Source organism: Myodes glareolus, chromosome 2 (assembly GCF_982192425.1).
Source record: "Myodes glareolus chromosome 2, mMyoGla1.1, whole genome shotgun sequence".
Classification (NCBI taxonomy): Eukaryota; Metazoa; Chordata; class Mammalia; order Rodentia; family Cricetidae; genus Myodes; species Myodes glareolus.
This window is the reverse complement of record NC_142027.1, coordinates 131,218,642-131,348,636: the sequence shown is the minus strand read 5'-3', so window position 1 is coordinate 131,348,636 and position 129,995 is coordinate 131,218,642. Positions and strand designations below refer to the sequence as shown.

General features: G+C 51.2%; 1 protein-coding gene across 2 annotated transcripts; it reads right to left on the bottom strand.

The window, feature by feature from the left end:
• Positions 1-25,775: 25,775 nt before the first annotated feature.
• Positions 25,776-119,414, bottom strand: Wscd2 (WSC domain sialate O sulfotransferase 2). Of its 2 annotated transcripts, none has more exons than XM_087903707.1 (9): positions 119,215-119,414; positions 69,545-70,455; positions 60,533-60,647; positions 58,081-58,265; positions 47,563-47,684; positions 45,573-45,747; positions 41,767-41,931; positions 37,190-37,390; positions 25,776-27,650 (listed from the first exon to the last, which is right to left on the bottom strand). In XM_087903707.1, the coding sequence occupies exons 2-9, from the start codon at positions 69,945-69,947 to the stop codon at positions 27,298-27,300; spliced, it is 1,719 nt and encodes a 572-aa protein (XP_087759833.1). In that variant the 5' UTR covers positions 69,948-70,455; positions 119,215-119,414; the 3' UTR covers positions 25,776-27,297. The 2 variants fall into 2 exon arrangements, with proteins under 2 accessions (XP_087759833.1, XP_087759834.1); XM_087903708.1 differs by lacking the exon at positions 119,215-119,414 and adding an exon at positions 117,598-117,722.
• Between the last annotated feature and the right edge of the window lie 10,581 nt (positions 119,415-129,995).

The following is a 129,995-nucleotide window of genomic DNA, read 5'->3' as shown; positions in this document are numbered from 1 at the left end:
GACAGGTGAGGTAAACTGTGCTAGTGAGAACCGAGAGCCAAGCCCTGTCTATCTGTCTGTCTGTGTGTCTGTCTGAAAGCTCTTACTTTCTCCAGAAGTTACTTGGTCAGTCTCTGCCCACCCCCATTGACTTCCGAGGAGGGGTGGTGATGAGCCTGAGGGACTGCCTTGCCCTTGGAGGGAAGGACGTGACGTTTGCAGAGCTTGTCAGTTCCTCTCAGTCTCTGAGCTTCAGAGTTCGGAAGAGACACTACTCCGAGCTCATCCCTTCTCAGGCCCCTAATTCCCAGACTGTGAAACTGAACAAGATACACATAGTCGGAGGACACGCCCCCCCCCTTCAATGACAGTGGTGTGAGCATGCTCCTGAGAGTCACTTTTAAAATTTCAGCTTGGATACCTGAGTCTCACCCATCTGCCCTCTTCGTGGCTAGACTTTGAATACCAGCTTTGGCAGCCATCTGCCCAGGGTCCTTCAGAATCCTGGCTGAAACTGAGTCTTAGCAAAACCCACATTGGAGCAGAAACAAGATATTTCTAAAACATCTTCACTATTGCCCCGGTTGTGGGTGAGGGTGTCTCTGAACTTGGGAGGTAATGACAGGGACACCTCCATATAGTAAAATCTCAGTCTGTGTATCTGAGATGAATGTCTTGTGAAGAGAATGAAAGATCTTGTAGATGTAAAATAATCCATGGTGTCCGAAGGAGTGACCTTCCCTCCACACCCCTGCAGATGGCAGGGGAGAAGCAGACAGAGCTTTGTGGGCAGCTGGGAGTGGTCCCGGCAGAATCCACCCAGAGAGTGAGCTCCCGCAGAGAGCCAGGTTTAAAGGCCACCATGACGGCAATGGCTTGGCAAGAGAAGCTCCTTTCTCTGCCTGCGTGGGCTGGAATCCTACCTGCACTGTGCACAGCAATCAGGGGCCTTGTGGGGGGCGGGGCTTGAAACATCTCTGAAACTCTTCCTTTCCTGTATGGATGGTTTGTGGCTCTGAGGTGCCGCAGGGCCATCATTCACTTGGCCATCATTCACACGGGCCAACATCAAGCCCCTCACTTGATGTTGTTAGGACATCAAGTCAGGACTTGATGAGTGTCAGGACCACTCGCTCAGAATTTTCCCTCGTAGAACACACCCAGCCTTTGCTGCCATGGCTCACAGAACCTTGGAGAGCCAGCCACCAACTCCTTCCCCATGACTGATTGCTAGTCAGCCCGCTGTCTTCACCGGCCCTCGGAACCTAACCAGGGCAAACAGTAGCCACCGTAACCTGCCCAGGCTGTTCTTTTGGGACCATCCTGCCTCCGGTGCTGGCTTTACCTATGTACCCCCCGCCCCAATGTCACCTCCTCTTGGGCATGATGGCTCACTTGTAATCCAGAAATCAAAAAAGCCCAAGCCACACATGAAGTCACTCCCTCAGCAACCTCCTCTGAGGGAGTCTGACCCTGCTCAGGGCCACAGACGAGATCTCACTTCTCAGTAGCATGGGCATCAAAATCACCTTACTTATTATGCATGTAGTTGTCTCCTGCCTGTCCCCTACTGGAAGAGGATCTTCACTGGGGCAGGAGCCCATGTGTCCCACTCACCCTGCGTTCCCAGCACCCACAACAGAGCTCAGCTTGGAAAAGCTGCTTGCATTTTGCTATCACTGAATGGCTGAAAGTTCTTTCCCTTCACATGGTTCCCTCCCCCTCGGTCCCCTATTGGAACCTCACAACACTCCCCAAAGACTTCTCCTTTGTGTGGAGAGGGTGGACCAGATCATTGTATGAATTGGAGGAGCTGTGGCTCTTCCCGAAGCCACTGGGAACCAAGGGGGACAGAAGAGGTTTTCGTTAATGGCCTTCTTTCCAGGTTGTCTGGTTTATTGCGGCTTGGGAATAAAAGACCCAGACACCTCCAGCCCCGCACCCTCCCCATTGTTTTCCAGACCAGGATTCTATTAAAGGTTTGGCAGGCATGGCTGTGACCACAGACTTCCTGTGTTTACCCTTCCGCTTGGAAATTGGGCATGGAGTCTGTGTTGGCCGTGGATGGGGTCCCCTGGCGCCTTGAGGCTCTGCAGCCCAGATGTGCTAGGAGAGACAGGCATAGGTTTCTCTGTGACCTGGTTTCTGCTACACAGATGTTTGGCATCCTATAGCATCTGGATAGCTGAATGAATTTCTGATTTGATTCCAGATGTTGAAGGAGACAGGAAAGGGAACTCGAGTGTTTAGGACCTAAGTGTTTGGCTGATAGCACGGATGGCTCTTGGTCAGAGCAGGTGTTTACAATAAATGGCTCTGGCCAGTCACGGATGCCTCACTGGGAAGGGCTTACTGGGGGTGAACTTTCAGGCATGGTGAGAAGAGGCCGGAGACAATGGCACATCAGTCGTCCTAGGTCACTGTCCTTAGAAGGCTCTGCTTTGCGGATGAGGGAGACAGCAGATCCATTGGACGCCCATCCACTGGTTTGCACTGAGAGCTTGTTAGGCTCTGGGGACTCAGACCGTTCCTGGTTTCATAAATCAGTCGCACCGCGTGCTGGCTGTGCTGGAGCTGGAATCCAAGCTGGTGTCTGTCCAGAGCCATGGCTTTCCTGGTGGATAAGCCAGATTCCAAGGAATCAAGGCAGAGTGGGGAGACAGGCTTGGTGATGAGCTGGAGAGAGAAGACTCAGTTCTTAGAGGGGAGTGGAGCAGAGACTCATTCTGGAATCCAGCACACACCTGCCAGCAACTGCCCTCTGGCCCTGAATCTCGGAATAGGAAGGGGTCTGACCCCTCAAGCCCAGTGAATGACGGCTGGAGGCAGGAACTGAGGCAGCCTGAAAGAAAACAAGTGTGAGCTCCCCGGTCCAGGTCCACTCTCACCTTAGGGACCACCAGCTTCCCCACCTGCTGGAATCAGATGTCACTGGTTTCTATTCTCTAGAGAGAGGGCTCAGTGGTTAAGAGCATTTGTCCTTGCAGAGGACTCAGGTTCAATTCCAGGCATCCACATGGTGGCTCACAAATGTTCATCACTCCAGTTCCAGGGAGTCCTGCGGAGAGTTAGGAAAATTCGAGGTTTTCCTCAAGGCCCTCGTGTAGAGTCAGAGTTGATAAGATCTGGGGCTAGAGCCTTGCAGGGGCTTCAGCTTGACCCTGGGAATTTAATTCTTGCTGGCATGTGGGCTACGGTACCAGTCCCGAGGCTGCTGCTGTGTGCTCAGTCTATAATATTCTAGAGATAGCATGTTCTCTGTGTGCAATATTGCTGGGTTAGCTTCCTGCTGACTTCGTCCCATTGTATGGCAGTTGCTGAGGACTCTGTCCCACCTCTCCCCTGAAAATAGCATATGAGGTGCTGTTCTCCTTAATAAAAATGCTTGCTTGAGCCATCAGTGTGTGTGAAAGGTCTTGATCCCAAACTTTATCTTCTCATCTCCTGCTACCTCCCACTTAGGACCCACCCTGTTCGTAAAGAGTGGCCCCCTGCTCTCTTTTGACCTCCACAAGCGCCAGGCACACAGGGTGCACAGACATACATGTGAGCAAAAACATTCATGCACATAGAATTAAAAAAGAATCTCTGGTTTCTTTTCCACCAGTGGCCTTGTTATAAATCTCATTTTATTTCCCTAGTCTCTTCCTGGGTGTAAACAGATTTCTTCAAACAGTTTGTTCTACAACAAATGTCAGCTATGTGGAGGCTTTTATGGCCAGTCTGGTCCAGCCCTGCCTACGTCCTCTATACTCAGTTGGTCCCACAATCCATCAGTACTGAGATGAGCCATGCCAGCTCTTCCTTTCAGTAGCTCAGCCTCTTCCTCGTTATTTTGGCTATGACAGATATGTCTGCGTCAGCTGTGCGCAAACGCCTGACAAGGAAGGAAGGGCTTCTTTGGCTCACCGTTGCCAAGTGTGGTCCACCGAGCATCGAGTGACGCTGCCTTCTAGTCAGGAAGTGCTGGTGCTCAATCCAGGTTCATTTCTCCCTTTTATGACATCTGTGACTTTGTCTCCAAGCTGATTCTAGACCCTGTCACGCTGACAACCAAAGATTTACCATCACACACTCACGTAAACTTGAGAAGCAGACAAGCAATATCAGTTTGGGTTTTTTTTTTTGTTTTTGTTTTTGCTATAAAGACTTTCTGATTTTTGGAGACAGTGTTTATCTGTGTAGACTTGGCTGTTATGGAACTTGCTCTGTAGGCCAGGCTGGCCTTGAACTCAGCGATGGCCTGCCTCTGCCTCTGGAGTGCTGAGATTAAAGGCATTCACTCCTACTTCCTGGCTGATCTCAAAGGAGGCTAGCTGGAGTGAGGACATGACCTGATAGCCTCCCTCTTCCTAGCATCTATCTTTGGAGTCAGTTTGCAGTGAACTGAGGACTAAGACTGTATCCGCTAGAACACACTAGGACACACGGACAGGCATTCACTCTCACACTTAGAACTGAAGTGTGGAAATTCAGCAGGTGAGCCCAGGAGTGCTTCCTTTCTGCCACACTGTCGCTCGCCTTCAGGGGACAAGGCTTTGTGGCCAAAGTGTGACTGTACTGGTCACAAGCTGACTCCCACCACAGAGAAGAGAAAAGGAAGCTCTGGGTAGACCCCTCCTAGCATATCACTATTAGAGCCCGTTCACATGGCTGCTGCTAAACCAATCACTGTCAGGGAAAGCTTTGACCAATCAGGACCCATATGAGGGGTCACATGTGAAAGGTTGACCATTCAGACAAGACCAGGCTTCCATTCACAGGGAAGGGAAGTAGGTCAGGCTCCATCCGCAGTGACATCCTTTAGAGAAGGGAGCAGGGCTCTGAAAACCATGGCCAGCCTTTGGCAGACACAGCTCTCAGGTGATGCCAGCGAGGGAGACCCCGCTCCTAAAAATTGTTTGCTTCTCAGTTAGAATGCTTTGATCCCTGACAGTAATGGTTCTCCTTCTTTATATTAAATAATGTATGATCTTTGTCAAAATATTAAGAATTTATGCAGGACTGGAGAGATGGCTCAGCAGTTAAGAGCACTTGCTGCTTTCCCAGAGTCAGGTTAGGTTCCCAGCACCCACGACCATTTGTGACTCCAGTTCCAAGGGTTCTGGGGCTCTCTTCTGGCCTCCACTGCATACACATGGTATACAAACACACCCAGACAAAACACTCACACATACGTAATAAAGATAAATAAATCTTTAAAAATTAAAATACATGCAAAAACTCAAAGCAAGATCTCCCATCATCCCATGGGTGATCCCTATTAACATTTCCCCTGATGCTTTACAGTCCTGTCTACCTGCCTGTAGCATTTCAGCATCTCTCTGGTTTAAAAAAATGCATATTGATTGTGCAGGACAACATTTGTAGTTATCTTTTAATCTGTCCTCCAAACGTTCCTCTGCCCACCACTGATTATGTCCTAGCAGACGTAACGGAATTACTAGTTTAATTAAGCAGCATCCTGTTGGTGGATATTTAGGCCTTTGCTTTCTAGACAATTTGGTAGTGATGATTATACCCAGCCAGTGTATTCCTACTGCGGTGCTGTGTCCACGGCAGTTAGGTGCCTCTTAGCTGCCTTGTCAGGTGCCAGTTTGAATACCTGACAAGGCAACTTCGGGAAGGAGGGGTTCATTTCGGCTCAAGGTTGGAGGGTATGGTCCATTGTGGTGGGAAGGCTCAGCGGCGGGGGCCTGACTGAGGCAGCTGATCTGGCTGCATCCTGTGACCAGGAAGCAGAGGGGAAACGCTGATGTTCAGTTCACTTCCCCTGCTGCTCACTGAGCCCCCATCCCATGAGATCCCTGCGGCCCACATTCAGCACGGGTTTCCCCAAGGTAAAGACTCTCTTGAAACTTCCTCACAGACACACCCAGAATCTCCCAGGAGATTCCAAATTCAGGCAAGTGAGAAACAAAGACACCGGCAGGTCCAGGTCACCTAGCTTTCAGCTGTCAGTTTTGTCTCTGGGACCCAGCTCCACTCTCGGGAGGGGGCAGGCTGAAGAGCTCTTTGGAAGCCTTTCATAGGTAAGCGACTTGGAAATGGGGGAGGGGAGGGCTGCCAAGGAGGAAATGAGCACACAGTGTCTGGAATCTGGTCCATTGGATACGCCAAGCAACTGTCCAAGCCTCCGCTCTACCTGTAAGACTGGGAGTTCAAAATGCCTTGTAGGATCGTGTGCACATTCAGCAAAAACAAACTATGGGCAGCATCTGCTGGATTGTGTGCTTGGGAGCTTGCCTGCTTGAGGGAATTACTGCAGGTGTCACATAGGGAAGCAGACCACAAAAGGAGATAAGAATGAAAAGCTGGTCCAGATTGACTCCATCAACCTGGGTCAGACTTTGGGGAGTCTAATAACAGGCAGTTTATTCTCAATGTATTTAAGCCCAGTATAATTTGAAAAAAGTTCCTTGGTGTAATACAATCCCTATTGCACAAGGAATCGTAATTACATTGAAATTCAATTCAGGGTACAGTCATTTCTCCCAAAGAGATGGGTCCTAGAGATACGCCACCTGTACCAGATTAAGGGCCTGAGGGTCTGGCCTGGTCTAGGTCATACAGATAGTGCAGAGGTCATTTGGGCTATTATCCACCTCTGGTCATTTAGATTATTCCTAGCCACCTCGGTCCTGGTTGTAAGAGCTTGGTGTGGCTTGACTTAAAGATAACGCGGATCACCAGTCTGTTAATCACTTCCAAATCTCAGCTCTCTAGATGGAAGAACAGGTTTTTCATCTTTCCGATTGGGAAGTGTGTTTTTCACATTCCAGGTTTCTCTGGAGATCTGTGGCCGCCAGGATCTTCGTGCTATGTTCCCAACACTTGTTCTTGTTGTTGTCATGGCTTCTGCTGTGATATCTCTGGGGCCGCTCTTAATCCAAGCCATTGATTTGGGAAGCTGTGCGCATCTGCTTACATCTGCGTTAAGCTCCCAGGAGTCACCCTTTGTCAGTGGGGCGAGAGAAGAAAATGTAAAGTCTCTGTCTGTAGCTGACCCAGAGTATCGTGAGGAAACCTCAGGCCCGTCACAGGTTCAGTGGGGTCCTACCCCAAACATGTATGTTGACATCCTTAGGTTCCAGCAGCTTGGCATCTCTCTGCAGATGGTTATTATAGAAAGTGTCAAGCTAAAGGAAGTCCTTAGGGGTGGCCTAATTCAGTGTGACTAATGCCCTATGCGAAGGCACGCTTGCAGGTCCAAAGGGAAGAGGAGGCAGGGGAAACCAGAGGCCATTTACCTGCAGGCGGGGAGAAAAGAGACACCTCACAGTTCGAAGAAGGAAAAAATCCTGCAGACGTGAGCTTCTGGTCTCCTGCGCTATGAGCACAGCCTGCATTGCCCATGGCTCATGGTATCTTCTTGAGCTCTGTCATAAGACCCAGCAAGGAATCCTGCCCAGTTGTAAAATTCCAGTTTGAGTGACATGTGATGTCCCTCAAGTGCTCCTCTGGATGAGCACACTCAGTCCTTCCCTCTGGGATGTCACGTCCCTTCCTGTTTTCTATGGGCAGAGAGGGTGTGGTGGGGACGGTGTGACTTCTAGGGAAACAGGCAGTTGAGCATTTTCTCTCCTGGGTGTGTTGCGCATCACCTGTGGGCACATGAGAGTTCGTAGAAGGAGCCTGTTCTGACGTGGCAGACTGGGGTCCTGGGGTCCCTCAGATGTGAGTTTTAGCACCTCAGCCTCACATCCCATGTAGCTTTTGTTAGACTGCTGCACATAGATCTGCTGGGGTTTTCCCAGCCTTCCCCAGGGCTGTCTTGCTGGCTCCCAGTGCACCTGCAGGTGACATGCATCCCTGGTGAGAAGTGGGCTGAATTCCAGAGGAGTTCTTGGAGGAGCCCAGCCCAGGCTAGAGGACTTCTCTCCTGCTCTCCTTCCCCATTCAGTTCTCCTGTTGTGATGCTCAGTCCACAGCTTGACGGGATCTAGTTGTCACCATGGAGACTTACTTCTGGGTATCAGTCTCAAGATTGTTTCCAGAAAGGCTGAACTGGAGAGGAAGACACACCCTGACTGTGGGCAGCACCACTCCATGGGCTGAAGTTCTGGCTGAGTAAAAAACGAAAAACTGAGCCGAGCTCCTGCCTTCCTTGCTCGCTTTCTGCTTCCTGACTGTAGATACAGCGAGACAGGCTCTTAGCATTGTAATTTCTTCACCACGATGGACTGTACCCTAAAATAAACCAAACCCTTCCTTATGGTGTTTTTATGCCATAGTAAAAGGATGAGCCTGGAGAAACAGAGCCAAGGTGGTGTCCCTGATCCGGAAGAATCGGGGACTGGGTTTTTCTAGGCTTATCCTTTGTGTGTTGAAAATAATAAAAGATGTCTGTCTGAACTGCAGCTCAGTGGTAGAACACTTGCCTAGGAGCCACGAGGCTCTGATTTTTACCTCAGCACCAGAAAACAGGTGAATAAAAACAGAAGTTGGGAAATCCTTCAAGGCAGGAGCATTGCTAAACTTCGAATGTGGCAAATGTGGCATGTTCCCCATGAGCATCTGATTCCCAGCTGTCAGTGCTGTTTGGGGTGCATGGGGGGGTCCCTGGGGTGGACTCCTGAGGGTTTTTGCCACTGGTGTCTGTCACACACTCTCTGCTTCCTGGTCCCTGCCATGCACATGTGCTCCTTGGCAATGACCTTGCCTCCCTCCCCACTTTGAAGGACCCAGCCCTCAGACTGGGAGCCTGAGGCAATCATTTTGACCCTCAACTGTTCCCACCAGGTACTGTGGCCACAGAGATGCTTAAGTAACAAACATACCCGCGGCAGGGCCCACCTCTTAACGCTGTCACGTTTGAGGTTCAGATCGATCATGAACCACGTAGGAGAAACAAACGCTTCAACCACAGCCCCAGGGGTCCTAAAGGCAGAATGAAAGAGCCGTAGTGGTCCTCAGGACAAGTCTTCTGTCATCATTCATACATTCCCCATGGTCCACAAACGGTAGAACCAGCCCGAAAAAGGTGTCTGGTGACATGCAGTTTAATTCAGGGCCAACTGCAGACGGCAGCAACAAAGGGGAGAGAGGTTTCCTTCCTAGAGGACTTCTTTGCCGCTGCCCTCAGGCTCCTGTGTGCAGTCACACTCGATTTTCTGCTATTCACAGGGAACTCCACAGATTTCTAGAAACCTGGGGATGGGCCGGTGGCTGGCAAAGATGGACAGAAAGGGTGGAATGGTTGTTAGGAATATTTCTTAATATGAGCTCCCTGACGATGCAAAAATTCCCAATCAGGCCAAATCAAAACAAGCCAAATTAAGAAATATCCAGGTTTAATGGGAAATCTGCGCTTCGGGTGGTCCCGAGGGGGAAATCGGGAAACCGCAGGAACGCGACCCCAGGGAGGAAGAAAGGGACACCCTGCGCGTTCTTCTTGTGGGGGATCACTTAAGTACCCTGGGGAGTGGTCCTGACCTGGCCTGCTGGGATTTGAAGTCCAGACCAGGCCTGAGGGCTGGGATAGATGCAATGGACTGGGACCTACGCTCCCAACTTAACAGTGGTGTGGTGGGTTCTTAATGCTTGTGCAATGGGATTAACGCTGCCTGGAATCTGAGCTCCTGCTGCCGCTCCTGGGCGCCTGGCCTGAGGGTTGTCAGAAATTAAGAACCCATCCCCTGGGCCTTTGGAGTGTTGAGAAAAATGCCCTGGCTGGTATCAGCTGCAGGGCTCCTGGGCAGGGAGTGGGGGATGGGAGCGGGTGTGGGCACTGACTAGTGTCTCTCCATGCTGTTTCCTGGACCACACAGGGCCTCATTGGCCTACCCTCAGTCCACCCCAGACTTCAGTGGTGGAATGGAAGCCAAGCGCCTTAAGGAGAGCGCTGAGCCCCAGCTTGATGAAGTCAAGTGCTCAGAGGGGGCCAACCTCATGTGGAACAACACTGAGAAGGATCACTGCCACCTCTGCGCGATCACCGGCTCCTCTCTGGCCTCCACCTTCTGGCATGGAAAAGGGGAGACAGTGAGGTCACCATGGTATAGCATTTATGCAGGCCTACTGTGCACAGAGACTGGAGCCATCTCTCCTGACCCTGGGAGGCAGAACCTGATGGAAGGAACCAGAGTCTCGCCCTCGGCTCGCGTCTTACCACCCTCCTTTCGGCTCTGACACTGCAAGGTTTCCTGCGACTGCTTCCCCTCACAGAGCCTTGGCGCGGCCCTGGTCATGGCTGCCTGGTGGAGCCGACGATGTGGGGCTGGGGTGTCTGAGAGATCAGAGTGCTTGCTGGCATGCTCAGCCCCAGGTTCCATGCCTAGCACACACAAACAGGGGTGGCCATGCGTGCCTTCAATCCTAGAGCTTGGGCGTAGAGAATCTTGGGCTACTCCTGCCTGGGCTACGAGAGACCCTATCACAAAAACAAAACAAAACAGGACAAAAATCACACTACACTAAGGCCCCTTGGTCAGCCCTTTCGGGGTCCCTGACATGGTCCTGCAGTCCTCACCTCCCTCCCCTCAATCTGTTCCATTCCACCAGAGCCCGCTTCCCGTTTCCAGCAGTTGCCTTTAATGAGATTGAGCAGAATGGAATCACAGATGCTTTTTGGTTCAGGGGCTGTAGAGACCTCTGGGTAATTTGCTTGCTTTTTTAACAAACCAAAATAAAGAACTGCTATGCATAAACAAGCCCATTTTAATGGGATTAAGGGGAGGGTTGACTTGTGGACTTTAAAGCACAAAGGATCCGAAGAAGGAAGGGCTGCTGGAGACTCCAGCCTTTCCATGTGCACCTTGCTCCCATCCTCCTGCACCCAGCACCAGCTTCCTGCTGAGCACATTACAGCCTGTGTTCCCTCGGAGTCTTGGAAGGACGTGAGCTAGCAGTTTCCTTCAAACATCTCCTTCCCCAGTTGCTTCGTTCTCTGCCACTAAATAAATGGCTCAGCCATTGGCTTTGGACTCAGACTGAAGGTCTGTGTCCCAGCCCCACCTCCTTCCAGCTCTCAAAAAATCTACTCCAGCCTTGTACTTCAGTGTCCTTTGTGGTGGAAGGAGGTGACAGTGGCTTCTGCCCAGGAGGGTCTGTGTGGGAACGCCTGTTGGCAAATCGCCCTCCACTTCACAGGTGCACCCCCCCCCAGCCTTAGGACAATGGAGGGAGGGCAGATGGAGGGAGGGCAGATGGAGGGAGGGCAGATGCGAAATGCTAGCTGGAGGGAGACCCAGTGAACTGAAGAGGCTGACCCCAGTAGGTGTGACCTATACTCTCTTTCATGGCGGGGGAGGTGTCACCTAGCCCAGCCTAAGGGACCTAAGGGACCAGGGATAGAAATTTGAAGTTGATGGTGTCAATCCCAAAGATGGGAGGAAAAAGTCCAGATTATCATGGCCAAATTCATTTAAAGTAAGCAATTAATTAGAGCAAGCATCTTTTATTCATCTTTTATTTTATTTTTTATTTTTTTTCCCAAGATATGATTTCGCTGTAGTTTTAGAACCTGTCCTAGAACTTGCTCTTGTAGACCAGGCTCACCTCGAACTCATAGAGATCTGCCTGCCTCTGTCTCCAGAGTGCTAGGATTAAAGGCGTGTGTCATCACCACCACCCGGGTTTAGAGCAAGTTTTTTTATTCATGTATGTGGGCTGCCTCCCCCTAAGATGGGGTTGGAGAGGTCGGCATTGGGTGTGAGGAAGACAAGGCTTTTATAGCTCAGGGGTAGGGGGTTTCCAAATGGGGGGAGATGAGCAGGTTTACAGGAGCAGAGCACAGCAGGGGTCAAAACAAGGTCATCACAGAAGGTAGTCATGACAAGGTAGTCATAGGGGCTCATGTAACCTTTTCAAACAAAGGTAGGTTTGCAAAATGGGTATAAGCAACTTGATGAAAAAAAAAAAAAAAAGACACGGTGACCATTCCTGGAACAGGCAGCACAGAACCATTTGTGGTTAAGATTCTAAGTGGGCTAGTCCAATCCTCGGGAAACAGATACAACCATAAACAGGAATGAACCTAGTTTGTCTTTACTACAAGATGGCTTTTAAACCTAAGATGGAGGCAGGTTGGTTCTTCAATGGGATGGGCCTTGGAGTTTGAATAGGAGGGGCCACGGGAGGTCCTCCCTCCTCCCTCCCTCCCTCCCTCCCTCCCTTCCTCCCTCCTTCCCTCCCTCCCTCTTTCTTTCCTTCCCAGTGCCAGATTCAAACTCAGGGCTACACCAGCACTTCACCACTGAGTCCCACTCCCCTCACGTTTTTTTTTTTCTTTTTTTTTTTTTAAAGATTTATTTATTTATTTTGTATATAGTATTCTATCTGCATGTATGCCTACAGGCCAGAAGAGGGCACCAGATTTCATTACAGATGGTTGTGAGCCACCAGGTGGTTGTTGGGAATTGAATGCAGGACCTCTGGAAGAACAATCAGTGCTCTTGACCTCTGAGCCATCTCTCCAGCCCCCAGCCATCTCTCCAGTCCCCGCCCCCCCCACGTTTTTTCAACACGGGAGGACAGCGGTGATTGTTTTAGAGCCCAGGAAGGCCTTGAGTTCACTATGTAGGAAAGGTTCCTTCCCCCCCTTTTCAGACACCGGGATTACAGGGTGTGCTCCCATAGCTGGCAGTGACCCCTCTTGTCCCCGAACCCCCCTGCCTAGAACTACAGATAGCGGAGAACCCTACGCACATCGTGCTTCCCCTTCCACACGCAGACACACCTACGACGGCATTTGTAGATCAGCATGGGAAGAGATCAGCCGCAGAACAAGCAGGAAGCAGCGACAATGCGCTGTGACTCCGCTCTTCATCTCTGTCCCTCTCAAGTCAAGGCACTCTTGCTTTCAGAGTGCACGCTTGGGTGAGGTGTGATGGTGACGTGGACCCCAGTCTCTGCTCAGAGTCTGGAGCAGGGCCCCGAGACGGAGTCCGCTGCCATCTCCTGGTGGGTGCTGACAGGGCTGGCAAGGCCACACCTTGAGGAGGTGGTGAGCCCGTGGGTGGGGATGAGCACGTGGTGGGGGCGTGGGCCACGTCACAGTGTGTGAGTGATGATGGTCTGCAGGAGTCAGCTCTCTCCTCCTGCCTGTGGCTGGGAACTGAACTCGATTGTCAGGTTTGGTGGCAAGCACCTTTACCTGCCAAGCCACGTTGTTGACCTGGGGCTGACTTGAGGCCAGGCACCCGCCCTCTTTTCTGTGTCCTGTTCACAAAACCCCCACAGGATCTGCAGCAGGTGGTTGCCACATGGCCAGTGTGACCGAAACAGCATGAAGGGGGGAGCTTTGTTCTGTTTTTCAGTTTCCAAGGGTTCAGCTTTTGTTGTTTGACCACATGTGTCTGGGCAGAGGAACAGGGAGATGGGAGCATGTGGTAGAGAAGGTTGTACTTCTCATGGTGAGCAGAAAACGGGGGAGAGGGGGAGAGGGGGGGAGACAGAGAGAGAGAGAGAGAGAGAGAGAGAGAGAAGCAGGGACAAGATGCCCCAAAGTCCCCAGGACCTTCAACAGGTCCCACCTCCAGAGGGCTTCCAGAGTCTCCAAAAGTGTCATTCCTGGGGTGGGAGGCAGGGTTAAGCATCCAACAAGGAAACCTCTGGGTGATTTCCACTGGACCATAGCACAGGGCACCTTCGGGATGGAGTTGGGGTGGTGAGTTTGCTCTCCTGTAAAATGTATGCTATGCATCTCTCTCTCACAGAGATCCATCTGCTCAGCCTCCTGAATGCTGGGATTAGAGACCCACACTGCCTCGTGCAGCTCCTGAGGTTTCATTCTAATGCAGGTGACAGGGTCTTTTCCCCATTGGCTGGAATCCCACTTCACAGTGTTTTGTGATTGGCTAGGTTTTTTTTTTAAGATTTATTTTATGTTGCTATGTGCTTTATTTTATGTGCTTTGTCTGCATGTGTGTGCACCACGTTAATGCAGTGATGAGGTCAGAAGAGGGCAGCAGATCCCCTGAATCCAGAATTGCAGATGGCTGTGAGCCACCACATGGGGGCTGGGAACTGAGCCTGGGTTCTTTGCAAGAACGGCAAGTGCTCTGAACCACTGAGTCATCTCTCCAACCCCATTATTGGCCAGTTTTAAAAGAATAGGCACAAAGGAAGTGAAGACAAGGGGGAGTGGCCAGCTGCTCTGGGCCACGAAGTTCTGGGGGGTGCAGGGAGGAGGGACTTTGCTTGAAGAAGAGTTTGGCCCAGGACGAAATATAAAAAGATATGAATTAAAGTTTTACAGATGGGGAGACACGTCAAATATTAGCCCTTGACTGCCAGCTACCTCCCGCAGAAACAGAAATAAAACATCCCTTACACGTGGGCGGGAGCACTACTTGTCACCTGCTATAAGGGAGTGGAAAGCTAACACTCATGGTGGAGGAACCAGGCTCTGTGAACGATTCTGTTGATGTGAAAGTCTAGAAAAGACAAAAACATGTAGGTGGGTTTCTCCAGCAAGCTCTCCCGCTTGACCGGAAGTCCAAAACTCAGGGGCTGTCCTATCCTGGCTGGAACTTCTAGAACCCAGAGCTAAAGAAACCCTTTAACTGTATAAATTAACCAGCTCCGGTGCTTACTGTAGCAACATGAAGCCAACTAAGACAAGTTGTGTGTAAAATACCCTTTAAAACAGCTGGCAGAAAAAGTAGCCCAGGGTGGAGGCAGCAGCCCCATAGCGCTGCAGCCGCCAGTGCTTCAGAGGGTCAGGTCCCTTAGTGCCTCTCATTGTCCAGGCATGCGGTGGGGGTCACACTCCTAAGGCTGAGCCCCAGGAACTGACAACAAAGCGACTTTGGAGTGTTTTCTTCCCCGAGGACTCTACTTCACCCCCTTTCAAGCCCCAAGACCATCAGACTTACCCTCTTAGGACTTGAGAATGGGGTTAATGGCTGAGAGAAAGTTCTAACACCTGAGGGCCTGGCTTCTCTTTGGGAATTAGCTAATAATTACAGAATCTGTGCATTTAATTAGGCAGAAAACAGCCCCTGATAACAATAATTAGCATTTAAATGTCGCTCTTTAACATCAACTTGCATTAAAGGCGTGTTTATTAATTAGACATTTCCCATAGCCCACAGCGACAAGGGATGGGCTGGTTACTGCTCCAGGCCGGCCTAGGAAGGCCAGGCAGTGGGTGTGGGTTTCCCTGAGTTAGGCTTCTCCAGTCTCAGGTCACTCAGAGACTTGCAGAGAAGGGGGTGAGGAGAAGGGGTGAGGTGGGGCTGACAGTGTAGGGGGAGCGGTCTCCTCCCCTCTCCCTGTTTCTCTTTCTCTTTCTGCCTCTCTCCTCGTCCCCCTTCTCCCCTTCCCCCCTTTTCCCTCCATAACTCACTAAATAAATATCCACTTTCTCTGCATGGTGTGTCTCTCACTGTCTCTCACCTGCAGTGGCTCCTCATGGGACCCCCTGACCCGCCGAGGGCTCTCACTGGCTGCACGGTTCCCTGGATGGGACCCGCTGCCCCTCGTGGCACGATACCCGCCGCTACCCCTGCCCCTCAGGAACCTGCAGCGTTTTATTTTTACCATTTCAAGCACTCTTTGGCTTCCAGGTTCCTGCCCTGTTTGAGCTCCTGTTCTGACTTCCTTCAATGAGGGACTGTGATGTAGAAGTGCAAGCCAAATAAACCCTTCCTCCCCAACTGCTTTGGTCATGGCATTGTATCACAGCAATAGAATGTCGGAGATCAGCTTCGACAAGGACACTACTTACCAGGGTTGGGGCACGGGGACTAGAAAATAAGTAAAGAGAAGAACGATGCAAGTAAAAATAATAAAACAGAAACAGGATAGTACTGGGAGGGAGTTCCAGTGAACACTGAATCTCCCATGTTTAATTTCCATTTGCTTAAATACACCAACCCCAAAAAGTAGGAGTAAGATAAAAAAAATTGCATTAACATGATGTAAGGAAATGAACATACCAGTTGAAGATTGTGGGCTACATTCTTAGTTAAACATTCTGTTGCTAGAACAAGATAAGTCATACTCACACCCTAGACCAAAACATTCTGCAGGCAAACCCCTCCCTGTGTGGAATCCAACGTTATCTCCCTAAAGGAGTAGGAACTTATTTGGGTTCTGAGACTTTTGTTTGGGGTAGAAACAGATCTACTTCTCTATTTCTGAAATACCAGGTCTGGGTATCAGTCACACTTGTTGACAATAACCTTGAGAAAGAACTCTCTGTTCTAAATCAAGGTGGGACCTTTGTTTGAGGTAGCAACACAGTAACCTTGAAGAAACAGAAGTTCTGACTCTTTGACCTTTGGTCAGGGTGGAGTGGATATACCTCCCTGGGCCATCTTAATGTCCAAAACACTTAGTAACCACACCCTAGGTCAGGGTGTGTAGCCACAGTTGTTATCAACAACTTAGAGCAAGCTCAAACTCTCTGACCTTCAGACAAGGTGGAAGTAAGTTCACATTTTTGGGCCTCCATCTTAGAAACCCTAACTTGGACACACTCTTCACCTACTCAGACCTGACCGTTCATCTTTGAGATGAATCCTGATTTATGAATCTGAGTAGGGAGCTAGAGTCTGATGAGGGTATAATGACCCCTCAACCCTTGCATCGCTAATGGGTAGCCATAGCCGCTCTGGTTAAGATGGTGATGCCCAGTGGACAGTGTCTGCCACACTGACTAGGGGCAGGGACTTCAGTGTGACCATGACAAAGAATAGGACACATGCAACGACAGTTTGAAATAAATCATTCAACAGCTGCAACCCTCAGAAGCCAACAACGGAAAATCCAGCAAATGTGGGGAAGCCAGGCTTGCATGCCACCATGTGCAAAACACCTGGCTCCACAGGATGTGCAAAGGGGCAGGAGAGGACAGCACATTCAGAGGGGAAGAAGCCGTCCAGTCATCCTCCCATCCATCCATGACTCACTCACACTCTCGTCCGCCCATCTCAGGCTTTCTTCATTTGCTGGTTCACCCTCTTCTCAGCCATTTACTGGTCCATCTGTGCATTCACTGTCACTGTCCTGCCCATGCCTCACCAGGGAGCTTCATTCGCCCAGTGCACCCTACAAATGCGTCCAGCCCCGTATCAGTCACATTTCTGCTGCCGTCATAAACACCATGACCAAGGAAGCTTATAGATGAGTGTATTTGGGCTTATGGTTCCGGAGGGAAAAGAGGCCATCATTGCATGAAGATTGCAAAGAGGAAGCATGGCAGCAGGGGGCAGACATGGCAGTCAGAGCAGGAAGCCAAGAGCTCACATCCTCAACCACAGAGCATAAAGCAAACCAACCAAGCTGGACGTGACACAAGGTTTTTAATCTCAAAGCCCACCATCTCAGGCTTCTATTGCTGTGATAAACACCATGACCAAAAGCGATTAGGGAAGGAAAGGGTTAATCCAGCATACAGCTCCACAGTTTACCACCAAAGGAAGTCAGGATAGGAACTCAAGCAGGGCAGGAACTGGGGGCAGAAGCAGAAGTCATGAAAGGGTACTGCTTACTGGCTTCCTCCCCGCGACTTGCTCAATCTGCTTTCTAACAGAATCAAGGACCACCATCCACAAAGGACTGGGCCTTCCCCATCAATCACTAATTAAGAAAATGCCCTGGATCTTTTGGAGGCATTTTCTTTTTTTTTTAAAAAAATATTTTTTATGGTTTATTTAACTTTATTTTATGTGCATTGGTGTGAAGGTGTCAGACCCTCTGCAACTGGATCTTCAGACAATTGTGAGCTGCCATGTGGGTGCTGGGAATTGAACCTGGGTCCTCTGGAGGAGCAGTCAGTGCTCTTAACCACTGAGCCATCTCTCCATCTCTCCAGCCCCTTGGAAGCATTTTCTTCTTCTTCTTCTTCTTTTTTTTTTTTTTTTTTTTGATTTTTGAGACAGGGTTTCTCTGTAGTTTTTGGTGCCTGTCCTGGAACTAGCTCTTGTAGACCAGGCTGGCCTCGAACTCACAGAGATCCGCCTGCCTCTGCCTCCCAAGTGCTGGGATTAAAGGTGTGCGCCACCACCGCCCGGCTGGAAGCATTTTCTTAACAGAGGCTTCCTCCTTTCAGATAATTCTAGCTTGTGCCAGGTTGACATAAAACTAGCCAGGACAGATAGGAAATAAAGCTACCAATTTTAAATTTCTAAGGTGGAGTTTTATACAAACCCTCTAGATGCCAGGCATATCTCCCTACCCTCCATCTGCTCAAACATCTCCTGGGCGCACCTCAGGGTGGGGAGCTCTATAATAGAGGTCACGGTCAACACTGAAAACAGGGTCCCACTGCTTTAACTCCGAGAGTCTAATTTCCTAATTCAGGCCCCAAGGGATGGGTCTATTCATTTTTGGTTGCCTTGAAACCACAACAGCTCAGGATGACCTTGAACTCCTGATCTCCTGGATCCTGGGATTACAGATGTGCACCACCACACCTGGATTATGTGGTGCTGAGGATGGACTCAGACACTCCACCACCTGAGCTACATCCTCAGCCCCTTAGTGGATTGGAAGACCACAAACAATTTTTTCTTGAAAAGACAATTCATGGCTTTGGCTCAACACCTCCCTTCTCAGTGTCTTCCACATATGCCAGTTGGGCGTTTGTGGTTTTACACTCTTCCTTTTTTACACTCCACCCTAAATTAGTCCTGTTCCCTCATTTATCATCAGGAAAAGGACCACACCTTCCTTTCTCGCTGGCACAGTCTTCTCTATGGACTATGTAGAAGAGTGTGCTATGAATCCAAGAATTCTTCCTTGCCTGGCAGTTGTCATGGGAACCCGTAAGCATTCTGTGCAGCTAAGAACTGGGGGGCATCTGCATGGCCACGCCTGAGCCACTGCACTCAGAGTGACTTGTGTTCATTTCCTTCACCCATATGTTCTGTACACTGTGGCGAGGAGTGCCAGTCCTTGCCTCTACCCACTCACATGCCAGCAAAACTGCAGCTGTGAAAGAACCCAACAACGCCTCCAGACATTGCTAAACGCCTGTGTGGGAAGTTGGGGTTTCATTGTGTGAATCCGGGAACCGTAGCTTTGAGAAGATTCTTATTTCCCAATCTGAGTCCTAGGTAACCTCAGAAAGCCCAGCTGTGTGCCCCACTTCTCCTTCTCTCCTCCTTGGTAGAAAGTCACCCTCAGCACCCCTCCCCAGTGTCTTGTTGGATCCATGGCTTCCTTCCTCCTGACCTCATGTCTACCCCATGCCTACCATCCAGCACGTGATTACACTACGACCAAGGCAACTTGTATGAAAGAAAACATTTAGCTGGGAGTGATGTGGGATGCCCATCTATATGCTGTGAAAATATTTTATTATCACTGGCTAATAAAGAAGCTGCTTTGGTCTACAGCCGGGAGAATATAGCTAGGTGGGAAAGTCAAATTAAATATGAGGAAGGAGGAGGGAGATGCCAGCAGCCACTGGAAAAGCAAGATATGGGGTAACAAGCCATGAGCCTCATAGTAAAATATAGACTAATAGAAATGGGTTAATTTTAGTTGTAAGAGCTAGTTAATAATAAGCCTTAGCTAATAGGTCAAACAGTTTGTTATTAATATTAAGCCTCAGAGTGGTTATTTGGGAACTGGCGGATGGGAGAGAAACAGCCAGTTAAACAGGAGCTTGCTTACAGTTTCAGAGGGTCAGTCCATGACCATCATGGCAGGCATGGTAGCGGGCAAAGAGCTACATCCACAACCATAAAGGGACACTGCGACTGGCTTGGGATTCTGAAACCTCAAAGCCCACCCCCAGTAACACACTTCTTCAACAAGGCCACACCTCCTAATCCTTTTAATCTTTTTAAATGGTGTCACGTCCCCATGACTAAGCATTCAAATAGATGGACCTATGGGGGTCGGTCTCATTCTAATCACCACACCAGACTTCCTGGGTTCAAAATCCTCTTCCACTTTCTTCAAGCTGTGCAACCTTGGCCAAACTACCTTCCCTCTCTTAGCCTTCATATCCTGAAATAAAATAGGGAGGATAAGAGTTCTTTCCTCACAGGGACCTGGGAGTGATTTTGAGGTGCTAGCATCTGTCAGCACACAATCGGTGCTTAGTAACCAGCAGTTGCCATCACCATGGGAACCATTATTTCCCATTGTTCCCCTTGTTATTCTTTGCTATCACTTTAAGAACTAACCACGCCCACCTCAGCCACTTCGGCCCTCCCTCGCCGCCATCTTGCTCTCTCTCTCTCTCTCTCTCTCTCTCTCTCTCTCTCTCGTATATGTGTGTGTGTGTGTGTGTGTGTGTGGGTGCATGTGCGCGCGTGTGTGTATGTGTGTGTATGTGTCTTTGTTTTATGTTTGTCTATATCTCCCTTTTTAAGTAATAAATGTCTAGCTTTATGTATAGCCTTATGTTCATTTACTCTGCCGTTTATCGTATCCAGCCGCCTGACTCTGCCGCTCGCCCAGGGACCCTGTACTGCTCCGGCGGCAGCTTCTGCCTGGCTTGCAGGCTGCCCGGGCCATCATATCATCAATATTTTTAAAAGAACAAAACCCCTTCTCTGGCCAGTGTCCAGAAGATGGATCTTTCCATCCTTGGGTCTCAAATTCTTGAGCCCTGTGGGTTCCAGACATGACAGGGTGGGCACATTGTTCTCAGTAAGGTGAGTGCTTGTCGCTGTCTGCATTGATTGGGAGACATCTGTACATGAAGGGGGAAGACTGGATTTTCAGACTCATGGAGTTCACAGCTTGGGGAGGTATATGGCACATGCACATACATGAACACACAAACATACAGACAGTCATGTAATGTATGAACACACACGAGCATACCTCCGTGTTCACATACATAGGCAAACACACATATACACATTATCAACACAAAAACACAGCTCGCACCTGAAAAGAAGAGAGTTTATTTTGGAGATGGAGTAACTGTGGCTGGAAACACAGGTTTAGATCTTCCCAAATTCCATGTCCCAGTTAGGAAGCCGTTTCATGAAGTTTTTATAGGAACAGAAAAACTTAGCCACAGATGAAACTTTTCAAACTCAAGGGTGGATGAACCGTGGCTGAAGGCCTTGGTTATGTTCTGATGACACTCAGCTTCCGAGTTGATGGGAGCTGGGGGGGGGGTGTCTGCTGAGTTAAAACATCTCAGGTTTTACCTGTTAGTCATTGCATATTAGGGCCAACACAGGCAGTTAAGGAACGGCTATTCGGGGCCTGAAGATAGCCCAAAGTGAACTGATCAGGCTCTGGACCTGCAACATTCCCAGCTCCCCACAAAGCTGCCATTCTGGTGAGTCAACCGGCCTTTAACAACACAGCTTTAGTCTCATGCACAACACACACACACAAACACATGCCTTGGGGTTCTAACATGACTACATACTGTCGCATCCAAAGGCGAGATCAGGATGCCCGAGGAGAAGTTGATCACAGTCTGTGTGGTCGGGTTGCCTGGGAGAAGCCTGAATAGAGTCCTGTAGACAGTTAGCCATTAGCCACTTCCTGGAAAGAGTGGGATGTGCCCCCCCAACCTACATCTGTCCTGTAGCACTGACCAGTTCCCATGTGACATCACTACCTGTGGACTTGGGAGATGTGCACAGCTGGCTCTTGGGAACCAGGATGAGGGCTACACTCCACTGTTAGCTTTGGGAGTTCAGGTGTTGGGGATGGTGAGAGCAAAAGAGATCTTCATGTTTATGGGAGACAGATCCCAGGCAGCAAGGGTTATATATCTCAGGCCCGCCCTGGTTGCCGACTGTGGCTTCTCTCAGGAGTTTTACTGGAACACCACTCCTTCAGGAGTCCCTGGGCACCTACTGTGTGGGGGGCGCCAAGTGGGGTGACAGCAATAGTCGTCAGTGCCATGCCCTTGGGATGATGCGTGAGTGTTCTTTCGTATGCGACACAGGCAAGCTCGGAGGACTTCCATACTGCCTCCCCCAACCGTGGCTCTCATTACTGTCCTTATAGCAGGTCCTTATAGCAAGAAGCTCTGTGGTCCTTATAGCAAGAAGCCAAGGTCCCCATCTGCGGGAAAATCAGGTTCAGAAGATCTGAGATCAGCGGTCATGTTGTGTCCAGGAAGCCTGGGAGGCCATAATGACAGGATGAGTGCCCACCTCAGGCCTCACCAGAGACTTCTCCAGTCAGCCCTTCACTTGGGGACTCATGAAGGTCACCAGCCACTCTGCCGGTTCTTCATTCCCTGCAGTCTAGAAGGCCGTGCCTCCAAATGCCCCAAGTCATTTGCATCAACGAGCCGCCTCCCTCAGGGTCTGCTCATTTCAATCAGACACAGTGCTGCGGGCCTGCTGGAGTATTGTGACCACTTGTGAGATGAAAGTCAAGGTGGGGGTGGGGAAAGACCTCACCATTCCCTCCTCCTCAGGCATCTCCCCTGAATGCTGGTAGATAACAGGCTCACATCTGAAGGAAGCGCTGAACTGGCAAAGAGGAATAGATAGATGTGCTGCTTTTTGGAAAGAGATGGGACATATTTGTCTCCACTAACAGCTCTGTGCCCTTCGTCCCCACGCCTCCTATATCCCTGACTCTTGAATACCACCCTAGAAGGGGGACCCAGTCTGTCCTTCTAGAACGGAATACCTCTGGACAGGTGTGTTCTTTGGAGACTGTCCTTTACAGCTATGCAGACTGTACTGCAATCAGGCATGTAAAACAACTTGGGAACAATGATTTGAGGCTCCCCAGCCCTCCCCCTCCTTTCCCCTCCCTGCTCCCCCTCTTCTCACCAAGGGCACCCTTTGCCTCTCCAGCTTCCAAACGGGGCTCTGATGGTTTCTGGTTCCAACTCAAGCATTGTCACCAACTTCTGTGCCCCAGAGTGAACTACTTCTTTGAGCATCTAGTGCCTTGGCCACACTCTGGGTGGTTCCCACCCCCATGTTTCTCCTTGGGGGAGGATGGAATGGGAGATCTCTGCATCCTACTTTATGCTCTCCTACCCCCATCCCTGCTAAGAGAAACAGGAAACCATAGGAAACTTTCCCACCCTCCCGATTCCCTCTCTATGCTCCCTTTCAGTCACAGGATCCCCCTGATGTGAGGGGCTGCTGAGCCTGGGAGATCCAGACCCTGTCTTCCCTTTTTGCCTTTTCTACCTATCTGTTCTCCAGGCACTTACCCCAACCCTCTCTACTTTGTCTCTCTTAGCCCTCACCCCTCCCAAAGCATCTGCCAATGAGCTGGTGCTGGAGCACTGTGCCCTCCTGGAGGGACCACAGCAGAGATCACACTGAGGCACTCAGCCTGACATTTGTTCTCTCTCTTTCCTTCTCTCACTCATTTCCTCCCTTCTTCTCTCTTCCTTTATTCTATTACTGTAATAGCAGAGTTAAGGACAGGGCAGTGCAGCCCCAGCCTGCAGATTCTGTTGCTAAGGAAACCACTTCCTTGGTTACCAGCCCGGGTACATTTGTCTCATGATGCCTGAATCCCACAGAGCCACCCCCACTCTGCAGGATGAGATGGGGTGGGAGAGAGGGAGGAAGGAAGGAGAGAGGAGTTGAGAGCTCCAAGGTCAAGGGGTAGAGATGGAGAGACACTTGCAACAACAATGCAGGGACCAAGCTGATGGTGAGAGGGACAGAGAAAGGCAGAGGGACAGTAAGGGGCAGGCAGAGAAGAAAGCGGCACCCTAGGCAGCTGGCGGAAATCAGACCGCAAAGAGGGAAACCATGGCTGTAAGAAAAACAGTAAGGAGGAGGAGGGATAAGAAGAAAGAAAACAAAAGAGAGACAGAAGGGAAGAAGGGCTGGGCCTGAGCCAGGACAGCTTTGGAGGACCTGCCCATCCCCTGGCTCTCCTCTTCCCTCCCACGCTGGATGCAACCACCTTCACGGCGCCTGGGAAAACCTGGAATTGATTCCAATAATCAGCCTTATTCTACTTGAGTCTGGGAGCCACAGCAGGATCCAGCGTGAATGCCCGCTGCCCTCCCTGCACTGGGGACTACTGGGACCCATAGCCATTTTTCATGTTGCTTTCCACAGTGAGAGCCTTGGCTCTGAAATTGATCTCTGTGTTGGGGCTCAGCAGTGTCTGCGGCTCACAGGGGTCACCAGAGGTCTTACCATCCTCTTCCCTAAATGCTTTCTGATTCCTGACGAATGCTGGGTACCTGGTAAGATGTGAACTCTATAGGGATGGAGGCTTTTAAATCGTCTTTCAGACTCTAAAATAGGGAGCAGGGTGTGTCACACCGACAGCACATGCTTAGGAAGTATGTGCAGGGTGTGTCACACCGGCAGTACATGCTTAGGAAGTATGTGCAGGGTGTGTCACACCGGCAGTACATGCTTAGGAAGTATGTGCAGGGTGTGTCACACCGGCAGTACATGCTTAGGAAGTATGTGCAGGGTGTGTCACACCGGCAGTACATGCTTAGGAAGTATGTGCAGGGTGTGTCACACCGGCAGTACATGCTTAGGAAGTATGTGCAGGGTGTGTCACACCGACAGCACATGCTTAGGAAGTATGTGTGAGTGAGTGATCACAGAAGCTACTTTAGTTCCGCCTAAGTCTCAAATAGAAAGATTTGAATGCAAATAGCCCCAAGTTGGGCAGATGTTGGCAAGTACTTCAGTCCAGCTTCACCCCTGGCCATGGCCAGAGCATCAGGAAGGAGTAGGAGACAGATGCAGCAGGTTCCTTGTGATCCTGAGACAAGAATCCAGGCCAGCTAGATGCTACATGGCTTCCCTCACTGGGAGTGGGTGGGTACAGGCAGCCTCGGGAACACAGAGGGACTTAGGTTCAAAGCAAGCCAGTTTATTCATTCTGGCCACTGGGACTAGTCAAGCCTTGATGTAAGATCACATCGGGGCACACAAGACCAAGGCTAAGACTCCTCCTAAGCCAAAACTGTGGCTTAGTCAGCACCCAGAGTCAGTCAGGGCACAGATTAAGGACTAGTCAAGAGACATCAATTGCATCTGCTTGGGGCAGGTCAGGGATCAGCCTGGGAACATGGTCAGAGTGGTCAAAGAGCCAGGAGCAGGGTTCAGTATGCTTAGGACCAGCCTTGGCACTTAGTCAATGTGGAGTTAGGATAAGGATTAGGGTTAGTCTAAGACTGATCATGGATCAATATGTGTCTAGGATCATATAAACTCTATCAGGATTTAGCTGCAATCCAGGTTCAAGGGTCTAGGTTTGGGTGACCCAGGTTCAAGGGTCTATGTAGATGGAAGTTTCTGTCCTGTCCTGTCCTGTCCCAGGTGACACATGCTCAAGGGTCTAGGTTTGGGTGACCCAGGCCCAAAGGTCTAGGATCAGGTGCATCTGTGACATGTGAGAGATCTGAGTCAGCCTGGGTCCAGTTGAACTTATTCACCCAGCGTGGCTTTCAGGAGCACATCCCCCCTCCTCCCCCGCCATGACTCTATCACTGAAGTCCTTCTTCTTACTCCTGTGTCGGGGGCCCAGGACTCTGAGTGGGGTGAAGCCCCTCACCACTGCCAACAAGGCAACATTAAAAGCCTTTTCTCCCTCTGGCTGGGAAAGTCTCTGGTCACAGCCCTCCCCAGAGAAGCTGCAGTCTGGTGTGAGAAGCCAGGGTAGAGGTCTGGGGACTGAACGGGCCAACCACAGCATCTCTCGGTGTCAGAGAGGTTTCCCTGCATCTCTCTTTGTTGCCACTGGCTCCCCTAGTGAAGAGACATGTACAGCAGCCACACGGGGCCTCTGTCACTCACACATACAGAAGAGATCTCTTAAGGACACGTCTTCCACATCTGTGCACAAGCCCAGAGAATTTCACACCTCAGCCCTTCCCTGAACATTCTCTTCTCTCTCTCACACACACACACCCACGAAAGCTTCTCATCTGTGAGCGCAGAGTCTACAACAGGGCCACATAGTAGAATTAGCAACAAAACTCTTTAATGCTTGCATTGACCTGAGGAATCTTTGAACAGAAAGTTTGTGACCAGAGGTGGCCACTAGCAAGGAACTGGTCCAGGTTCTGGACCCAGAGAGAATGACCTCCAAACTGGAGGGGAGATGTGGTCATCTACTACCCAGTAAAAGAAAATTAGAAATTAGCCTGGAGGGAAGAAACACCATACAAAATACATTCAGAGCCCCCTGGCTGAGCCCTGGGGTGGTCCACACCCTCCAGATGAGGGCGCTGGAGAAGGGAACCAGGTAGAGTCTCTGGCCCTTCCTTTTTGTGTGGCCAGTATCCAAGGGGCAGAATGTCTTGGTCATATTCCTCTTAAAAAAATATATCTCTTTTCATGAACCTTCTCCTGGGTTCCTTGGCTAGCTGGGAACGAGTGTTCGTTTGCCCCCCAAAGCTTCGGGGGGGGGCTGCTCCAGACAGAAGAGCGAAGGGGCTGTGACTATGGCTTTTGTGTCTGTGCAGTGGGAATGGCAAAGGTGTGGGCTGGAGGGGAAGCCACAGGGATCCAAGGTGGGGAGACAGAATCCTGGATGCATGCGCTTGAAAACATGACCAGTGACGTAAGTCAGAAATCCTTTGGTTTGGTGTCTCAGCGTAGAGAGCGGTGGTGCTGTGGAAATGGAGGGCCATCCATTACCCCATTTCTAAGGAGTCCCCAGTGGGGACTGGCCCTGTTGGGTTATAAGCAAAGGAAGGGAGGCTGATGTCTTGGTGGGTAGGAGGCTGTTTTGAGTGTGGCTCCTTCTGAGTTGGAACACTTTTGTGCTCCCCTGGGTAGTAAAGGACTCCCCGGTTAAGGGACTCAGGAGGGCAGTGTAAGATAAACATGTTGGATCCCACCCTGAAAATATGGGTCACCAGGGCTCTGTACGTGGCACATGGCCAACTGCTGGGTTGGGTTTTGGTACCTAAGGGACTTTGGAAGAAGGATCAAGAACCCCAAAGTCACTCCCACCAACCCCAAGACACAGTGTGGGCAGAAAGGACAGAGTTTCAGTCCTGGTGGAACAGTACCCAGCTTGGATCTCACATGTGTGGGCAGCTCCCACGGTGGTGCCAAAGCACCAGTCTCCCTACCTCAGAAGTCAGACTTCTAAGGCCACAGAGACACATCCCAGACACCCGTCTGTCACACAGAGGAAGCCTGAGAGAGATCAGAAAGCCGGTGCTTGCTCAGGGAAAAAGACAGGGGCCCTCACAGTCAGCTGCAGGGTCACTGCATATAACCATCCATCCGCTGTCACATCTGGAACCTCCCAACCACTGCCGTCTCCGTGATAACCGTCTCCCCTTTCTCCCCAACACCAGGGACATGGACTCCCCAAACCAGGTCGTCAGGGGAGGGTGCCTGGATGTCTCTTCCCCAGGCCTCGGAGGGGCCTCTCCGAACGCAGGCAGAAGCCTGGGGCTGTCTTCATGCCAGAGGGAAGTCAGCTCTTGGAGCCACGGGGGGTGCTGGGTCCCTCCCTGGCTACCCATCATCTTGGGCCGTAGGCATCAGGCACCCCTGTGAGGTTGCGACTGCGCAGTGCCGTGTCTACCATCCTGATGTAGGCGGCGATGGTCCTGCGCATCTCAGCCGTGTACGGGTCATACTCCAGCTTGCGGAGCCCGGAGCGCTTGAAGTTGCCATCCTTCTGGCTCTCCACGCACAGCAACCGGTCTTCCCTGACCACCACGCCCAGCAGGCTGACCATTCGGCCCAGCTGGGCAAAGAGGTCCTGCTTGAGATCCTCGAAGTGTACCACTAGTACTGCCTTGCCAAACTTGAGCCAGTCCAGCGTGTGTGTGGCCCACCATGGGGCATAGTTCCTCACGAACTCAGGCCACTCTGCAGAGACAGCAAGGGGTCAGCAGATGACACACCTCCCAGACTTCTGAACCCACCTGGAGTGGCATTCCAATTGTATTTTAATAAATAAAACTTGCCTGAAGATCAGAAAAGTGAAACAGCCACTCTGGCCAGCCTTACAGACCAGGCAGCAATGACACACCTTTAATCCCAGTAGCCACACTAGTTTGCCATAGAAACCAGGCGGTAGTGGTGCACACCCTTAATCCCACAACTAGAGAGATTATAAAACAGGAGGAGACAGCTCTCAGTCTCAGTCTCATTCTGCGGTTTTCTGGAGGCGGGATTGCCATTTTCGGACTGAGGTCAAGGTAAGAGCCAGTGGCTGGCTGCTTTGCTTTTCTGGTCTTCAAGTGAAACCCCAATATTGTCTCTCAGTTCTGATTGATCATGCTACACCCACCTGTGATCTCTGGGGTCACACACACTTGACTGGGGCCTGGTTCACTGACCAGGCACAGTCAGCCCTATATACAAATAGACCACAACATGTAAGTAATGCTACCACTATGTGGAGGTACAGAAATAAGATATGCAGAACTATACAGGAAGTAGGGAGTAGACCTTTGCTTGCCTAGACTGCTGGAAGCCCCAGGTTTGATCTCAGGAACCAGAGCTCTTAGGAAGAAGCTGTATCTCCAGACCCTGATTGATTAGAACGGCAGCACCGTGGAGAGGTAGGATGTGCAGGAGCAAATTACCTTCCTTTGGACTAGTTCTAGTTCCTAGGAGCCGCCATTTCTTGCCCACCCCTGTGTCAGAACTAACACCCCTGACTAGTAGACAGAAACCCTTTGGAATCTATTAACTTAGCAGATCACTAGTTTCCAGCAATTCAGAAACTAAGAACGCCATCAGATAACTTCTTGGTCTACAGCAAGGTCTCGCTGTACCCGCCTCTCTGACGGACCCACCAATGCATTTAAACTTGCCTTGATTCAGGCTTTATCTGTCCTATAAACCTACAAAAACTTCATCAAATTGCTTTTATGTTGGAACATGGAATTTGGGGTAACCTAAATCTGGGTTTCTGAGCCATGGCCACTCAAAATGACTCCAGAATAAATGATCTCATCTTTCCTTTAAGATGAGAGCTCTAGTTTTGTGTCAACAGATACAGTGACATGCGGGGTTCTAAAAATGGTTCACTTTTCACAGAGGAACCGCCTGAATGGAAGCCAGGTACCTGCACGGATCCCTTGAGCCCTGGCCATCTGGTGTTATTTCCTCAGGTGGATCGTTGTGAGCTCTTTCCTCTGGTTTTGTGGACAGTCTATTTGTCGACCCTGAGCTGGTTAACAGACCAGATTTCGATAGGAATCTCTTTAGTCTGCTTTCAGAATATTTGTTTTGAGGTTATCTGTTTGTTTGTTTGTTAGAAAGCATTCTGTTCTAATATTTGGTTTGGTTTGCTTGCTTGCTTGCATTCAGAATTCTGAAGGTAATTTAGATTCTTCTATTTAGCTTCTTTTCAGTATTTCATCTGCTCCTGGGACTTTGAAGGCATTTTAGTTTCTGTTTTGTTGTGGTTTTTCTTGTCCTTGAAATGTTTTCATTTATATCACTTGACCTTTGCTTCCTCACATTTGACCTGTGCTTCCTGATGCTCCTCAAATGTTTAATTCTGCTTCCTACACCCCCCCCCCACTTCTCCTGTGACCCTGTCAATCCTTCAGCTTAGGAGTTTTATGTTGGGACTCTGAGGAGGAGAGACACTTGCTTGCTCCCACCCCAAACCACGCCACAGAGTTGAGGCGTCAGGGGGAATGCCTCTGTATGTGCAAGGGCCTCACAGGGAACTCAGCAAACGTGCCTATTCTGGGTCAGAAGACATTTCTGTCCGGGAAGACACCCGGTTTGTTCACCCAGTGTCTTGAGCGCCCTCAGGCTTATGTAAACATGTTAAGAAGACCCAGTAGAAGTTGGTTTCAGGGTAAAAGCTGAGAAAGTCTTTGCCAAAAGCAGTACAGAAAACTGACCAAAACCACATAGTCTGTAGCTAGTACAGATGGGTAACTTTTCAGAATAGAAAAAAGAAAGAGAATATATATATATATATATATATATATATATATATATATATATATATATATATATATATATATATATAACGCAGCAATGAGGTTTCCAAAGAGGAGGAACTGCCTGAAGGGAAATGGCCATCTGCCTCTCCAGCAGTTCTAGGAGCGATAATTGCTGACTAACTTGCAAGTGTTTGGAAAAAGCACACTAAAGATAACCCAAACAGTTACCTCCAAAGTAGGAGGCAATAAAAGCAAAGTCCTAGGCAAAACTCACAAATAGGCAGCCAGCTTTAACTGAGATGCAAAATGATCTCCCAAACCTGATCAGGTAGGCAATTCATAACCAAGAGCTCTTAAGCCAGAGGAGTTAAAATGGATGCTAAAATAAAAAATTAATGAAAACTTTTGGGAGGTTTATGTCAAAATAAAGGTCAATTCTGAGATAGCTCTCCTCTCCTCTCCTCCCTCTTCCCCCACCCCTCCCTTCTTTTCCCTCTTCCTCCCTTTCCCCCTTCTTTTTCTCTGGTCTGCTCACCGTGGCCTCCTACCTTTGAGCAGCTTCTTTCCCTTTAACTCCCACGCTTACATCAAAGTGTCTTGACCAGCTCTAAAAGTCCTTTTGGCCTTAAAACCCCAAATCTCAGCTTGGACTGAGCTTTGGGGACCACCTCAGACTATTAAAGATAACCAAATGAATCTGTCTGTGTCCCCTCTCCAGCATTCCTGGGGACTTGTCCTGAGACCCATCTTCAAGCATCTTGGGGAGTTTTGCTATCTTGACCTGTCCAATCCTCCTAAACGCGGGGTTCTGCGTCCCTCTTATCTAATAAGAAGCTCTCTAAATGTTTAAGTACCACCGACACACGGTAGGCATTTCCCAGACCCATCAGCTCTGCTCCTGGGTCACATGTAGTACCGCGGGGCTTTTTCAGGGGAACTTCATCTTAAAAACTGATCCCCGGAGTAACCAGTCCGTCAGAAATTGCTCTGAAGAGACACACGTTTCTCAGTTGACTGTCACGATTGAAGCCATGGAACCTCAGGACATAGGAGTTGCCCCAGGAATCTCATGTTGGGAGAGGGAAGGGCACAAGCTGGAGAGGGACCTTGTCTCCCTGATTTCACACAGTTCTAGCAACTTTTCAACTACCTTAGAGAGACTGAGGCCTGACGACGGCACCACCTCGACCAGGACTTGCATAGCCTCGGCCCTCTATACACTGATGACAGCACCACCTCGACCAGGACTGATTAGTCTTGCATAGCCTCGGCCCTCTATTCTCTGGCCTCACTCCAGGTCCCTAAAGACAAACTTGCAGGTTTGACGGATCTTACTGTCTCCCTTCCCAGTGTTGATCACATGACTAAATCTTTTTGTGCATCCCACTTTTCATTTGGCTCTTTTAACAGTCTCAAATCTTTTTTTGGGACAACTAACGTGAGTTTTTAGATTAAAAAAAAATTAAAACTGCTTTTAAGAACAAGATACAATTCTAATGAAGATGTGATCTCCTGATCCTTAGCCCAGTCTGGTTTACAACTTGGTCCCTATCCCTTGAGGGTGTAAAGTAACTATATGACGCTCCTACCCCACGATATTTTTTCCCAGTGAACAACTGCCACCATTGACACACTAAACTCTAGCCCATAGACTAACAGGCTAACTCACACCTGTGAGTAGGTCTCCTTGACATGTTGAGTGTTTGTATGTGCACCAACATTTCAAGGGTATTTTTGAGCAGCGCTGCCTCTATAAACAAACGAGCAGACCGAGCAGGGTTTCAAGCAGGGTTGCGGACCTTGGCAAGGCCAATGGAAGAGAAAACCCTACATCTGTATTTTTTGAATTGTCATTTTCAAAACTTACTTTGAGGTTTGCATAGACATTAGATCTTCTTAATGAGTTACACCATAGTTCAAAATGTAACAGAATTATTCAACTCTGTTTCTAATTAAAAAGAAAAATAAAATCATGAATGCTGAGCTCTGGCCCAGTCTTTACGCCTTATACTTTCGGTGACTAAAAAAAGGAAAGGCTTTTTTCAGCAGTGACAACAAAAACCTCACACACATAAAAGCAAGACACTTCAAAGTACCTGCTACAGCAACTTAACTCTTTAACAGATATGTAATTTAAATTTGCTTAAGCAAACAAAAGCTGCTAATATACTTTGCCTGTATTAATGACTATTGAATATTTAATATACCATATTTTGTTTTATAGTACAGCCTCCTGAATTTACTTTCAAAATCACCTCATTAAATTTTTCTAAGATAGGTGTGGTAGCGCACATATTTAATCCCAGCACTTGGGAGGCAGAGAAAGGCGGATCTCTGAGTTCAACGTCAGCCTGGTCTACAGAGTGAGTTCCAGGACAGCCAAGAACTCACAGAGAAACTCTGTCTCAAAAAACCAAAGAAAAAATTCTTTTCTAAATTTTGTAATAACAATAATAATAACATCAAAGTATGTTGCAAAGGGATTGTTTGAAATGGATATGGTTATAATGAGGCTAAAATAACACTGAAGTTATAAAACTCAGAAGTCAGTCAGTGCCCTGAGATAAAACTGATGCTTAATTCTCTACAATACTTTACAATACTTTAATTATTGATTTGTTTTTAGTAATTTTTACCCCTCCCTCCAAAAAACACTTAAAACAACAACACAATCCTTTGTTTAGCCTTCAACTTAAATGGACATTTAAAACCTGTGATGTCTCCCCATTGAACAAAGCTTTTGTGTTTTGAATAGTTAGTCATTGCTTTAATCATTAAAAAGAAATCTGTTTATGACTTATCTAGAATATGCTTACTAAATTCAGTAAAGGCTGTAAAACTTTTAAAAGGACAAATATTTAAATCTGTTTATACAGTTTGGTCTAGTAACTGATGAGCAACACATAGTATTTAAGTTTTTTAAGTAGGGTAATTAAATTCAAAGTTAGTCACAGACTCTTCCTCAAAGGGTAAAGACAACCAGACGGTTTCATCAACTGAAGGAAAAAGACAACATAGCAAAGACTTCATTCTGTGTCCAGGTCCTTCTGACTCACCCCTGGAGACTATACTCTGCAAATTATATGAGTTATATAAAATAGATTTTGCTTTGTTTTGTTTTTTTGGGACAGGGTTTCTCTGTGTGGAACTCACTCTATAGACTAGGCTGGCCTTGAACTCAGGGATCCACCTGCCTCTGCCTCCTGAGTGTTAAAGGGTTAAAGGTGTGTGCCACCATACTTGGCTTTATAAAATAGATTTATATTACGTAAGGTTTATGTAAATATAGTCATACCATAGGGCTATAATTTCCGCTAACATAATAATTATAAAGGTGCACTGCTGGATGGTGATTGCGTTTTCACTATGTGGACATAGGCAGGAGTTAGCTCTACTCAGTTCTCACAGGTCCACGTCACGTCACGATGGTCATCATTTAACAGAAGAGGAAACTGAGGCAGAGAGTGGCTGAGCCAAGGTCACTCAGAATGAGCCACAGCGCAGGACTTGGGAGACCTGGCTGCAGAGTGTGGGCCTTTTGCCACCATTGAGCAATGACAGCATGCTCACAGGGAGTGGTGGGCTGTGTAGAGTGCGGCCCGAGCACAGGGTGGTGGGGATGGCTGAGGAGGTGGGGTGGAGGTGGGGACAGACTGCAGCTGTTCAATAAGCATGGCTACTATCACCCTTGCTGTGGCTCAAGAGGTCATCCTGCTGGCCCCCAGGGCTCAGGCCTCCTTTGGGCTCTGCAGGCCCAGTTCTTCCTCCTGACCACACAGTGAGTCATTACTGTGTGGTCACCCTGCTTACGCATCTGTCTCCACCGCCCACTGAGCCCGGGGGGATGCTTTAAACAGGACTGTTAGTCTTGATTGTGTGGTCTCTCTACTCTTTATTTAAGCTGTCACGAACTGTCTCTTTGGGGGGCTCATCAACCATCTTGCCATGGGATAGAAAGTCATGGGAGGGTGCCTTTGGGGTTGCCTGACTTGAGAGGCAGGTTACACGGATCACGGCAGGCACTGCAGGCAGGTTACACGGAGCACTCCAGGCAGGTTACACAGAGCACTCCAGGAAGGTTACACGGAGCACTGCAGACATGTTACATGGAGCACTGCAGGCAGGTTACATGGAGCACTCCAGGCAGGTTACACGGAGCACTCCAGGAAGGTTACACGGAGCACTGCAGATTGTTACATGGAGCACTGCAGGCAGGTTACACAGAGCACTCCAGGCAGGTTACACGGAGCACTCCAGGTAGGTTACACGAAGCACTCCAGGAAGGTTACACGGAGCACTGCAGACATGTTACATGGAGCACTGCAGGCAGGTTACATGGAGCACTCCTTGGTAGTTGTAGAGCAAGCAAATCTCAAGAAGAGCTGCTTGTGGCTCAGGTGGGAGGGAAGTTGGGAGACTGCCCAAGATGGGCACTGGGATGCTGGGATCAGCATCAGCCCCAGCTCAGCTGGAAAACCCCAAGGAGGCAGGTGGGGGACCTTAAAATCCTCTTAGATACTCTGAAAGGAAAAGACTATAGTGCACCTGTCACCAGGAAGGAGGCTAAGGCTCAGACAGGTGAAGTGACTTGATCAAGGTCACGCAGTAGGGAAATACCATCCAATCCAGCCTGCCCCAGCTCCTCTCCAGACATCAGCAGCCTGGTCCCCACTTCCTCTCACAGCCTGGTACCCAGCAGGAGCTAGGGGTAACGGCTGCTGAACTAAATTGAAATTCCAACTGCTAAATTGCTCTGTGATAAAAGGCTGTTTTTCTTGACGGAAGCTGTCCTGAGATGCCTCTCTTCCGGTCCCCTCCTGGAACCCCACGGCTACTTGGGAAATATTTATGCTGGCGACAGGTTATTTTTTATTCTTAAAATAGATTATTCACAAGGCAGCTGACTAATTGGGCCCGTACTGTTATAATGGGCTAGGACCAGATGTATCTGAATGATTGGGAAACTTTAAGTACGCATGGGGGCTCCTTCCCTTAGTCAGCCTCTTCCTCTGGAGTCACCTCCCAGCATCCTTAGTGACTCAGGACAGCTACTACAGGAGAAAGCCAGGTGAGGCTGGCCTTTGTCATCTAGCGCCCCACAGGTCTAGAATTCAGGTGTGGCTCCGTATGACCATCTTGAAGACATTTCCAATCCCAACACCTGCACTATCCCGAGGAAGCTGCCTCTCTGTCTACCGGCTGTGTCCATCCTTCACCTCTGGCTGCTGGCTAAGACACAGGGGCTGTCCACAGATGACTTTCCAGCCAGGTGGCTGGGCTGGGAACCCTGCTCTTCTCCACCCACACTGGGTGACCTTGGAGGTGCTGCTTGCTCTCTCCTTGAGTGGCATCCCTAACCTCTCAGGCTAATAAGCTTTGCAAAGATTCCGATGAGGTACCGGTTGTAAATGCTATCTATGACCATCTTTGCTGATGTCAGCACTTAGCTTTTCCTGAGACACCCCACGTGTCTCATCCTGCTGGCCCGACTTTCCCTCCCAAAGGCTTAGCAGCACCCTAAGCTGTTCTGAGCTCTCCCATATTAGATGTTTGCCCACACTCTCCAACCCCTCACCTCTCAAAGTCCCCAAATGACTCTTCTGCAAAGAAAAACAGAAATGGAAACAAAAGCCCTCCCTAGCTCAGGGCTCCAGGAAAGTGATTAGCACCCACAAATCCGGAAACAAAGGCACCCCGGGGAGCCAAGACCACACAGATGTGCCTGCACACTGCGCAGAGGTCTCCTGCTTCATCTTCTGTTGTCAGGAGAGAGCAGGCCCTGATGAATGGCTCCTCAGTGCCAGTTCCCCACGGAATCGTTAAACACAGGATCTGTTTCATTAAACAGATCCAGGACAATTCACCTTGTGTAATCATATCACATAAAATTTTGCCTTGGTCCTGCTCCAGAGGGGCTGTAAAATTAACGTTATGGAACCAAAGTTTGGGGATGGGGAGGCTTATCTCCATCTAATTAGGAGGGGGCAGAGCTACGGTGATTGGATGCACACAGCGGCTATGGGGCCTCCCCTCCCACAGAACCCTCCCACCGTACATCAAGGGTGCCCCAAAGCAGCTCTTAAAGCTTGTGAGAACACTGTGCTCGGACACAGACTCTGAAATATCCTAGGTACACTGGTGCCACTGGTCCCCGGTCCCCTGAGCAGGAAGGGTTTAAGGCAGTGGCACTTAAGTTGGCGTGTGTATCGGGAAGGCCCCCAGAGACTGGTAAAAATGCGGCGTTTCTGGGTGGGCAGCTCTGGGGTGGAGCCTGGTAACTGGCCTTGCTAATGAGTCCCCCAGTTGTCCTGGTGCATAGGGTGTCAAAGGAGAGGACTGGGTAGGTGGGTGGGGTGGAGCGTGGGGGCTCTACTCCCTCGGGGGAGTTCTCAGCCAAAGCTCTTGACCTGAAGAGTTGATGGAGCTAGTCTGTTCCCAGTAGGAGGTGAGTCTGGACCTCCTAGGTACCCTCTGTTGGTTCAGCCCTGACTCAGCATTGACCTAAAGGGCCCAGGTGTCCAAAAAAGGAAACAGAGCAGATGAGGTGGCTGCTGGGGGAGTAAATGTCTCTGGACGTGGAGGCTGGCTTGTGTGCATGTGTGCGTGTGTGCGTGGGTGCATGTGTGTGTGTGTGTGGGGGGTGTAAATCAATACCTGTGTTGGAATCCCAGCTCAGCAGCACCCAGGGTGCTAACCAATCATCATTTACCCTGCTACAGGAACCACAGGGGTGGCTCAGTGTTGAGTTGGGGGCCACACTCCCTAACGCCTGTCTTCTCTCAGATCCCAGGAGGCCTAGGAAGGGGAGAGAGGGACAGCTTGGCCACTGGGCATCTCAGTGAGAGGTCTCTACCTCTCTGGGCCTCACTTTTCTCACTAATAAAGATAGAACCTCACTTTTCTCACTTTATAATAAAGAGAGAACCAGGGTCCACAGGGCAGATGCCGTGTCCGTGTTCCAGCCTCGGCCTGCTTGCTGGCACAGGCCTCTCACACAGCGGGGAAGAACTGCCAAACCCACTTCACCTTGGGCCTGCTCACTGCCCAGTGGGGTGACACTAACAAGTCTCCAAGCCCTCTGAACCTTGTGGGCTGGAGCTGTTGGGTGACTTCACTGATAATGGTCACACAGCTGTAGGGTCTAGCCACTACGCAGGGAGGGCTGGACACAGGCCATGTGGTACCCAGGGAAGGACCCACAAACTTGTGGCCATCAGTGCCATCTGGATTTCCCCAGCAGTGTCTCTGCCACCATAATGAGAACCATAGCTGGTGAGTGGAGAAAGGATACCTTCCAGATCCTTGCACCCCACTATTTTCTCATCTCCCTAAGTCCAGAAAATTAGAGCTATTCAAAAAAGTGTAAGGGCTGGGAGTCCCCTTACAAGGGAGCCCCACTGCAAAGTCTGAATCCTTAGCTCCTGGGCTACAAAGCTGGTACTTTGGGTGTGGCCACCCTGCACCCCACATCGCCCCAGGCCCTCCCTCCTGTACCTTTGCCTTTCCAGTGTGCATGGGCAGCAAAGCCAATGTGGCCTCCATACTTGCGGTTGAACTCGGCCATGAGGGCCTTGTAGGGGTTTCGGATGAGCAGAATGGCTGCATCGAAGGCTTCGATCTCCTTCTGGCCACTCTCATGGGTCTTGATGCAGATGGTCCGCCCACTACGCCAGTGGTCTCGCTCGCCTTTGAACCCTGTCCCCAACCCAAGCAAGAAGTCAGAAGCTGGTGAGAGGGGAGGCGGGAAGCACACACCACCCTCTCCAGCACCCCCTCAGTCTTCCTCGCTCTCTCGACTCGCGGATTCCTTCCTGTGTGCATTCTGAGCACCCACGGCACTGAACATCATGACAGAAGCCGAGCAGAGCGAGCCTAACGGCTTCTGAGAGCGGCGCCTGTTTACCTGAGCTGCAGGAACTGAAAATCACAGCCACTGCCAGTCAATGCAGCAGGACAGGAGCAGGCCCGGAAGGGGTCAAGCTGGGTGGTTCTGTTTTGGTCCCTGGCTACACATTCACCCTCTGAGATACAGACATGGCCATAGCCTTCTGGGAGGAACCGGCTAGCCCAAGACAAGAAAGGGTAGGGACCACAGGTACTAAAGTCCTGGGGCGGAGAACACGGAGCTAGAGAGGGCTGTGGGAGTCCTGATGCACTCAGAGGTGCCAAACCCAGGCTCCCAAGCCTGTGTCCTTACCCCTCAGGACTCCCACGCTCTGAGCTGAGGCATTGGGGGCATCTTAAAAGTCAAGTGTGGCCTTCATGCTATTTCTAAGACAGCGAGTGACCCCAACACTATGTCACAGTCTCTGGGCCTCAGTTTCTCCATCTGCACCTTCTTCACACAGCCTTTGTGAGAAACTGGCGAGGTACACAGCAGGACTCTGGTTAAAGGAGTTAAGGTGGCTGCCGGAAGTGGCCCTTCTAATCCTCCAGTGACATAGCTGCGGCAGAGGGTTCTGCTGTCCTGGGGACTGAGCCGCTCCCTATCCCCCTTCTCTGTAATGATGGACTGAACAAGCCAAAACAGATCCTCCTTTACACTGTTTTTGTTAGGTTTTCTGCCCCAGAAACTAACAGAAGCCACAGAAAGTCCTGGGCTAAGAGGTTCCAGGACCTAGCAGGCTGTGGGGTACGGTGTCTTCCTGCTCAGCCTACACACACAGCTTTTAAGGTGGATAAAGGTAAGGTCTGGCGTGTCACCTGATCCTGTTCTAGGGGTCCAGAGAGTTGTGGCCGCCCTCCTAGGGCCTCTGGGCAGAAGAGACAGGAATGGGCTGCCCTTTCCCGAGTGATGCTGTGCCCTTGGACTGCTTGGGCCGAGCCCTAGGATTAGACCAGCCTTGCAAATTTGGGCTGGCTCATACCTGTGACAAGATAAACAGTTTTGGGGGTTCTCTGTGGCACAGTATCCTGAGGGCACCGAGGATGAGGCTTGGGAGACAGTATGGGAAGTTCACCACACACAGCCTGGCTAAACTCATGGCACATGTCCCATTGGTGGGATGCTGTACAGCCCGCTTGTATTTCATTCTGTGGCTTCCCACCTGTGGCTTCATTCTGTCTTCACTGAAAACCATTTTATTACAGGCCCAGCAATGGGTAGATGCAGGTGGCATACAAGAACCCACACGCTCTCGGAGGAAATGTCCTCAGAAACATGGCGCCAGTTCCAGGTGTAGCAGCAATCCCCATGCCCAGGAGCTGAAGCTGATGGATTGGCATTGCCACAAGATGTCACGAAGCCGTCCTGGTTATAGTGTGGACCCCATCTCCAGAAACCAAAAACCAACAAATAGTAACGGAAACTTCCTAATTCCCTATACAAGGCAGCACGATGTCATCAACGGGAAGAGTAGGGAAAGTCACCTCCCCGTCGTCGGAGACCTGAGATGCTGTCTCTTTGATGCCATGATGGCAGCAACTGAGCTTGGTATTTGTGGAGATTAAAAATAAACACAAACAAACAAAACACAAGCAAGATGAGCCACGATTGTCTAGAAATACTTAGAATCCCTTGGGAGCCGGCCTGTAGACAGGGTGGGGTTGGGTGGAACATGTTCTAGAAAGAAGCTTCAGGAAGACAATGGGCGAGGTGTTCCTGAGGAATGTTGCGCAATTGACAGTCACAGGGAACTGCTGAACTCCACCACCAGAGGCCCCCCTTCTGCACCCCTCTTTTCTATAGGACCCGGCACCACTATTACACAAATGTGGCATATTTGAATATCACTTTCCAGAGTCAACACAAGGATCTACTTATTTGGGGAGCATGTGACCCTCAGACTCTGAGGAGCCACCAGGAAATTGTTCCAAGACATGGGCTCAGAGCTGCAGGAAAAAAACCCTGTACACACACACACACACACACACACACACACACTAATACACAATATTTTCTTCTCTCTCTCTCTCTCTCTCTCTCTCTCTCTCTCTCACTTTACACTACCAATATTACAGACTGTGTGTGCCTTACACCACAGTGTCCCCAAGGTCCCCTCCTGGCACTATCTGGTCATGTAAGAACATAATCAGAAAATCTGATGCCAACTCCCCACGTTCCAGATGAATGTGAGGCTCTGAGCCCAGGCCCTGTTTACAAAGCGCTGTGAACTTTCAGACTGATGGCCGCATCGCTCTCTGACGCCAGGAGGGAGGTGGTGGAGGAACAGCACCGGGTGTCTAGGCAGCGGCTTCCCTTCCCTCCTTCAAACCTCTAGGGAAAACAGAACCTCAGAATCCATCTTAACATGTCTTAGCAAAGTGGGGTTCACTTAACACAGGAGATGAAACCAGGTTAGATCTCTGACCTCAGTGATCCTACAGGCCCCTTCTGTGAGGGTGGAGCCCGTGTAACAAGAGCAGTAAGGATGAGCCTACCATCAGTCTCAACTGTCTGACCTGTCCCCGGCCACCAGCACATAAAGGCAACACAGCACAGGTTCTGCTGAAGGTCTGAGTTCAAATCCTGGCAGTCACTCACACATAGTAGGTGCTAAGTAACCGAGTACAGAAACCCAAACCAAATACAGAGAACAGGGATCCAAAAGTACAGGCCCTGTGTGCCCCATAGTGTTTGTCAACAACACAACTGCGAGACATTCACGGAGAGAGAACCACAACTCAGGAATTCCCTCCATCGGATTGGCCTGTGGGGCATTGTCTTGATTAATAATTGATGTGAGAAGGCCCAGCTCACTGTGGGTGGTGCCATCCCTGGGCTGGTGGTCCTGGGTTCTATAAGAAAGCAGACTGAGCAAGCCATGGGGAACAAGGCAGTAAGCAGCACCCTCCGTGGCCTCTGCATCGGCTCCTGCCTCCAGGTTCCTGCCCTGCCTGAGCTCCTGTCCTGACTTCTTGCACTGGCAGACTATGCCCTGGGGGTTGGCTGATGAAATAAACCCGGTCCTCTCTGCGCTGGCTTTGGGCAGTGTTTATCAGAGTCAACTGAGCCCTCCAGCGCCCCCTGCTGGCTCCAACCTTCCACCCCACCCTCTTCACCTCTTCACTCTCTGCTGATGAGAATCCTGGGAAATGGAGCTACCTAGCTTTCCTTAGCCGTGCCTGGCACCCAAGCCATAACAGCAGAGCTTATTTCCCGTGTGCGGGGATTGTTACACGCATCAGCGCGCTCACTTTTACGCCACCCTCACGAGGCACAAACTGTTAGCTGTGATAGGTGCACGATCACAGGACCAGAGAGGGGCAGCAGTGTGCCCAAGGCCACACAGCCAGGAAGTGTTCCTCCACGAAAACACAGACACAAAGCCGCAACCCAGGGCTGTGCACACATAGACGTAAAACCCATATCGAGGAGGGCATTTCGTGTCCAGTGCCACCCATGATTTTTACTCCCCCAGAGAGAAGCCCGAGAGTGACAAGGACATGAGAACGAAATCAGGAAACAGCTGGGCACATTCTCTAATTAGCCATTTGAAAAAACTGTGACTTTGGGGCCAGTTATTTCCCTCTTCGTCAGTCTCAGCTTTCACGTCTGGAGTCAGGTCACAGGGTATCTGGGGATGGCTGTGAACTCCCCTGAGATTCCTGCCCACAGTTGGTGCTCCATAAAAGCATCTGGAAAACCACACAAGGGAAGCACATTTCTAATACAATGGTGCCCGGGAAAACACAGCAAACATCAAAACAAAGCATGGCATCCAACAAATACTGTGGGTGAGGAGTCTGGCAAACAGTTGGTACTCAATAAGTGCCCCAATGTAAGCACAGTTATTATACTTCTGCTGATAGCACAGAGCTGTTGATCAGTCAGTATCTGTGGTAAGCTTCGCAGCAGGTGCTTAAGAAATGGTTGTGGCAACCTAAGTGGAGGAAAGCTAACCAGCACATCATGGGTACTTAATAGATGCCAACTAGTCAGCAGGCTCAGGACACACAGCATGAGTGCGTCAGACGTAAAAGGGAGGACCGCAGGAGTACACAGTGGGCCTTGATGGACAAGCCCCGGCATGCCGAGAGGTGCAGGATGTCCCACCCCTCACCTGCAGGATGTCCCACCCCTCACCTGCAGGATGTCCCGCCCCTCACCTGCAGGATGTCCCGCCCCTCACCTTTGTTGTACAGAGAACCATCGAAGTAGTAACTGCCGGTGTAGAAGCCCGTGGCCAGCTCAATGAGATGGCGGGCCCATGTGTTGCCGGCGCCCGGGAAGCTGGCGAGTGCGATGAGCTTCTTGGACTTGGCTGGGAGGAACCTTCTGTCCATGCACCGATTGTCTGCAGGAGGACAGACAGACAGGGATCAGCAGAGTACGCCCAGGAGACATGGTCATACACGGAAGAGGAGGGGCACTCTATGTGCTGTGTCCGACAGGAGGACAAGACTTCTCACCATTCTCAGCCGTCCCTCCAGCTAGAAAGTCTCTCCCAGTGAATCACTGCCGAGGTGCAACTTGACCTTCAACTTGGTGGGACTGAGAACCCTGCCCAGGGGAGACCTAGCCCACCCACTGCAGTCCTTACCTAGCCAGAAGGTTCTCTGGTCTCTTTTGTGCTTAGAAGGTCAAGGGTCATCAAGTGATCACGGGCCACCACACTTAAAAGGTGCCTCTCCTTCTATGAAAATGGGACTTAAAAGAAATCCCAATCAAATGTTGCATTGTAATTAATAATGCCCATTGGGGACCACACTTCCTTCAGAGTGACAGAAACACTGGGGATAAGGGGTGGAGAGAAGTATAACTCAGTAAAATAGTACTAGGGGGCAAATGGGAACCTCTGGCTGTGCCCTGGGCAATATTTTACTTCTTTACATAACAAAAGCTCAGCTGTGGGGGTGGGCCACAGAACCTACCCCTTAATTTTCCCCTGAACAGAATTCTCCACACAAACCTTCCCGGCAGGTCATGGGCTGGCTCTGTGGTTAGGGCTGTTTTTTCAGTGTTAAAATTTATTTTGTTTATTTGGTTCTGAAGCCCCATAAACCAAGGCAGGAGCTACAAGCTGTATTTTCTAGGCCCTGGAACCAACAGACCCAACTCTCAAGCCTTTACACTGGGTTTCACCTCCTTGGATCACACTCTCCTCACCCTGACCACTGAGAGGAGTGTCAGCATGCCTGCGAGAAGCCGCGGTTAAGAGTGAAGTCTGAGATCCTGATCACTGGGCTTTGAACCCCATCTCTGCCCTGCTCCAGCTGTGTGGCTCTGGCCATACTGCTCGACCTCTCTGCATCCAGTCACCCATTTGTAAGGTGGTCACCACAGCAAGCATGCCATGGGGACACTGGAGGGTTCATGGGCTAAGGTGGTGAAGCGCGTTCACAGGGCTGAGCACACAGGTGCTAACTGTTAGTTCCTACCAGGAGCAGCAGGGCTGATCGTGCAGGAGAACCACGGTGGACCAAGATTCAGGCATTTTTCGGAATCTCTGGTGCACACCTCTCCTCAGGGTGGAGGATCTGCTTGAGAGGCTTGGGCAGTCTGGGGATGGCTTGCCGGGATGAGAGCAGAGATGCTATCTGCTGTTGAAAAGACATCAGCATCCAGCAGGGCCTCAGCAAAGCCACTCACAGGCACAGAGCAGATATTTGTGCAAGACTCTGTCCTCCAGGCCAGGGTCACGCGGCTCTGCCCAGACGCCCGGTGCATCCCAGAAACCAGCACCCATTCATCCTTCCTGGACTGCAAACCAGCAGTGGGATTGCCTGCTAGGAACCACCAGACACTTGTACAGGATTGTTATGCAAATCACAAACAGGAATCTGCCACTTCCCTCTAGGGTGCTGGCACGCGAGCACACAGGCTGTCTTGCATGTACTTTTGCTGTTGACACACTCAGGCAGTGTCCAGGAGCCTGTCCATCTATGCATTGTTGCTAGGAGGTAATCTGCCTGGAGATGCACCATTTGCTCTCCAGACTCCAGATGGCTTGGGAATGTTCTTTCCATTGTGAGTTGAGGATTCTAGCATGGTGTTTGGAGTCATCTCTGAAGGCACATTGCTCTCGTATGTAGGATTATGGCCAATTCCCTAACCCTCTACCATCTGTAAAATGGGCACAGCTCTGCTCATTGGCTAATTATGGCCTTTACATCACAGGATGGGCTAAGGCTTGGCCTGAGGTTGGTGTGCAGTGGATGGCCAATGTATCCATGTTGGTATATCCAGGGGTTTCCTTAGGTTTTGTTCCAGTGTGAGTAACCAACCCCACACCCACTTCTCTTTGAGATGCCCCAGCCAGGAATAAAGGTTTATAATCTGTCTGCAGCAAGTCCCTCAGCTAGCCTGATGCTCACTGTCCCAGGGAAGGAGGAATGATCATTGATCCCATCTCACAGGACAGCTGTGGGAAGGAAGCATATATGAAGGCCTTAGCACTGAGCCTGGAGCGGAGTAAGGCCCAAGAAACTCACTGTGTCATCTCATCACCAATTTTATCATCATCGCCCTTGTCACTATCACCATCACCATAATCAATACCACACCATGATCAGCACCATCGCCTTCTTTACCAGTATCACCACCATCATCACCACCACTGCCACTACCATCACCACCACCATCAGCATCATTAACCCAGCTTGCTTCTCTGTTGCCGTGACATGACACTGACCAATGGAAGGGTCTGTTTGGCTCACATGCCCCAGTTACAGCCAATCACTGAGAGAGGTGAAGGCAGGCACTCAGTAGCAGAAGAGGCAGGAGCCGTGGAGGAAAGCTGTTTACTGGCTAGCTTTTCATGGCTTGCTCAGTTTGCTTTCCTATACCACCCACGATCATCTGCCTAGGTGTGGTACCACCCACAGTGGCCAGAGCCTCTCACCTCAGTTACTAACAAAGAGAGCGCCCCACAGACTGGCCTATACGCAATCTGACAGGGACAATTTCTCAGTTGAGATTCCTCTTTCCCAGATGTATCTAGATTTATATCAAGCTGACAAAAACTAACAAGCCCAGGTGCAATTATCATCACCATTATCATCAATACCACATCATGACCGTCATCACCATCACCGTCACCATCATCATCACTATCATCAACAACAAATCATGACTGTCATCACCACCACCATTATCACTACCATAATCACCAAATCATATCTGCCATCACCATTACCATTACATCATCATCAACACCGCATCATGACCATCATCGTCATCACTATCATCATCAATACCGCAACAAGACTGCCGTCACAATCATCACCACTATCTTCATCAACACCGCATCACGACCATCACCACCATCACTGTCATCATCAATACCAAAACAATACTATCATCACCATCATCATCACTATCTTCATCAACACCACATCATGACCATCACCACCACCATCACTTTCATCCTTACCATTCTAGCCACTGTCATCGTCACCACATTTGGCACCCCCCACAGGCGGTAGAGAGATAAACTGGCTCTACTGGCAAGGAAGGGAAGAGATGGAAAGGATGACCAATCAGGGAGGGGAAGAAAGAGAGAGAAGGAAGAAGCTGTAGACACAGTGACAGAATTCCAGAACTGAAAAGGACCTTGGAGGCCAACCATTTACAGCTTCATTTTCCAAATAGAGAAACTGAGGCACAGACAGGTGGTGTGAGCTGTTCAAGATCACCGCTGGGTCTGTATTAAAGGAGAGGAGACCCAGGGCTCTCTTTCCACTCAATTTCACTGCCTCTTCTATCAGCAAAGAGCCACCAAGGTCCCCCAGTGACGAGGGACAGACACGGGGTCATTAGAACTTCCCCTCAAACACTTCCTTTGTCTTCTACCCAGGAGCCCTAAGCCTAGGCAACGTCACCAGTCCAGCCCTCTGTCCTCTCTTCAGTTCTCTTCTTCCCGCACTGCAGGCTTTAGGGAACCGACCAGCCAGGACATATCTGGGAAGGAGGGTCTGTTGAGGCAGGCTGGCTTACCTTGGACCTGTGTCTGGTACACAATGAAGTAGCTGGGGTTCCCACAGCTCTCAAACTCTTCAGCACTGCACTTCTGTGCACACAGTTGCTCATCCTCCCGGTCATGAAGAGGGAATCGTGTAGTAGGAAACCCGCAGTGGCAAGCCGTGCCAGCAAGAGCTGCCAGGGGGTACTCCTGGGCATGAGAAGAGAGGGTGAGTCACCTGGCCCTTGTACGCCCAACCATCCTCCTCCCCAGACATCAGCAGCTAACCTCCCTGGCAGATTGCCCCCATTCCAGTACTTGTGCTGATTAACTGTTTATCTGATTCCTTATTTGAAATAAGACTTCAGGATAAACTTGGTATCTGTCACCAGGAAGATCAGTGGAGAAGCGGGTTCCCACACATGCCCACGCAGCGAAGGGAGACCCATAGACTATACCAGCTCTCCCCATCTGTTGACTCCATAGTGAGGTTAAAAAAAAACATTCCAGAAAAGTACTATCTCGGCACTGAACACCTGGACCTTTCCTTTCCCTCAGCGATCACCATAGCAACTCCTTACACAGCATTAGCACCAAATTAGGGCTTAGACGTCACCTAGAGCTGAGGGTGTGCAGGGCCTCTGCAAAACCTTGACAGTTCAGTAAAATGCAGGCAAGACAAGGCGTGCTGGACCCCAACCCCAGGACACCAAATGTCTAGTGCGGGTAAATGCTGCCTGGGCTCTGCTGTGAGTGAACCTGGGGTCAACGCCATCTTTTCTGGCAAAAGGCGTTCATTGAGAGCTGTGGTGGGGAGTGTCGGCACTACACAGACACTTTCCCCAGGAGCCTGGGAGAGTCAAGGGCGCATGCCTCTGTTGATCCTGCCCCAGTCTTTTGTGTGACAGTATCGCACAGTTCCCATCTTGGGAAATGCCGTAAGTCATCCATTGATCATGTGTCCATGTGCATGCCATAGTGTACATGTGGAGGGCAGAGGGCAGCATGCAGAAACCGGGTATCTCCTTCTGCCATGTGGGTCCTGGGAATCAAACCCAGGTCTTCAAACTTGGTGGCAAGTCTTTACCCACTGAGTCATGTTTGGTGTGGGATTCCCCTCTGTACACTAGGAATAGGTTTTATTGTCAATGGTTAATAAAGAAGCTGCTTTCAGCCAGGCGGAAAATCCAAACAGAGACGTAGAGAAAGAGCAGACAGAGTCAGGGAGATGCCATGTAGCTGCCTAAAGAGAAAGATGCCCACCAGAGCCTGCCGGTAAATCACAAGTCCCATGGTAAAATATAAAATAATAGAAATGCATTAATTTAAAATGTGAGAAATATGCTTAAACTATTGACCAGACAGTATTGCAATTAATATAGTTTCCGTGTAATTATTCAGGTCTGGGCAGCTCGGAATGAACGAGCAGCCTCTGCCTACACTTGTTGGCCCAAATCCGTGTGCTTTTAAACCAAAAGGGTATAGGTGTGCACACCCAAAGAAGCCTTGGGTTGTCTCCTTTGACCCCAGGGTAGCCAGGCTATCTCTGTCCAGTTGGCTCCCAAACCAGACGCAGACCAGATTTCTCCCTGGTCACAGGTCCAGGAAGACTCAGGAGAGAAAAGCACACAGCACATACAACACGGCTCTCACTTTCTCAGACAGTTTATAGGAACTGCTCAGAGGCAGAGAGAAAGGCGGCATGCACCTGGGTGCCACTGGGCCACTACTGATGTCATTACCTACCTACGAAGGTTTACTGTGCCTCCTCAGACATCCTCGATCTCACACTCCCTCACTGCTAGACGCAAGTAGGCAACTCCTGCCACTGTGTGTGACTCCACCGCCTTGATCCATGAACGAATGCATCCCTGTCTCATCACAGCCACGATCTGCAACCTCATCTGTTGTGAGTGTCTGTGACTTATCCAGCCCACATCCTGCTCCTCTGTGAGCAGGACTGTGAGTGGACTTCCTGCCACTCTGTCCTTGCATCCCGAGTGCTGCAAACAGCCCCTAGCTTACCTTCTCTGTGCAGAGGTCCACACACCTGTCTACAGACATGTTTGGCATGGCGGCTGTCACAGGCAAGGCCAGGGAGAGGTTGTTCGGTCGGCGGAAGCAGCCCCTGAATACAGCACTTCCATCTGAAGAGGCAGAAAGAGCTGTCAGACCTAGGGACAGCTAATTTTGATCATCAACCCGACCGTGTCTGGAACCAACTAAAGCCCAGGTAGCTGAGCAAGCATGCGAGGGATTTTCTTGACTGGATCACTTGTGGTGAGAAGATCCACCCTAAATCTGGACCACACCTTTAGGGGCAGCCCCATGAAAGGACACGGAAGAAGAAAGCTGCTGCCTTTTGCCCCCTTGCTCTCATTCGCACTGGCAAGTTTGTCTATCTTGTCCCTTGCTGATATTAGGATCCACTTCTTCAGGATCCCAGTGGAGACTGAAGACAGCAGCTCTCTAGAATTTCCTGGGGCTGGACTGGGGCTGTTGACAATTAGACTCAAGGACCGAACAACTACCATACCCTTAGTCTTTCTGTCAGAAGACAGCAATTGTTGGACTGCTCAGACCACAGCCTATAAGTCATTCTAATAAATCCCTTTCTGAAAGGAAAATCTAGACGTTTGCCCAGAGAAGGCAGAATTTGCCTGAGGTCACACAGCAAGTCAAAACGCAGAGGAAAAGCACTGGCTTGTTCCCGGTGAATGGGCTCAGTATTTCAGGGGACGTTCCCTGCCCTGGCATTTGTGTCAAGAGGTGGCTGAGATGTATTCACCTTACCCCCTTTTCTTTTTTGGCACCCCTGTGCCTCATGGTGGGGCTGCCCCACTCAAGGAACAGACACATGGCATGCAGGGTTTTCATTTTCTCATAAGAGCCAGCACTACAGGACGCACGGAGCAAAGCATCTGGCAGCATCCTGGGTACCACCTTTTCTCCCAGTTCCAGGGTCCCTCTTCCTCCCCTGTGCTGGGCTTTAGGGGAAAGTCCCTGACCTCAGACATCTATGCTAACCCACGACGGATTTATATTGGCTGCAAGAGTTGCTATAGTGGCAGGAGATGGGAGGGGACTCTTTTTAAGATCCTTAACCTGGAAATACCCCAGTGGCATAGTAGAAGACTAGGAGCCCACTACTGTGTCCCAAGAGAAGTCACCCCTGAAGAAAACACCTGGAACCATGGTCTTTGGCTGGCTTTGGGGAAGCAGAGCCTGAGGTAAGAGTGCAGTGGAAAGCTTTGAATGGGAAATGTGGAACTCTGATGGGTCCAGGAAGGAGGTGAGTGCATCTCTCTTTCTCTAATAAAAACTCCTCTCTAATCCTTTCCACAATGAGTATGTATTTTATGTAAGTAAGAAAAGCAGGACATGGCCCCTGTGATCTGTTGCAAGGTTCATGGAGCATATTTAAAAATCTATCGGACTTACTTTGAGTCTCAGATCTTGCTTTCTTGCAGTGCTGGAACAACTCAAGTTCTTAGTACAGTCTAGGCTTGCTAAGAGCAAGGTAAGCACTCTCTCACTGAGTTATACCACAGCTCTTTACTGCTCAGATCTTGACTTGAATGTTCCTTCCCAGAAGCAATCACGACAAAGAACTGAACTCTTGAGCACAGGATCAGGGACAGATGGCACTTGCACAGTCCCTACTGTGTGTCAGCACCCAGCTGAGCACCGTAGAGGTACCAGCATGTTCCAGTCTCCTGAAAATTTTGCAAGGGGCCTAGGGGTGTGGCTTGGTTGGTAGAGTGCTTGCCTATTATGTACAAAACCCTAGTTCCATCCCCAGTACCGCATAAACCAGGCATGGGGACAAAAGACTGTAATCCTAGTACTTGGGAGCTGGAGGTAGGAAGGTCAGAAGTTCAAGATCATCCTTGGCTACGTAGTGAATTTGAGGCCAGCCTGGGCTATGGAACAAAACAAACTCCAAAGGTCTGCAGAGGCAAACTCACTGAGAAAGTTCGATGAGAAGCTAAGAACCAACTGTTGTAGAGATGCCCCATTCTGTTACAGCTGCTCTCAGAGTAAAGGAAGCTGCGGAGGGTGAAGAGTCCAAGAATAAGAAAATAAAAATGTAGATTCCAAAAATAAGAATGTAGAAATAAAGAAATATAAAGTTCTAAGTCTAGGAGAATGAGAACAGACTGTCAGCAGCTTTCTCAGCAGATCAAGGATCAGTCATTCACAGTGAGCTATTTTCTCAGATGCTGGGGAAGCGTAGGTCATTTTACAACTGGCTGTTTTATTTACAAGTCCAGAGCTTCTCCTTAAAAACTGAGAGTAGTGTCCTGGCCACCCTTGATAAACAACAGATATGAACTGAGTTAACCTTTAGGAGACAGAGATATGTGATCTTTGGATTAGACACTGTCTCCATTATGGAAAACTGGCACCACCAGAGGAGAGGCATCAGACTCCAGTGTACACCTGGAGGTACCAGGAGGCAGTGGACAAACACAATGGTTTAATTGATGAGCTCTGATAATGGAGGTTGTCAAGTATGGCAGTCAGTATCTGAGTTTTACCTTGAGATAGTGTGAAAAGCTTTCTGCTATCTCCTAAGTTCTAAGTTCTCAGCCTAAGAACCAGTTAATCCTTCTAGTATTACTAGCAGTCCCTTTCTGACTAATTGCTAAAGACATCTGTTTTCTCGCAATTAGTGACTTTCGTTGTAATCTCCTCTGAAACATATTTCATGATGGCCGCCTAGTTACCCACTGACATTAGCACTCACTCCCCTCTTTAGGCTCTCTGCTGACCAACCCAAGGGCCAGGGCAAGGTTGTAAAAGTTCCTTTGCTCAGAGCTAATGCTTGGTGCCCCTACTATAAAAAGTGGATTCAGAAACTGGCCTTTTGCCATAGCCTAACAAACACCATCTCTGGCTGTGGTCTCAGCTAGCTGATAAGCTTCTGTGCCCCGCGGTGTTTTATCTTTACTTTTTATTTTTAAGTTTGCTTCTGGTTCTCCTAGGATCTGGTTTCTGGAATAAACTTTGCTCTGGCTTATTAGACTTGGTGGTGTTCTCATCTTTGCGTGACCCCTCTGGACCCAACAGAGGACACAGGCCTCCAGCTCGGAGGATCTGAGAGTCATAGAACAGATGCACATTCTGGTGCATACACACCTTAGATTCATGGGCTGGCAAGGGATGGAGAATTTCTTCCATGCAGGAGATGCGGTGTTCAGGAATAGCATGTCTAAGTTTTAGGTCTCAAAGGCACCCTCATAGTCATTTCCACCATCCGACACCTGCGGCCTGAGCTCATGGTGGCACTGGCCCACAGCACAGGCATTGCACAGGCTTACAGGGTAATTCTTACGTCACGCCAGGGTGCTGTGCTGTCTCAGATTTCTGTCTATTTAGTCCTATTTGGGACAGGAGGGGCTGAAGGCAGCAGCACTGGGAAGAATGCAGCTCAGTTTCTATGCAGTCTCTCCAGGCCTCAGTTTTCCTGAGGACATGGACATGGGGAGCAGAGACTAGACTATCTTACCAAGTGAGCATTTGGGAAAGGGTTCAGTCAATCCTCAGGAGACCAGGAAGCCCAGTGGAGGCCATTTCTCTCTTTGAGTGACTGTCTACTACAGCCTGGTTAACTGGACACTGAACATGCTAATGGTGATTGGGACTTTGGTCTCCTCACTGCCTTCGTTCCCCCCTTCTTTTCTATGGGTCACAAGAATATCTGCCTAATGTCTCTTAGATCTGAAAATAAAACTGAGGTGGCCAGTGGCTTCCTTTGGCCTCTTGGCATATATTTGGATTTCCATAGAACTAGATGATGTTTTCATGCTGGAGAATCTCTGAAGTCCAGGGCAAAGTCAACTTCTCTGGGTTAGTGGATTTAGATAATCACCTTCATGCTTCACTGAGCCTCAGTTTTTCTCATCTGTGAAAGGGGTTGTCCTCTCCTTCACTTGTACACACAGAGGCTTGGGACTAAGCAGCAGCGACTGCCAGCATTTCTTTAGTACACACACCCACCGCAGGACAGGATGAGGGTGGCTAGACACTATGCTTTAGTGTCTAGAAGAAACTTCCCCAGGAGCTACCCTCAGCCAGACATGGGTTGGAGTCAGGGAATAAATACTCCAGTCTTTTGTTCCTTGGTAGCCACCTCTAAAGGCTGACGGGTGTTCCCAAGAGCTCCAGAGGGACTAGGGACATCTTCATGAGTGACTGGTTCCATAAGACTCTTCACTGGCTGCTTCAGGTCTTGCTACTCCATTCCCTAGCAGAGGCACCGTGGCACCAGCCTCCAGTCACCTTGTATTCGGGAACAGTGTAAAGGCTCAAGGAAGAAAGCCTTATAGAGGCCAGGGTCTGAGACTTCCAGAGGCCACCAGTAGGGTGACACTTCCCAGTCACATTCCACCACAGCTCTTACCGTAGCAACCATAGTGACTGTTAACAGTGACTTCCGGGTGCATCATGATGTCAGGCGTATTTCGTACAGTGTCTCATTTGTCTTCACAGCAACCTGAGGTCATCCGAACTATGACCCTATTCTAAAGGCAAAGAGCCCAAGATGCAGAAGGACCCGTCTCCAGGTCCCTCAGCCATCCGGGAACAGAACTGGCTTGTACCCCAGTCTTTCTGCAGTCAGTGGTGCTTTCTAACTTCTGAATCTCCATGTGAACTCTGCCCAACGCTAAGGTGGGGCTCCGGGAGACCACGCCAGCCACGCTTATTTCTAGAATTCGTCTCAGGCTCCACAGCAGGATCCCGAGGCGGCTGCAGAAGCTTGTACCCCACACTTTGACAATGTCAGCTCTTATTGGCAGTCTATCAGGGACACTCGTGACCCCATTGGCTTGAACCTTTCACTAGAAAGAGTTGAGCAGAGCAATGGCACACTGCATGCTTTGGGGGCAGGTGCATGAAGTCTAGCCACTTCATTGTTCTGGCGTGTCACAAAAAATGAGACAAATGTTACCGGGCACCAGCTCAGAGGCAGACATGGAGGAATCCTCCTTGGTTGGAAAGGGGCTACCACCCCCCAGGTTGTTAGGCCAAGTTCCACCGTATTAAAGATGCTGGCTAGCGGATGATACTAGCCAGAAGCTATTCTCGGCCAACGAGCTCCCTACAGTCAGAGAGACACTGGATATACAAAGAACCTCCTTGTCTAAGAGGGGTTCAAGGGGGCTATTTTTATACATCACCAGAAGATCCTGTGGGTGTTGGAAATCCAAGTAGCTTGAACCAGGCAGTTCTCAGAGCAAACTGGGGACTCTGTCAGAAGCAGTGTCAGCATGCTGATACTGTCTAGACTCTCACTTGCTTTGTGGCCCCAGTGATGGTTGGGGTTGTCCTTAACCTACAGACAACGCTCAGAGGTTCAGAATGGATCTGTAGGCTGGCCAGAGTCAGTGTAGCAAAGAAATAAAAACTGGTGTGGAAAAATCCACACCACTCCCCGTGTCTGCCTGCCTGCCTTTGTGAATTTTGCTTAGAGAAGCTCCAGTCAAGTCCACCTGTTACGCTCAGTACTGTCTCCTGTGAATGCAAGAGTCACCAGTGCCATATGTTAGCGTCTGGCAGAGACGGAGCTGGCAAGGTCCGTCCAAAGAGACACAAGTTTCCTGGACAAGCTGGAGGTAGGAGTAGCAGGAAGGAAGTATCAGAAAACAGAAACCTCACAAAATTCTCCTTCCAACTCTCAAAGATGGGAGTCTCCAGAGCTAACAATCATGGATTCACTACCCAAGCTAGGAGGTATGCACCGGATTCTTCAGGATTATTGTGAATTTCATAATGACTCATTAAGAAGTGGGAGGGGAGGGAAGGTAAGAGTGAGGAAAGGTCAGAGTAGGAACCTTAACAGGGTGGAGAAGGATGGGGGAGGGGGGAGGAGCGAGGTGGACGAAAGGATCGAACCCAGGGAAAGCTGGGTGAGTCACAGGTTTGGATTGCACCAGAGGGCAGTCAGCACCGTGGACAGCCACACACAAGGCACCCTGGGAACTCCCCTCGCTCAGCACAACTCTCAGGGTCTTCTCCACAGGAACCCAGCAAGCATCTTTCAGGCAAACGCAGCCCCTTGTGACCTCCTAACTAATCACAACGTCTCCGATCACCAGCTGGTCTGTCCCTCGGGGAGAGAGCTGAACTCGATGGCACGGTTAGCAAACTGGTGTGACAAATGCAGCCTCACCAAGAAGATAGCTCATTTCTTGGTTCTTTGTCATCAAGTGCCCCAGAGCCTGTGTTAAGGCAGAATGGCAGGGCACCGCTGAATACCCTCACTGCTTGCTGCAGGAACAAGCAACCCCCTCACAGGCCCATCCATGTGATGCTCAGGGAATAAATGCCCCCTTGGGATCTTGAACAGAAGTGTTCTGTGTGTTTTCTCAAGAGACTCTGCAAATGGAGTCTTGTTTCTGCCCTCTCTACTTCCTGAAAAGGTCACTTGCTTCTTCACCTGTGTTACCTGTGCTATTGGCGGTGAGCCAGTGACTCGGACGACACACCTCTCTTAGTTGTTTACGGCTAAAGCAGATCCCAGGTATGAGAGTCAAGGGTGCTTTGGAGTCGGGGCAAAGGTAGCAGAGCCAGGAGTCAGGAAACGGGTCAGGGGTGAGGGATCAAGGGAGAAAGAAGTTAGGCAAAGCTGAGTCCTTATAGAAACAATGTTCCAAATGGGATTCAGAACCCATTCCAGGCATTCACAGTCTGCAGACGGCACCATGGCATTGGAAAGACAAGCAGGCCACACCTCCCGGTGTGCATCCAGGCCTTTTCAGGTCTAGACTTCTTTGCCAAGATTTTTCCCATGTTCCTTGGTAATGTGTCTCAGATCTGGGTGCTCTTTCCTTCTTTATTAGAGAAAACTTTGTCCACCATTTGAGGATCCCCACCAAATGAGCTGCCTTCTATGATGTCTGCCAGGGTGTTCCCTGGAGTCATTTCTGTTCTCTGTCTATCAGTTTCCCCAGCGTACAATGGAGACAGATGAGGAAGATTATTCCATGAGACATTTGCTGAATCTGGACTGTTGCTTCTGGCTGAATGCTGGTTTCTGGCTCACCTAGACTCTCCCCAGAAGAGGATTCCACTCAACTGTCCCCTTAGCTCCTTCAGGCTGCCTCTGCTTACTCCCATGACTGAACGAACCCAATTGGCATCCACCTGCTATCCCAGGATTGTGGCTTCCTTGGAAGAGAGGCTACACCTCCCACACTGCAGCTACATGAAAGTGCACAATGCCCTGCTTCAGCTTCTCCATATGCCATGCTGCTGACTGCTGAGTGGGAGCCAAGTAGGCATCCTGGCTGGACATCTGGTCAACCTCCTGTCTTCTTGCCCACACCACCTCCATTCTAGTCTCAAGGGAAGCAGCCTCAAGGCTTGGGCTTCCCTTTAGTTCTCTGGCGGATGGCTTCATTCTTTGCGTACCATACTCTGGTGAGCAGAGGCTGTAGAGCTCTTCTCTCGGGAGAAATGACCCCATCTCCCTTTGGACACAATACAACACAAGGATGCTTTTCTCAGGCAGTATGATGCACACTTAGGGCACTTTCACTATCACAGAGATGGGCAGGCTGAGTAGGGAGGATGCATCCCTGCCAGCCAGTCCTCCCTACATGTGTAACAACCACTGCACATAAGAGATCCCCACCGCCTGTGTGTGTGTTATACATCTCAGTCAACTGAGAAGCTTTTGGTTTAAGTGTTACACCAGAGAACTGGGGGTCATGATGTCCCAGATTATCTAGTTAGCAAGACACACAACCTAAATCTTTTCTATCCATCCCAGAGCATCCACAAGCAGCAGCAGCATCCTCCCTAAGCAACTGTAACACATTGAGGCCATCTATTCAGATGGTCAACATATCACCATTTTAACAACTTGATATCAGTACAAATGAAGTCAGTCATGAGGATGAGAAATCTGCCACTTCCTTAGAACCTTGTTGCACCAATGGTCAGACCCAAGCCCACTGCACAGGTTTTTCTCCAGCTGAGATTTCCTACCTCTGCACTTTGCCAGCTGAATCTTCAGACATGAACCAAATGGTGCAACCAGTGCATTTGCAAACTGGTGACAAGCACAACCCTGTTAGCTACAGGGCAAAGCTTGCATGAGGCCACCAAAGTTCAGGAACTCAAGCCCTGTACATATTACCCAGTGACAGACTGTTATAGATACAGCCACAGGGAAGACACCCTGTCCCCACAGCCAACCAGGAATAATGCTCCTGCCAAACTCAGCTGTGCATTCTTGCCTCAGTGTACCAAGGATGGGGGCTATGGACAAACAGCCTGGAATAGCCTGGGGGCATCTTAGGGGTATAGAACCCAGCTGTGTCTGGTAGCTCAGACCTGTCATTCCAGCTACTCTGGAGACTGAGACAGCGGCTTCCCACGTTCAAGGCTACCTGGGCTACGGACTGTATAAGGATGAAGATGGGGGTGTAGAGAGCAGCTACCTAGCATGTTTGAGATCCTGGGTTCCATTCCCCGTCACTGCAAGAGCCAAAATCAAAACCAAACAACGTCATGGTAGTTTGAATGAAAAAATGTTCTCCATCATCTCAGGCATCTGAATCTTGGTTCCCCAGTTAGTGCTGTTTGGGGGAGGTTCTGGGGAGGTATGGCCTTGCTTGAGAAAGTATGTCACTGGAGATTTTTTTGTTTGTGTTTCTTTGGTTTTTTTTTTGTTTTTTTTTTTTTTTTTTGAGATAGGGTCTCAGTCTGCAACCCTGGTTATTCTGGAACTTACTCTGTAGACTAGGCTGGCCTCAGACTCGGAGATTCTGCCTGCCTCTGCCTCCTGAGTGCCGAGATTAAAGGCATGCACCACCACACCCGGAAAGCCTGCTGCTATTTCTGTCTCTGCCTCATGCTTGTGGCTGAGACGTGATTGCTCAGCCTTCTGCTCCTGGCTCCATGATCTTCTCTTTCTAGAACCACAAGCACAAATAGACTCTTCCTTCTCCATGCTGCCTCGGGCGTAGTGTTTTACCACAGCAGGAGACAAGTGACATGCACAGGAGCTACTCCATTTCACAAGGTCTGAAGTGGAGCCTGGCTGAAGAGCCCCAGGAGCCTGTGCCTGGCTAGTTTTATGTCAAATTGACACAGACTCAAGTCAGTTTGGAAGAGAACATTTAAGTTGAGAAATTGCCCCCGCTACGCTGGTCTGTGGGCAAGGCTGTGCTGTACTTTCGTTGATGACTGATGTGGGAGGGGCCCAGCCCAGGGTTGATGGTCCCGGCTGGTATAAGAAGGCTGGGTGAGAAAGCCGTGAGGACTAAGTCAATAAGCTGTGTTCCTTCATGGCCTCTGCTTCAGTTCCTGCCTTGAGAAGAGCCTGACAGTTTGGATGATGGACGACGATGTGGAAGCCGAAGTGAGATTAACCCCTTCCTCCCCAAGTCAGTTTTTGTCATGGGGTCTGTCACAGCAATAGAAACCCTGACCAAGTCGAAGCCCTTGTGGTTATTCCTGACTGTGTGGGCCTTGGCAAAAGTATTTCAACGCAGAAAGCCTCATCCCCTCGCTGTAAATAGCGACGGTTGCCAGTGGCAACTCCTGGGAAAGGCTGTGGGGAGGAGACATGGAGTCAAGCCTGACCTGAGCTTAGTACCTGGTTACCAGCAGACTCTTGACAAGCAGCTAAGAACCGGAACTCAACACTCCCTGCTTAGGAAGGGGCTGTGGGACAGGGGCTGCAGCAAAGACGTCTCCTGCCTCTCCCACCACCTGCTCTCCTTGGTTGCAAACTGCAGAGTTTTTCTAACCAGACTCAAGCTGGGAACACTGGCAAGCTCAGGGGAACTCTGAGCAGTCAGCTGAGCTAAAGAAAGTCCCCCACTGCTCAGAGTTGTGACGCTGCAATGGGTTTCTGGTCTCAAATGGAAGCAAGGAAAAGCAATGCCTCAGGTTTGCCCATCCTCCCTCCTTCCCCTTCCTTCTTTCATTTCCTTTTATTTTGTGGTCCTGGAGATTGAACCCAGGGTCTTGCGCATGACAGGCAAGTGCTCTACCACTGAGCAACATCACCAACACCCTCCCAACCCCTTCAACTTGTTTTGAGACTGGTTCTCACTATGTAACCCAGGCTGGCCTCAAACTCTCTCTGTAGCCCAGGCTGGCCTTGACTTGGAATCATCTCCCACCAGCCTCCTCAGCAGCAGGGATGCCAGGCCTGTGCCATGAGGTCCAGCTTTCCTCGGGCCTATTTCCAAGGCCACCATGAAGATGGCATGAACTAGTCCACATAAAGTGCTCGGGAAAGGACAAAGGCTTTGAGCTCTTTCTACATTGTCTTAGGCCATGGAGACAATTTCATCTCAGAAGAGACAGGCCAAGATCAGGTTCAGACTCAGGGCCAAGGAGAGCAGGGGCACAGGAACGCTGAGTGGCTGGGGTGGAGGCTGGGGTGGGAGGGGAAGCCTATGGTGGCTTCGGGGTGATGGGGCGCCATAGACGGCGGCATAGGGCAGACACTGAAGATGGGAGCAGTGGGCAGTGGAGGGCTAGCGTGCCCCAACAGAGGGGAGGGGAGGACTCACGTACACCTGCGGGCAGACTCCTGGGCCAGCTGTAAGCGGTAGACGGAGAGGCGGTTGACTCCACCACACACACTTCCTCGCTCGCCCTTGCAGTCCATGTCACACTCGGCTTCGCTCACGTTGGCCGCCTGGATCTTGTGGCCACAGTAGCACTCGGCGCCAAACTCAAGCCCGGCATACAGGTAACCCCTGGGAGAGGCGGGCGTCAGGCAGGACCACACAGCCAGGGAGACCCCAGGGGACGGGAGACTCAAGGGAGCAACTCTCAGTTAACAGGACCTGGGAGACTTTGGGGTACAGGGGGTGGACAGAGTCTCCAGGAGGCATGGAGGCCAAGGAGTGAGAACACAGGAGACCTCAGAAAGGGGACAAACGGGTTGGAGAGGCGGGGAGCTTGGAGGAGGAAGGGGGGGTCATAACTACTCCAAAGGAGAGGACAACCTGTTGGGAGTCACAGAGGGTGGGGAATCAGTGGGCCTGAGGCACCTGGAGCGGGGAAGGAATTCAGAGACCCCTGGGGACAGGGAGAGCATCTTGGGGATACCCACCAGCCCTCATCACTGCCTGTCGTGCTGTATCCCCATACCACTCTCCAAGTCCACATTAACACACTCACACATTACACACACACAAATTCGCTTATACATACACATATTCAAACATTCACAGATACTCACACACATTCACTCATATATACATATTATCTCATGCACTACAAGTAAAAATTCACACACAATCACTCATGTGTACACACACATTCACTCAAACTCTCTCTCTCTCTCTCTCACACACACACACACACACACACACACCACACCCCTCCCCCAGTCCTCTCTCAGCACTGCAGGCCCCAACCTCTGCCTTCCATGAAACATCACCCAAAGAGACACCTCATTGCCAGGTCCCCTGAGAAGCACTGGCGAAGGGGAGGAGGCAGGGTGCCTGTACCCCTTTGGCAAGCTATAAAGCCAAGCTCACACTCCCAGTCAAGAAAAAATTTCTTCCCTGAAAATAAAGCAAAACAAAATTCCAGGAGTTCTGAGGAGATGCTGTCTGTCTCCTTGTCGTGGAATTCTTCCCTAAAAAGGACTTAGTGGACACCAGTCTAAACACACGGAAGCAGGCTGTGGGCTCCGGCTGAGGACACGGGGAAGGGGACGGGGAAGTCTTGTCAGCCCCCTGACCACCATGCTCCCAGAGACAGTCCTCAGAGAGAGGCCTGCAGAAACCTGTCCCCAAAGGAACTGTCAGTAGCTATGGCTGCCTCATGGATCCCTATTCAGTGCTGGCGGATGGGCAGAGCCACCAGATCTGTGCATGCACAGACCCCAGTGACTAGGTGGGGTCTTTCCCCATCCACCTACTTTTTCTGGGAGGCAAGATCAGCAGGCATGACTGAGCACCTTTGACCCTTACTTGCCTCCATACCTGTCACTCTGAGCCTGCTTCTCAGACATCCCCTGGGCTCCTCTTCTACAGTGGAACCCACAGACAGAAGCAACATTTCCCATGAAAAGCACGTTACTGATTCTGAAACAAGAGACAGCCTGTAACTCAGAGCCAGAAGGAATGAAGGTTGAGGAGGAGGGGCACAGTTCTAGAGAGGACTCAATGGCTTCCAGCTGGCGAAGGAGTTGGTATGCCAGTTGGCCCCCTGGCTTGGCAGAGCTGGGAGTTCACAGGGTGTCTGCACACTGCTCTCTTAGAGAGATGCAGTTTAAAACCAGGCATGATGTAGGCCTGCAATCCCAGCCACTCTGGAGCCTGAGACAAGAGATTGAGATGATCTCTTAAGATCGCACAAGCACTATTTCTTAGAGATGGCCAGGTGTCATGACTAGGCTCACTAAAGTAACCAGCTGACCGTGCAGGCCACACCTCACACACCTCCTCCCCAGCACAGTTCACACAGCTGACCGTGCACACCACACCTCACACGCCTGCTCCCTAACACAGTTCACACAGCTGACCGTGCAGGCCACACCTCACACGCCTGCTCCCTAACACAGTTCACACAGCTGACCGTGCACACCACACCTCACACGCCTGCTCCCCAGCACAGTTCACACAACTGACCATGCACACCACACCTCACACGCCTGCTCCCTAACACAGTTCACACAGATGCAGTCATACTCTCACAGACCACACTCACATGAATCTTTGTGTACACACAAGTATGGGAACACATACACACACACACATGCACAAACATGTATATATACATTTTAGATGTGTGGACACACATGCTTATGTGGACACACATGAACATACACAAACACACACATGCATGCACATTAACCATGACTGCAATCTTTTGTTTCCACAGCTCTTGTCCACTCTCTGACAGTCTTTCCACAACAAAGCAAGGACACCATGGAGGGAACCCTGGGTGGAAAGAGTTGGAAAGGACACGTCTGGGAACAAGGCAGAGGCGGCAGGGTGGAGGTCATTACCGTTCAGCACAGTTGTCCTGGCAACGGAAGACTGTCATCTTTTTGTAGTCGAAAAAGGATACCCCTCGCAGGGCCCGGCTCTGGGTGTTGTCCAGGTAGCAGCCGATATACTTGGCTATGGGGAAAGAGGAAGAAAGGGGATGAAGCTGGGACGCTGCAGGAGGCCCCGCCCTCTGTGGCTTTGCCAAGTGTACAAAGTGCCAAGTGTAATGCTTGATTCTGTCCTCAGGGTGCTAACGAGAGATGGGAAATACCAGACCATGGCTGATCAGGGCAGTGAGCAAGAGTGGGTGAGGCTTCAGGCCCTGATGACTAGGGTACAGGAAGGACTCTCTTTCCTGGGCCACAGCCAAGTCCAGCAGTCTCCTGGTGACATTGGCCACCAGGGCCACATCCCTATCCTAGAAGGAGCTTGACTCACCCAGGATAAGGCCTGTTTTAGCAGCTGTGGAAGGTCTGGAAGGCACGCTCCTTTCTGTGGGCAGTCTCAAGGGTCTCGCTGCACTTGGATGGTTCGAGGGCCACATTTTACTCTGTAATTCCCCAGTTCTGATCTACGGAGCTTAGGTGGGGTGACCTTACCAAAGCCTTGCTTTCCTTCATTTGGGGCTGAAACTACCAACCAGCTGGAGTGGAATGATTCACGAATATTCCTATTGTCCTGTACTGTATGTACTAGGCACAATGTTCTGGGGAGCAGGATGAGAAACTGGCCATTCACTGGGCAGGGCACACTTTACAGTTTATATCTCTGGTGGAGCTGGGTAGATGCTTCCACCCGAGAATCACTTCAGATGATAGCTAAGAACCATCCAGTTATTAGCTGTGAACACATCGCTTTTCTTTATGTCAACCAGGAACTCACACACAAAGACGGCACTTTACAGTTTGTGCAAACTCTCTCCTCTCTTTTCTTAACACCTGGATGCAAACTACAGTAAGCGCTTTTCCCGCACAACCTACTGAGTCCTCACCAGGACTCTGAGAATATCATCTCTATTCTCCAGTCCAGAGAGGGCGTCATCTGCGCAGGGTAGCTCGGCATGTATAAACGGAGCCAGAGCTGGACACGCACAGCCTGGCTCCAGATCCTGCTTCTGGACGGCTGGGACGTGCCTGCACGCTGGGAGACCTGGCATTTCACCCTTACAGAGGCCTGGAGAGGAGAGACGCAATGCTGGACGAAGATTCACATGCAGGTCTCTGGGACCCACACTGGCTCTTCCTGCCCTTTCCCTTGGGAAAAAAGTATCCAGCTGGGTCCCAGGAGAACCTCAATGTCATTTGACACTTCTCTTCCTAGGGGATTGCCCAGGTTAAACACGAAGCGATCCCTGTCCTTGTACTGAGGGGCAGGGCTTGCGGAAGACTGCCAGTCTCTGTCCTGGCAACTTGGACTTCCTTCACAAGAACAGTCTGACTTCAGAGGGAGTATTGCTGTCCCAGCATGTCCCCTCCCCTACCCTGTAAGCCCATCACTCGTGACAACTCTGGAGGGTCCCACTGGCCGTTGTTCTTTCTAGACATACTAAATGCCTCCTGTCTTGGACAGAATCTCAGCCGACAGGGTGCTGCAGGCACAGGATAGGGTCGGCCACATGCTTCATTTGGGCCTTTGCTTGTTTATTTCTGTTTCAGGTAAAACCCAGGCCTGACACATAGTCAGTTGGTCAGCACTCTACCACGGAACCATGATCTAACCATGATCTAGCCTTCCTAACATTTGAAACTCTAAATTTACAGGCTTCTTAGGAACGCATCTTTTAAAAGTGTGCGTGTGTATGCACAGATGCCTGCAAGGTCAGAAGGGGGCTTGAATCGCCTGGAGTTACAAGAGGTTGTGAGTCGCCTGATGCAGGCGCTGGGAACACTACTCAAGTCCTACACAAGGCAGTGTATGCTCTTAACTACACAGCTACCTCTCCACTGGGATCCATTTTATAGACAGAGAAGTCAATCATTAGGACACTGACATCCTCTTGCCTCTGCCTCCCAACAGAGGTTCCCTAACCCAGTTAGGGTTGGTAGCACTGCCCATCTACCGGCCTACTGGAGTCAAGACAGGGCATGAGGCCCATGCCCTGAATTCTTACGGATGTGTCCTGCCTTCCCTGGCTCATGATGCTGGCGTTCTGTAAGACCAAAGATGGCAACCGCTGGTATCAAGTTCAGTCTGTGCAGGGGAGCAATAAATTGGGGGGGGGGGGCAAGAACAATGGGGAGGTGGGGGAGAGAATAAGGAGGGAGAGGGAGGAGAGAATTAAGAAGGGCCGAAGCCCAGGTATCAGAGCCTTTCTGCAGCCCAGCGGCCTGGCAGGACAGGAGGGCGCTCCCCAATGCTGAAGCTCATTGACTTGCTGAAAGAGCGCAAGAAAGGTCTCAGATTAAACCTCAGTTCAGATTCATCTCCTCCAAAGCTGCCATTTCTGGCATGCTACCCTGAGGCAGGACCCTGGGGATTTCCCCATTCTGCTCACACACCAGGGTGGGGGACTAGGCAGTCAGGGTGGGATCACATGTCCTTCTCCCCTAAAACTGGGGCTTTTAGTTTGAAATGGTATGCTCACTATAGCAGACTCCTTTCTCAGTTGGTATGGTGTGGTGTTGGGGATGGAACCCAGGGCTTTGGGAACTCAGGGGTCTAGCTGGACTATTGGATGCTGCATGACTCTACCCAGGCCTCCCCAGGCTAGCATTAAACTGAGATGTCCTCTACTTGCTGAAGGAACACTTGAAGGCCTGTTTCCTCATCTATCAACAGAAGGGAGACACAAGGTCCTCTGTGCTTTGAACACAGGCCTGTCACACACCACTGCCCAGTGAAGTCAGTGTCAGGATACACAAGCTGAGTTACTTTTCCTGCCTCCCCTGAGAAGGACCAGGTGTCCCCTCCCTGGCAGCCTATCTGGCCCTGATCGTTGGACCATCACAGCGCTACCAAGGTTGAGCTCAGTCTTGTGAACGACAACCCCGGAACCCTCCCCAGCCTTCCCCAGGGCCTGTGCTCAAATCTCGCAGTGGTGGCAGAACCTCTCAGAGGCAGGGGAGTTCAGGTATGTAAAACAGGGACACAATGTCACAGGCCACATGAAGGGGAATTAGTGGCTGAGCGCACACAATTCACAGCATCTCCAGCACCCCAGAGACCTCTGAAATACTAAGGCCTCTCACTGTGCTGAATCCCCCCTCCACACGTTTTCTTCTGCTCTCATTAATTCATGGACTTTCCCTCTCTCTGATGAGGCCGTCTGCTAAGAGGGTGGCCGAGCACACGCAGGTTTGCACGCTTTCTTCTGTACTGTTGGGAACAGACTTCTGAGATTCCCACTGTGCCAGTCAGACAGATCTGGGTGTGTGGTGCCTAGCCACAGAACTGGGCTCTGGCAAGTGGGATCAGACATTCTACCTGGGGTGCCTTGAGGTGACCCGTGTCTTACACACAGCCCCTACCCAAGAAGAGCGACACCGGATTCTTAAGCCCCAACACCTTGGAAGATTGCCTTGAGACAGATGGTCACACTGCCCCAGATCAGGTGATGAGGTCACAATTGGAGTAGGGAGGCTCCAAACCAACAGAGCTGATGATCATGTGACCAAAGGAGATGAAAAGAGGACACTGGACAGAGTGTGTGGTCCCTACGAATGGAATAAATGAATGAGTAGACATAAGTGTGCATATATTTACATGAACAGTATGTATTGTTTGACTGTATGTATGTTCACAGGTATATGTGCATTTGTATGTAGGGTGAGCATTCATGCATGTATTGTGCATGTATGTGCACATGTGTATGGAGTGAACACTTCCATACACATGTACACATCGTGTGTGTATATTTGTGTATTGGGTGAACATTCATGTATATGTGTGTGCGTGCACATGTGTCGGGTGAATATTTCCATACGCATGTGCACATTGTAGCTGGAATCAGGTGTTGCTCCTCAGGTGTCTTCCACCTTGCTTTTGAGACAGGATCCCTCACTGGCCAGGAACTCACCTAGTAGTCAGTGAGCCCCAGGGACCTACCTGTCTCTCCTCCCCAGTGCTCGGACTGAGTACTACAAGCCCAGCTTTTCTTACATGAGCTCCGATCCTCTGTTTCTCTATGAAATGGGACTCAATAATTTCTACATGAAGTGATGTGCAATCCAGGTACTTGGGCAGACTTTCCGCTGCAGTTATTGCCTCTGCATCTTCCACCAGAGGGGATGAGGAGTGGGCTCCCCTGCTCTTCCTGAACAGGGTCATACAACCCTCTCCATGTCTCTCCTTCACGTTCAGCCCAAGTCTCCCTGCTATCTCAGGGAAACTTTGAAATCTAGCTGGGTCTCGCTCCCTGGCTCTCCCAGGCAGCTCACATGACTTCTGTGCAGTTCCCTCCCTCAAGGGCAGAACCCGGAGTGTTGGGAGTATTATTGTAAGGTGTGTGACTTCTGTTTGTGCTGTGTTTGTTTAACTCTGGGAAGCTGATTCTTTGCCTACAAATCTAGGTGTTTGTCTACAACACCTGATGGTCTAATAAAGAACTGAACGGCCAATAGCAAGGCAGGAGAGGACAGGTGGGGCTGGCAGGCAGGAAGAATATGAGAGAACAAGGGGAGGAGGATGTCAGGGGCCACTCAGCCAGCCTCAGGGTAAGAAGGAAAGTAAGAGACACAAAAGTAGGAACAGGAAAAAGCCTGGAGACAAAAGATAGTCGGGATAATTTAAGTTAAGAAAAGCTGGCAAGAAATAAGCCAAGCTAAGGCTGACCATTAATAACTAAGAATAAGCCTCCGTGTGTGATTAATCTGAGAGCTGGGTTGTGGGCCCTCAAAAAGCCAAAGGAGTAAAAGAGCAAACATCGCACAACACTGGGGCAACTTACGGATCCACATCTGTGGGTCTCGGTTTGCACACTTACTCAGCCTGTTTTGCTCCTGTGCTCCTTCCTTCCTGGTTGGAGGGAGTCATGAAAACTACTCCGTGACTGTTGTGGGGTTGGAAGCCATATGTGATGCGTGCATCCTGCCCTAGGCAGTGCCTGGCTCTCTGGATGCTTTGTCACCCGTGACCTGCTCACGGCTGTGCAGCACAGCTTGCAGCATCGGGATCTGAACCCTGGTCTGGGAGCTCAATATTCAGGCTTTCACAAGGCTGTCATGGGCAACAGACTCACGGACTGACCAGTGCCAGCTGCACCCGTGGGTCTGACTTCTTATCTGTGTCATTTCCACCCAGACGCAGTTCTTACCCTCTCCCTCTCAGCCCCACAGACTCTGAAGCTCAGGTCCTGCATGCCTATATTCAGCAGGGATGCTTGGGAGGGAGCCAGGCTTCAGTGCCAGATCAGAGAAGACTTCAATCTTGGTGGTGCTGAACCCCAAATCAGTCCGTCAACAGATGGCTGCATCTGTATTGTTCTAATGACACCGCCTGCTGAGAGTCCGGAGTTTGGGGCTACTTTTCTGTACACTTTCCTTTCTTTCTTTGCATCTCATAAATACGTAGAAGCTCAACGTGCTGGGCTGTGCCCAGGACTCAGAAGGCTCGCATGCCTTGGAAGTCAATCACCCTTGTTTCAAATTTCAGTTATCCTGCAAACAACCAGTATAACCATTGAAAGCCATTGCTCTCTGAACTCAGTCTTACCATGTGCAAAATGGACTAAAAGGGCCTCTAAGTCATGGAATGGTGCTAGTTAAATAAAGCAATGAATCAATTCAACATGGTCCAGCCCACAGGGCAGCTACTAAGTGACATACTATCACAAACCACAGGGTGTGGCAGGGACGTGCATAGACCATCCCATTCTTGTGAGGACCCACAGTTTTGAATCTGTTACATCTTGACTGATGGTCAGAGAGTTCAGGCCCATTCTTGTTCCTCAATGATGAACAACAAAATGATGTTTGGCCAAAGGTGTGGCTACTGGATGCCTTACTCTTCAAAGGCCAGTCAACAGGATGTTTTGACTTAGGGGGTGGTTACCAGGTGTTCTGAGATGTAAGGAGGTAATTATGCTTGCTTGCTCTTTGTATCGTGGGAGTCTTGTGTACTCCTTCTTTTGTTTGAGTTATGTAAAGGTTGTGAATAATAAACTCTGGGCTTTCTGCTTTTGACCACAGTATTCACTGGATGCCCTTCCAACTCTGTCTGTCATCTCTTGTGTATTTCTTTCCTCAATCCACACTCCTGTTCTCTGGAACATACAGACCTGGACACATTCTAAGCCAGCAACAGGAAATGAACCATGCTGAGCATGGCTTGGGAGCTCAATAAATGGCATTGTTAGTGTTGACAGCCATAATGGCCATCTATTGGTCTCAGTATCCCACAGTGGTGGGGTCCAGCATCCCTTGTGAGCCAACACATGTATGAAATGTGTTATTTGCACATAACTCCCTCACGAGTTCTGCAGCTCTCTCTAAAAGACTTTAAGTCCTAACACAGTGCGAACACTGAAAATACAAGGAGGGGGGATCCTGTATGTTCCTTACAGATGCATTTTTCTCGGGTGATTTTTCTTTGTGGTTGGCCGAAGCCCAGGGTATGAACCGTCAGCCATGGGGAGCTGACTGTATTCATTCTCACAGCCCACAGGAACCACACACAGATCCACTGTCACGGGTGCTCTTGCATGGCACAGAGAAGAAAAAAGCATCTGATTAGACTCAGAAAGGACAGTGTTCTGGAGGTGGACAAAGCTGAAATGAGGAGGTCCCCTGGCAGAGGGAGAACCACATGTTCATTTACCCATCCAGTCACTCACTGGGCCCACCGGGAGCCACAGGTGTCCACCCGGCGCTGTCCCAGGTGCTGACGGGTTGAGCTGGCCAAGACTGGAACATTTGAATGCACCAGAGTGCAAAGACCCAGCTATACAAGCAAGGTGCCTTTGGATGGTGATGCACCGAGCAGCAGAGCAAAGCTAGGGAGTATGATTGTGACCAGGCAAGGCATGGAACTGGTTAGGACGCTCTGGGAGTGGCTACAGGAGGCGGGGGCTGAGTGGTGACTGCAAGGAAAGGAACTAAGCAATGTACAGGGATAAAGAGCAGAGACCCTGGGGCAAAGAGAGCAAGGACAGTGGGGCAGAGTGCGGGAGCGAGCGAATCTGACAGCTTAAGGAGCAGGCTGGCGAGGACTAGGAGCTTTCATAGGATCGGGAAGTGTTTGCAGTGGTCAGAGATGGAGCTTGAGTGGAGAATATGGAAAGTGGAGTGATTTCTCTAAAACACCAGTCTCTCAAGCCTTGCCATGCTAAGACATGGCTGTCCCTTGAGTAGATCCCGGGAGTACTTTCTGAACATTGATTGCTAACTGCCAGTTCTGTCCCAGCTGGGTTGCCTGACCCACGTCCCACTGGCTTCTCAGGACTGCTTAGCAGGGAGCCACTGTTAGGTCCATGTGTCAGGTGTGGAAACAGAGGCACAGAAGGTGAAGTCATTGTCTAGACCACACAGATGGCTAAGGTGGGGTTGAAATCCTAGGCCAACGTCCCCAGGCTATTCTGTCCCCTCACCACTCCGTGAGCTCTGGGCTCTCTCTCAGTGTCGGGAGGTAGAGTCTCCTGGAGAACTCCAGAGCCAGGTTCAGGCTGGGACTGCGGCAAGAGCGCCTGTTCTTAAAATAGGTCCCTTGGTGAACCCTGTGCCTTCCAGGGGTGGAGAAGGGTTTCCTACAGTGGCACACAAAGGCTTTGGTACCAATCCTCTCATTCCATCCTCACTGGGTTCCCTGTACATTAACCTCATGAGCTGTGGCTATGGCAGATTTCCCTAGCCTGCTGGTCACGTGACATCTGCCAGTGGAGAGTGGGGCACCTGTGGTAGCTGCCAAAGGAGTAGGGGTACCTTCAGAGATAGCCAGGAACCTGGGCAGATGATGTTTAAAACCCAGATTATACTGGAACTGGCTGTGCAGTGCTGTGCCAGCATCTTTACCTTTCAAACCTTGGTTTCCACATCCAGTTCTTGTTTGTTTGTAGTTAAATGCTTGTGCAGTGGTGGCTCTGTGCCAGCGGCATGGGATTCCCCTGGAGCTGGAGCACAGGTAGGTGTGAACCACCCAACATGAGTGCTGGAAATGAAACCCAGGCCCTCTGCAAGAGCAGTGTGGGATTGTGTTTAGCTGCTGAGCAATCTGCACAGTCCCATTTGTCTGTGAGGGTCTCTAGCCTAGTCTGGCCACCAATTCCCTACGTAGCTAAGAATGACCTTGAACTTCCAAGTGTCCTCCTTCTGCTTCCCTAGATCTAGGATTATAGATGTGTCCTGGAGGTCACATGCTAAGAAGTGCTCTATTAACTGAGCTATACTCCCAGACTTCCATATCTGTTCAACCGGCACAAGTTCATCTGTACCCTGTTCAAGCCTGTGAGATGTACCGGTAATCAAAATCCTTTTGGCTGTAAAAGGCTAAGAAAATGCAACAAGGCAATGGAATTTACCCTGGCAGTATTAGTGCCCGGAGCTCCACTGCCATCACAGAGCTCAGCAGATGGAGAACTCTTTGGCATGGTCATCGCTTCACTTTGCTAAGTAGCTGCCATCAATCCTGGGCTCCTGGTGTCCCTTTTTTCCCCTGTTTGAGAAAGAGTCTCAGTATATAGCCCAGGCTGGCCTCCAACTCCTCCCATCTGCCTCCCTAGTGCAGGGATGAAGATATTCGCCACCCTGCCCAGCTGTCTCACTGTCTTTAAGATAGGCGGAGTAGCTGGTAAGTACCCTGGAGATGCTTCTGCACGTGTCAAGTGCTCACCACAGATCCCGGGACACTCAGTGCTCTGGAACCACAGATGCTGGAGTTTGTGTGTGTGTTTAACAAGCGGTGATAAAGGGAACAGGGGTTCTAAACTGAGGCAAGCAGGGGTTCGAATGTAACTTGCCGAGGGAGGAGTTCATTACGGATGACAGCCGATTTCCTGCCTACTGCACCCGGAGCACCTTAAGCAGTTGCCAGCTGCTATGTCTGCCATTGTGTTCTGTATCCTGTACTTTTCTCTTTCATCAGTTCCCCCAGGCTCTTACCTTTTTCCTCTTCTTTTTCCTTCTCCTTCTCCCGGACAGCCCTCCCCTTGAGGGCTCGGCTCCAGGCTCCTCCTCCGTAGTCGCCCAGCTTGGCTCTCTCGCTGGTCTCCTTGCCTTTGAATGAGGGTCCGTACCTGCGTGCGATGCTGGAGGCCTCCCCCGTGTCCCGGAAGCCTCGGCCCAGGTGCAAGTCACCCAGGAAGGGTAGCTCGGCTCCTTCTGCCGGGCTCCCCGCTGCAGGGCTGGCTTGATCCTGGGGCACAGCAGGCTGGCCCACGAAGCCCGCGTGCAGGAAGACGAGGCTCCCAGCGGTCAGGTAGAGAGCCAGTAGGGTAAAGAAGCGCACGGGTTTTCTGCGGAAATACCGGAAACAACGCTGGAACTTGAACCAGAGCTTGGCCATAGCCGGATCATTCCGGACTGGCTGGGGCTGGCTGGGCTGAAGGCTGGGAAGGGGCGTGGAGGGCGTGGTTTCCCAGGACACGTAGGTTGCAACTCCAAGGGCGTGGTACTCTGATCCCTCTGCGGTGGAGACACTGTAGCCAGAAAGCAGGCTGGGCTGAGGCCAGAGAAGAGGAGGACAGAGGTTCTGAGTCCCAAAGTCAAGGTGAGCTGCCTGGGGTCAAGAAAGGGGACCTACAAGATGCGGTCTCCTTTCCCCACATCTCGTTCCTCACCCCAGAGTATGGCTAAAGAACTCTGGTGACGAGGAAGGGAAAGGAGTCCAGCACTGCAGGTCACTCTGGCCCCTTCTCAGCCCCTCCTGGACTGCTGAGCCTGATTAGTTCACTATGGGCGTTGACACTCGCATCTCCTCCAGCTTCGACGGGTGACCAAGCTGTGTGCCACCTTCTGGGCACTGGTGCTGGAAGGCCTCCATCTGGTCAAGCTTCAGGGCTCTTGGTTATCACCTGCAAAACAGCAGGGGACACGGTCATGAGGGTCCCCCACCAAAACCCACAATGCAAAGAGGTTCTGAGCAACATCAAGGGAGTATGAAGAGCCCCAGAGAGGGCTGGAAGCCAACCACGACGGAAGGAAGCACTTTGTGAGGGGCTGCATGGGCTTCCAGAGCCCTCCCTGCCTTTGTTTTCTGACACAGGGGAACTGGGGTGCTTCAGTTTTAATGGCAATTGAAGCTTGGGGGAAATCTTGACCTCAGACAACCACAAGTTCTCATACATTATTTGTAGACATCCGTCCCCCAGAATCCACAGGACCTTGGACCCAGAGACACTTAAGTATCTTGGGTACAAAGGTAGGGTTTTATAGGCTCTGCCCACACCCTCCTATGCGTTTCAAACCATGTCACATGTCCTAGGTCACCTAAGAATGCCAGTGCTCAAACGTTGTTATAGAGTTCTTAAAATAATGGCAAAGGAGAGCTTTTCTATACATTCAGTATGGACACTGTGTGTGTGTGTGTGTGTGTGTGTGTGTGAGTGAGTGTGTGTGTGTCTTGATTGTGTAGCATTTGTGTGTGTGGAGAGGTTGACGTTGGCCAGTTTCTTCAGCCACTCCCCCCACCCCGTTTGTGTTTTGAGTCAGGGTTTTGTCAATACTGAAAGCTGATTTGGCAACACCACCTGGCCAGCGACCACACTGAGGATCTGAACTCAGATCCCTACATTTATGTGGCCAACAGAGCCACCTCCCCAGGCCTAGGCATTTTTCCCATTTGTTTTCTACCCATGGTTGGTCGAATCTGTTTGTAGAATCTGCCAACAGGGCAGCCCCAGTTGCTTGCTCCTCCCTTTCTAAACAAACTTCAAATATATTTGTCAAACAAACATGGATTTGTGGGTTCCTTTGAGTCTAAAGAAAACCTCAGAGACTTTCTGAGCCCAAATTCATTCATATCACTGCCCCTCCCCAGGAAGATTTAGGGAGACCAACTGTGTCCCAGCTGCGCTGAGATGTGGAGGTAAGTACACCTCCCGAGGGTGTGTGCTCTGTTGCAGGAATCACATCCACAGGCCATCATCTGCCTGAGGCGGAAATGGGAAGAGAAGGGAGCAGCCTTAGGAAGCAACACATCCCTGCGATGGGTATTTGCTGCGGGCCTCCAGGTGGCCAGCTCAGTGCCGAGCCTCCTCTGTAGATCTGTTCTCTCCTGTCTTACAGGGATGAGTGGGGTAGCACTGAAATCTGAAACCACACATTTTTTTGCTTGTTAGTTTTAGACAGGGTTTCATGTAGCTGGGGCTAGCCCTGAACTCCTGTTCTTCCTGCTTCTATTTCCCAAGTGCTGGGATTACAGGTAGTGCCTTCTTGCTTGGCCAAACCACAACTCTTAGCCTTTTGGATTAGGTCTCTTCCCACATATTCTAGACACTGCCTGGCAATTCAGAGGTAGCCACAATGCAAGAACCCACCTCTTTCCAGCTGCTGCAGCAACTTCTCTGAGGTTAGGAATTTGAATTCCCCTGGGAACCGATCCAAAATTCTGACTTTCTAACTAGCATCTCTTTTGTCACAGGTGGCCCTGGAGAGTGCTCATGGGCGCCTGATTTTGGACAGTACATCAGATGGAACCATTGGGCCATGCTGTTTCATATTACCACCAGCAGGGGGCGACAGGCTGCTCTCAGACAACACAAGGGGTATCCAACCACTGATCACCAGCAGAAGTGTGACTCTGGGATAGGCTCTTGAACCACACAGCAGCATGGAAGCTTCAGTGAGGTTTCGGGCGGCCTCTGCTACCCCACTCGTTCAGAAACTCAGTGCTTACTGCACCGACCACCTCCTAGGACGCAAAACACAAAAATCCATGCACTCGCAGCATCAAACATCCGTCTGTCCATCCATCACCCTCAACCATCTACCCACCCGTTCATTTATCCACCCAGTCATTCATATTTGCAGTCATCTGTCAATCTGTCATCTTTCCTCAGTCCACCCACCCTTCATCCCTGCACCCATCCTTCCATCCAACTCCCCACTCAACCAGGCACTTCCTGTCCTTCCATTCACAGAAAGCAGAGCTAGGGAGACGGCTCAGCCAGGAAAGGAAATTGCCGCCAAACCTGAAGCTCAGTGCCCAGGACCCCGCATCATGGAAAGAGAGAACTGATTTCTGGAAGTTGTTCACTGACCTCCACATGCATGCTTCGGCAAGATCCTACACACATGCAAATAAATGTAATTTAAAATATGTTCATCCTGTCTGTGCTAGGAACCCAAGAAAAAATAATTTACTCTCTGTTTTCAGGGAATTTTTAGTCAACCAAGAGAGAAAGCAAGCAATTCCACAATTGCTATGTTAACTAGACAATGATAGCCCAAGGTATGTATCTCATGATACATAACAGCAACATGGTATTAACAATGTTTATAAAGCACTTATATGTGCCAGTCCATAGTACAATTACACACATGCACATTCACACAGTACACTTACACACATGCACACTCACACACATGCACACTCACACAGTACACTTACACACATGCACACTCACACACATGCACACTCACACAGTACAATTACACACACGCACACTCACACAGTAGCACACACATATACACAATACAATTACACACATGCACACTCACACACATACAATTACACACATGTACACTCACACACATACACTTACACACATGCATATGCACACTTACACACATGTACACTCACACACAGTATACTTACACACATGCATACACACACTCACACAATACAATTACACACATGCACTCACACATAGTACACTTACACAATGCACACTCACACAGTACACTTATACACATGCACACACACTCACACACTCTGATTTAATTCTCCCAACAATTCTGTGAAGCTCTGTATTGTCTTACGGAGCTGAGAATTGAATATCAGAGATGTTAATTAACTTGTTCTGAGACCACACAGTTGGTTAACGGAAGATGGGCTGTGAGGGCCCTAGGACTTCAGGACCTGGGCATCTACCTGCCTCTTGCTTTGGAATGATTAGACCAAGTATATGGGTTTTAACCAAGATTTGGGTTTAAAATGTCAGGAGATTTGGGGACCCTGCTGACCCTGGAATATGGGGACCTGTAGCAGTGGACAGTTTATTCTTATTTTTAATTTTTGGTATTTCTCTGTAGCTTTGAAGACTGCCCTGGAACTAGCTCTTGTAGACCAGGCTGGCCTCAAACTCACAGAGATCCTCCTGTCTTTGCCTCCTGAGTGCTGGGATTAAAGGTGTGTGCCACCACCGCCCAGTGCAGTGGAGGGTCTAAAACTGCCTCGGGAGAAAGATCAAACAGGGCTTCCCCAGGTGGTAGATAACTCCTTGGATAAAGCACAACAGAGGAAGGAAGAGCCAGGCCAGGAGGCAGAAAAAGTGTGTGTGTGTGTGTGTGTGTGTGTGTGTGTGTGTGTAGGGGGGAGTCAGACCACAAAGGTCCCGAGTGCCACGGCCCTGCTACTGGCACAGAACTCACTGAGGTTCCATGATTACTACATTTTAGTCTCTTAATTTTTTGAAGCAGTGTCTCCAGGTAGCCCAGGCTGCCTCAAACTCACCACATAGCCAAACACGGCCTCGAACTCCTGACCTTCCTGCCTTTGCCTCTCAAGTGCTGGGGTTGGAGGCATGCACCACACACCTGGCTTAACTCAGGGCTGCCTGCATGCTGGGCAGGCACTCTGCCGACCCTGCCGTGTCCTGAGCTCACGCCACACTTTAGGAAGATCACCTTGAAGCCAGTGTGAAGACACTGCCTGTGGGAGCCTGTGCACTCCACACTCACGTGCCACGAGAGGAAGTGAGGAGTCACTCGGCACTTCCAGGAATCCCCTTACTCAGCTGTGTAGATCACAGCTCTTTAGATCCACGTGTGGGCCCTGGACATAGCCCACCTGGATTCATGTTGACTGGAGAGAGACAGCTGTTCCCACCAGCCTTGGGTTACCCAACTCTCTGCTCCCTGCTTCCACTGTTAGAGGATTGAATGGAACTGTTCGAACACTCAAGGCTGCACCACTGCCTCCTCCAGGCTCCTGTGTGCACCTGGGAAGCTATTTCCCACCTCAGTGAGGGACAGGCTCTGGTCCCTGCAGCCATTCCCTTGCTGAGGATGTTTCTGCAGCCCCTTGGTTGTTTCCTCTGTGTTTTTTACACTACCACACATCTTTCCCTGAAGTGGTTGCTAAGTGGGCGTTTGGGAACACTGAGCTCATTACAGCGGGCAGGAGACAGAAGGAGAAAGGCACGATGGGGCAGGGGACCGAAAGAAGAGGGACAGAGAGCAAGGGCTATGACACCCATCTTCTGCAGGAAAGCGCAAATGTGCACTTCCTACTCACACCCCCCTGCCAGGATCAGGAGGGAGAGCACCCTGGAGTCAGCCCCACACACTATGCCAGTAGGCCCCCAGGAAACCGTGGTAGAGGGGTGAGGAAAGAAAGGACTGGCGTCATACCAGGGACTGATATGCTCAGGTAATAGCTGTGTGTGTGTGTGTGTGTGTATGCACGCGTGTGTGCATGCATGTGTGTGCACATATGTGCATGTATGTGTGTACGTGGATGTGTGTGTAAATTTGGGTCTCTGAGGGACAGTATATTGTATTATTTGTCACCGGGTAGAGAAGCCTGAGTCACAGTATCCCGTCCTCAGAGGAACCTGAACACTTCTGCCTCCTGGAGCTGCCAGCCCTCCTCCACGCAGTGGCTCTCTCTAAGACTTTGTCTCTCATTTCCTCTTCCTCCCTCCCTCGCACAGACAGAAACCCCACTCCAAGGCAGACGGGAGAATTAGTGAGCCATCATTTGCTGAACACACACTATTCTAGGTGCAGGGTCGGAAAGACTTACAAGGGCCCCACCCATCCTCTCCTCACAGCCTTTGAGGCTCCCAGGTCCACGGTGTACATCCACGGCCCTGCATTGGCTTACACAAGCCCTCTCCTCCTGTCTCCCTTTACTCAATTTGCACCACGGGACCCTGCCACCCTTGGCACTTACAGTGTCTAAACCTCCCTGGTGAGTCAATCACAGAGAGACGGTGCGTGGGACTGGGGTTGGCACCCACGGAGGGCAGGCTCTCATGCTACCCTGACCCCCCCACTCTTCATTGCAGGAGACCTCTGGGGTCTCAGCATCCTCATCTTCCAGGGACAGGAAGCCTTTTGAGTGATTGAATGTAGATTATTTTTTAACAATAGAAGCAACATAGGTGTTGAGTGACCAAGTAAGAGATGGGTGCTGGCTGGGGTAGCATGCCCTGCAGAAAGGGAAACCAAGGCGCTGCCTGCCCTGTAGCTCCTTCCTCTAAGAGCAGAGAGTTTCCACACTCCTGAGGGGCTCGGCAAGGACGCTCTGTAGGCTGGGAAGGGCCTGGGCCTCCCTTCCCTACCCCAGAGCTTGACTGGGGCGTCAGAGGAGCTGTGGGATTGGTTAGACAAGCAGGGACCAACTAAACCTATGACCAAGTTTGTCCAAGAAATGGCGGCTGAGAAAGAAACCTAACTGGTGAAAGCTGACTGGCTTCTCCGGGCCATCTGTGTCCTCATCTCCAGCCTCAGACAGCACAGACCACCTGGGAGATGGAAGGCTTACAGAGGAGAGGAGCGGAGGAGCAGCGTGCCTCCCAGGGAGCGTCTCCATCCAGTCTGGACACTGCCTCACAGACCCAGCCTGTGCACGCCCCCGGCCTCATCTCATTTCGCTTTTAGAATTTAATCTGTTATTATACTGTGTGTGCACACACATGTGCATACGTGCACATGTGCACAGTGCCTGTGGAGGTCAGAGATCAGCTTTCTCGGTTCTCGCCTTCCACTGCGGGTTCCAGGGCTGAGCCTGGCCTGGGCAGAATGTGCTGAGGCATCTGGCTTGCCCTGTTTTTTTTTTCATTTTGAGAAAAGGTCTCATGTAGCCCAAGCTAGCCCCGAACTCCCTATGCCCCCGAGGATTGCTGTGGACTCCTGACCCTCCCACTTCTGTTTCCTGGGTACTGGGTTACAGGTGTGTCCCATCATGCCCAGCGTTGTCCCATCTTTCCCACAATACTGTGTAGCACTGAGACAGAGATATGGAGAAACTGGGCATCCTGGCTCTCTTCATTGTTTACCCAAAACTCCAAATAAATACATTTCCCTTCGCCAGTTTCTGTTTCACAGCTGCTTTAGAAATCAGGGAAACTGAGGCAGCAGCCTAAAGCTAACATTCTTTTCCTTCTGATCTAACCACTGTTACTGGGGAAACCTGAGAGGCCCTGTTCAAGGGCCATATATTACCAGGGAAGCCGGGTCCCGTTTGGATTCTTAGTCTTATTAATAAAATAATTTTAAAACAGGCTCCAAAGGAAGCCCGAGGACAAGTGTGGTAGTGTCTGAGAGAAGAGCAGTGGGCAGGTGAGCTGTGGAGCTGCCTGGAGGAGGGAGATGGGACGGAGAAAGGGAGAGAGAACCCTGTTCTGCTGTCCTCTTAAGCTAGGGTCCAAGAAAGCTGCAGGTTCAGTAGCCCCTACCCACACTGTCAATGCCAATGGGGTTCAGATCCCCTACCCATGCTGTCAGTGCCAATGGGGTTCAGATCCCCTGTACCCCCTGCCCATGCTCTCAATGCCAGTGGGGTTCAGATCCCCTGTACCCCTCTCCACGCTGTCAATGCCAATGGAGTTCAGGCCTGTGGCCATTTGCATGTGCTTCCTTCATAGGGTCAGAGGCCCCATGGGTACAAGCATGACATGGCAGAAGAGGGATGGGGCCAGCTTCAGAGAAAGCGTGGGAAAGCCCACCCTGTCCGGGAATGAAGGCCCAGGCTTTTGGCCAGTATCGATAGAAAGAGGAAACAGAAAGGCCAGCTTGTCTGAGTTAGGTGCCCCATCACAGAAGCCCAGCATCTGCAAGATCCCTACCACGAGGGCCTGCGGGGACAGAAAAGTACATGACTTCATTAGGGGATAATTACTCCTCCCCTCTATGGCTCAAAGTTCATGGGGGAGGGGTCTATTCCCAATGACCTCCTAGCCTGTTAACTACCTAACGCTCTGGTCTCCTCCGAACTCACCCACAGGAGTTGAAATCCCATGGACCGTCAGACGAACATGCTGTCCGGCAATGACGAGATGTAGATTTCTCACGCTACCCAGTGGAGAAGCCAATCTGAGACGAAGGCACACTGGGAGAGTCCAACCATGAGAGAGTCTGGGAGAGACAGCAATAGGAAGGGTGTTTGCCTGCAGCTTGGGGTGTGTGTGTGTGTGTGTGTGTGTGTGTGTGTGTGTGTGTGAGCTGATGGAGCACAGGACTTTTGGGGTGATGACTCAACCCCACTGATACCGCAATGGTACCTGTATGTCATGTTATGTCCAGAACCATAGATCACGTGACACTGAGCATAGCTGTGAAGCCTGTGACATGGAGTAGCCTCTGACCCTATGAAGGAAGCACATGCAAATGGCCACAGGCCTGAACCCCATTGGCATTGACAGCATGGGTGGGGGTACAGGGGATCTGAACCCCATTGGCATTGACAGCATGGGTGGGGGTACAGGGGATCTAAACCCCATTGGCATTGACAGCATGGGTGGGGGTACAGGGGATCTGAACCCCACTGGCATTGACAATGTGGGTGGGGGAACAGGGGATCTGAACCCCACTGGCACTGACAGCGTGGATGGGGGGATACAGGGGATCTGAACCCCATTGGCATTGACAGCATGGGTAAGGGTGCAGGGGATCTGAACCCCATTGGTGCTAACAGCGTGGCAGGAGATACTTTGCCTTCTGACAAACTTCTACCTCTACAAATACAACAAATCTGTACTTCAAGCTAAGCACACATTGAGAGCAGGCTGGAGTGCTCTAACACGAGGAAATGACACACTTCTCAGGCAATAGATGGGCCGGTCCCTCCGATCACCTCATCACACAGCCCACACATGCACTGACACATCACCTGGCGGCCCACAACACACACATGGTTTATGTGTTTGTGCCCAGGAAAGGATGGTCACACACTTGCCAACTCTATGCTGGGAAAAGTAAGAGAAGCTAAAGAGATAGGGAGGGATGGAGAGAAGAAGGTTGGAAGCTGTGTCCTGTCCAGGGGTTCTGATGGCCCTGCTGAGGCACAGTCCCCAGCTGTGGTCCTCGCTGCCATCAGCAGCCCAGATCGTTCCCTTCCCCAAGGGAGAGACTTGTACAGCGGGGCCCTGGGCCCCTATCATTAAGCCATCTGGAGTCATCGCTCTCCTGCAGGCGCTGCTGTGTCGCGGGTCAATTAGTGCTCATTTGCATAGCCATCCTTAATAGGCTGCTAATTGTCAAGGGGATAATGGATGGTTCTGTTCCTGGGCAGAATGTTTATCCAGGGGCCAGACCCATGGGGGGCGGCAGAGCAGGGAGAAAGGGAAAGGAGGGGACCCGAGGCGCACAGGAGGGAAGGGCGGAGCCAGCTCCGCCTGCGAGGAGGTGGCCCCACCATCTGGAGCCTGGTGAAATGCAGGTGTGCTCTACTAAGCACACGCACCACGGGGAAGGACCCTCTGGGAAGGTCTGTAAGCTGAGACCACCAGAGAAGGTCCCCAGCAGGTGGACACCATGCAGCATGTCTGAATGGATACTGGAACAGGAGTGGGTCCATCTTGCAGGGGCTGTACCTCAATCTGTCCCAGAACCTGTGGACAACTCTGCTTGCTTTCTAGGGTAGACCACACAGGGTGGAGGAGGGAGGCCTAAGGTTCCTCCTGGGGCAGGACTGGTCAAGTCTTCGCTGCCCTGCGAGGAGCCAGGATGCACATTCCCTTCTTGGCAGGGCTCAGACCTGTGGCCACAAAGCCCGGACATTCAGTGTGGCCTTTTGAAGAACACCTCCACTGGTCGTGTCAGCCAAGACAGAGAGACAGGCAGGGATGCTCTGAAGAGGGGTTTAAGGACCATGGAGGAACATCACTCTGCTTCGAGAACTCACACCATCCTCTCGTCAGCATCATCATGGAGCTAGGGATGGACCATCCAAAAGGGGAAACTGAGGGTTAGGGAATCAAAACAAAAGGACCTCTGTCCCTGTGAGATGCCTTACACAGGCTGGGACAGGACAGCTGTTCAGTGATGCCTGCTCTTGGCATTGCCGTCTCAGAGAGCAGGGCACTCTTAGGATCCAGCTAGGACAGGCAGATGACTGGAGGACTCAGAGAAAGTGACCCAAAGTCACACGCTAGGCCAGTCCCAAGCTGGCTCCAGAAACTGCCATCCTGTGTCCACGTAACTCGTGGTCAGTCCTTCTAGCCACAAGCACCAGCAAACTGCCACTTGCTGCCACACCCAGTCAGACTCTAATTTGGGAACAGTGGCTACTTCCATTAGAAACCCTTCCCCGGAGAGGAATTTTCCACCCAAGATCATCTCTAGCCCAGTCCTGTGTCCCTGCCAGGGAGTGTGTACTGGGGGGGTGGGGGGCGGCATCTCAGATCCCCCAGGAGCTCCTCAGACTCAGAGGCAATCTCAGCCCATCTGCACTAGAGGGAGGGCTACCTGATCCCCAGGTCAGACGGGGAAACTAAGGCTGGGAGGTGGGGCTCTGTGTCACTCAGTGACTCTTCTAAGGCCCAGGCCTCCTGTTGGCCTTAAGCGGTACACTCCCAGAAAGGAAGCACAGCAAACTCTACCCCTGCCCCCAGCAGATTCATTGCAGTCTGGATCTTAATCTTCCCATCATGGACTCTTCCGGGGACTCCATGGTAGATGAGAAAGCCAATCCACGTGACGGAGGCAGAGCCAATGAACAGCAAGGTGACTCTTAGACCCAGGTTTGCGCTACTTCAGAACCTTCTGCCCACTGCTGACCTGGGGCCTCCAGCCTGAGGGAAGAGCACAGTGACCAGAATCCCTCAGGCTCAGGAAGCCTTTCTCCTTTGTGTGTTTAGAGCTCAGGCAGGAAATGAGGGCTTCCTGGAAGGTGCAGAGGTCCCTGGCCCTTGGGCATCTTCACCATGGCCGTCAGTGACTGGAAGGGGGGTAACCTTCATGGTGAAGGGTCATCATAGGAGACAGTGTCCGAGCCCCTCACGACACACTCCACGCCTGTCCTTAACCCACTCCAGCACAGACTCTATCCTGCATTTTATCTCCTCATTCCCAGCCCAGACAGGGGTCCTGAACCCCACTTTACACATGAGAAGCAATGACTGCTGACATTCGCCCCAGAAACCTGGTTAGGCTGGAAGCTTCTAACTAGATTCCACAGCTCTTGGGAGTTGAAAGTGAAGAGCCTGGAGCCCACAGGCCAGATTAGGGCTCTTCTGATGCAACTGGTACTGACCTGAGCTGTTCCCAGCATCATGGGGTGGTCACCCACACATCTGGCCTGCACCAAACAGCGTTGTTCTTCAGGGTGCATCTGTAGGCACCGTTTCTGACCAGCCCTGGAGAACAAGGCTGAAGAGCTCGGCACTCAATCACACAGCTTTTATACCGGATTCCACCTCAGGTTTTACCCAGACTTCCATCACTGAGTCTATCCTGGGGTTCGATGCTAAGGTCCCCATTTGTAGGACCTTGTACTGAGGTGGTCAGGGTCTACCAACTGGCACCAACTGGCAATGGACTCTCTGAATGGGACATTCATATTCTGGTTCCTTCTGTGAGGCGGTAGAAGCTCCCTGGGAGACAGTCATACCTCAGTGCCTTCCAGGGACTGGGGAGAAAGACACACCCATGAATTATATATTTCCAGTCATCTCCAAATTGCTCAGCAATTACAGAACACCACAGGCAGCCACAGGGGGCAGAAGCCTCCCCGAGGGCTGAGATGCAGCTGGACAGAAAGGACCTCACCAGCTGGACTGGGTTAGGAGGAAATTTATGGCTGTTTTTCTTTTCCACACCAAGCTGTGCTTTGAAAAATACAGGAGAGTTATGTGAGGGCTCTTAAAAATGATTTGATTTTATTTATTAAGGATGCATGCGTCACTGCACACACTTGGAGATGGAGGTCGCAGGACACCTTGAGAGGGTTAGTTCTCTCCTTCCATCATGTGGGCTCTGGAGATCAAAATCAAGTCTTTGGGTTTGATATCAAATGCTTTTGTCAGTCATTGCGTGAGATCTGTTGCCCGTTAGAACGGGGTTTGAATCTCGACTCGGATAGCACAAAGACCATGGAGACTGTTTAAGGTATTAGCACTGCAAGTGTTCATACGTGTGACATGGGATGAGAATACAGGTCTCACTCCACCAGGCTGGCTCTTGAGAGGGTTTAGCTGACATAGCAGGTGCAGATGCTTAGTGGGGAGCAGGCACGTTGAGCTGCTAGGTACTTGGATACCATGTCCGAATTGCAGAACATAGTCCAGACAGCTACGGCAGAAAGGCAAGACAACGGCAAGAGCCCTTGTCTCTCTGAGCTTCCATTTTCCAAGTTTGATAGCCCGTGGCCACTCCACAGCCCGTTAGCCTATAGGTATAGAAAGCATAGCGCTGGGACAGAGGTGAGAGCTGGAGGAGACTCCTACTTATCTCTCAGTTTATTTGACTTTAAAAAAAAGCCATCCATTTCCCAGCCCCAGCATTAATAAGCTGCTTCTGAACACGTTTCAAATTTAAATTTAGACAAACATCCCCCCTCATAAACGCTCACCACCCACACACCCCCAAGAATAAATCCACCCGGTGAAGGGGAGATATCTGTGTGGTTACAGCCCAGGGGGTGAGGGAATAGGGAGAACCGGGGTATGCAGAGGCACCTGGGGACAGGGAAGTGCCTCTCTGTCTTTGGTGGTGACATTAAATGCTCCTGCCAAGAGCACTGGACAGGGAGGGAGTCTGCCCTGCAGGGCTGGGCTGATGGAGGACAAGGTAGATGGGTGAAGGCCACTGGGGGAGCTGATTCCCTGCTGCCAGCCTCCCTGAGGTATTTCCTGTCTGCTAAGGTAATGTTCTCAGACCTACAACTGTAGTCTTGCCCACAACCTGCAGTCACCCTGGCTCCCGGACAGAAAAGCCACGCCTGGTTCAGTGCCTTCTTGTGGCTTTTTGTAATGTTTGTTATGAGAAGGTGTGGGTATTGTCCTCTCAGGCTGTCTCCTGGGAAACACCAGTGGCTACAAATGGTGCTGAGGGCGGGTGGAGGTTCGCACAGGACTGGCAAAGCCTCAGGCTGCAGCCTCTCCCTCTTTTCTTCCTGTCCCACCTTCAAGGTCGTGTTAAAGCAGTGTGGCCTTGGCGAGGTAGCTTGCCCTCTCTGCCCTTCCGGTTCTTTCTTAGCAAAATCAACCAACCAATCAATGAACCAACCAAACACAAAAACCGAAAAACAAGCAAACAAAAAACCCTACCATATCTAGCTCTTACCTACTGTCTCCCTCGAACAGCCAAACTATAGCTCGCTCTTCATTCAATCAACAGACTCTCAGGACCAACTCACAAGCAGGTTCTGGAGGGTTCCAGCAGGGAGGGTTTATCATCATCATCCCATGGACTGACCACCTGCCTCACGTCTGGGGAGAGTTCACTGTCTGCTCAGAGACCCCTCATCCTCCCACCCCTCTCTGGGTCAGGAGCAGCATGCGTAGACTTGTCCTCTCAGCACTGACTGCGTCTGCTCCACATCCCAGAGCTCAAGAGGGTGTGACCCCTGGTGCCAGGAAGCTGGTGGCTTTGTAGTTTCAGATTTGGGGTGTATGTTGTTTTAGTCTCACCTCACTTCAGCTTTCAGAGTCTCAAAGCAGACAACTTCCAACATTTGCGATGAATCTGTAAGGCAGGTAGTGTCCCCATCACATGGGTGAGAAACTGAGGCTCCCAAAGGTCATGTAGCTCGTCAGTGCAGAGTCAAGACTTCTGCCTGGGCCTGTGTGTGTGTGCGTGTGCGTGCGTGTGCGTGTGTGCATGCACTGTATGTGAGCATGTCTGCTGTGTGTTATGTGTGTGTGTGCGTGCATGTGTGTGTGTGCATGCTGTATGTGAGAGTGTGTGGTGTGGATTATGTGTGTGTGTGCATGTACTCACACTCACACTCCTCCCTCTCCTAGCACCCAATCTCCTGTTTCCATAGGAATGACACCTCAGAGGTCAGCCCCGCCCCAGCTCTGTCGGAGGTGGTGGTGGTGGTGGTGGCTGTGTGGGGGCGGGTTGGGGAGGATTACCTATTTTTTTTTTTTTTGACAGGGTTTCACTATATAGCCCAGGCTGGCCTTGAGCTCTGATCCTGCTACCGCCTCAACCTTCTAAGTGTTAGGGTCACAGGTGTGTTACCTGGCTAACGTAGTCTTTTGAACCAACCTAACGATGTTCCCTTAGAATCTTCAGGAAGGGTGCAAAGTGGGGATGCTCAAGTCACAGCAAGCCTCTGGGGTGCCACGGAGAGCATGCCCGCTGCATATCGCCTGCTGTGTGTCCAGCAGTGCATTCCTATGGGAACCCTTCGACAGGAGACATGAAGCATGTGTTCACGGTCTGAGACCGTGGGGAACCAGGGCTGAGATGAAGCTGGGTGCTCCAGGGCACGTGTCCTTGCCCACTGTTCTCACCAGGTTCTGCTGAGCGACACTCGGATGGCAGATGCAGCAGCCAGCATTTTAACTAAAGCCAAGACGGAAAGCATTAGAGCGGCTGAAACACACAGAGCAAACTCAGTGGAGTGGGTGGGACTCCCAGGCACATGGCGGAGACAAAGAAGGGAACAGATCCCCTTTGGAGGCCAGGACAAGTCTACTTACTGTGATATCTAACTATCTTCCTTTCCTCCTTGGTTGTTAACCTGAGAGAAGTGATAGCCATGCTTACAGCAAAACCCCATTTCAGAGGCTAAGAGCAGTTCTTACCCCGCCCCCGAGACCCTCCCACCTCAGGCAAGTGGGCCCTAGGTGGTGGTGAGTCCATGCCTCAGGGGAGCACTACTCAGCCCTTGAAGAAACTGTGGCTACACAGACCAGCCAAGCCTGGTGAGTCATACAGGCTGACATGACCCAGACGGAAAGAAGCCGGAGTCTGAGGGCTGTAGGATCCCATTTCCGTGGCATTCTGGAAGAGGTGCTTGCCAGGGCCCAGAGTGGCACAGTCAGAGAGATGCTGAATTCTTGTGTTTCTTGATTCTGGAGCAGGGTGCTGAGTTACATGGATTTGTGAAAGCTCGCAAAACTGCAGACTAAACCGGGGGTGGGGGTGGGGGTGGGGGTGTTACCGCAGGCAAATTATACTTGATAAAAAAAATTAAAAAAAAAAAAACCTTAATGCAATAACAAGCTTGTTCCCACTTGGCCAGCTGCCTCCCCAAGGAAACAGGGTTAACATCTGCTTTCTCACTTATCTGGGCCCCTGAGAGGTCCACCTGGAGGACTGGGGTGCTCCCGGGAGCACCTGGATTCCCACGCGACCCCAGCGCTTGCCTTCTCTTCTCCTGGAGCTGCTACGCTCAGGGTTATTTTGCTGCAAGCGGCCCTGGTCGCTGAGCTGTTTCTCGGCAGGCAGCCGCCACCCCCTGCCGTGTTTACACGAAAACACATTTGCACAGGGTTTTGTTTCTGCCGTTTTCTTCAGCAGCTAGGAGCCTGTGAAGCCTGGGGCAGCCTGCTTATCCAGCTGGAAGCAGCCGGTGGGGGAGGCTGCTGGGGTGGGGCAGCCCAGGTAAGCCCTTGTTGGGAGTTCAGGGATCTTGGGCTTCTGCGCAGAGGGTTCAAGAACTAGAGGCGCTTATGTGGTGTGTGTGCACACACAGGCATTTCTCAGCTTTCACAGGGCATTGAGAGGGAGGGTCTGGGATGTTCTAAACCTTGCATGCATGATGTTCAGCAAACCCTTGCCCTCTGCCTTCAAGGAGCCTCTCCCACCCCTAGTCAGGAGGACCCAGGCTCAGTAGATATAATCAAGTGTCTTCCCCAGAAGGGTCTCTCATTATGAATCATGACCCTCACCCTTGAGGCTCCTGTGAGCTCAGCTCAGCCTCAGTTCCCCCTCCACCCCAGGACAAGCACCACTGTACGCCTGGCTCCACATGTGAGAAGCTGTGATGGCTTATCTCAGTTGTTAATAGACAGGATCTGGTGCCCTTGGATGAAACCAACTGGGCACCATTCTAGGTTGCGTTCAATGCGGTGGGAAGACCCGTGCCACAGTGGAACCACCCTGTGGGGTCCTGGGTCACAGAAACAGAAGAAAGCCAACTGAGCGCCAGCGTTCATCTCTCTCTGCTTCGTGAGAGATGGATGCTGTTTCGTGGGGTGGCGGCCCTGGGGGAATATCTATATTCTTCCGTCTCCACGTCCAGAAGCACCGTGGATATTAATCATTGGCTTTCACGTGTGTCTGCTGCTCAGACTAGCACAGCCTCTGGGTGACATCTCACCAACACTCCCCCCCCCACCTCACCCCCCTTTACCTGGCCTCCCTGTGGTGGTTCCAGTTGCCCTGGCTGAGGATTCCGCTGGGCTGACTAAATCCAGCTTGTTTTGGCGCCTTCTGGGTTTGTGTGAAGCTGGGTTTGTGTGAACCCAGCTTGGGTTCAGAGAGCCCTGTGGGTCAGAAACAGTCCCGTAGAGATGCTATGGTGGGGAGACCCCAGCTCAGCCATGCCCAGCTCGGGGCTGCCTCCTATGTGTGAAATCACGCAGCACTATCAGCAAGAATATCAAAGCAGGGTCTTTAAAGGTCAGTGTGTCTCCTGAAGGCCCGCACAGTCAGACACTGACGAAACACGCAGCCCAGACAGAGCTGCTGCTTTATCTCCATTTCACAGACAGGTACACTGAGGTTCTGGGAAGCAAAACTACTTCTTGATTATCTTGCCAGCAGCAACGATGGATTCAGTGAGCGTAGACCTTGTTCACAAGTTCTTGTAGAGATGAAGTGGTCAGCAGAAATCAAAACACTTAGAGCACTTCGGGACAGAAGACATTTCTCCTTATCACTGCGAAGATCATTGTTATTGCCACCACCTCAAACCACCACTGTCACTGTTGACATCATCACAGGTGCCACACTGTTGCCATGGACACCATCACCATCATCAGTCAGCATCGCCACAGTCAGCATCGCCACCATCATCATCACTGTCATTACCATCACTGTCGCATCATCGTTGACATCGTCACCTCTGTCAACACAATCACCATTATCGTCTGTGCCATCATCATCATTGTGAACTGTCACCATCAGCACCATTGTCAGCCTCATTATCTACATCATCATCATCACTGTCAACAGCATCCACGTCAACATCATCACTCCTGCCATCGCCGTCACTGTCAATATTATTGGTACTGTCAACACCATCACCATCACTGTCTATCTACCATAGTCACTGTCAACCGCCACTATTATTATATTATTATTGTGCTAACATCATCGCTGTCGCTGTTGTCATTGTCAGCACTGGCACTGACATTACATCACCCCTCATCCTTCTGTTGTTCTTGTCATTGTCACCACCATCCTCTGCCGCGGTGTGACCCGATCTTCTGCCTGCTGTGTGACACAAAACCGCTTGCCAGCACTAAGCAAAACATTGTATCTGACCCAGTCACTAACACACACGGAGCGAAGGCCGGGTAGAAAGGTGGTTCTTGTGTGGAAGTCACGCAGACACCCACGTACCCCCACCCAGCATGCTTTCTTTGGACGGAGAAAACAGCCAGTACGCAGCACAGAGAACGCCCCGGGGACAAGGAAACCCGCTGCCCCACCAGCTCTATGGAGTTTAGTTTTCCCTTCCCGGCACAGGGGGGGCTGTATCCTTAGCTTCTTGGCCTCCCTTTGGAGAAATTGCCAACTCGAACAACCCCTGTTAGGTCTGAAATGTGCCCCCACAGAAGCATCTTGCTTGCGGTGCTCAGCGATCCCGACAGCAACTGCAGTTGTCTCCATGATGCGAGTTCTGGGCAGAGCCTCAGGTGTGCCCCCTGACTTCCTCAGTCCCTCACCTTGTCCTGGTCCTTCACATTATAAAGCCCCTCAGGTCAGCAACGGGATGCCGGCAATGGGGGTTCACTGCAGATGTTTGTGTGTGAGTGATCTAGCTGCACCCCTAGGCCTGGGGATGGGAGAACTGGAGAGAAGAGGGAGCAGGTTTGCACAGGGTGATCCGAGTGGCACCGGAGACTGGAGTCAGCTCAGAGAGCTGCTCCCTCCCAGTTCACACTGTCTATCAAACTTCACCTTTCTGCTGGGGTCTGTGCACAACCAAAGTGTTCCGTCTGTGCTCAGTGGCTCTGAGGACACCTGCCAGTGTGGAGCTGCCGCCTTGTTCAGCTAGTTGTATTGAGCTGCAGGGGGCCCAGGCTGTCACTGGGCTGATGGAGAGGCCAGTCAAACTCTAGCTCCGAGTCTTTGTTGTTATTTCTTTTGATACAGGGTTTTGCTCTGTAATCCAGCAATCCTCTTGCCTCATCCTCCCAGGATTACTGCCGTTCGCCACCACGCCGGCAGCCCATCTCTCCTACACAGCGATGCCTGGCTTTGCTATTTGTTACATTGCCTGGATTTCTTTCTTTGCTGAGCACAGCCCCTTGTCAATCAATTACATGGTTAGCTAACACAGACTGCCCAAGATGGATTTTAGTCCTGTTATCCCATTGGACAGACAAGGAAAGAGAGGCTCAGAGAGGGGGCGACCGCCCAGAGTCGCTCAAGGAGCACATGGAGAATCTAGATAGCTCCAGAGTCTGGGGATGTTTTACCTCACAGAGCGAGTTCCCTGCCAGCCTGGGGATGGGAAGTCAGGCAGAGACCTGAGAGGCGCACAGATGTGAAGCCCATGCAGAGGTGGTGACTATGAAGGGGACTTTCATGTCATCGGGTTCCAGCTCAGCAGCATGGAGGGAGGTCTCAGCCAGGGCTGCTGTCTCCAAGACCATGTCTCCACATCTCTCTGCTCATCCCTCATCCCTTCACCTCAGGAGCCTGGTGCTGTAACCAGCTAAGCTAAACCAGGACTCTGCCAGAACCAGAAATAGCTACAGCTTCCAGGTGAAATTAGTGCAGAACACTGCCCCATTCATCACGCTGACTTCTACCTTGTTATTTTCAGGCAACATGGCACTGGAGATGAGGGGTGTGTGTGTGTGTGTGCGCGCATGTGGTATGTGTTTCTATCTGTGTGAGTGTGCGTGCGTATATGCATGTGTGTGTGAGTATATACTTGTGTGTCTCTGTGTCTGAGTGTATGTGTATATGCACATGTGTGTGGTATGAGTATGTGTGTCTGTATGTGTGTATGAGTATGGTATATGTGAATGTGTGTGTGTTGCTGGGTTTTTGCCAGAACCTCAGATTGAACCCCCCCCCCCCAACATCCCGTTCTTTTGCCCCTCTTTGCTCCCAGAGTCTCCAGCAAGCTGAACTTAAGTAGATTGACCTGACACTCAGGATCTGAGGATTGATTCTGGACAAAGATTTAGGGTGGTCACATACCCAAGAGGTGACGTCAGATCTGCAGGGCACTGTGTCAGCTCATGGCTTCCTCAAGGGAGAACTATCGCAGCAAACTATGTTTGGCCGTTACCTACCTGGCCATCAGGTTTGTGAGCCACCTCAGGTTTAACAGCCCTGTCCACAAGCAAGTTACAAGGTGTGTGAGTGTCACCAACACTAGTCTTGCATTTAACCTTGGCAGGATCCCAAGGGCAATAAACACTCCTGGGCATGGCTTTGGCTGAGACTGTCCTGGGGTTTGGGGGAGGTTGGCCAACAGAGTCACCTCTACTCTGCCTGCCCAAGAGTTTAGCCCTCCCTCTGCATTCACCCCTTGGCACTGGAGTCATGAGATGCCACCTCACAAATATGTCAAGGCAGAGCTACCCCTTGGGTGTCTTCAAGGCAGGTGCCAAGACAACCCTGTCATATAAACATGGGGGGCCAATGTTCAGAGAGGTAAATCTGCTTGTCTAATGTGATGGAGCTAGGCAAGCATTCAAATACAGCCCCTACACAGTCAAACATTTCAGGACAATAGAAAGTGCAGATGTCACCTTGTCAGGGCTGAATCCAGTGTGAATGAGCCTCTGTTCACAAAGCAAGGAAAGGATTCGCTTTGAATCTCCTCAATTAACCAGGAGGAGAGTCCTGGCTACAGACCTTTAACACTGCCCCTCACCCCGCCTCAGGCTCAGATCCACAGTCCTCAAAGTTTGCTGGAGCCAATGCACCCTGCTGCCTTTGAATATATACAGTGATTGGCCTCTTTAGGGAAAGGTATATTGCTTTCATATCAACTTCCAAATAAACAACTGTTTGGTTAAAACAATGTAAATCAATGGAAAGAGAAGTAAGCAACCGTGGAAAAAGCCCGAAGGTGGTGTGCTCACGGCTTCCACCTGGGAAGCTGTGCCACCCCATCCCATGCCCAACAGAGTCCAAAACTACTGTCTCATCGACCCAGCAAAGAACGGTCCAACACTGAGATAGTGGAGCTGGTGTGGCTTGGGGACCCACAGGTGTGAGCCTGTCCCACCTCGGTTGGAGGTCAGAGTTGGAGCTTATTTTTGCTCTCTTAAGTTGTTGACCACAGATGTGACAATGAAAGAGGGATTCGGATCCAGGGGGTGGCTAATTAGTGTTTTGGGTATAGAGGTGGATCCACTCCACCTGGACCAAAGGTCGGAAAATTCAAGTCTATTCCTCATATCATGTTGATGAAGTCTGTTGCATCCCCTCCTCCCCTTTTGGAGTGAAGTATATAAGCGTGTGGAAAATAAACAAGGTGGACTCACAGAATGTCCCTCCTGATGCTGTTCTGTGTTTCTGTCTCTTATTTCTCTTCTATCTCTGTTCCTTCTGATTAATAATTCTAACCCTCACGCTCCTGCCCTGCAACAGAAGAGTTCTGTCGAAGCCGGTCTTCGACAGTGTGGCAAGAAGCCTGCCCTCTTCTCCCTCACTCTGCCCCAAGCCCCACGTTAAGGCCCAGACTGTGTCTGTCTGCTACGGCTGACAGCAAAACACCACAAACCGAGCGAGAGGTTACAGTCTATCACCACTGAGCTCTGACAGTGGGACTGGTCCCTCTGAGGGCACGAGGAAGGGGCTGTGCCAGGCTTGCCCTGACTGTGCAAGTAGTTCCAGACAGCTGGTAGCCACACCTCTCCCCTCACGCCTGCTTCATCTCTGCACACTGGCTTCCTGTGTCTGTTTGCCCATCATCTCAAATTAATTTTAAATTGACAGTTTCATATATGTATACAACAAGCTTAGTCTTTCTCATGCCCCGTTCCCTCTCCTCCTACTTCTTCTCCCATGGACCCTTTTTCTCCAAACATATCTATCCCACTTCCTGTGCCTTCTTTTTGGGTGACTCCCACGGACTTGAAGTAGGGACGCTTGCACAGATGTGGTAGAGGTTATTTACTGGAGTAGGGGAACTTTCCAGTGGTCACACTTCTCCCCCAGCAACTATGAACTGCCGATAGTCCCTCAGGAAGGGGTGGGGTCTTGTGTACTGGGTGATTCTGTGTGTCAGCTTGACAAACGCTAGAGTCATCAGAGAGGAAGGAGCCTCAGTTAAGCAAAGGCCTCCATGAGATCCAGCTGTAAGGCATTTCCTTAATTAGTTATTAGTGAGGGAGGCCCAGCCCATGGTGGGTGGAGCCATCCTGGGCTGGTGGTCCTGAGTTCTATAAGAACACAGCCTGAGCAAGCCAGGGAAAGCAAGTCAGGGAGCTGACGAGCCTCTGCATCAGCTCTTGCCTCCGGGTCCCTGCCCTGCTTGAGTTCCTGCTCTGACTTCCTCTAACCATGGACTACGATCTGGAATTATAAGGCAGATGAACCTGTTCCTCCCTAAGCTGCTTTTTGGTCATGGTGTTTTGCTGGAGCAATGGAAACTCTCACTAAGACAGGCCTCATGAGCACTTCCCATCCGTGATGAAATGTGGACACGGGGCAGGGATTCTGCGATAAAATCCCACACTGCAGGGAGTTTGAGTTAGAGTCTCTGTCACGCCCAAGACACACAAGTCACTGCACATCTCCCAAACTCTGGCCTTCAACGCCTTTTCTTGGTGTCCCCTCAGTCTTGGAGGGAGGGACGCAGCTGTCACTCTGAAGGATGAGTCCAGCATCATTTATTCTTGGCACTTTGGCCAGCTTTGGGTTTCTGCAATAACCTCCACTGGCTGCAGAAGGAAGCTTCTGTGATGAAGGCTGCACATTGCACTAACCTCAGATGATGACAGGACGCCCCCCCCACCATCCATCATCTATCTATCTATCTATCTATCTATCTATCTATCTATCTATCTATCTATCTATCGTCTATCCATCATCTATCTACTTTTTATCCATCTATCTATCCATCATCTATCCATTTACTCATCATCTATCTATCTATCTATCTATCTATCTATCTATCTATCTATCTATCTATCCATTCACCCATCACATGTCTGTCTGTCTATCTATCATCCATCATCTATCTATTCATTTATCTATCCATCCATCCATTCATCATCCATCTATCCAGCTATCTATCTATCATCTATTTATCTATCAATCCATTTATCTATCTATCTATCTATTTATCCATCCATTATCTATCTATCCATCCATTCATCTGTAACATGCATGTGATGGCCAGAGGACAACTGTGGGAGTCACTACTGTCCTTTCCTTCCACCATGTGGTTCGGGGGAGGAGATGATAAAGGTGCCTTCACTTGCTGAGCCATTCACCAGTCCTGTCTTCCTACAAGTGCGCTGTCATTTTGTGTCAGGCCCAATGTCCTGTGTCCCAATGCTATAGGAATGATTTCTCTAACAGCCGCTTCCAAACAAGACTGGATTCTGAGGGTCCTGGGTTTAGGGCTTGAGTACAAGAACCACACCCAAGTCAGTCAGTTTACTGTTGCCTTGACAACTTAGAAGAAAGAGGTTTGCTTTGGCTCATGATTTCAGAAGTTTTAGCCCATGGCTACTTGGTCCCATCATTTCTGGGCTGTAGTGAACAGGATAGCATGGTGATGATCCATGGCAGAGCAAGCTGATCACCTCATGGTAACAAGGAAAAGGAGGAACGAGGCGAGAATAGGAAGAAGCAAGGCCAAAGGGGAGGGAGAGGCAAGCAGAGGGGGAGGAGGTGAGGACAGATATCCCCTTCAAGGGCAGACCCCCAGTGACTTCCTTCTCCCTGCCAGCCCATTCCTCCAGTTCCCACCACCCCCCAACCATTGATTCAGCTATGAGCTCATACACAGAAGATCTGACAGCCAGGTCATAGCCCTCACGACCCAGTCAGCTGTGAGCACTGCCACACTGGGGACCAAACCTCAGCTTGTACATTTTCAGGGACAGGAACACTCCAGATCCAAACTGTCACAAGCCCTAAATGCACTGTGACATCTGTTTTACAGTGGGCCTGGAAAGCAGGCTAGAATTTATGCTATTTAACAGGTGAATAAGCTTCACAGAGGCGAGGGCTCCATCCAAAGCCGCAGACAGTGTGTGTCACGGTTGCACCAGGTCTGTACCAGGCTTCGCAATTCCCAACTCTGCCTAACTGCCTGCACCCTGTATGCGCTGTACCCCATCTTCCTGAGTTACTCTTTCCACTTTGTGAATAGGAAATCTGAGGCTCAGAGAAGTGACAGGTTGCTGAGGCTGCACAGCAGTTCAGGCTGAGCTGAGGGGACTCCTGGAATCTACCAGGGATGGCCTCTCAGTCTGCACCAGGCACACCATCAGCTACTGCACACCGTGATGGGAAGAGTCACCAGGAGAACCAGCAGCTACTGCACACCGTGATGGAAGAGTCACCAGGGAAACCAACAGCTACTGCACACCGTAACGGGAAGAGTCACCAGGAGAACCAGCAGCTACCGCACACTGTGATGGAAAGAGTCACCAGGAGAACCAGCAGTTATTGCACACTGTGATGGGAAGAGTCACCAGGAGAACCAGCAGCTACTGCACACCGTAACGGGAAGAGTCACCAGGGAAACCAGCAGCTACCGCACACTGTGATGGGAAGAGTCACCAGGGAAACCAGCAGCTACCGCACACTGTGACATGAAGAGTCACATACAGAAGGTTGCAGTTTCATGGTGGATTGACTTACAGTGTGCAGAATGAAGAAGGTATGACAGGACCTACACGTATTCCATGAGAACTAGCCATCCTTACTGGGGATCTTCCCCCAGGCTGTGGCGCTGTAGTGCATGTTTCTCGTCTACCACAGGGCAATGCAGCGAGAAGTAACTCCAGCCTGCCCCATGATGTTGAGAGGGGACCCACAAGTTTGCAGAGGCGAGCATCTGAGCTGATCCTGATTTTGGCGTATGTCGAGATTAATTGGGATGTGGCCCCATCATAAGCTGCAGAGTGTTAGAACTGTTTTGCATTATAGACCAAATCATTTATCACATTCACATCCCATCACGCTATGTCATGTGACACTGCTCTAAGCACATATCACATCATGCTACATGTCAGTCATACTACATCATATATATGTCTTATTTCATGCCCTCATCCCTGGAGGGCAGGGATTTAGAAGTAGCTCTGTCCATCTAGCCACTGGAATCTGCTATCCTGGGGCCAGCTCAGTCCAGCAAACCTGTTTCCATCCCCACAAGACACCCCCATTATGACTTACTTTCATCTTGGGTTCCAGAAGAAGCTCACGCTCAGAGGCCCCCAAACAAAAGCCTCGGAAGGCCAAGCATGTACCCCCAGACCGGTCAAACTCCTATGTTAAGTGTGAAGTTGTAAGGAGGCGGCCTCGGCTCTCACACAGCTGGGCCTGACTGGGCAAATGTCTATCTGAGCATGGGAGAAAGCCCAGACTCCCCGCCAGTAATACGCCCAGTGATGCCCAGCCGTGGGCAATTTTTGGCTGAAAAAATGTCACCAGGGAGAAAAGCCAGCACCTTCAACAATCCTCCTCCCACAGCTGCCTTCCCAGCAAGGGTACTTCAGGGACCTCTGGGCCTGGAGATGGAGTCCTCCCTGCGCAGGACTAATCCCTTCTGCTCACATGATCCGGGTAGGGGGAGTATTGTGGCACAGTGTTTGCTGAGTGCTTACTCCCCTGTAGGCTGGGGAGGCAGAGACCTGTAACAGAAACCTGTCCACGGGACTGTGCCGGGCAGAGGCAGCTGCAGGTTTGGGAGCTGGAGCTTAGCCATTCCCATCTGTAGAATGGAGATAGGGAGGGAGTCTTCCCCAGCAAGGGTGTGGATACTACCCAGGCTCAGCACCTCAGCACAGGCCAACATGACTCAGGAGTGGCTTCAGGAGACTGACTGGAGGGGTCCAGAGAAGAGAGCACAGTGGGAAAAACACCAGGGAGGGTGCAAGGGTGGGGACCACATCTAGTCCCAGACACAGCAGAGGGGGCAATGGCTAGAGCCTGGGGTGGTGTATCCCAGCAGAAAGCGGAGGAGATGGTCAGGGCAGCCTGTGGGTAATGGTCCCCGCATCTAGGACACAAAAAATGCAGGGAAGGAATGATGGTTGGTGCCTTGTATCCCCAGGGGCAGGGTGTGGCCTGTCTGCCCCTCACTGTGGCTTCAGCACTTGGCTCACAGAGGTGCGGTAACTATGTGGGTTACTGAATAGGGAGAGAAAATACCTGCATTCAGTGACTGAGCAGCAAGGAGAGCAGCTGCGCCTTTGCGCTCTGGCCCTGAGCCTCCACTCACTACCCTGTAGCACTAGGCCCCCTAAGCCCGCAATTTAATCTCTGGGTGTCCAGTTCTCTGCCTCATGCCAGGAAGGGGGTCAGTGGGGTGAGCTGCAGCGTTGGCATAAATTATTGACCCAGAGCCACTGGAGGGTTTTGTGGGGCGGGCGGCCTTGGAGCCAGAACACTGCTGGTCAGAGAACACAGGGGAGCCCAGGACAGTACTAGGGCTGGGTGGCTGAATGGCCTCAGAGGAGTCGCCCTTGAACTCCAGGGGATTAATTCCTACCGTGTGTGTCGCCTCTGTATCTGTTACTCTTTGTAATTTCAGGCAGGCGGCCAGACTTTCTGACATTTAGGCAGAAACAAGAATGACCTTCAAATAAAGACGACTGGGGTGGTCACGGGTGGGGAGAGGCATGGCCAGAACCTCAGACTCAGATCCCATCAGGGATTGGAGAGGGAGAGGGGCAATAGCAACTGGATAGACAGAAATAGGGGGAGAGCCAGTACCCCACTGGGGAGGAGTCCCACCCCAGGGTTGTCTGGGACAGCAGACTGTGCTCAGAGATCCTGTTCCTCTGAACTGGTTTATGCCATGGTTCAGTTTTTAAATCTTAGCAGCTAAATTAATTATCTTTAAAATTTTTGATCTTTTTTTGAGATAGCATATTGCTAGGTAGCCCAGGCTGGCCTGAAACTAGTGATCCTCCTGTGTCTGTTTCGGGAATGTAGACATAATATAGTCATATACCCAGCTAATTAATTGTTTAAAAATCCAGAAAAGACACACTATGTAGATGGCAGAAATCCCAGTGGTTGTCAGGGGTTCAGAAGGGAATGGATGAATAGCAGAGATACAGAGATCCTGGGAGCAGTCAGCCCTGGATGGTGCCTCAGTGGTGGTCACTATACAGCCGTCACCAGTGCAGACTCTACAAGGAGAGCAGGCCCTCGGTCAAGCCGTGGGGCTGAGTAATGAGCGTGTAGATCTGAAGCTGCTGTGGCAGGCTGATGGCAGGACCTGCCGGCCGGCAGGAACCCTACTTTCTGCTCACTTTTTTTCTAGACAGAAAACATCCCCCCCAACTCAGGTCCAGCCCAGCACACTGAAAGCAAATAAACACCCACAGTAAGCAGGAGGGAGCCACCCACCGTGTGGTCTCGCTCAGTCTACTGCTATGATAAACACCATGACCAAAAGCAAACTGGAGACGACAGGGCTTGCTTGGCTTGGGCGGCTAGATCACAGTCATACTCTATCACTGAAGGAAGTCAGGACAGGAATTCAAGCAGGGCAGGAACCTGGAGGCAGGAGCCAATGCAAAGGCCATGGAGGGTGCTGCTCACTGGCTTGTTCCTCATGGCTTGCTCAGCCTGCTTTCTTATAGAACCCAGGGCCACCAGCCCAGGGATGGCCCCACCCACAGTGGGCTGGGCCCTTGCACATCAATCAGTCTATCGATGAGATGCCCCACAGACCTCCCTACAGAATCAATCTGACAGAGGCCTTTTCTTTACTGAGGCTCCTCTTCCCAAATGACCCTAGTTTTTCTCACATTGACACAAACCAACCAGGACACCTCCCTGTTCTCCAGTTGTTAACCCTCTCAGAGTTCAGTGATGGGCTGCTGGGGGTGATATTGCCAGGAGGAGGCTGGATGTGAGGGGGTCAGGGGTGGGAGAGACAAGGAGAAGGCATGGGTTTTCAAATAAACCCTTGCAGTGCCTGAAGGGTCATCAGACGCTTGGTGCCCCCCCCCAACACCAGTTGTCTCAAGCTTGGTGTAGAGAGAACAGAGATGTGGGGCTGTGCTGCAATGGCAAAGAGGGGGGGTGCTGAGTACCCCAGGGGCAGGTGTGTTTTCTAGGGATACTTCTCCGTGCCTGTGGGCGGGGAAATGAAGTGTCTAGCATTCTGTGGGAATTCCATGTTAGGTTTGACTTAAGGAGTTCAGGAAATCTGGGGTCCCTGAGACAGCTGCACTTGGGGGTTGAGATGGATTCTACACACCTTACACACCCACGCCTGCCCACCTCTGGGAAATTCTGCAGCCTGCCTAACCCTATTCTTCAGAACATTGGCTCCTGCACACAGAGACCGGGCCGGATTCCAGCCCATTCTTCAAAAGGCTGTTCTTTAAATCCCGCCACCACGCGCCATTCCTGAAAGTACAGGGTTCAGCTCACAGGGAGTTAACAGATTGAAGATGGACCGTGTCCCTGCTTTCCCAAGCCTCCTCGGGAGCACTGGCAGCTGTTCTTGGCTGGCCAGGCTGGGCCTTTGCTGTCACCCACAGGACCCCTCAGATGTACTGCTTCCCAGTGAGCTGTGGTTAAGAAGAACGTGGGAAGGGAAGTATCCCCCCACCCCCAACTTCCCAGCCCAGCCCCCTCCTCTCTGGGACAAGTCAACATGTCTGGCTTCATTTTCTTCCCATCTGATTCTACCACAAGACACAAAACCAAATTTAAAAAGACTATTTTCTGCTCACATGAAATTTTTAGTTCTGGCAAGCGTTCGGGAAAACACTCTCCACACAGCATCTGAGCAGTTGAGCTGCTACAGGGATTCTGCTGGGACAGAACAGAGCATATGTGTGGGGACCACTTCATACGGGTGTCCCTGACAGTTCCTCACACCTCCAGAATGGCCTTCTCGGCCAGTGGGGGTGGGGCACCGATATTAGCAATGAAATCTCCTCTAACTATGAAAGATGGTGGGGCTCCAGGCTTCGCATGTATTATCTATTTAAACATAACCACACAGTCCTAGTCACTGCTATTATCCACATTATATACGGGAGACAACTAAGACTCAGAGAGGTGAGGCAACCTGCTCAGGGCCACACAGCATGTAAATGGTAGGACTGAGATTTGAACCCAGTTCTGTCAGGCTCACAGAGCCAGCATGCTCACAAATGTCCTCTGGGATGCTCAGCGCTAAGAGGGCTGGGGCTTTTGCCGAACACCGATCTCTTAGATTATCCTGGGAATCATGCTGCCCTTTCTTTGGTCAATCAATCATTCAACAAGCAGATCATAACTAAATGCTTGCTGTAAGATTGACATGAGGTTACAAGGCTGAATAAAACCCAGCTTCCTCCTAAGAGCCAGGATCTGTGTGTAAAGAGGGACTCGCGTTAGGGAGTAGTTCTGGTCTGGGGGTGAGGGCCCCATGAATGTTGGCTCTCTTAGTGAGACCCACACACTAACCAGCAAAGTCATGTCATACCTGTGCTAGTGAGAAAGCTAGAGCTATCCTCATTGTGCAAAAGGGGAAACTGAGGCCTGGAAAAGAATGAGTCTTAGCAGAGACTGTTGAGCAGTTGGGGAGATCAAAAAGGTCTGCCCACCCCTAAGGATCCATGCAGGGCAGGTGCCAGGCCTCCTTCCTGATGCAGATCCCTCCCCCATGCAGGGCCCTCCCCCTGCTACAGGGGTGCATTTTTCTCTGTTTCCCATAGGCCATACAGGGGGTGTCCAAACCAACTTTCCTAAGCATGCTGGTGGCTATCCCTACAGGGTCAGGAATTCTCAGAAACATCCCAAGTCAACACTGCAACCCTGTTTCCCATGATTCATCATCACTCAGGAGGAGACTGAGTGAAAGAGGACTTGATTCACTTTTTACAAAGCGTGAAATCTGGGGACACCCTGGAAGACAGATCAAGGCGAGCAAAGAGAGCGGCTCTCGGAGTAGAGCTGGGCACTGCTGCTGCACACTGAAAGATGTTTCCCTCAGGGAGCTTCCAAGGTCTCTTATACCTTCAGACACTCCCACGGTCTCCTTCCCAGAACCCTGACATGTCACCTGACCAGACTGCATGTGATGGGGAGGTTGGTCTGGGTCACTCCGGTGCATGGTGGTATCACAAGCAAAAGGGAGGCAAGGACGCCGGAGTGTTAGGACTCGCTGAGACCTGGGTGTGGTGGGCGCCCGCTTTGCCCAAGGAAAGGACAGCAGGCCCAGGAATGTGGGCAGCTTCCAGAAGCTGGTTGGAGAAGGGCAGCTTCTTTCAGCATCTCCAGCACTTTGGTGTGACCCAGATCTTGACTTTAGCCGTGCAAGGTCATCTTGGCCTTGGGGCCCTCATGTCTGTGTGGGTGTTTAAGGCAGAATGTGTGAATGCTACCGAGAGGGACACACCTGCCGACACTCTCTGGGGACACTCAGCACTATGTCCTGGGACACTTCAGCCTTCAGCCTTCCTCTCAGGTTGCTGACCGGCCTGCCTTTCATGTCCAGCCTGCACAGGGATGAGCAGGGCACAGACCTATCAACTGTGGCAAGTCTTCCTGGGCTCTCGTTTGTCCTCTGCACCCCTGCCTCCACCAGGGTGACCTGCAGCGACTATGCTGTGCATGTTACTTGTGCAAGAGCAGGAGGGGGCAGAACCATCGCTGCCTCAGTTTCTCCTGGAATGCTCTGCTAGAATTGCCCAGGGACTGGTGGATTGCGGCCACACGGGGCGCAGCTCAGGTTCTGGACTTGCTGACCCACACTGAGACGGAGCTTCTCAGCACAAATGCAGAACGCCCACTTCTCTTGATGGCAGAGGAGCCAGCTCTGCTCTCAGCGTGTTGTGTGTTTGTTTCTGACCCTCAGGATAACCCCCCAGGGTGAACACTAGCCCAGTATGAGGAAACTGAGGCAGGGTAATTAAGTCGCTTGTCAGAGGCACTCACTAGTGGGGTCTCATTGCGAACTGTTGAATGTGGCACAGGCTGTGACACAGTTAAGGTCTATGAGGAACACCCCCTCCACCCCGCCCCCTTATACAGACGATGGTACCACTCAGCACCCTTAGATGCTTCCATTTTACGCCTCCGGTCAGCTCTTCCCAGGGCCATTCATGGTCGCAGCCTTTTCCCATCAGGGAAAGAAACCTCAAGTCCCCATGGCTAGGTTTCCATGGTGAGCCTAGCTAATCCTTTGATGTCCTCTTTGCCTTGGGGCAGACTCTATCAGCCACTCTTACTCACGGGCCTGTTCTGCACATGCTCTGCCCAGGTGCATTCTGCAGCATGGGTGACTGCCAGGCCTCAGGCGCTGGCCACGTGGTGGCTTTCTGTTGACTCCCAGATCCTGGCTGGAGCCTGCGGAGCTTGGCACTCGGGGGCCCATGTTCCCATGCCAGGAGCACACCAGGCCCTTGTTCTCCCACCTCGCCTCCTTGCCCTGCTCAGGTTGGAGCCTTGCCTGGAGCCGAACAGGGCTCCAACTCTGTTGTTTCTTGGCCAAGTTCCTATCGGCTGCCCACGGGGAAACCGAGTCACAGGGGACATTTGCTGAAGTGCTCTGAAACTGGAGCTGTCTGGGTCTAGACTACCAGTCTGTCTCCCTTGAAAGGGGAGGCTTGCTGGGTCTGGTTTCTGTTTCTCCTCTCTCCTGTTCCTCAGTTTCCTCCGAGGTCCCAGGGGAGGAGAAGCTGTGCTAAAAGCCCTCATTGTAAAGAACCAAAGCATCCCTGCGCCTTGAGACGGACCCGAGGGCAGTTACGTCAGCCAGGGGGCCAGGGCCCTCTTATCAAGCACAGTTTTTCTTTGGTTACAAGCAGGGCGGGAGGAAGGGAGGAGGGAGGGCAGAGACTTGCTGGATAGAACTGGTTGGACCTCAGGGGAGGCAAACACAGTCTCGAAAAAGAGTAGTGTTATCTCGCCAAAGAGAACAATTAATTGGCCATTCCCCTGTGGAGGAGCTTTTCTTGTCTAAAAGCTGAGAGAGAGAGAGAGAGAGAGAGAGAGAGAGAGAGAGAGAGAGAGAGAGAGAGAGCAGGAACTTCCAGGGAGCATCCCACTGAGCCTCCTGCTGGTGTGCTCAGTCAGTGTTTCAGGAACTCTGTGTGGTCTTGGCAGGACTGCAGAGAGGGGGCAGTACGGGGAGTGGCAGTCTACATCCGCACCCGACTGACTTTGATCCCATGAGGCTTTGCACCTTGGATGAATCTCCTCTCTTGGCCTTAGTTTCCCCAAAATGAAACATGATGTGGTGTGTGTGTGTGTGGGGGGGTGATCCAGATGTTCTCAGCGCGCCCACCTCTGCAGCATGTGCGACAGAACTGGCCATTCTCCCTCTGCCTTTTCTTCCCAGAGGACTGAGGGCCCGATGCTGCCTGACACTGCTTCCTGGGAGTTAAAGGCGATTACTGGAAACCAGCAGCTCTAGAGAGGGTAAGGGCAGGGAAGAGCTAGGCAGGTGGGCAGCACTGGGGACCAGACAGACAGACTCTGGGTGCCCTGAGGGTGTGGAGGGTGGCAGCAGCAGCTGATGCCTGGGATGGTGAAACAGGAAGGGGGAACTAAGGAGAACCTGGATCACGGGAAGGGATGTGTGGCACGGCCTGGTCACTCCGTGTCTTTCCAGTGGTGACTAACCCAGGTGGGCCCTCTCATCCATGGCTTCCCAGGGTCTTTCTCATCTGGGGACACTCAGCTCCAGAGACCATCCAGAGAAGGGTCCAGGGATCCAGGCTGCGGCTACCCTTATTCCTATTCAGTTCTACTCCAGCCATTGTGCCCTCTGGGACCCCTGCAGAGAGCCAAGTGCTGGAGTCCCTGAAGAAGATGCTGAAGTGGATGTGTGCTATGTCTCCACAGAAACACCCTCGGTCCAACTGACTTCATCACCTGGGTGCTTCCCAGCCCTTCTTCAAACATCAGCTGCCCACATTAGTCCAGGTCAGACCCCACCTCCACGGGCCTCATTCACTCAGTCATTGCTACCAGGCTCCATTGGTGTCACCACGGCAAAGTCGCAGACAGCAAAGCCCTTGTGACCCCTGTTCCTGTAGTGGCATCTCACTTATATCTTAATAAAACTTGTCTGAGGATCAGAAAAGTAAAACAGCCACACTGGCCTGCTTTACAGACCAGGCAGTGGTGACACACACCTCTAATCCCAGTAGACACACTAGTTAAAGAAACTAGTTATAGAAAACTGGTCTTTCTTTAATCCCAGTGGTGCACACCTTTAATCCCAGAACTAGAGAGGATTATAAAATGGGAGAAGACAGCTTTCAGACACAGTCTCATTCTGAGACTCCTGGAAGCAGGATCGCCATTTCAGACTAAGGTCGAGATAAAAGCCAGTGGCTGACTGCTTTGCTTTTCAGGTTTCAGGATGAACTCTCTCTCTGAGTTTTTATTAATTGTGCCCATGTTCTACCACTGAACTTGCTTACTGGGGAGTAAGCACATTGTGGGCTACCACGTTAGCAAGGACCTCAGGAGATGTTGCTGTCTATGGGCAAAGGCTGGAGTATCACAGTAGAGTTGGGGGTATGGGGTTGGAGAGGCTGTGGACCAAAGGTCTTTGGTAGAGTAGGGTGGAGGAGGGAAACAGGACCTTTCTGGCACTGGCCCAAGTATTTAGAAGGTTAAGGGATGAGTTCCAGGTTGTCCTAGAACTCATGGCATCTTCCTGCCTCAGCTTCCTGGATGTAGGGATTACAGGGGTATGACATTACACTGTCCCTCCGGGGAGGGTCTTTAAAAAACACTTTTCTGTCCTTTCTCAACCTGTCCACAACCTTGTGCAGAGCACAGTGACTTAAAGTCCCGCCATGATGCGCTCCAACCCACCCACAACCATGCTCGCCCCCTCTTTCCAAGGACTCAGTTCCAGACACGATTTTACCCCGGAAGCCCCACTGGACCCCGGCCATGCTTCCAGACTTTACTTCCCGTTGTTCTTCTGTGTGAGGCTGTGCATCCTGTAGGACCGAGCAACAGTGCTGGTGTGTGAGGCTGTGCATCCTGTAGGACCGAGCAGCAGTGCTGGTGTGTGAGGCTGTGCATCCTGTAGGACCGAGCGACAGTGCTGGTGTGTGAGGCTGTGCGTCCTGTAGGACCGAGCGACAGTGCTGGTGTGTGAGGCTGTGCGTCCTGTAGGACTGAGCGACAGTGCTGGTGTGTGAGGCTGTGCATCCTGTGGGACCGAGCAACAGTGCTGGTGTGTGAGGCTGTGCGTCCTGTAGGACCGAGCAACAGTGCTGGTGTGTGAGGCTGTGCATCCTGTAGGACCGAGCGACAGTGCTGGTGTGTGAGGCTGTGCATCCTGTAGGACTGAGCGACAGTGCTGGTGTGTGAGGCTGTGCATCCTGTAGGACTGAGCGACAGTGCTGGTGTGTGAGGCTGTACGTCCTGTAGGACCGAGCAGCAGTGCTGGTGTGTGAGGCTGTGCATCCTGTAGGACTGAGCGACAGTGCTGGTGTGTGAGGCTGTGCATCCTGTAGGACTGAGCGACAGTACTTCTCACCATGCCCAGGGCTGCCTGAGACCAGGGTATCCAAATGGTTGGAGGTTCACTGCCTGGGCCGGAAAAATGCTGGGCAAACCCCAAGCTGGGTTACGATGGTTCTCTCTGAGGTGTGCAAAGCTCTGTCACACCTAACGAAGGAGTCAGGATTCAAAGTCACCAGCCGGACTTCAGGCTCACTCTGGAAGAAGCCAGCTACATCCTGCCCTGTGTGAACACCAAGGGTCTATGAAAACCTCAGAGGTGTTGCTTTCCAGCTGGGGCCAAGGTTCAAGGGCAGAGGGCATCTTCACCCTCCCACTGGGGGTGGAGAAAGGTCTCCAGCCTCACTGTGTCACTCAGGCAGAAGGAGGGGGTCCCCAGATGGGCAATGACTGCAGAGATCTGACTGCCTTGAACCTGGACCCCATCACTCTGGGTTGGTCTCTGCCACCTTACTCTGGAGCACCGTGTCCCTACCCCGACTCTGCAGGGGCGGTCACTGGAACCACACAGGGTATTTATCTCCTTGTTTGTGGTGGTGGTGGTGCCCCCCAAAGTCGAGATGTCACAGTGCCTTTTGTGCTTATTTTTCTCATTCTTTTGTAATTTTTTTTCAGGGGCAACCCCTCCCCCACCCCACCTCCAGCAGCACAGCAATCAGGATCAGGGGTCTGTGCCTGGCGCCTAAGCGTTTACTGACCAGCTGGTCCCAGAGAGAATGACCTGGGAATACGGAGGTCATCTCCGTGGGAAACAAGACCCACAATGCACAACAGGGAACCAGTGTGGACACCCTGACAAGCACTGTGAACACAAATCCGTGCAGCCAGCAGCCCAGCGTGAAGTGTCACCAGGTGACCAACCCAGTCCTTCCCCGGGGAGAGCCATCCTTCCTGACTCTGTGATTGACAGTCCCTCCACCTCAGTGCACAGGCATCCCCAGGACTGTAGTTTAGCTTCCATTTTGAGCTTTTTAGACTCAGAATTTTGCAGCATGTGCTTTTTGCTAATTGGGCTTTTCTGGCTCATATTATTTTAGCACAAGGCATCCGACCGTGGCGTGGAGCTGGAGTCGGCCCGCTGTTGCGGCTGTATACTATTCCCTGGTTGGTGCATGTCCTGTGTTCCCTGTGCATTCTGGGACCACAGATGTCTAAGTGACTTCTGTTCCACTGTCAGTGTCATCACAGGTGAGGATTTCCTCTCTGTCCAGTGTGTGACCTGGTACAGTGATGGAATGAGAGATGACTGAGCTGTGTTGGGCAAAGGTGCCATTTGCTCAGACAGCACAGAGATTCACACACCCCAGCATGCGGGTGTCCCGAGGCCTGCATTCAGCTTTATCTGTGAACTTCCCGTCTACTGAACTCTGTGCACCAGTGTGAGCCTGGAAGAGGGTTAGGCACAGTGGCAGCCAGTTCTGAGCCCCTGGGCAGACAATCTGGAAGAGTCGACCCAGGTCACAAGTCAGTCACTGCTCTCACGAACCCTAAGAGACATCTCCAAGGAGACTGGAAGGGGGAACAGCAACTAACTGGGCAAAATAGAAGTTAGTGGGCTGAAGTCAATGCATGTGGGGTTCTCGGTGGGGCAGCGTGAGTTTGTAAAGCTCAGAAAATGCCCGGAGAGAGGAGGCGACAATGTCAGCACCGGCTGCACGTGCTCTTACTCACTCCATTTTGTCTAACAGTCTCCCAGGCTGCACGCCGCCCAGGAGACTCCACTCTGAGGGACCAGGATGACTCCAGCCCCTGGATGGAGCCAGAAACCACACCATCTGTCAGGCTCCACCCAGCCAGCAAGGCAGATAAATGACTTGTGTCTGGGGGTAGGAAAGGGGCTGCCTCTCAATTTTTTGGGGAAAATTAAGAGTGTGGGGACACTCGGGTGTGTTAAGATCATATCAGGGGAACGGGGCCCAGAACTTACGGGCCACCAAGTAAAAGATACAAGTCCCTCATCTGGGCCCCATAAGGTGAAGGACACCTTCCCCTGTGATGGCATGGCCCACTGAATCTGTCATCTGACACTTGCTGTGTGCACCCAGGACTCGCTAACTCGGTCCCTCGGTACTGACACAGGCTACTGTCTGTTGGTCTATCCACCTGTCTGTCCATCAGGACCTGGACCTGTCTCACTGTTTCCTGCCATTGAACTTGGCTCCTCACGCTATGGCTGAGCAGCAGCTCCCTTAAGGCATTATTGCAGCTGTACAGACTCCCTCAGCCTTCAGAAGTCTTGCAGCCTCTGTGGCAGCCTCTGCAACTTGTATCCCATGCACACCCATTCTGTAGCCCCCCTCTGTGCACATGCATGCATGCATTCACACACATATATGTACACACATCCACACTACACACGTGTTCACACACATGCCCATACACATTCACACACATATGTATACATATACATATATACACATACACACCATATGTGTTCACAGATGCACATGTATACACACATACACACACACATGCAGTCACACACACACATACACATTTACGGTGTGCTGTGAGAGCTAATATTAGTAATTAAGATTGCAATAAAAGAGCCTGCACTTGCTCAGGCCAGGCCACCAAGGCAGGCAGATTACATGACAAATTGTGATCACTGAGACACTAACCCTTGCAAATTTGTTAGTCAATAAATTCTGACAAGGGAAACACAGCCATGTTCGTCTGTTTCTGGCACTTACAGCACAGAGAGTGGGCTCAGGTTGCTGTGAGACTCCTCACAAGAGGTAGGACCTTCTGGTTCACGGGGGCTGGAGTTCAAATCTCAGTTCCACAAGTGCTAACTGTACTTAGAGCCTGGCGGGAGGGGGCAGAGGGAGAGCAAGAGAGATGGAGAGGTAGAGGAGGAAGGAAAAGAGACTGGGGCGGGGGTTAGGAAGGGCCCGCTTCTCTTCCCTCAGGCTGCTGGGGCTGTGGTGTGCAAGGACCTGTTTTATTGAGTACCTACTATGTGCTGGCACCCCCATGCTGTAGGGAGAAAACTGAGGCCCCTTTGGGCACACAGCTCAAAAGAGGGCAGCCAGGATGGACCCTCCCTGAGGGCACGGAGGCAGCCCAACTCCCTTCTGATCTTCTGCAGCTTCATCCCGGAATATCAGGGCGAGCATCAATAATCTCAGACAACAAACCAACTGCTTCGACTTAGCTGAGTCTCTACCACAAAACTGGATACTTCCAAAGGTGCCTGAAGCCACCACAATCCTGCTCTCAGAACAATGGAGGACTTTGGAGTGGGGCTCCCCATTCCCACAGTGGCAAGACCCTCTTCATAGGAGGAGGTATAGCTGACTTTGCAGTGTGGAGGCCAGTGTTCAGCACCCGGGTACACATATGTGTACACACACACACACACACACACACACACACACACACACTTGTCTAAGTAGTCACAGCCACAGCAGAGGGCAGTGACCAGTCCAGGTGTCACGGGGCAGCTGTGAAGTCCAGACTGAGCACCCAGATTGAGGGCTCTGCTCGCTGCTCTTGAGTCCTTGCTGAGAAGCCGCCTGGTCCGTGTGACACCCTGCCAGTGACAGGCTGTGCACTTGGAGCTGTATGCCTGAGGCAGGGGAAGCCCGGGTGTGCTGGGCCTTCTTTCATCTATAAAGTTCTCAGCTTGCCTGTCAGTCACTTCAATATGACTGGTGCTGAGGAGGCCTTGACACTCCCCTGGGGTTCACCCCTCCCTAACCATCTGCCAGTGTCTGTGGCTTAGGAAACCACGGAGGGCGGGCGACTCCCTCGCCGGCGATCCTCCCCCACCCCCAGTCCCCTAGGCTTTGGTTGATCCCAGCAACCGTGATTGAGAATGTGGCTGTAATTTGAGAACCACTAAAAGTGATTCAATGATGTGGTTCTGTGGGTGCTGATGGGACCCAGTGCCAGAAGAAAAGAGCTGGGCTGAGAAGGAAGTCCACAAAAGAAAACACAAACCTAAAGACCAGAAACTGTGAGAGATGAGAAAGGAGGCGAGGGGCGCTCTCAAGCTCCTGGACCCAGTCAAGCCTGAAGCTCTGGATTAATACTCACAATAAGCTGATAGGGTCCCCTTTCTGCCTGAGAGTAAAAAGAATGTAATAATGTTTAAGTTGAGATTTTTGTCTCTTAGCATTCAAAGAATGCACTACTGGTGAACACTACCGTAATTTCCAAGCTGCATGGGACGGGGGTGAGGTGGGCTGCCATCGGGCTGGGAGCTGAGAACCGGATCTGCCCTCCCCCACTTCCCTCCGAGGCAGTTAGGTTAGAACCTGCAGCTTCTGGGGGCTGTCCCCTGCCTCCAGGAGCTGAGACACGGCGCCCTTAGGACCCGTGTGTGTTCAGAGTTCACTAGGCTATGCACTGTGCGAGGGTGGGCGGAAAGGGGGCTGCTCAGAAATGGGATTCATAATTATTATTTCAATCCGTTCCCATGCCATAAGGAGAAGAATCAAAGCTCTTAGCTGCACTTCTCCGCCGCTGTTATTAATTCTATCAAAACACAGCTGGGGGTGGCTTTTCGGAAGGGTGGGGCCCTTCTTTAGTCAAAAGAAAATCTCGTTAATAGAAGTTAAGACAGCCCACAGGCCTCAGGCAGCAAGGGGAGGATGGTGGGCGGGCGTTTAAGGGACTAACAACAGCTTAGGAAAGTCGCTGGACTCTTTTTCCTGTTTCCCTCACCCCAAGGCCAGGGCCACAACAGGAGCAGAAGCCACTGCTGGTACTCTGGCCCCCTGGGGACTTCTGCAGACTCCCCTCATACAGGACAGCTTCTTCCCTGCTGCTCTGGCCAGTATCATGAACTCATCTCATCCCCTTTAATCAAACCCTTCAGAAGTTGTCCCTCTGCCAGATGACAAAGAGCAGAGAGTGCCCCCCCAGGGTCCCTGAGGGCTGTGCCGCTCTGCTGGAGTATCAACTGCCCCCCCCACAAAGCTCTACAGCCTATGACCATGGGCCAGTCACCGGGACCTCAGGGCCTTTGCACCTGCCGTTCCCACTATCTGGCCACAGCCTCAGTTCCCCACCTCCCTTTTCTCTGGAAAGCCGCCTGCCCCTTCACATACCTCTGACTGAGCATGCTCTCCACTTTGGAGTGTATGCTCCCAGACTCCTTCCAACTTATGTAGGGCTCTGTCATGTTTACCTTCCAGGTCTCACACTGCAACACAAATTTGTGGGGTCTCCCTGGGCTCTGCTGGAGCCCATGGCCCCCACTCCAGACCCCTGGAAATGCTCTTCCCTGTAGGTGTGTGAGATCTTATTGCAATAGAACACAGCAAGGGAGGCTGGAGGTTGGAGTGCCTGCTCTGCCTCCGGGGCCTTGGCCATTGAGGTATCTCTTGACCTCTAGACCTCCAGTTTGTTTGTGATGAATACCCAGGAGGCTGCGGTGTGGCGGGGACTCAGAGACCCTGCCCACATACTTGAGGCCTTGGACTCCTCTCAGAACAGCTACAGAAAGGCCAACAGCAACAACCGACAAAATCGAGTAACGCACCGTCATTATGGAGTCTAAGGATTTGTTTCGGGATGTTAAACACACACCCACAGTCTGTTGTTGCCTGGGTCGAAATTCCATCAGCGTGCATACATGAATGTGAGCCTGCTTGTATGCATGCATGTGTGCGTGTGTGATTTTGTCAACAATCCCACTTCATTTAGCCTTTCTGTCATCACAAATACTGTGAGCGCAGTTGATCCGTGTGCTGACTCTGGCTGGACCACCCACAGAGGGGGTCTTGGCCAAACAGGACAGGGCAGTGGAGTTCTCAGAATCTGGAAAAGATTCCTGAAGGAGAGGACCCGGGCTGGGAGCTGTCAGCTGTCATACAGTCGTTGCTTCGGGATCGGCCATGAGCTCAGAATCTTCCCGAGGACACAGGAGTAGCAAACTCCCTGCTCCACCATCAGCTGCAGACAGCTCTCAACGTAACAGAGGATGCTCAGTTAGCATGTCCTGTGTGCAGTAAGCAAGCGTGCGCCTGAGGAGGCCACCTGAAGGCTACCTTCCTTGGTTATCACAGAAGGCAGATGAGGAGTCCCCCCAGGGGCATCACATGGAATTGATGTATACAATGTCACAGCGTCAGGAGTTCTGGAATAGGGCTCGAGGGTCTTTTTGTAGTTGTTGTTGTTTTTCAAGACAGGGTTTCTCTATAGCTTTGGAACCTGTCCTGAAACTCACTCTATAGACCAGGCTGGCCTCAAATTCACAGAGATCCACCTGCCTCTGCCTACCGAGTGCTGGGATTAAAGGCGTGTGCCAACATAGCCCAACTGGGCTTGAGGATCTTTTTTTAAAATATTTATTTATTTACTTATTATGTATACAGTATTCTGTCTGCAGACCAGAAGAGGGCACCAGACCTCATTACAGATGGTTGTGAGCCACCATGTGGTTGCTGGGAATTGAACTCAGGACCTTTGGAAGAACAGGCAGTGCTCTTAACTACTGAGCCATCTCTCCAGCCCCTGGGCTTGAGGATCTTGATGGCAAGCTTAGCTTAGGCCACACAGGCAGGCACTGTCCACACAGGGATCCTCACATGGAGGAGGCATGAAATTCTGATGGAGATTGGAAATGGAAGCAGGATCAAGGAGGGCCATGAGACTCGGGATGCGGCTGGTTTCCACAGGCTAGAAAAGAAGGGCAAGTGGATCCTGCTTAGGAGCTCCTAGAGGGTGGCAGCCTCCTGGCTTGTTTATAACTTTGGCCTGTAGAATATGAGACTAAGTCAGTATTGTATAAGCTGATACACCAGTGGTCACCTGTTACAAAGCTGCAGGAAAACATGCTTGCAAAAGTCGGAGGAAACCTTGCAGATCAGGCCACGGAAGGCCCAAGTTCTAGTACCAGACCATAGACATTAACTCTGCAAGCCCATAGACAATTCCAAGTCCCAGTGTTCCCATGCTTTGGAATGACAGGGCTGAGTGGTCCCTCCTGTGAGCCCTGGAAGACCTCCGCTCCCTTTCCCTCTGCTCTGCTCAAGTTCAAACCCAAAGGTATGGTGGCCTCGAAGAGCAGAGTCTGCAGGCAGATCCTGAGGGTTGGTTGGGTAGTTGTCTACTCCCGGGGCACTCAGAAGAAAGCCACAGCTTAGCCTTGAGCCCAGTCCCGAAAGCAGGGGACAGGCAGAGCTGACATGAAAGTCAGGGACAACCAAGGACAAATGCCAGCCCCTCTCAGCCTCAGGAGGATGACTAGGAGCCGTCCCCAAACCAAGAGTCCCTTCCTTTCCTGTTCTCTGTACCCTCTGCTGCCCTGTGCAGGGAATGGGCTGAAATGCTAGGCCCTAGTGACAGGGGCCACACTTTCCGAGCTCCGGGGACACAGCCTGAGCTCTGCTCTCAAAAGTTTTCTCAAAAATTTGCCCAGCCGTCGGGGCAAATCTGATCATTGTCATCTCTGTTTTACAAAACAGAGAACAGAGGCACAGAGTAGCTTCATCCCAGTCACTGATAGCCAGGCCTGGGTCCTGGGAGACTCCCCTCCTCCACCCTTGCTCTCTCAGGGGACATCCTCTAACCAAGACGGGACATTACTCAGCAACACAAGCTCATCCTTCCTGTTTTACAGATGGGGAAACTGAGGTATGGGATGGCGACCATGGTGTACATAGTGACTGACCTTGTCGTCAAAGTTTCTCTTCCACTTGATGAATGTGGATGCTGAGCCTCAGAGGGATTGATTTAGAGGCCCAAGGCCACACAGCCAAGAGATGAGCCCAGGGTATGTGACCCTTCCTTGCCTCTCTGCTGTGACACAGGTGGAGGTGGCGAGCACAGGGAGACGCGCATCTCAGTTTCTCCCTCTTTGTAACGGGGCAATGGGCTGAACCTGGTCCGACGCCATGGTCATTTGGGAAGATCCGTTCTTTCCCCTGGAGCCTGGTGTCTTTTTCCTGGCTGCTTAGGTTTCTACTCGCCATGATCCGCACAAATCTCTGCTATTTTAAGCCAGCTGTGCCCTGCCTGGGCATCTGGCTAGGAGCTCTATGTGGGCTTTTGATCTGAGCCAAGCATTGTACTGACTTACTAAGTGTCCCCATGGCCCCAAGAGGAAGCACATGCCATCGTCCCACTTACCAGAGACAAGACTGAGTACGGGGTTCAGACAATGGCCAGCTAGCGAGAGGTGGCAGGGCTCTGGGCCCTAAGGGACTACACTCCCTCTCTGGGCTTCACACTTCCCCTTCCCACACTCTGGGGAGGACTCCATTCTCAGGCCTAACTGAGGGGACCTAACTGTGTCTATGTGCAGGACTGAGATGGGACACTCCGGCAAGGCCTTACCTGCCTCTGCTCCATGGTGCACTGTTCCCTACATGTTAGTAGTCATACAGCAGGGTCTCAGCTATGGTCTACATGCTATTACCCAGGTTAGCCTTGAACTTGCAGCAATTCTCTTGCCTTAGCTTCCTGAGCAGGTGGAGTTAAAGGCTGACATCACTGAACCTAGCAAATACGCTCTTCTCTTCTCCCTTCCTCTTCTCTCTCCTCCCCCTCCTCCCTCTGTTTCTTTTCAAGATTGAGATGGAACCCAAGGTCTTTGCACACACTAGACAAGTGCTCCACCATTGAGCGCCAGGTCCAGCCCAGAAACTGCACTCAGTGTCCAGAGGAGGACATGAAGGCTACACAGCTACATTCTTAATGCTCTGATGGGGCTGAGATCCAAGCCTGGCTGTGTCTGATGCCACCGGATGCTGGTGTCCTGAGACTGGGCTGTGAGCCCCTTCCTCTTCTGGGTACAGTTGGGCAGATGTCACTGACCTAACGTGGTGGGAAGCAAAGTATCACATACAGACAAGTCTTCCTGGGTGTCAGATCCCACAGCAGCTTAATTCCACCCCTGCGGACTCCTTGCCCTTCGCTCTGACTGCTAACTAGGGCTTGTCTGTGCCCGGGGCTGGCACCCTGGCCACCAAGCCTGTCCTGTAATAACAAGTTAAGAACAAGCTCCAACGGTCCTTTGCTCCCCGCCAGAAGCCTCTCTGGCACTGAGCCTCTTTTTCCTGCATCTTATTTTTTCAAAGTCCTCAGCCACCCATGTCCCAGGGCTGCCGGCTGTCATGCCCAGCTGTACCTCCTCCAGCATCCCACATACTCCTCATTCGTTCCTTCTAGACATGGTCATCTTGAGAACCAGGTCACCACGCTTATTAGAGACAGTGGGTAAAGAAAGGAAGCAGATACTGAGGAGTAGCTCATGGAGGCTCTGTACCCACACGGTGCTGGCAGCGACCCGGGACAGTGTCCCTGTTCTAGGTGTGGTTGAATGTCCAGGACAAATGTGGACACATGAAAGAGTGAAAAGGAGGAGTCTGCTCCAAGTCACATAGCTGTGTGTATGTGTATGCACACATGGTTTGTGCATGTGTGTATGCATGTGTGCATGTTTTTATCATTATTATTATTATTATTATTATTATTATTATTATTATTATTATTAATAGTACTTGTACCTCAAGGCAGACATCAAAAACACAGAACCAGGTCGCTGTTTTGCAAAAAGCCACACTGAATGGAGCACTGAGATCACATTAGCAAAGTGTCCACTGGTTTTGAATGTCTCGCTGTGCCAGCTCCTGGCGCTAAGGCCTCCTCCCATGAGCCTGCAAGGCTGGAGCCTGGTGTGCTCAGCCCAGCCCTAGCCCTGCCTCTGTTGCTGCTCTTTTCTGTCCTCGGGGCCCCTGTGCTTTGCTGCCACCCATGACTCCTCAGCCACCTGACAGCTGGAGGGACACAGGTCAGGCCAAGCCATTTCTCTACCACTAACCCACCTACACACGCGACAGGAGGGTGATACGCTTCTTATGGACTCTTTAAATACTTGTCCTCTCCACCTGTTAAAAACAGGGTCTTCACAGCGGAGGACATGGGATATAGACTCTGAGGTCAGGCGTATCTAGGCCTAAGCCTCAGCTCTACCACGTACTGACTATGTGACCATGAGCAAGGGGACGAAGCTCTCTGGGCCTAACTGTCCTGTTGGAAAAGCGGAGAAAGGGAATTTTGGCACCAGGCTCAGTCAACCCCTTCCTCAGAGGCAATGGTGACCAGGGTGTCTCAATGCTGATGTACATGCATCAGGGTGTTCTATGTCTTCCAAGGCTTCCAGGAGAGGGGATTTCAGGGCTATTCTGAGAAGAAAGGGAGTTGGGACCCTGTGAGGGCAGATTGTAGGATCATTCCTGGGTATCAGTACCACTCTTCTCTTCCATTTTCCAGATGGGAAGACCGAGGTCCACACAGAGGAAGGGGTCTGTGTGGAGAGGCTGCATCTGCTCCGACAAAACTAGTTGGAGCTTCCCCACTTTCACTCCCCACTCAGGAACTCTCCCTTTAGCCCCTACTCACAGGATCACACCCCACTCACAGGGCCACACCCCACTCACAGGATCACCCCCCCCAATCACAGGACCACGCCCCACTCACAGGACCACGCCCCACTCACAGGGCCACAGCCCACTGACAGGACCACGCCCCACTCACAGGACCACCCCCCAATCACAGGACCACGCCCCACTCACAGGGCCACGCCCCAATCACAGGACCACACCAAGCATGGAGAAGAATCAGAGTATGATACAGTATCTAACAAGTAAGCTAGCAACTTGGACATTTAAACCTGGAAGCTTCGGGCTGGGGTGCCCCATTGCCCTAGGTTTTCAGGTGCAGTTGTTGGAGTCAGGGCTGGAGGGGGACACAGATGTGCTCCCAGAAGTCTGCATCACAGCCACTGCCCCCCACTGTCCACATGGTCTTGAGAAGCCCCACCCCACCTCTAACTAATAAGCCCACAGCTCAGAGTCTCAGGAGTGGCCAGTCTTTTCTGCCCTCTGAGTAACTCACCAGTACGGGGCAGGAACCTCACAGGCCACCTGATCCATGGTGATCCAGCCAAGTTCATTAACGTCAGACTCATCTCCTCTCTCTGGCCACACAGTTTGGGGAGCTGGAGGACTCTGAGTGAGGATCAATGATTATTTTTTTGTAGCAAGGTCCAAACAGTAAGCACTGTGGACTGTGAAACTCATATGTTTTCTGCCCTGCCTAGCACTGCTCAGAACTCCCATAGAGTTCACATGAGCGGGCCTAGCTGTGTGCTAATAAAGCTTTATTTACAGAAAAGAACATGGGCCTGATTTACCAGTGTCCTGTTCTTCTGGGTCTTGCAAAGCTCCTCCTCTGGGGCTGGGCTGAGGAGAGTGTCCTGAGGTAAGGGAGCTTTTCCAAACTTAGCATGGGAAGTCCTGATCCAGGAAGACTGGGTTCTGAGCAGAACAAAGGGTTACCCTCCAAGGACAGTTCTGCTCTATGCCATCTGGCTGTTTGTTGTATAAAGGGGAGGGAGAACTGTCAATTATTACAGTGTGAACTGTGCTGGGTGCTTGCAAAAGGCTTAGTGAACACGTCCTCCATCACAAAACTCAAAAGTCAGTGTTGGGAGATCAGGGCTCCTTCCAGAAGGGGTGGAGACTGGACATTCCTGCCTCAGGTATCTCAGGTTCCCCCAGAGCCCAGACCCTGCTACCTCTCCAGACCATGAGCTCCTCGAGGACATCACTGTGACGTCTGTGACCAACACAGAATACGTCACCCTGGAGAGCCCAGCAAACGCTGGGATCAGCAAATACTGACGCCAAATAGGTGGAGAATGACTGCTGGGCAGATGGATGGACGGACAGGTAAACAGACGGACGGATGGATGGATTGTAGGAGGGTAGGGGGATAGGGAGATGGGTTGACTGGTGAATGATTGGGAAATTTCACCCACATTTATACAAACATTGGCTTGTTCTGTGCCTTGACTGTTCCCATCAATGCATCTTCAGGCGAGCTAATCAGAAAAGGTCTCATGAGCTCTGTCTTGTATTATGCCAGACTTGCCTTCTGGCACTGGGGAGGCAATATGATATCATATTTAAAAGGTACCGCTTGACATCAGGTGGCCTCTGTGAATTCCCAGGAAGGCCTTTTTCTGGGCTGTGTGACCCAGATAAATCCACACACCTCTCTGAGCTTCACAAAAGATTGTAATAGAAACTGTTTCATAGGGCTCCCACGAGTGACAGGTGACATTTGTGTCAAGTATGCAGTGTGCGCTGAGAAAATGCTAGTGTCCGTGTGTTGGACCGAGGGGAGAGCAGGTGGGGCTGGGATGGCCACCATGAACGAGTTTCACACTGTGTGGTTCTACACAGAACACCAGGGTCAGACAGGGTCAGGAAGGCAAACGTACTTAGTGGCCACCATGTCACTCAGCTAGGATCGCAGTGAGGGTGCATATCAAACAAGCCCCCGTGGCTTCTCCAGCTCACCTGTTTGTGACCAGACTGAACTTTGCTCCTCTCTGTGGCTAGCATCAGGTTTGGGAGGCAGCGGTCACCCGAGACGAGCCCTGTCAGCCAGGTTCTCTCTCTCTCTTTCTCTCTCTCTCTCTCTCTCTCTCTCTCTCACACACACACACACACACACACACACACAGTCACACGCCACATGTATTGTCCTTCCTCTTCTAATACGCAGTGACAAACATGGGGTTGAACCAAACCATGGGGTCAAGAGTGCAAACACTGCCTGCCCCTTGAGTGAGACCAGCAGCAAATGAGGTCTCAGGGCCAAGGCTGTCGATGCAGAAGGGGCGGAGACACACATTCACATGTGTCTGTGTACACACGTGTATCCCACAGCCCTGCACCAGCCAGGCCGGGGAAGGGCCTGTACCCTCCTCAGTGCATCTCACTTTCACCCCGCTCCATGCCACGAGGATCCTGAGCAGATGCTCTTTCAGTCTCCGAGACCAAAGATCCAGCTCATGTTTCACCCCGGTTCCCACCTTCCAAACATCTGGACCTGCTCCGGGGAGCCATTAATCTCCAGCAATTTCTTTCCTCACTTGATTTGTTTATTTAAGGGAAACAAGTTGCTCCTAATTAGAAGCGCTGTGGAGATGCTCAGCACATCGGAGCTGCCTGCTCTCAGATGTTCTGCCTGAATGCATACCTGTGCTCCCAGCATCTGGGGTGTGTGCAGCAACTGCCTAGGTGGGGACTTCTGGCGAGAGAGACGCAGGCGTGTGGGTGATGAGGAAGGCTGGGAGGGCACTGTGTTCTGGAGCGCCTGGGACACACACACCGTCTCAGCAAGCTTAGAGGCGGCACAGGGAGATTGGTATTCGCTCCATCACATGTCCACATCTCCATAGCCACCCAGTCACACACACAAGGCACATACAGAAGTCACACAGTCACACACAGGCAGACTACAATGACGTACAAGATGTCACAACCTGATACCCTGGGTACATTCAGCACAGGAGATGTATGGAAAAGTCACTCCAGAGAACACAGGCACATTCAAATGGACACTGTAGGCGTCCACATTCAATGTTCCACACATGTACACATTCACATGTATGTCTGTGTACACACAGGTGCATGGTAACACAGAGGCACACACTGATAGAAACACACATGTGTGCAGGGACACGATACTCACAAGCTTCGAAATTCATATGCAGAGGCTTGCAGAGATGTATATGCAGAGATGCACACAGCCCAGAGAGGGTTGAGCCAGTGTGTCAGGCTAAGCTTCTAAGCATGTATAGACAGGCCTGAGAGCCACGTGTGTCCCCAAGTGCACAGTACACTCATGCACACCCACAGGTAGTTGTTCTCTCAGAGGCATGCACACACAGCATGCACACCCATAAACCCATGGGCACATATGTTCCTTAGATGTCAAGTTCACCCTGGCTGTTCAGACACGTGCACGCACACGTGGTTGGTGCACTCATGACTACATAGGCACACAACTGCAGTGACTACACATGTCTTCCGTCACACATATGCCCCCCCCCAGTCCACCAGGAGGGCAAGCTATTCATTTCCTAGCGTCCTGAAATTCTACCGCACCAACTCTATTAGCTCTCGGTGGATTTCTCCCCAAGCTGCACCCACCATGTCCATCCATGCAGGGCACGTTCTGCTCTTCCACCCACAGCATCAGCAAGAACCCAGAGCCGACCCTGGGAGGCTTCGCAACCAGTCAGACCGCCCCTCTCCCGGCAGCCTCTGACTTTGCCCCACCCCCACCACAAATTCAGCAAGCACGCTTCCCCCAGCGTTGGTTGTTCCTGCCGGGAACAGCAGCTTGCCATGCCCAGCCCTGAGGCAGACTGGATGGCTGACCCCGAACAGACAGAACGTCCCTGCCCTGGGTCCCTAGACAGCTGCAAAGTTGAAGCCATGGAGACAGCTTACCTCCATCTCCCGTTGTCATGACGACGCAGCAGCTGGGTGCATCCAGCCCTCCCAGACTGCCCTGGGCTCCCCACTGGGAGCAGCTGGTCCAGCAGTGGTTTTAAAAGGAAGCAAGAAGGGGCAAAGGGGCGGGGACTGCAGGTATCCTGCGATTGGAGACCTAGGATACTGGGGAAACCTCCGTGGTGGAACGGCTCCCAGGATCCGTGCACAAGACCTCCAAACGGGCATCCCCATTGCTTCCTTACTCGGTCAGATTGAGACGAGTGTTCCCGGCATCATCCCAGTCAGTGCTCCTGGTACCTTAGGAAGTAGGAACTATAAACTCCTACTTTTCAGTGGAAGAGTGACTGGGGGCCACCCAGATCTACTTTGAGACTAACATGCACTTCCCCCTCCACACACACTTGCACGCGCTCGCGCACATACTAATGCCCCGATATTTTGAAAATCCCACCTGTCACATTGCTCAGGGTCACATAGTGGCCTGAATGGGGATCTCTGAGGATACATGGTCTTCATTCTTAGAGAAAAGGCAGCTGAGCTCAGAGAGGCCTAGTGGTTTGCCATAAGTCACACAGCAAGTCAAAGGCAGGTTTGAAGCTACCTCCGAAATCAGTGCAGGGTTTTCCTCAAGATCTCTGGCACAGACTCCTGTTGGAGTGCCTGGGCTTGGGCAGCCTGGGAAAGGGGCTTCAGAATCCGAAGCTAAGGCAGGCAGAACGTCCTTAAAACCTCACCTAACGGTTCAAGAACCCCCAGCAATGGGGCTCTCCAAAGGCAGGAGGTTCATCCACTGCCAAGGGATCATTTCCAAACACAGCTCATGGCCAGAAGAGTGCCCAGATTAACCAGTATGCCAGTGACCCCAGCCCCAGGCAGGAATGGAGGACAGTGGTGTCCTCCACCAGAATGTGGACTCAGGACTGGCCTCTTGGAAGTGTGCGTTCTCTAGGGAGAAAGGTGTGTGGCCACACTCAGAGCGGTGCTCTGGTTTGGGACAGCTTCAGCGACCTGAAGTGGCCAGCCGCCAGCTGGGCAGGAGGTTACCAGCAACCCGGCCACCGGTCCCCTCTTAACGTCTCATTAAGGAGTGTTGGCAGCTCCCTCTATTAGATTTCTTTTATTCTTTCTTTCTTTCTCTCCCTAAAGGAGCAGCCCCTCTAGAACTCCAAGTAGTGGGGTGTGCCCCTTGGGAGCCTCAGAAGGAGTCAAGGGGCTCCTTCCTGGGAGGGCATTTGGGCCTGGTGAGTTTTGGATAGGGTAAGTGGCTGTCTCCCTCTACACACCCCTTAGGACCCACAGAAGCCAGTCGGCAAAGTGGGCTTCGCGTAGCCTTCGCTGCGGGGGCCCTGGCTTCCGCTTGTTTCCCCAGTGCGGGCGCCACCCCAAGGCCGGCTCATAGGTACCGCTAGCCCCTTCTTCTCAGGCGGGGAACTGGCCCAGGATCGGGATGCGCGAGTCTAATCCAAGGCCCCTCGCTGCTCCAGCAGCCTCACGACCCCAGAGATGTCCCCAAGCGCGTCCGCGGCCGGAGGAAAGTTTGTCATCTCCCCGGAGCAGCCTGTCACCTCTCCGCAGCTCGGGGTTCGCTGGGGACCCGTGGCCGCTGCTTACCTGGGGATGCGCAGAGGTCTCCGCGCCCAGAGGGGCGCAGCGCCGGGTACGGAGCTCGGATCGCGGAAGAGCCGGGGCTGGGGCTGAGTGAGGCTGAGTCCGGGCAGGCGGCTGGGGCTGCGCGGGCGCCCGCACTCCCCGCCCTGCTGGAGCAGTCTGCAGCCCGAGCTCCCGCGCCCGCCGCCTCCCCGCAGCCCGGCCCGGCCGCCCGCGCTTAACTCCTTGCGTCCCGGCCACCCGCCGCGCCCGCCGCAGGCCTGGGCTCCAAGCTGAGCATTGCGCTGAGCCTTGCTCCTGGGCTGCGGACGAATGCACCGAGGCGGCAAAGGGCCGGGCCTGGCGGGAGCGTGGTACGCGCTGGCCGCCGCTGTTCAGTGCCTTGGCCCCGTGCCTGCCCGGCAGGCAGCTAAAAGAAATCCAACAAAGGGCAGTTTTGTTGATGGGTGTTCAGTATGTTGTTTTAACGGGCCCTTAGTTTCAGCTGTGTGGCCTCTGGGCTATCGTATTCCCTCTCTGGACCAATAGCCCAGCTTCTGATGACTTCTTTTGAGGCCCCTGAGGGACCTCATCAGACAAGAGTGGAACATAGGGGCTTCTGGGATGCCATCAGCTCAGTTTGCAGATCTAGTGTGGCTCCAGGCTAGGTCCAAAGATGACTAGAAAAATCTGGGTGTAAATATTTTTATTTTATTCATTCATTTATTTTGGATTTCAAGACAGGGTTTCCCTATGTAGCCCTGCCTGTCCTGTAACTCTTGATGTAGAGCAGGCTAGCCTTGAACTCATAGATCCACCTACCTCTTCTTCCAAGTGCAGGGGTTAAAGGTATGAGTACTACACCTGGCTTAGGTGTAATATATTATTGTGTGTATTGCCTGTGTGTGTACATGCGCATGAACTTGTGTGATGGTGTTTGTATGAGGTCAGAGAACAACCCGGGGTCTTGGTCCTCAGCTTCTACTCACCCTCGTGGGATTCTCCCATCTTCCACCTCCTTTCTTAGCTGAGCCACTGGGTTACAGATGTAAGTTATTGTTTATGTGGGTTCTGGGGATTTGAACTCAGACCCTCACACTTACACAGCAAAATTCATTACCCGCTGAGCCATCTCCCCAGCCCAAGACCTGGTTTTGTGTTTTTGAATGCCAGTTCTGGAGCTAAACTGGGTTCAAGTGCCCCTGCTTAGCTGTTTTCTGGTTGTGTGGCCCTGACCAAATTGCCTCAGTTTCTCCACCTGGACAGAAGCAGCCTAGACCTATTAGACCAGCATTGTGAGGATTACAGGGTGCCAGCACATAACAGACTAGGGACACATTCACCCCACAGTATGGAGAGCCTCCTCAGAGGAAAGGGATGCCAGGCATGACCGGGAGAGCGAGTTTGAGCCTCGTAGAGAGCGTCAAGTGTAAAGTGAGATGCCAACTTACGGAGGCAAGTGTGGAACCTCACAGCCTCCCCCCTCATCACTGCCTGGAATACAGGTGTCTTGAGCATTTTGCGTTTGTCATTTGCTAATACTTACTGTCCAGTTGCTGGGACAAAGCACCCAATGAAGGGATCTGAAGGGCAAGCGTCTATTTGAGTGTGAGCCAAGGGCACCGTCCATTAGAGTCTGCGCCAGGGAGCAGAGGCCGACGCAGGTACTCGGCAGGCTTTCTTTTTACTTCTGTCTGGACTCTAGCCCGTGGAGTGGGACCAATTACATTCAGGGTAGGTTTGCCCAGTGAGCTGGCTAGTTTTAAGTCAACTTGACACAAGCTAGAGTCTTCAGAGAAGAGGCAGCCTTAACTGAGAAAATGTCTCTGTAAGAGCAGGCCATAGGCAAGCCTATAGGGCATTTTCTTAATTCATGATTGACGGTTGAGGGCCCAGCCTATTGTGGGTGGGGCCATCCCTGGGTTGGTGGTCGTTGGATCTTTAAGAAAGCTGACTGAGCAAGTCATGGGGAACAAGCCAGTAAACAACTCTCCTCCACGGCCTCTGCATCAGCTCCTGCCTCCAGGTCCCTTCCCTGTATTGGTTCCTGTCCTGATTTCTTCCAGTGATGGGCAGTGATGTGGAAGTGTAAGCTCTTCCTCCCCAAGTTGCTCCTGGTAATCGTGTCTCACCGCAACAGTACTAACCCTGACTAGGACGCTCAGTTAAAACTCTCTGAAAGAACCCTCACGGGCACAGCCAGGAGCTGCGTGAGGCTGATGGGTCTTCCAGCACCATCCTGACTCTTTCTGTGCTTGTGTCTCGGGGCAGCCAGGACTCCCACCAGAGTGGCTTAGCCCCACTGCTCATCTTCCCATGTAAGAAGTGATTGCTATGCAGAATGAGCAGCGGCTGTGGCTGTGGAGTTTGAAGACCACAGACCCAGGAAGGAGTGGAGTCCGGTTTTCTGGACTCCATTGCTGAGAACATGCTGTGCTCCAGGCTCGTCCCCACTGTGATCTGACCTTGGGGCTCCTTCCATAGGCTTCTCCGAGAGTTCAGGGTTTGTTGCTTCGAGCCAGAGTCTGCTGTATGAATAAAGACCCAGGCAAGACGGCGGCCTCTGAAATGGATCAGAAAGATCATATGGTGATGTCAGAGAGTTCCTCATGCAAGATCAGACAACACCTCCGAGCTACGTTCACAGAACGAGTTGCGGCCCATGCGTCACTGTCATTCGAAGCACGGCCTCTAAAAATAGAATTTGCTCTAATTTTGGGTGTAGCCAAGGCAAATGGAAAGAATGTGCGAGAATAGAGAGAGCCATGTCCAGCAGTGAGTAACTCCCTTTGATGGCCCTGCTCTAGTGGAAGGAGGGGACTGTTCTGGTGGCAGAGGACTGTGGAGTCAGCTACACCCAGGACAAAGCTCAGGTCCTGCCACCCGCCAGCGAGGCAGCCTTGGGGAAGTGAATGAACTTCTCTGGGCTTCCGCGTTCTACAAATAGCGATAATAATGCCCAGCTCGCAAGGATGGCGCGCAGATTGAGTGGCATCTTTGTGCAGTTTGCTGCTGGCTGTGCACGCATGAGGCACACTGTGACCTGCAATCAGAGTGATGTCAGTGGCAGTTGACAGCCCTGGCATGTGAGAGCACTGCCCCGGAATGCGAGCAATTCCGAGTTCCCATGAGATGTTTCTGTTTTGATTTATTTGCAGGTGCAGAACAAATGGTGTCCACGCCACTGTTGTGTATGAGAAAGAGAATGCAGTGCTAGTGTGGTGGGCACCCGCGATCCCAGCGCCATCATCCCAGAGGCTGGGGCAGGAGGATCTAGAGTTTGAGGCTAGCCTGGGCAACATAGTAAACTCAAACAGGGGGGTATATCCCAGAACACTGGTTAGGGATGCTTTGTTTTTTGTTGATTTAATTTAATGTAGAAATCTTTTTGCACCATGTGTGTGGTGAGCCACGAGCCATGTGTGTCCTCACAGGTTCACAAGGCAGAGGGTAGCTTCAGTCAGTTCTAGCCTCCCACCTTGTTTGAGACGTGGTCTCTCATTTGCCGCCCTGTACTCCAAGCTAGCTGGCCAATGACTGTCTGGGAAATTCTGGCTCCTCCTCCCAATAGGAGTGCTGGGGTTCTAGCAGGGGTGGCAGAGCTGGGGTTTATGCAGGTTCTGGGGATTAGGATGTAGGCTCAGGAGCTTAGTAAGTGTGTTATTCACTGAGCCATCTCTCCAACTGTATTTATTTATTTATCTATTTATTTATTTTTGATTACCAGATCTTATTATGTAGTCCTGGCTAACTCTGAACTTGTGATCCTCCTGCCTCAACCTTCCCAGTGCTAAGATTCACCATACCTGACCTTGACTTTAGGAGAGTCAGTGTGTCTCAAACACATTTAAACTATCATGAAAGAGACTATGAAACATCCCTCTTTTATTTTGGTTGTAGCTATCCCAGACTGGCCTAAATATGTAGTTGAGGGGTGACCTTGAAGTACCTCCCCTCTCCCCCTCCCGCCTTCACCTCTTGAGTTCTTGAATGACAAGAATGCACCAGGGTGCCAGAGATCAAATCCTGAGCCTTGTCTGCATAGTGTAGTGCTCAGTAAGCACTGTGTCGACTGAGCCACACCCCACCTCCAGAGCGGTTCCCAGATCTATAGCAATATGGATTGGGTGTGGCATGTCTCCCGTTTGCTCACGTCTTTGAACACGTGTTTCCTAGCTGGCCTGGACTTACAGGTGAAGCACAGGCGGAGATGAGGGTCCTGAGGCCTTACTTCCTGTTTGGTCTCCTTGCTTGCTGACCCTGGATACAATGTAACCTGCAGTTCCTGCTGACATGCCTTTCCTACAATGATGGGGGGCATCCCATTTCTCTAACCTGTGAGCCAAAACGAACCCTCCCCAAGGCATCTTCTCAGATGTCTAAACAGCAGTGAGAAAAGCAATTAATTAATTAATAGGTTTAACACACATGGTTATGTCTTAAAACACGAATGCAGTAGGATCCGCTATAGCCACACACCGCTAGAACAGTATACAGCAGCGATCACGAACTGTGGCTGTCAGGAGTACACAGATGAATGTCACAAATATAATATCCAACAAAAGGAGGCAGACCCACTTTGGTTCCTGGCTTTACCGCCGTTTCTGTATGGAGTTCAGAGGCAGGGGTCACACTTGAGTAGGAGGCTGTTAGATACTGGTGGGTAAAGCAGGAACTTGGCGGCTGTGACTCGGGTGCTGGCTGGTTTTGCAAGTGTGTTCTTTGAGAAAGGCCTACTGGCTCCATTAAAAATGGTTTATAAGTGTAAAAAATTTGCAAGTTCCAGTATTTTAACCTTTATTGGTTACAGAGGCTTAATCGCCACCCTGGATGGGCCACCTGACAGGGAGGTCGCACAGAGGGCTAAATAAGCCCCCTCTCCCAGCACTGGTGTGAACTCACATGCTACAGGCTCCTTTCCAGCTCCCTGAGAGGGGGATTGTGTTTGGGGCACCAGGGCAGGTGGGGACGAGAGCCAGGACTGGGACATGTGATCTAGAGAGACAGGCTGGCTGCCCAAATTATCTGATTTGGCAGAATCCCGGGATCAAATGACCCAGATAATGGCACTGGCCACTGTGACACCACACACCATAGCCAGAATATCTGTAAGGGAGACCTTTTGGCTAGGGCCAGGCTGCGGGCAAGAACAAGGCCAGGGCCCCGGGGTCTGATTTCACCAGGAGGATCATGGGAGTCTGTGAGAGCACAGAACAGAGGGTTTTCTCGGCTCAGAGCTCCGCCAGTCCCACTGTGCCCCGCATTGCACTGACGCCGTGTCCTGGCTAGGTGCACAGCCAATTCCCCCGCTCAGAACCATGAACTTGCCTCTTCTCGTTCACTCCCATTACTCCACAGCCCTGGGATAGCAAGGAGGGAAACTGAGGCCTACAATGCTCAGATGAGTTGTCTTCGGGAAGTGGCATCATTTGGTTTTGAACTGATTTACACAGCTGTGCCCTCAGCTTCCATCCAGAAGGGGCTTTTCTGCTTCCCACCCTTGTCAGACTCCACTGTGAACCTGACCCCAGCAGCCCTGTGTCTGCCTGCAGGAGGTGTCTGGGGAAGCTGCAGGGAGAAGCAGCCCAGCAAGGAGGAGTCCAGAATGTCAGTCTGGTCAAGCATTGAGGAGCAGAGAGGAAGGATGCCGGGTGAGGGTGGGGAGGAAGGAACAAAGGAGGGAAAGAGGAAGGAAGAAAGGAAAAAGGAAGGAGGGAGGGCAGAGGGCTCTGAGAAGGACCCCAGTGCCAAAGGAGCTGCAGGGTAGACTACCCACTGGGTAGTCTCGGGTCAGAGGAGTGGCTCACAGTAGCATCTCCCTGCATCCCCAGAGCAGGCAGTCTCCAGAGGGTAAGCAGAGTATCGGTTTGTTCAGAATGCCGGGTGAGGGGGTTGGGGGGGAGCATCTCCTGGGTATCTATGTTAATCCCGTGTGGTTGTTTTCTCCACTGGTTTCTAGACTGCTCCAGGGGGCGGGGGGACGTCTTGTCCCCAAAGCAGTCTGGCTTAAGTAGGTGCTCAGATAGCCGATGCTGCTGACCAACCTGCGTCTCTTGAACGACACACCTTTCCTGAAGGTATCTGTCCTTCCTAGGCGGTGTGTTGTGATGCTACAAATGAAGGTTCAGATGTCAGATCCAGGTTCAAGTTTTAGACTCAGGTCTACTTCACTATGTGGTTTTAGGAAAGTTGTCTTGCACTCTGGACTCAGTTTCCCCATGGAGAAAGCAGACACTTGTGCTTGCTGTAAATGAGACTGGTTATAACCACTGTGAAGCACGTGCATACCCCTTATGGAGAGCAGAGAGGGACAGCCTCAGAGACTGCTCCTTGCAGCCTGCTCTGGAAGGTGGGTCCACCTCTGTTCTTCCTAGCTGATGCTCTCCAGAGGATTTCCACATTGTTAGGGACCCAAACTGCAGCCACAGTCATGTGACCATGTGGCCCTCAGATCTGTTAATTTAATTGCACCTTACAAATAGAGATACTGGCAGCCCCGTGGGTGAAATGACTTCCCCAAAGTCACGGAACACGAGGATAACAGGCTTGGGATGTCCTGATTCTTCATGGAAATTTCCCATAGGGCCTTGTGGCTGATGAGCCAGGCTAATGGGTCAACCCCAGAGGCACCTTAACAAGGTCCGTATTCTCTCCCGAGAGACACTGGGCTGACCTCCTTCTGGCATCTTCCAATTTGAACGCACCAATCTCTTAGGAGGAAAGAGAACCATGGGGGCATGGGCTACAGGGCTTTTACTCGCATGTGGCTGAGTCAGTGCGGCCAGTCACAGGGCTGCTGCCATCTCTCCTGCTCTCACTGGTCAGTCCTCCTCCTTGTAAATGCACTTGGGAACCACCGCTGATTAACAGAGGCAGTATTTGCTGGGCTCTGGCTCCATGGATGTCTTGTGTCTACCTATCAGGAGCCATCATGTCTGCTTTGCCTCACAGTATTACTGCTGCTGGGCAAGGGACAAATTCCCACCCCTTTTCCAGATGGGAAAACTGACACCCAGGGAAAGTCGGGGTGCCTGCCTGCTTGCATGATAGATGTCAGTCACAGGACTGGAACTTGAAGCCAGCCAGGGCCGAGCTGTAGGCAGGAGACAGAGAGGGGGTACACTGGCTCTCCAGAAGGGCTTGAGATCCCCCACCTTTGAAGAAAACATTTGGGGCTACATCTTGCCCCTGTTGAAGCTCCCCCAGATGCCTTCTGGTACCCACAGCTGAGCCCAGATGCTTTCCTGGTACACAGGGACTTCTGCGTCTGGCCTCACGTCTCCTTCCCGCTCTTTTGCTACAGACATCTCCTGCCTTTTGCATAGGCCTGGAAACCCTTTGTCTTCCTCCCACATCCCTAACCAGCATATGCCTGCCCAGCCTGCCCTTTCAGATTGTGCCCTGAATTGGGGTGCTTCTATTTTTGTAATCCCACCTTCCTGATAACATGAGAGATCAGAAGAAACCGGTGTGTCCAGTGGAATCTCCTTCCTTGCCAGACAACTTAACAGCCATTGCATAATCTCAGTACAAAGTTACCGCTGGGCTGGAGTGAACCCCAGATTCTCAGCCCTGAGTGTGCAGTCATGCCCTCGAGCCCTATTGGGTCAGCCTTAGAACTCCCTTAGCCCTGGCTACCCTGTTCATCCTGGAATTGTTCAGTCAGTTGGGGAAACAACTCTTAATGGGAAACATATATTTCTGGTGATCTTGGACTCTAGATTTGAAGGTCGCAAGGGGTGATGGTCCCCTCCACCTTCTGCTGGATAAAAGGAACCAATTGGCAGTTGTCTGGCAGGCTCAAGGTCAGGGTAGAATTTAGTGACTTATAGCCATAGAGTTCTGTAGTGGCTGAAGTCCCCCTCCAATTCTATCACATGACAGCGTCATCTACAAATGTTTACTAAGGCCCCAGTGTAGATAGCTCTCTGCTGAGCCACAAGGACACTGCTAAGAGCTATGCTTATGACCCTTTGCCAGCATGGAGCCCTCACACTGGAGCTGGGCTGTCTGGTACAGTAGCCACTAGGCACCCACAGCTATTTAAAATTAAAATTAAGTGGCATTTAAAACCTGAAGCAAGAAAACAAATCATTCAATTAGAAATAGGCAAGGAGTTTTGAAAAAGATGTCCATACAACCAATTTGTATGAGAAGGCGTGGGGGCCATTAATCAGCAGGGGTGAAAGTAAATACCACATTGTAGTCTCTCTCTCTCTCTCTCTCTCTCTCTCTCTCTCTCTCTCTCTCTCTCCCTCACACACACACACACACACACACACACACACACACACACACACACATACACACACCTGGGAGCAGATGTGGAATGGCACAGGTGTTAGGGATCACAGAGCTGCACCCAGCAGCCACGCTTCTGTGGAATGTTCCAGGAACTTCAGTCTGTTTCAGGGATATTGCACTTCCACAGCCATCACAGAATTGGTCAGGAGAACCAAGGTGTGGACTCAACCTGAGCATCCATCGACGGGAAGCAGATAAAGAAAACAGGGCAACACGTGCTCTTGTTAGAAAGAACAGCCCCGTGGTCTGCTCTGACGCGGATGGACCTGAAGGGCGTCGTGTGAGGGCAGCCAGGCACAGGACGTCATGAAGGAACGGAATCATGTTAGGGATGACTCTGAGGCAGAGAGCAAGCTGACAGGCCAGGCCAGGCTGGGGAGTGAGACAGGGGAGTGGCGAAAGGAAGGAAGGTTCCTCATTGTGGGGACTGGGTAAGTCCATCTGTGTGTGATCCTGTGGTTAGTTACAACACACCATTGTCGCAGAGTTTCAACTTTTCTGGAATACCCCCCTGGGTTGTATCCTCAGCTCTCTCTCCCCTCCTGGCTGCTCCCCGCCTGTGTGTGTGTGTGTGTGTGTGTGTGTGTGTGTGTGTGTGTGTGTGAGAGAGAGAGAGAGAGAGAGAGAGAGAGAGACAGAGAGAGAGAGACTTGTGTGTGACTTGAAGTCAGAGGTTGGCATCAGGCTCCTTCCTTAGCCACTCTCTGCCTTAATTTTGGAACAGGGGCTCTCACTGAACCTGGGGCTCACGGATCCTGTCAGGCTGACTGGCCAGAGGAAGCCAAGGATTATCCTGTCCCTGCCCTTCCCATAGCTGGGATTATCGGTGTGTGTCACCATGGCTGCTTCATTTGTTTATTTTAATGTGGCTGCTGAGGACCTGAATTCTGTCCTTGTCGCATTTATGTGATAAGTCATCTCTCCAGCCCCCACGTGAGGCCAGCTTGGTTGCCCTTGAGCCACCTGCCCCCGCTCTGGCTAGCCTAGGTGTTGATGGTCTTGTACCAACCCTCTTAGCTCGATATGGAATCCGGGGCCTTGTGTGCACTGAGCCTCCCCGATCCCACACCACAGAAATGGGGGAGGTTGATATGCGACACCTGGGGCTGGATTGAGGCATCTATGGGCCACTGATGTAGCTGCTGGGATCCAAACTCCAGGGCTCTGAGCCCTGCTCGCTGCTGAACCATCACTCTCGCCCCAGTGTGCACACTTTAATTTATACACTTAATAGCCAACAATGCCTCATAACGCTGGCAGAGACGGAGCACGTTACTTCAAAACCTCAGAGTATCTTCACTGCTTCTTAGTTTCCCCAGGGGAAACTTAGCCCCTTGTGAAAATCATGTCAAAGTCGGTTGAAGCCCACGTAGAACCCAGATCCTATATATGTACACACTGTATTCACACAGATATAAAATATAAATATGTATAGCACTTTATGTGTATGACTTTCCGTTCCTTGTTTATGTCAAAGGCTCAGCAGGCCTCCTTATGGCAAATTCTTAGCCTGAGCCTCCACGAAACAAAGCATGGTCGCTGAGGGATGACACTCTTGAGCTTTTCTGTAAGAAGATTGCCTTCCTGCATCTTAAAACAAATTAGAGTCGGAAGCCGGTGTGGTGGTGCACACTGTTAGCCCCAGCACGTGGGAGACTGAGGTAGGTTGGACTACTAAGGATTTGGGGTTAGACAGCCATTGCTACATGGAGAGAGCCTGTCTCAAACAAAATAAAATAAAAATAAAGTACGGGCTGAGGTGATGACATACAAGATCCTCCAGCACTTATGTGAAGAAGCTGGTTGTGATGCTGCGAGTTTGTAATTGCATCCCTGGGGAGAAGGATCCCTAGAGTTCATGGCGGCCAGTCTGGAAATTGTAAACCCAGGTCCCAGTGAGACCCCTTCTCAGAAACAAAACAGTGATAGAACCTGAGAGGCAGCAGTGAACTTGATGATCTACACACACACACACACACACACACACACACACACACACACATAGAGACACAGACAAACACACAGAGACACAGACACATACAGACACACATAGACACACAAAGAGGCACACAGACACACATAGACACAGACACATAGAGACACAGACATACACAGAGACAGACACACACAAACACATACAGACACACATAGACATACACACACACGTAGACACAGACAAACACACAGAGGCACAGACATATACACAGACATAGACACATACGCACACACGTAAACATACAGACATACGCATGCACATGTAGACATACACATATACCTCGTCTCATACCACGTGTCAACTAATTGGAGCCTCAACCATAACCAGGGAAAGGCGCCCCATCTCCACATTTAAATTGCAGATTTTGACCTTTCTGCTTGAAATCCTCTCCGACATCCTGTTCAGTCGTTCTGGGTTTTGGCACTCAATAATCCTTCAAATTATTTTCCTTATTTTTTCTCTCCCGTGACAGTTAAGTATTTCGTTCCACAATCCCCAACCTCAC

What these genes read in the sequence shown, in the direction of transcription:
- Wscd2 (XM_087903707.1), bottom strand. Translation starts at nt 69,947, where the DNA reads ATGGCCAAGCTCTGGTTCAAGTTCCAGCGTTGTTTCCGGTATTTCCGC. An exon ending in GGAAAAAGAAGAGGAAAAAG is followed by an intron (nt 60,648 to 69,544) that starts GTAAGAGCCTGG and finishes CTTTCCCCATAG; the next exon opens with CCAAGTATATCGGCTGCTAC. An exon ending in CCAGGAGTCTGCCCGCAGGT is followed by an intron (nt 47,685 to 58,080) that starts GTACGTGAGTCC and finishes CTGCCTCTTCAG; the next exon opens with ATGGAAGTGCTGTATTCAGG.